Below are 131,093 nucleotides of genomic sequence, written 5' to 3'. Positions count from 1 at the left end.
ATAAACGCAGTCATTCTGCTCATACTCTTCAGTGAATGGTTTCTTTTACTCAACAGACTCATGGATTCTTAAAAATCACATGCGTCCAGTGTGCCTTGTTGCTTACCTCTCGGCACTTCACTCTGGCCCCTCTGGCCACTGTTATGGGGCTGTGCCCTGCTCACCACCGTGCATTCCTGGCCCGCCCTCACCTGTCACAGCTGGGCTTCTCACCCCCAGGTCTTCCCGCAGGCTCTTGTCCCCGTTTCCATTAGTCAGAATGGACGGGGCTCAAGCCTGGTCCCCTACAACGCCCAGGCCTCTGAGGCTCGTCCCTTGCTCTGTGTGCATCTGGGGCCACGTTGCTCCCCGCGTCTCTGCAGGCACCTGGTTTTCCCTGCACCGTGCAGAACACATGGTTTCTTAGGCACTGTCGCAGGCGGGTAGAGACTGGGGACCCCCATGTGGGCTTCCCACCACCTGCCCCGGTGTGACACGTGTCTCTTCTGTTCGTATTTCACTGGTCAGAAATAGTCACATGGCCCCTCTTAGCTCCAGGGGGCCTGGGAAAAGTAGGGGAGCCCAGGGAATATTTGGTGAGCGTCACTATCTCTGCTACGCTGTTCGGTTGGACTTTTCCAGGCCAGAGTCTGTCCTCCTTTGCCCTCGGGCACTCACCACGCTCCCTCTCCTCTGCATTATCCTACAATATTTATATTCTCTACACCACTGGTTCTCAACCAGGGCGATTTGCCTCTCAGGGGACATTTGGTAATGCTTGGAGACTTTTTTGTTAGGATCTGCGGATGTGTATGAGATACTGGCATCTAGCAGGGAGGGACCAGGGATGCTGGTAAACATCCTACAGTGTGGTCCCTCAAAGAATCACCCAGCCCCAGGAGTGCCAGACCCCCCCTGCTGAGAGCCCCACTGTCCCTGCTGCTGCTTCCCTTGTGCACGGATCTTGCGTTACTCCCAGCAGATCACGATGGCGTGGGAAGACAGCCAGGCTGGACTGTGGCCTGTGGCCTGTCCCTTCGAGGGGGCCACTAAAAGAAATGAAGTAGGTGACCAGGGTATGGAGTGGTGGTGGAGAAAGAAGGGGACAGGAACAGTTTACCCAACCTCCTCCTCAAGGACAGCAGGTCTGGGTGGAGCCCCTCACCTGCAGACCCTCACTGCACACAGGGCAACACTGACCTCAGGGGCCCCTGAGAGGAGCCGGGGCCCTGGAACGTGAACACACAGACCTCTTGCACCCTGAACCTCTCGCATCTCTTTGGCACCACCTTTTTCCGGTGTGGTGGCTGGACCAAGGAGCCCATGTTAGCAAGTGTGAGTCATTACTCTTCCTGTCTTCACAGGGGACTGGCCTCTGTGGCCTGAAGTGAGACTCATTCTAATTCCAACTCTGCCATCTTCTGCTGTGTGAGTTTGGGTAACTCGTTTAACCTCTCTGGGCTTTACTTTCTATAAACAATAGAAAGTACTTTTTTTTTGGCTGTGTTGGGTCTTTGTTGCTGCATGTGGGCTCTCTCTAGTTGTGGTGAGTGGGGGCTACTCTTCGTTGCGGTGCACGGGCTTCTCATTGTCGTGGCTTCTCTCTTGTTGCAGAGCATGGGCTCTAGGCGTGCAGGCTTCAGTAGTTGCAGCACGTGGGCTCTGTAGTTGTGGCTCACGGGCCCTAGAGCATGTGGACTTCAGTAGTTGTGGCATGCAGGGTCAGTAGCTGTGGCTTGTGGGCTCTAGAGCGCAGGCTTAGTAGTTGTGGCACATGGGCTTAGTTGCTCCATGGCATGTGGGATCTTCGCGGACCAGGGCTCGAACCCATGTCCCCTGCATTGGCAGGCAGATTTGTAACCACTGCACCACCAGGGAAGTCCCAGAAAGTACTTTTTATAAAAGAATAAATTGATTTTTACAACACATTTTTTTCTCCACAAATAAAGTCTGTTGGTCCTCAGAACCCATTTTTGGTTCCCTTTGGCTTAATTTAATGCAGCAGTGCTAGTCCTATCACCCTGGGGAGCCTGTTCACTTGGCCCAAAAGGTGACCTGAAGGTAGAAATGAAGAATTTGGGATGAGTGTCGAGGAGCATTTGTGCGTGACAATGGGGAACAAGGTCACCTGAGAGAAGGCGGCTCTTTCACTCATTCATCTGACAACTGTTTAGGATCATCCGCTGGGTCCCCCAGGCAGTGGTCTCAGAATGAGTGGTTGAAAGGGGTCCCTGGCCTCCCACTTCCCCTGGCACCAGGGCCAGGCCCAGTGGTGCCTCACTCGCCGATAATTCATGGTAGAATTGGAAGCTGCAACTTTGTCCTCCAGGAAAGCTGCTCAAGCAGCAAGCCCAGCTGCTGTGCCTTATCCCACCAGCTACCTTTCCCATGTTCTGTCCTTGTCCTGAAGCCACCAGGAGTGGGGGGGCGGGGGGGAGAGTGGGCTTTGGGAGGGCAGGGGGGAGCCTAGAGCCTACAGATGGCCACGTGGGGAGTGTTTGTACTCAGTCATCAAGTTCACTCTCACATGTGCCCGTGGGTCCAAGGTGTGAGGTGACTAACAATGCCTGGGAGTAAAAGCTGCCCTTTTCTTCAGGCTCCTGCTGGGGATGCTGGAGCTGATGGAAAATGACTCTGCTGGGGCTTCCCTGGTGGTGCAGTGGTGAAGAATCTGCCTGCCAATGCAGGGGACACAGGTCCGAGCCCTGGTCTCGGAAGATCCCACATGCCACGGAGCAACTAAGCCCGTGCGCCACAACTACTGAGCCTCTGCTCTAGAGCCCATGTGCCACAACTACTGAGCCCACATGCCACAACTACTGAAGCTCACGCGCCCAGAGCCCATGCTCCGCAATAAGAGAAACCACCGCAGTGAGAAGCCCGCGCACCACAATGAAGAGTAGCCCCCGCCTGCCGCAACTAGAGGAAACCCGCGCACAGCAATGAAGACCAAACACAGCCCAAAATAAATAATTAATTAATTTAAAAAAAAAAAGAAAATGACTCTGCTCTGGTAAATGTCACCCTCGTCTGTGTGGTGACCAGGCCTTGGACACCTCCCTTTCCTCGCTCTGTTGGGAGATGATAGCTCAGCTCTGGACTGCACAGCTGTGTCCTGACTTTGTCCATTGAAGGGTGAGAAACCCTTCAAATACACGTATCGTAACCCCAGGGCACAGAGCCCTTGACCCCACTGCCGGCCAAGCCCTGAGGCTCCAGCTCCCCGACCTCCTGTCCCCCCAGGACCAGGGCAGTGGAAGGGGCCAACCTCAAGTAGCTCATGGCTTCAGAGTTTGAACCTGCAGCCCCGCACCCCTGAGTGTGTGCAGCCTGGGTCCCAGCCACCACCTGAGCAGTGCTCACTCAGGTAGAGCCAGGCTCCCTCCCAGGTGATGCCTGCAATGTGATCTGTTCCTTCATCACACACGTATTGAGCAACCAAACATATCAAGCCCTTGCCTTCCTGGAATTCTGTTTCCAGCTGAGGAAGATGAGTAGTAAACATGCTACGTAGTGAGAAGGGCTGCGCAGAAATGGAGATGGGCCATGTCCCTGAGGGAGCGCCGGGGTTGCAGTTCTACTGGTGGTCAGGAAGGCCTCCCTGGGGAGGCGACACTGGAGTAGAAATTGAGAGAAGGATCCATGCAGGTAGCTGGAGGATAAACCAGGCAGAGGGAAGCACAAGTCAAAAGGCCCTGAGATAGGAGGGTGCCTAGTTTTGTAGCTATAGAAGTAGCTAGAAGGCCAGTGCAGGGGCTGCAGTCCCACAGAGCAGAGCCAGGGTGATCATGGTGCTATTTGTTGTCCAAGAAGTGGCCTGGGGAGTGGGTGACAAGGGAGGATGGGACCTGCCATCCCAGAGGTGATGGGAGAGCGTGCCAGCTGGGAGCAGCCTCAGTTCTGGCCCACAGATTCTGGAAGGTGCAGTGCGGGAGGAGCAAGTCCAGGCCCAAAGCTGGAGGTGTTCAGGAAGTCCTTGGCCATATTGAGGGGACCGGGTGTAGTCTGACCTGGCTGCCACACAGAATGATGGGACCCGAAGGACAAGGCACATCTACACATTTGACCTCAAATTTTGCAACTGGGTAGCTTTCGTCAAGAGCGGTGTGCAGAAGCCTAAGGATAAAGGGTGCCCTAGGGAGGGTTTTCAGTAGGGAAGTGACTGTCTCTATTTATAATATATATACAGAATATTCTGGCTGCTCTGTGGAGAGCAAGTTTGTGGGCAAAAGTGGAATTGGGACGATGAGGCCTTAATGTTCTAGAGAGAATTTATAGGCCAGGGAACTGACATTTGCTGGGCAGCCGCTCTGGGCCAGCACAGGACTTTAGGGTGTGGCATTAGTCGCTACTCTGCCTCAGGCGCAGGATTTTACTGTCATGAAGGCCCACGCCGCAAAGCCCTTGTCAGCATCACCCGCATAAAGGGCCCAGTTTGATTGGGCTTCAGAGGCGTGTCCAGCCGTCCTCCGCTCCCGCCCACTGAACGGGCCTTGTTTCCACCCTCAGGCGGGCGGGCAGGCAATTGCAGCCAGCAGTCTCCCCGTTGCCGACCTTCCCATCGTTTCAGCCTTCTCCCCAAGATCGTGATCCTGTGTAAAAATCTTCAGTACTTCTACTGGCCCAGGTATTGCCTGTTTGTGGGGACCTCAAACACGAATGGCTTCAGGAGCCAGGCATGACCTGATTAGGGGGTGCGGCCCTGGCAGGAGGCGGTCAGTGGAAAGCACCACAAGAAAGCTGTGCCCACGCGTGTGCATCCGGCATCCCACCAGGCTCGCGCCCCCCACTGGCCATTCTCAGTTTAAAGGCCCCCACCCTGAGTGTCTACAAGCTGGCCTCCCGTTCTCCTCTCCATGAACTCAGTCCTTCGGCCGCTCTGAACCTCTCTGTTTCTGTCCTCGGAAGTTGCTCTGTCACGTCTCCCCGCCCGGTCAGTTTCTTCTGACTTTTATATTTTCTGCTTCCCCAAAGCAGTCGACCTCTGGGACCCAGGTGCAAGGCTGCTTTCTTTGTGAAGCTTTCCTGTCTGCTGGGAGGTTGTCCAGGTGGAGGAGCCTGCAGGACACAGCCCAGAGGAATGAAAGCACTTGTAGTACACACTTTGCAGGGTCAGTGGTCACGGTGGGTGTTGGGGGACAGAGGTGCACTGGATATCACTGTGACGGGGGCTCTGAATATTGTAAGGAGTTCTGGCTGCGTCACACAGGAAGTGTGTGCGTGTCGGGTGTGGGCCTTCAAGGGCTTCTAAAGTGCTGGTTAACTCTGGTCTGGCTACAGGGAGGGGGTGGATCTGAGGGGGGCCGCATAGAGAGGCCGACCAGGGAAGCGGGGTTACTAGAGGCTGAGCCAGCACAGTGGGGAGGCTGGGCAGGAGGTGATGAAGTGAGATCTGGAAAGGGTGGCATGGAGGCCTTGCAGAGCTGCTGTGTGTGCCCTGCAAGCTTTTGGGTGTGGTGGGGGAGGCAGAGGGAGGCTGGGGCCAGGCTCAGGGCTCTGGCTGGAAAGGGAATTCACATCTTTCAGCCACTATTATGTCCCAGGTTCTAGTTCTTATTTGATTATACTGACACCTCTGGAAGGTGGGTAAAAAGATCCCCCTTTTTAATAGAGGAAGTAGCTGAGCCGCCTCGAGATTAAGGACCTGCTCAGGGTTGTAAGTGTGGCAACGGGGCACTACGTTGGCAGCCAGGTCTGTGTGTCTCCAAAGCTGCTGCTCTGCCCACGCCTACCCTCCCCGCACCTTCCCGCCCAGGACTTAGCGCCGCTGTTCCCCAGGCCAGAGTGGCTGGACTCTCACCATTCCCTCTCGCTGGTTCCCTCCACCCAGCTCTCTGTGCTGTTAGCGTCTGTGCTTTGCCCCAGGCCCTAGGCACAGTATTACTGCCAACTACAAGTTTTTGCTTTACAACCCAAAAGACCCAATGTGTCTCAAAACTATTTCATTTCCCCTGGGACCGTACAGTTAGCCTCCGAAATGTTGGGTCTCTCGAGGGGAGGGCCGTGTGGACAGAACTTACCGGTGGTAGCTGGGGAGGTGTTGCACTTTGACCCCAGGCAGAGCAGGGGAAATTGTCTTGTGCCTCCCATTCAGCAAAGGAGGCTCAGCAAGGCAGTCTGATGACACTGCTACCTGTTTAAGTGAATACACAGACCTGCAAGATGGGCCGCAACTTTGGAACCACACCCACAGGGCTCCCCAGGACCTGAGCAAGCGGGCTGCGGCGACTGCCCTCTAACTTCTGCTCGGGCCGCTAGAGCTGGGTTGCTCGATCCTTGAATGCACATATATTTTAACGACAGAACTAGAGCCTGTGGCTAGATTCAAAGGTTCCCTGAACCTTCCCTTTAACCACCTGGCATTTCCCACTCCCAATCTGGGAAGTGGCATCAGAATTCTGTATATTAAATTGTTCGAGGGATGGGGGGGGGGATCTTTCAGAGCCAGTCACCATCCTCTTCTTTCTTCTTTCCCCAGGCCCACGGCTACCTGGTGATCTCAGTCCCCAGGCAAACTCTGGCTGGGGAGGGTGAGGGGGCAGAGCTGAGGATGCTCACCTTTCTGGGTGACTCAGAAGCAGGAAGAGAGGGCAGGGCGTGTGAAGGCAAGAGCTCTGCTCCAGGGCCCGTAAGAGCCTGGGACTGGTGGCCCTATCACCCACGCTGCCCCTTGGGCCGGTGGCCTCGTCCAGGCCCTCTCTCGCCCCTCCCACAGCTCCCCGCCTGCCCGAGCTCCACATAATCCATGAAGTTGATCTTGGACTAGGAAGTGCATTTTTCTCCACCCCCCTCCCTGTGATTTCAGACTCAAGCAGCAGTAAGCGGCAGCTTGCAGCAAGTAACAGTGAGCGGTAGCTGGAAGCAAGAGCTTAGTTCCAGGACCGGGAGTCCTAACAACTAGACCACAGGGGCCAGCAGCTACGGCCTGGATCTCTAGTTCTTGCCTGCCTTGTCAAGAATGAATTCAGGCGAGGAGGCAGAAAGTAAAGAGAAAAGTAAAAAGTTTATTGGAAAAGCAGAGTACATGCGGAAAGACACACGGGTGAACTCAGAGAGAGTGGCTCCTCTGGGAAGTTTAAGTCCTTTATAAGGGGGCATTTTCTCGGGCCTTCGTCTCCCTTCTGGCCAGTCATCTTGCTTTGTCCGCGAGCCACCGCCCCCCGCCCCCATTTGTCTCAGGACCCTCCCCTTAGGTGCGCACGCACCTCTCAGCCAAGATGGATCCCGATGTGTAGGCGTCTGAGAGAGGCAAGAGTCACCACGGCCTGGAGTTGTTCCCTGACCCCCAAGGAGTCTTTCTGCGCATGTGTAGTGTCTCCCTTGCACCAAGGAGGGGGGAAGCGGAGATCCTTTGATCCTTTACTCAAACAAGGTTTTGCCCCTCTTTATTCTCGCCATGACTGTTATCTTAAGGTGTCTACCAGAGACAAAGCTTGGCTATTTACCCTGCCTCTCTGTCCTTGCTTCTATCTCAAGAGAGCAAACAGGAGGCTGATTTTAAATGTCTGACCTGGAGCCCACCTACCTCCTGTGTCAGGAAATGCAAGCAGGGGCCTAGTTCTAAGTGTCCGGCCTGAAGCCCACTTTTCCTGCCTCATGAAATGTAAATAGAAGGCCAGTTGTAAACGTCTAACCTGGAGCCCATCTATCCTGCCTCACCTGCTTTATAATTTACAGCATTGTAACGTGTGCTGCCTTCACAACTGTGCAAGGTGCTTTGTCATGCTCTCGTTAATTTGGTAACAGACAAAGCAAACCAATAAATCTCTGGAGTTTATTGAATGGCATTTCATGTACTTACAAAATTGTATTTGCCATCTCCCTTACTCTTTTCATATGCGTATTTGAAACAATTATTGAAATGAATGATAATTACATCTTTGGAGAGTGGAGGGGGAGCGGAGAGCTTTGAAGGCTGAGGTGGTGACAAAATCTGTGCCCGGGACTCGAGTGTCTGGTGCCAGCGGCCCGAGGGTGGAGGGCGCCCTGTGCTCTTGAGCCTAGCCGCTCCGGCCTCGGGACCAGAGCGCGGGAGGCCAGGGGTCGGGCGGACCGGAAGTGCATAGCAATATTTTATTTCCCCTTCTTTCAGTATTCTGTCCCTCATCTGGCTCTCCTGGGGACCTGGGGAGGGAATTTGTTCAACCACCTAATTAAACTTTTCTGTTTCTAATCTCATGCTGAATTTGTGCAAATAGAAAGCATGGGAAATGCAAATGGCAGCTGCCTCACATAAAAGGTGCTGTGTGTGCAGAGGGCATTGTCAGGAGTCTGAAAGCTAAATGGGGCTTCTCAAAAGACACCCGCGAAGGGCTCTGTGCACGACTGGAAACATTAGAAATGAATGTACTGCCTTTTACTCTCGAGGCCTACAAAGAGCTCTGAGGAGTGAAGGCAGGGGTCCAGACTGTAAAACAGCTTCCTTCCACCACAGAACCCATTACTCTTGCTCATTGGAGAGGCTGCAGGTCTGTGCGCTGAGCCTGGCAGCTAGCTTGGGTCCTGGGCCAGGGCTGTCCTCACAGACCTCCGGACAGGCAGCTCTCTGGGTAAACTTCCTTCCCACGCAAGAGCCATCTTTGTCATTAAGCTACACGAACGAACGTGGAAGGTGGCCGGGGTCGGGGGGGGGGGGGGTCTAGTGAAGCAGAGGAGCAAAAGTTCTAGTTCAGTTTTCTGGGCCTTGTCCTGCCCCCAGGTAAGTCAGCATGTTTAAGAATGTGCAGCTACAGTGCCGCTGGTGATCATTCCTCAGACCCAAATTCTAATAAAATACACACCAAGGATGATCATGGGCCCATTCCTATTACTGTCTTCCAGCAGAGTAAAGAGAAAAAAGGATTTTGGAAGCATGCAGAGAGGCATTTGCCTTTGAGCAAGTGCTTTAAAGTCAGTCTTCTCATTTCTAAAATAGGGATCATGCCTATTTCATGGGATTTTAGTTTAACTTATCCATAGTTAATCTAAAACCTTCACATGTGAGTGGTCTCCCCACCAGCCCTATCTCTCCAACTTTAAGAGCAGCAGTTAGTTATAAACCAGGAGGAAATAAGTTGAAAACAATCACTCAATTTCATCTGACACCTCCCTGGAAATGTGCATCATCCACCTGAGACCACAGAGCACCGGCTTCTCTGTCCAGACTGGCTTTGCAGATTCTGATAGTGAGGGACCAACATCCCCTTCCACTCAGGTCAGGGGAGAGGGGTGCACACAGGTCTGCCGAGTGTCATCTTCAGGAGCAAAACTGGAGCTCAGAGGGGGGTCAGTCATGCAGCCCACAGCCTACTGAACTGTGAGCTTCTGGAAAGGTGGACTTCTGTCTTATCATTGTTATTTTTCTTATTCCATTTATTTCCCCATTAAGATATTATACCCTTGAGCCAAGAAGGGCCTAACAACAGGGGTAGCAAGGACATTGGGTGCCAAGAACTCTTTAAAATGTCACTCCTGAAAGGCCTGTGGGCATGGAATATATATTACACTGATGGCTAAAATCCAACTCCTCTGCAACATAACGTATAGATAGGAAGGCTCTCATGAAAACATCTGAAAACGACTATGTATAAGCACCTCGCGTTCACCTAACAATGGCTGTAGTTTATTAAATGCACACTATGGATCTACCTGTTCACAGGGTTGACTCATTTAGTCTTAACAAACCTAGGGTTTGGGCCATTATTACCTCCGTAACTTGCCTGTCTCTGCCTGTAGGATGTGTGCAGTGGGATCAAGCCTCCAGAGGCTGTATTCTTAATGCCCAGGTTGATGGTTGCATGTAGAGAGAAATACATTTTTTTAAAAGGTTCCTTTAAAGATCTTAAAAGAAAGCCTTCTTTAAACTGTTGAAAGACTAAAAAAAATCCTTATAAAAGCCTTAAAACACCAAATGAACATCATTAACTCAAAAACAGCATCAAAGACTGAGGGCATAAATGCTATAAAGTACATACTTTAACTAATGAGAGGCCCAACTAGAGGCATTTTGTTTTGTTTTGAATAAATTCACCATTGCAGTTGCTTTTTACAGTCTCCTCTTCCCAAACGTTACTTGATTCATCAATGTGTATGAATCCTTCCTCTTTAGACAAAGGTACTTACTAGGTGGGGGAGAAATAAACTATTAGCTCTAGTCAGCACTGTAGCCTAATCTCATATTCTCCAATATTCTGAGCTCAGATTCTCCCACCTAATACTTCTTGTGGATCTGCTGAGTTCCCTGCCAACCACAGCTGAACATCAATAATCAAATCTGCTGACAAAGTGGAAATAAGTTACCTAGATGCATAAGACCCCAGTTAAACAGTTTAAGTGGGAAAAAAGAGAATACCCGACTATGGCAAATAGCAACTTTAGGAAAAAAAATAGTAAGAAAAGCAAAAGTCTGAAAAGCATCGAGGGAAAGAGATCTGTCATCTGAAATAAAATGGTTTCTTCTACACTGACACAGGACATGAGTATGTTAAAGCATGCAGATCGTGAGATCATTTCAGAATTGTGACCATATCTGAAATGGAAAATTCCTAGGAGGTCACAAAAGAAACGAAGTGAACCTATTGGGGGCAGCATTAGTAAGATACTAAACTTGATTCATGCAAGGAGAGATGCAGAAACTAGAAAGATCTATAAAACAAAGACTCACTGATGGAAATGATTAGAACCGTAAGGTAGGACTAGTTGTCTTTGGCATTTAATTTCGATTTTCATATGAATTAATTACGGTTCTAACATAACCATTGATACTGAATGTGTGCTTGTCCTACAGAGGACGCCTGTGTCACTAGCCACTGAACGCAGGGAGGCCAGCCGTGGGACTAGGGAAGGACGCTTTTACTTATGTGGTGTCTGTGCTGCTGCATGTCCAGTTTTTCATGAAACAAAAACAAACCACCATAAGAAAAGTGAATTTTTTAATGTTTTTTCTCAGTGGCAGAATCACATAGCTGTTTTTATTCGGATTTCCAGTAGGTCTAAAATACCGCTTTTTGGAGTTGTAAAAATCCCATTACACAAACACACAGAACAGGCATAGGATAAATAGAATCACATCAGTTTATCAGACGGTTGCTCTAAACATATTCTTTGTCTTATTTTCTTATAAGAAAAGTTTGAAGGATCAAATTGGAACTTGTACGCTCAGCAAACAACTCTGGTTTGGGAGGAGAAAACCTAGAAGGAAAAGATAAAAGCAGTAACTGGGTTCACTGGCAATGCCGTGTCCACATCTCTGCGGAAGTGTGCATGTGTGTATTAGCTGGGACGTTTATAATTTCCAAAAACTTTAGGAAATCTAAAACATATTCTTTATAAAAACAAATCATTGCTCTTCAATGTCTTTTTCCCTTGAGGCACAAGCTCCTTCAAGAAAGGGGTCAAAAGCTTTAATGAATAATTTGTTATTCACCTGAAATATCTGGACAGAAAATTGGCAAATTGGGTACATGGTTTAAAAAATTTTACACATTCTATAAAATTGAATTGAAACATGCACAGACTTTTTTTTTTTTTTTTTTTTACTGCCCAATTGTCAAGTGGTCAAAACCTTAAATTGTTTTTAAATCCTTTAAAGACTAAAGACCTTAGGGAAAAAGCTGCTTCCAACACACGAAAGTGTTATTATAACGGAAGCAGAAAGCAGGTGAACAGAAGGCATTAAAGAAAAAAAATTAACCATTTAAAACAGTAAACACCTGTTAAAAGCTAGAGTTATATTCCAATCCTAAAAGAAAGTATAATTACTTAAGTGGATGGCAATGTTCAAAACTTTACTGTTCCGGTGGAAATGATATTACGATGTTAACACAATTTATGAAGCACTGTGAATGAACATGCTCAGTGGTGTGTACTCCAATGAATTTAAAAATCACACAGGATAATGTTAAGAATATCATTCACCAAGGACAGTCCTAAAGTGTCTTAAAAAAATCTATACTAAAGGTTTGGACAGAGAAAGCAGGGATACACTTTGTTTCCTATAAAGAGAGTCACAATACAGCAAGTGCACTCACAATTACACTAGTCACAATTTTTAATTTTACAGAATAAAGTTACAGTATGTAAACTTACAATATATTGATCTACTTTAAAACCATTTTTGATCTGTCATTTTTTAGAAATCAAAAACTAGCAGAAAAATGTAACTGATAAATGCAGTCTTTACAATATTTTATGGCCAATTATATGCTAATTTTCAAAACACAACAGAATTTTTGGTCCATTAGGCCCTTAAAAAAACAAAAAGCAGGTAAGGATTCCCATTTATCAGTAGAAATAGAAAGGTCATGAAAAAACTCCAATAATTATTACAACATCTTTTTACACAATGCTTTTTTTGGGTGGTTAAACACAAGAAATATCTCTAATAAATAATGGGTGTGACCAGGCAAAAAACATAAGTGGATTAAGATGCTTTCATATGTGACTGTCTCACAAATCTTTCGAAGGCCATCAATAACGGATTTTCTTTGAATGCCAACTAAAATATAATTATTATTTCTTACGTTAACATATTTCAGGATTTACTGCTTAACATGCCTGTTTTTCTCCCTCTAGGGCAGGAATCAGCAAACTATGGCCCACAGGCCAAATCGGGCCTGCCGCCCCTTTCTGTAAAATAAAGTTTCATTGGCATACAGCCACACTCATTCACTTATATATTTTCTGTGGCTGCTTTTACACCATAAGGGCAGAGGTGAGTGGTTTATAGAGACCATATGATTCTCAAAGCCCTGGATTATTTACTATCCCATCCTTTACAGAAAAAGCTTGTCAACCCTTGCCCTAGGGGGTTTCCCAGAGCAATCTAAAATAACGCATATGTTTCTCTACTTTTATGAACACTCTGCTTTCTCTTCTTCAAATGCACGTGTGTAGTTCATGTATTTTATACTTCATTTTATTTGTTGGTGTATACCAAAGAAGCTCAACATCCCAGCTGAGTTCCCATGTTTAACATATTTGGAACATAACTGATCTCTCTGGCCATAACCTGTTTGATTCCAGGTCACTCAGGAATTTTCCAGGAGTTGGAGGATAATAAAATGGATGAGCCACATCTAACAGAATGGCCGGGAAACTGTACATCTTATTTTATCTTGAATAAGGAAGTTGAATAGCAAAAAGAATAATAAAAACCAAATATCCCTTAGGGTATATGCCATTAAGTCAGGGGAAAAACAGCTCAAGCGTTTTCAAAACACACACAAACATATCCAGGGCCATCTTCCCACCTATTACAAACTAATGACTACAACATAGAGTATATTTGTTTTATAAATATATTACTGTCTATATACATATAGATACGTCCATAAAAGACATGTTAAATAATTATCTGTATAAGCAATACTACTTTAAGTTTTTTTTGTGTGTTTTAAAATTACACATTCTATTAAAATTATCAAAATAATTCTTTAAAAATACCAGGAATAAAGCCAGTAAAGAGTTGCTTTCCATTCAAGTGGTTCTAAATCTTATCATTGGTCATCCAGACTCCAGACTTGGTTGTCCATAACTCAAAGAAACAGTTTAATTAAGGAAAACTTAGCCATCAAAAGCGTAACATTCTCCCATTTTTAATACTTCTTAACAAATATGTATGCATGTATGTATATATATATATAAAAACACTCTTTTTAGTTATATTACATATTCTCATAAATGAATTTTCATAAAAACACAAAGTTCAAGTTTCTACCAGTATCAAATATTTTATACTGGTGTGCATTTCTTTCAAATGTTTAGGTCAATGACAAACTCTATGAGGATACAGTGATCACAAAAAGGAAATTGAAAACTTAGATGTCACATGCAAGAAAGGAGGAAATACTAAGGGCCAGAATTTGGCCAGTTGGGTACTACTCCCTCTGTACTAAGACACAGAGACAACAAACCGGCTAGTTACTGTGTAAAACAGTCAACTGTCAATTATTCAGGGGCAGAATATTCCAATCTGAATCCTCCTCTTCTATCAGTTGACCACTTCTACTACTTACTAACATTCCTCTCTCCGGTTATTTGTTAGCAAGTCTGAAGATACGATTAAGGTGAAAGTTTTGGCTAAAATGAAGTTTTGGGATCAGCTCTGAATTTAATTAATGATGGATCCTTTTACTTATTGCTTTAGATAATTAAGAAATTGCTGCATCTAAAGTCAGCCAAATATCTCATTCTTAAGCTCTGAAAGCAACATCGGTGCTTCAAAAAAAAAGCGCGGGTGGGGTGGGACAAATTTCCTGTTGACATAAGAAAACTATTTCTTAACTCACAGTCAACTACACTGCAGGATTTCAGCGTGACTATTCAGAGCTATTCACATCAGGCCACGTGGCGGCAAGCCCCACTGTTTTTTCATAGTCTAAAATCCGGAAAGCAATGAGAGCTACTTAGCTACAGACATGAGGAGGTCAAATTAAAGGGTGTGTTACACATTTCACCGAAGACCTCATTTAAAGAAATTTCATAAAATTTGGCAGAATCTTCAAATAATTCAAATGCAAAAATTAAGAAAATGGAAGCAAAACCTACTTGTACAATTTAAAAATGATTTCATACTAAAAAAAAAGCAAGCTTAGAATAAGACTGAGATGAAAGGTACTCCACGTTTGTAACTCTACTTTTGGCACTGGGTTAGCATCTACATTAAACTTGTTACAGAGAGTGACCGACAAAATCAGGAGAACGATTTCACAAGTGAGCAGGTCGCTCAGAGGACGCCTCGGTGGGTCCATGCGGCCGTGCCCGTATCCTCTGCGGGCGCAGCGAGGGGCACCTCACCTAGCAGGCGGCAGCAGCGACTGTGAACCCCACTTTCCTGAATTAGGTTTGCTGAACATGGTTCAGATTATTGGATATGTCAATATGCACAATGCCTTTTAGAAGCATTTACTGTAACCCAAATCCTACTTCATGCGACACACAGTGTCACACGAGTAGTGAAAATGTTGTCCTAGTCAAAGGTGCTTGGACGTTATTTTCAGGCAGCATTTTACCTTTATTTTAAGTTAAGTTCACGCTAGATAAGTTTTAGGAGAAAGAAAATGCCAATAAATTCATTTAATATATTTTAATATATAAAACTAAGACAGACACTTTTATTTACCTAAATTGTTTTTATTTTCTACCCTATTCTAGACCTCAATTTTACTTTAAAAATTTGTATTTAAATAAGGGATAAAATGTTGCCCAAAAGTCTAATCATAGTTACACATCTGTGTTTTAACTAGATCTACAAATCAAAATAGTTCTTATAGTTAAAAAGATACAATTTGTATCAACAGTAAAAGGTACTTTCTGGTTTTTCAGGGCTTTACTTCAAACTGTAGCAGGTAGAATAATAAGGATAACCAGGGCATCTAGGCACACTCCAGAAACAGATCGGAATGCGTCTGTTACACTAAGTAAAACTCAAAAACTGGAGGCAGCGGTGAAGTCGTGTCAGTCACACAATTGTCTGCCACTGATTGCATCATCTCTCTTCTAACCAGCGACAGAAACGAATCCACGCTCAGCAAAACCCATGACTTTGAAACCAGAAATATCCCTTACTAATACGAGAACAGACTTTAGTCTGTATCTAAAACTACACTATTTGTGGCAAGAATCTGGCCTTAATAATATAACAGGCCCCCCCAAAAAACTACCTTCAGGAAAATGGAAAATATACAGTATTTTACAAAAATTTTAAGTTACCATTTACAACTCCTGCATCACCATTTCTATAGTGCAGTATCAATAAATGTTGCATATCCTCAACACATAAAACCACCTCAGGCCAGCCTTGATAAATAGCAGGAAAGCTAAAGGGTATATTAAATATAAAAGTTGCATTGAGAATAATTAGATTCGTTAAAAACAGGCAAGTACTGCAAAAGGGTTATTTTATCCAGTATTGTGCCCCAAAACAAAAAGACAAACACATTAAAAAATACAGGTTAATGGAAGTCTAGGAATTCAATTCCATTTCTACTGTCCAGAAGCACATCATAGCTGGATAACAAAGCTCTAAACTGTAACAGTTGATGGCTTTTGCCTTTTTTATAAAAAAAAAAATGGAAACAATTTTTTCCATTGATTGCATCTGCTTTCCTTTAAATCAACCATATTAAATTAACAAATTACTTAACACAGAAAATCCAAACGAAAATAAAACAACGAAAAGTGCCATACTGTAAATCATTCTAATATATACTGTTACCCATTTCAACATAAACTGGTAACTTTCATTTTGTTTAAAATATAAAGTCAGTGCTGTAGTATATCTTTGTTTCTATAAATAATGATTATAGCACAAAGAAGCCCACTTTCCCCAAATAAAAATAACTTAAAAAGCTGTAAAAGATTCCAATTATGCTTGGCTTGAAAAAATAGTTTGCTAGGTCTAGTCAAATGTTCAACATTCTAAAGGTATTGTAATTGCTTGCAATTGATAGACAAACACCAAGTTAATAAAACATGAAACAAGGATAAAAAGTGCTGCATATAAACCCCTGATGCACCAAAGATTAATATCAAAGATCACAGATACATCTAATAAATCAAACTGGAAAAATCTCCAGCCAAGGATATAGCTTTAAAAAGGAAATGTTAAAAAAAAGTTTGAATGTAAAGCAATCCCGTGATACTTCCACTATGTGGGGCTATACATACAGATTCCATGATACAGTATTTCACATAAATGGATACTATATAACCTCCTTGCTGAGAAGGAGATCACATGTGCTATTGTAGCAAACCTCCCTCAGCATTTGAGCTGAACAAAAAACTACTAAACACCACAAAGATGCATCATCTTTCAATAACCCAGCTGTGATTTCTCCACTAAAATGGCTGCAGCCAGCTGCTGGGCGTCTGTCATGTGAGGGTTCCTTTTCATGACAATTCTCACAAGGTCAGGTGGGAAGATGTTGCACAAGTTGATATAAATCTTTTCTCGGCTGTCTTGGTACCTGGGGGGGTCTTGCGGCACTCCGCAGTACGGGATGCGCCAGGTGGGCTCCGGCTGCTCAGGGAGGCTCTGGAAGGTGAACTGCTCGTAACACGGCTGCGTGGAGGTGTCAGGCAAAGAATAAGTCTGCCGGTAGCCGTACACATCGATCCCGTAGCTCTGCCTATCCCAGCTTCCCAGCCCTTCCTGGCGGGTGTAAGGCTTTCTTTGTCTGGAAGGAGAACTGTCATACAGCCGAGAGTCAGAAATGCTGTCTATTCTCGTGGCCACCAAGGACCGCCCCAGGTGTGGTGCCTTCGAGTGCGCTGAACTCGGAGGAGACGGGTAATCGCCAGGATAGCTGGACCGGGCCCCCACGGCGGCGTGCTGCAGGTGCACGGCCAGGTGTGGGAGGGGAGGTTTGTGATGGTACTTTGGTTCTTCGTGACTGTAACTCTGCACTCTGGTTAAGGGGTCGTGGAAATTCTGCAGGAAGGGCTGAGAATTAAGGCGGCTGTGAGGGTGCATGTGTTGACACTTCAGATTCTCCTCCAGCTGCGGGTCAGGAGAACTGACATAGGAGCGGTCACTGTACCCCACATACGAGTCACTGCTCCCGCAGCTCATGCTCCCTTCACTGCTGCAGTCAGAGGCGACAGAGCTTATCCTATAGTCTGTGTCTAAGGAGAAACGCCTTTCAGGACTTCGTGGGCCTGAGATACTCAGATTTGAATATGCATTCAACATGGAATAATATCCGATGTCGACAGGCGAGTCACATTTTGGATACTGTTCATAAGGCATTGGCGTTCCATGATTTTTGGTTGCCATCAACATTGGAGGATATTGTCCCTGTGATCTTTGATCCTGAGGTGGGAAATGAACTCCAGATGGAAGGCCATTGCTTAAAGATGTAGTGCTTTGGGGTTTTGCGGTAGAAGTAGCCGGTATACTAACTAAGGAAGGTACAGACCTGGTTTCCAGTTTGTTTTTGGTGGGAAGCTTTTCCTCTAGGTCTTGGTAGACTTGAGTCCTTATGCTTGGATCCGATTGCCTCTTTGGAGCACCTCGCTTAACATCGGAAGTGCTGTCGGCTTTAGTGCTGCAGGGGACACTGTTGCTTTTCACCAGTCCTCCTTCATTTGCAGTTTTGGCTGCTGTGTTTCTAGACATGGCACGCAGTTCATCAGCCACTGACCGCTGAGGCTGACTGCCCCTTTCTGGATGATAATATTTGCACTTGTGTCCATAGGTACACTTCTTTCCTGTGAAGAGTAAAATCAGTTAGGCAAAGGGCCATTCATTCCATCAGACCCTGGACACCCAGTGTGGCACTGCTCTTTTAACGTGAAGAAGAAACAAGGGCAGAAATGAGAGCTGTGCTCACTGCTACTCCGCTACTTGTTTCTGAGAAATGCCGCCTTTCAGTCTTCCCCCGTCGGCACTATCAAGAGCAATAAGAAAGTTGGCTGAATGAGTAACAATCACCTCCAGAGTTTTGGTTAATACCCTGTGTCCTTAATTCCTACCTGCCTCTTCTCTTCCACTATGACTCTGCAATCAGTAGGACATTCTGTTTTGCAGAACATAATGTACTGCCGTGATGTGAAAAAACCAAGCTAATCTGATGTGTAGCTAGATGAAAGAACTCCAAATTTTTATCTACCTGAAAACTTACTTCATGTAGAGTTAACCAAAACCATGTTTTAATTCAGGGAAATGCATATGTGTTGAACCCAGCTAGGTAAAAATAATAATTTTTTCACATAGACTTTCTTAAATTTAATTACATTCAAAAGAACCACATACTATATGCCATCCAAATTTATTTTTAACAGCAAAAGTTTAACAATATATTGTGTTCTAAAGGCATGTATTAAATACTCATAAAGAAAGTTACCATATGGACAAGGCTGCTTTTTGTGTTCAGGAACAATAGGTTTCTTCCTCAGAAAATTATCCAGGCTTGGACCATGTCTGCCAAGAGGGTCATCTGGGGGCATGAACCTGTCATGGATATAATACAAAATTATACCTAAGTAGGAGGCTGACAATTTAATTCTAAAGACAGAGTGTAAAGATTATTCACCCCAAGGTATTTTTTTGAAATTTTAATCCAAGTATTTTGATTCAACATTTATAGGATAGGGACTTCCCTTGTGGCGCAGTGGATAAGAATCCGCCTGCCAATGCAGGGCACACGGGTTTGAGCCCTGGTCCGGGAAGATCCCACATGCCGCGGAGCAACTAAACCCACGCGCCACAACTACTGAGCCTGTGCTCTAGAGCCTGTGAGCCAAAACTACTGAGCCTGTGTGCCACAACTGCTGAAGCCTGCGCGCCTAAAGCCCATGCTCTGTAACAAGAGAAGCCGCCGCAGTGAGAAGCCTGCGCACCACAACGAAGAGTAGCCCCAGCTCGCCACAACTAGAGAAAGCCTGCATGCAGCAACGAAGACCCAACACAGCCAAAAATAAATGAATAAATTTAAAAAGATAATAAAACATTGATAGGATAAAAAAACAGTACAGGAAGTTTTCTTTTCTTAATGAAAACAAAATTAAAATGTTTCAAGCTGAACCTGTATTTGTTTTAATTCAAGTAAGTTTTGAGCCTACCATGTTCTAATTAATTCTTCCTTTTCTTAGTCTTGGAATTTTGTAAGGACTTTAGAAAATGACTACAATGACATTTTAGGAGAAGTTTTATGAACATTAATCTTGTGAAGCAATATGAGGCAGGTGGGCGCCAGCAGGATCAGCTGAGGGACAGAAGGGAGAGGTGGGAGAGAGGAACGGGAAGACTGAAACTACCCAAACATCTAGTACATGTTGGACACCCTGCACACGTCACTACATCTCATCCTCACAATTTACCCTTGAAGTGTTAGTTCCACGTTACAGATGAATACACTTTTCTAATTTAGGCTTAGATGAATTGAGTATTTTTATCTCTGTTCACATGGCCTAGTCAAGATTCAATTTGTCTAATTCCACATTCATTCTCTGCCCCCTATAATAAGGTGCTTCTCAGCTGAGATAGAAAAAAATCTTACGGAAATAAACTTATTATTTTGGATTGATTGTCCAATGGAAGCAAGAATTCATGGCATGAATACTGTAACAAGGTTATGATTGCAGTTTGACTACTAGTTATGTCACTGTTTGAACATGAAATAAACCAAGTGTTTACCCATAAAATGTGAATAATGTTTGAACTATTAAGGGAGTGTCAACATGCCTGAGTAATAACACTTAGCAACTATGATGTTTAAGATTATTATAAAAACAATATGGCAACACGAAAAGTTTAAAAATAGAAGACAAAATCACTCAATCCTACAATCTTAACACAATTATTTTCCAGTTACGTGTTGCATTTTAGTCATTTTCCTGTATGTACATATCACTTTACAAACACAGATGTAATTTTATGCTTTGTCTTTTTAACATAAATATTTTTCCATGTTTCTTAACAGCTTTCATAATCATAATTCTGAATAGCTGAATAATATTCCACTAGGAGATGTATTGCAATTTAATTGTTTTCTCTATAGTAACTTTAGTTGCCTTTGAAGTCTTGCAATTATAAATATACAGAAATGAACATATTTGGGCTTCCTTTTTTCCTCATTATATACTCTAAGAAATGAGATTATTGGTTTGAGAGGGTATTTTTTTTTTTTTTTTTTGTGGTACGCGGACCTCTCACTCTTGTGACCTCTCCCGTTGCGGAGAACAGGCTCTGGACGCGCAGGCTCAGTGGCCATGGCTCACAGGCCCAGCCGCTCCGCGGAGGCATGTGGGATCTTCCTGGACCGGGGCAGAACCCGTGTCCCCTGCATCGGCATAAGGCATATGCAAAAAAGTTTTTTAATTTTATGAATTAAATGGGTGAAAAAATATACTCTTCGTAGATTTAGTTTGCATTTTTGATGATCAACAGGTGAGCCTTTCCCACATATTTGTAAATACAGTTGACCCTTGGAAAACATGGGTTTGAACTGTGTGGGTGAACTGATCCTTGGGTACTTATTTCTCAGGAGACAATCTTGTTCATGTCATCTGTCCATTCATCAACTTAATCGTGACTAGTCTTATATTGCTTTAAATTTTTAAAAATCATATATTTCAAAAATCGTATATTGAAGTAAGTTCTCAATGCTCCAAGTCGATTTCAAAAGGCAGGGTTCTAGCGGTCAGTATGTTCTACATCTGCATCCTCTGAAGATGGCCAGTCTCCCTGTGTCAGTTACTCCCAGTCACTCAGCCGCAGAAGACCTGCTCTGCTAGTCACTTATGGGGAAGGGCAGCCTGCGACTCACACAGGGCCTCCCGAGGCAGGACTCTGCCGTTTTCTTACTCTCACTGAGGATTAGTGGGGACATCAGTGGTTGGAAGAAACTGTCTTAGGTCTGGTCAGTGGCAAAGAGAGAGGGCTTCTGTAGCAGCTGCCCAGGGATAGTTATATTTTCAGGGAAGCAGTGTTACTGTAAGTAAGTGGTTTTACTTACTTGTCATTGACAAATGAATACATTAATAGTCGCTCATCTATGAACTTTTTCCATTCTGGTTTCTCATTTGCCAAATCCCTGTAGTTATCATTGGATACAATTATACCATCCGACTCAAACGCCAGCTTCACGATGAACCTGTCATCATAGCACACCACTCGCCTCCCCTGCACTCTCCGGGACGGTGTGAACACCAGGATTTTCTCCTTCTCTAATTTGCGTAGAACTTCTTGATCTGCAGGAATAATCAGGGTAGAATTTCAGTAATAAGTACATACAAAACACATCTCGCAACCTTCATACAAAGTGAGTGTTTATAACATGAACTGGATACCTGTAACCACTTAACTAGGGATTATGATTTACAGTTTGTAGATGTAGCAAATTTGTAACTCCCAGTAATAGTTTTTCTTCAGGATTTTCAATAAAAAAGGTTTAAAAAATAGCCAAAAAAGTGAACCTGAAAAACATGAAAAGTTTAAAAGCATAAAACCTGAACATGACTGAGCAAATTCTGATTTTCATTACATAAAGCTTTTGCTTGATAGCTGGAGCCCACAGCTCTACACTGTGAACCAACTTCTCACACATCCCTAGCACTACGCCATCCTAATGAAGCAGGTGTGTTGGGTTCCGGTGTGAGCAACAGATTCTTTCCCCCAAATTTGTTTATTCTGTAGTGCTCGTTTTCTAACTAGTGGATGTGATGGTGGGAGAGTTTGAAAAGTAGAAGAGGTGGAGGTAGCAAAGGGAAGAGTCTTAAGATGCAGAAGGTTCAAAAAGGAAGCAGGCAGTGAGGTCAGAACTGTTGTTCTGGACATGGCTATTCTGCATTCTGTGTCCTTTCCTGTGAAGCAGGTGCTAACAAAGGCCAGCAGTCTTGTGGGGCTGGACTGAGTGAATAAGAAATTAGAAGTGATTATATGGGGAAAACAGACATTGATTAAATATGGACAGGTAGGGGAATGCCCATTTTCTCTTTGGTGGGCACACTCTTTCAGTACTTTCTAATTCTACTGACTTGTTAGTGGTTTTTTAAAAAAAAAAGGTGCCAGAACTCATATTTTGATTAATGATAAAATTCTCTCCTCACCATGCCTTCCTTCCTACCTTTGCTTTTCCACTCCCTGACTTCCCACCCCTGTAAATTCTGGCACAGAGTGCTGGGTATAAGCTGACAGATGTCATGAATTTTTTAAAACAAAGGCTCACTTCTCCTCAATGCTTATTAACTGGAGTTACTAATTAAAAAAAAAATCTCTCTTTTCAGCAGATGATCACTACATGCCTACTCTATGGTATGTGCTGTCTAAGTGTCAATGGCCCTCAAGATGAAGAACACTTTCTCCTCAAGGAGGCCTCAAGTTATTGGGCCGGACGAGGCTGTAAACTGGGAGAGCAGGGGCTGTGATCGCCACAAGAGAAGTATGAGCAGGGTGCGGGGGGAGGGGGAAGGAAGAGTGACATGGGTCAGCTTGGCATACAGACTTCATGACGTTCCAGACAAATGAGTTCATTAAGACCAGAACTTTGGTTTAGGAAAGCAGCAGAGTAGAAGTGGAAGAAATATGAATGTCAAAGTCAGCAACTCGTGGATAAATCTCAGGTTCTGCCACTTTCTCTATCTGGCAATCGTGGTCTTATTGAACCTGCTCTGTCATGTCCTCAAATGCAGACTGTAGGCCATGAGGAGTCAATGAGTTATCACATGTAAAAGCACCTAGTAGAGTGCCGGGCAAGCTCTCAATAAACACTGTGTCCTTCAACTTGATTTTGCCTAATAGATGCGTGTAATTATTGATCTCTTTTGAAAATCTTTTGAAAATCACAGAAAACCAATACAAAATCAAAAGCCCAGTCTCAGCCACAGGATTTGCCATATTATAGTTATTTTGTGTGCCCCCTAACAAACACTTTGAGGGCAGGTGGCTCATTTATCTGTGTGCCCATCAGCACTCAGCACAAGGACATATTAGCACATCAGTAGATCCTCAATAAATGTCTGTGAAAGGAATATGTAAGCTACTTAAAGATGTGTATTTTGAGGGCTTCCAGTTTATTCACTGTCCATGTTCATGCATAATCCGTGGCCCTTTATTTGTGTTTACTTGTATAGGATATGCCTGGATCCTGGAAGCGACTGGAGGAGTGAGGTGGTGGCCTAATAGTCATCACCATCTTGCTTAATTTGCATTTCTTTACCAGCTAAGGAGGTTAAAAGGACACTAATTAGGAAGAAAATTAGTGCTAATTAATTGGGATAAATAGTCCTAACCTAAATAAATATGAAGTCAGTCTAGCTGGTAAGTTAACTGAATCTCTAGTTCCTAGCACAGTACCTGATACATAGCCTCGTGCTTGCTTGTTAAATATTTATTCAATCAATGGAAGCCTGGCTAACGCGCTAGTTTGAATCTATACTGAGGACTTTAAAATATTTCTTATCAAGTTTCTTTTTTGGTATGGTGAAAACAGACTGGACTATTCAATTTACCAGGCATTATCTGGTTGAGGGTTTTAGTCAAAAGAATTATTACCTGGGGGAGAAAACACCTAACAACCTCTGATTACAGTGGTACACATTTTACAAAGTAAACTGCATACTGATGAGTTCCAGAGACCTGGCGTGCTGGTATTTTAAAAATTAAACTCAGCCACATCTCACACTGAGTAGTACCATTTTCCCTTCTTGATCTCATATTCCTTTCACACTCAAGAAGCTTTCATTTACGTGTTTAAACATTGTTTTTTCTTTTTCAGTTTATCTTTTCCCTGATTATTAACGTATTGTAGTTTCCTGTAAAAAATTGGGAAAGTAAGAAAAAGTAAGAAGTAGGGAGAAAATAAGAGATCATAAGGACATGACCCAGAGGCAATTACTGTTAATATTTTGGCATATTTCCTTCTAATCATTTTCTGTGTATTTTTTCCTTCTATACACGTGTATATATGTATGTATGTATGTATATGTGCACACACACACAATAACAAAGGCTGCCTTTTACGTAAGATAGCACTTCCTGAGATCATTAAAAATTCTGCCTAAATATTCTAATACTACATATTCTATCATATAGATATATACTTATTTATTGAGCCATTCTTCTAATGAATGTATGTTTTTCTTCCATTTTTTTTTCTAACTAATATTGTACTGGATGTATTTGTGGTCTAAAATCTTTGCCTGTACCTCTGTTTATTTTCTGCGGAATTATTCCTAGAAGGGGAACTAGTAGATCGAAGTATTTACACTTTAAGATCAAACTTTTCCTGAAAGGTTGTAATGATCTACATTTCCACATCAGTATAGGAGTAACTCCCTCCGGGCACTGAGTATTATCAGTTTTTAAATCCCTGCTAATTTGATGGGTAAAAAAATAACAGTTTTTAAAATATTCATTTCTTTTTTTTTTCATTTCTTTAATTACTAATGAGGTTGAACACTTTTTCGTCTTATCTGGCACTTGCATTCTTCCGTGAACTGTCTATTCCTACTACGTTACCAATTATATACTGTTTTATCAGTGTGTAGGAGCTCTTTATATGTTCAGGACATGGATTCTTTGTTTATTTGTTGTACTTTTTCTTAAGCAAATAAAAAAATTTTCTCACTGTTAAGAGAACGTCCCAAAATACAGAAGTTTGATCCAATTAAATCTATCTTTCCTTTCACAATTTCTTCTAAAATTTTAATTTTAGAAAGGTCTTCCCCAGCCACTCAAAGACATTTATAATCTCTAATGGAGATTTTTGACAATTAATTCTTCAACCATCTGCATTATATGGTGTAAGATAAGGATCTAAATATGTATATTTTTTCCAAAGAGTTATCCAATGTCTTGGTACGGCCAACTGAATTATGCCCACCCCTCCCACGCTACAGTTTATATAGGCTAGGGTCTGATTCCATGGCTCTGAGTTCCACCATAACTTGTCTATGGATTCTTATTCTAATTTAATAAAATTTAATAATTATAGATAAAAATAAAATAATCTTCCCTTGGGGTACATGGTGGGTGGTCACTCCATTTGTTTTTATTTTTATTGGAGTATAGTTGCTTTACAAGGTTGTGTTAGTTTCTACTGTACAGCAAAGTGAATCAGCTATACATATACATATATCCCCTCTTTTTTTGATTTCCTCCCCATTTAGGTCACCACAGAGCACTGAGTAGAGTTCCCTGTTATACAGGAGGTTCTCATTAGTTATCTATTTTATACATAGTATCATAGTGTATATATGTCAATCCCAATCTCCTAATTCATTCCACCCCCCACTTCCCCCTTGGTATCCATATGTTTGTTCTCTATGTCTGTGTCTCTATTTCTGCTTTGTAAATAAGATCGTCTATACCATTGGTCTCAGATTCCACATATATGCGTTAATATATATTTGCTTTTCTCTTTCTGACTTACTTCACTCTGTATAACAGTCTCTAGGTCCATCCCCGCCTCTACAAATGATCCAATTGCGTTCCTTTTTATGGCTGAGTAATATTCCATTGTATATATGTACTACATCTTTATCCATTCCTCTGTTGATGAACATTTAGGTTGTTCCACATATATGCGTTAATATATATTTGCTTTTCTCTTTCTGGCTTACTTCACTCTGTATAACAGTCTCTAGGTCCATCCCCACCTCTACAAATGATCCAAATTCGTTCCTTTTTGTGGCTGAGTAATATTCCATTGTATATATGTACTACATCTTTATCCATTCCTCTGTTGATGAACATTTAGGTTGTTTCTATGTCCTGGCTATTGTAAATAGTGCTGCAATGAACACTGTGGTACATGTCTCTCTTTGAATTATGGTCTTCTCAGGGTATATGCCCAGTAGTGGGATCGCTGGGTCATATGGTAGCTCTGTTTTTAGTTTTCTAAGGAACCTCCATACTGTTCTCCATAGTGGCTGCATCAATTTACACTTCCACCAACACTGCAAGAGGGTTCCCTTTTCTCCACACCCTCTCCCGCATTTATTGTTTGTAGATTTTGTGATGATGGCCATTCTGACCGGTGTGAGGTGATATCTCATTGTAGTTTTGATTTGCATTTCTCTAATAATTAGTGATGTTGAGCATCTTTTCATGTGTTTGCTGGCCATCTGTACGTCTTCTTTGGAGAAATATCTATTTAGGTCTTCTGCCCATTTTTTGATTGGGTTGTTTGCTTTTTTGATATTGAGCTGCATCAGCTCTTTGTATATTTTGGAGATTAATGCTTTGTCAGTTGCTTTGTTTGAAAATATTTTCTCCCATTCTGAGGGTTGTCTTTTTGTCTTGTTTATGGTTTCCTTTGCTGTGCAAAAGCATTTAAGTTTAATTAGGTCTCATTTGTTTATTTTTGTTTTTACTCTCATTACTGTTGGAGGTGGGTCAAAAAAGATCTTGCTGCGATTTATGTCAAAGAGTGTACTGCCTATGTTTTCCTCTAAGAGGTTTATAGTGTCTGGCCTTACATTTAGGTCTTTAATCCATTTTGAGTTTATTTTTGTGTATGGTGTTAGGGAGTGTTCTAATTTCATTCTTTTACATGTAGCTGTCCAGTTTTCTCAGGACCACTTATTGAAGAGGCTGTCTTTGCTCCACTGTATATTCTCTCTTCCTTTGTCATAGATGAGGTAACCATAGGTGCATGGGTTTATCTCTGGGCTTTCTATCCTATTCCACTGATCTATATTTCTGTTCTTGTTCCAGTACCATATTGTCTTGATTACTGTAGCTTTGTAGTATAGTCTGAAGTCAGGGAGCCTGATTCCTCCAGCTCTGTTTTTTTTTTCTCAAGATTGCTTTTGTTATTCTGGGTCTTTTTTGTTTCCATACAAATTGTAAAATGTTTTCTTTTAGTTCTATGAAAAATGCCGTTGGCAATTTGATAGGGATTGCATTGATTTGACAAGTGCTGTTGTTTTCTTCACACAGGTTCCTCAGTTTTGTTAATGTTGGGGAAGAGAGGGGCAGGAGGGGTTGGGTGCCAGTTGAGAATCACTGACTTGAGCAAAATATTGGGCAGCAATAATTAACAGTTACAGGGGACACCTCTGCCTGAAACTCATACATTTAAAAATTACAAGATAATGCAAAATACTGATACTTTATTGGGATCGAGTCATTTCCTCTACTTGACACCAGACAGCATGCTCCCAGGATCTCACAGGTCTTTATTGATCTGCAGTCACTAGAATTTGATTACCACCTAATTTCATACAGCAGATGAGAAAACTGGGGTCCAAAGAGGGTCAATGTGCTGCTCAAAGTGCCATGGACAGTACCCAGCACAGTTGGAATTTGAATCTAGGCCTCTTGACTCCCAGCATGTCTCTAAAAGTCAGAATTTTTACAAAATTTGAAGTAAAAAGTTTCCAAATGAAAAAAAAAGAACTGGCTTATGTAGCAAGAATTACTGTTTAGTTAACATAACCCAATAGTTTTTAAACTCGAAAGTAACTTTAATGTCCCACCCAAGTGAATGTGGCAGTCACACAAACTTAGTAAACAGAAGCAGACACACAGATTATTCAGCAAGACGCTGGCTCAGGTACACACGGAAGCTTGCGGGCTCACCTGTGATGAGCGCGTCAGGTCGGGACTGCTCTTTCCTCCAAGCAGGAACAAAGACGGTAACATCCTTGTGGCCTCTTTCCAAAAACCAATCCACTGCTAATTTTATTCCTCGGCAGGAAAAGACTTCTTTGTTTCCATGGCTAAAAGATTATTTTAGAACACTTAAAACACAACAAAACCTAAATTTGACTCCATTAATTCAAATTTGTAAACAGATGTGATAACATAATTAAAATATTAATAAGAAATTCAAATTTAAGATAGAGTTTTAGGGCTCAGAGAAACATTAAGATAACCGAGGAGTGAAAAATCTGTGAAGAACAAAAAGAAAACTGGGATGATTACTGTGTGAAGAATAAAGAAAACTGAGTTTTCAAATGTGAGGTTGTAAAGGTTAACTAGTTAGAAAGATACAAGCTCGTTTTGATAGGAGAGGGAAAAACGGGCCTCAGCCACAATGAGAGTAATTTCAGTCAAATGTAAAAAAGAAGTCACATAGAAAAAAAATCTGTAAAAACAGTGGAATGGAATACTTAAGAGTTTCTAAAAACTCTTCCTTTTCAAGAGTTCCTATGTGTATATTTCAATCCAGTGATTAAGCAATGCACAAAATTTATCAGGTGACCAATGTAAAACAACATACACACATGCACTCAAGTGAAAAACTCAATGCTTAATCTCATACAAGAAACATTTTCCGTCCTTCAGTGAAAAGACACCTGGTTTCTGTTTAACAATATTGTGTTGCACAAGGATTAATGATGACAAAAGGGCATTCAAAATTGGATTAGCAGTTTTAGTGCCTAAAAGAAAATGCCCAACTAAAAGTGTAGTCATTCAATAAATATTTATCTAGCACCAGGCTCTGCTTGTGTACTTTAACCTAATAATTCAAAGTAACACTATTCTAATGTTTTAAAAGAAACAGTCTTCTGCTTTGAATGCAATAAGTACACTTTTTTACAGTTTGAGCACTGAAGGCTCCATTCTTATCTATAATGGAGATAGATATTCTTTGTTCTTGGGCTAAGGTGCACTGAATGGAATAAGGTAAGTAAATGCTCTGTTACCTTTTAGCACAAATCAAACATTAGGTATATTAATATACTGTTCTAGTGGTCCCCTGGGAAGCACTAAAACTATCTAAATATGACTACTCATGTTTGAAGGACAAAACAGAAATAGACCAACTTGCTTTATAGGTATTGAAGGCTATAAATGCAAACCTCAGAAACTGTTTATGTTCCATAGACCTGTCCTAATGGTCTGGGGCAACATTAGAGTTGAAATCAGATGCACTGAAAGTCTCAGAGAAAGGGATAAGGGAAGGGGGAGTTTGAGGCACATTTTCTTGGAAAGAAGGGATACCTGATGGCTTCAACAATGCCCCAGCAAATGACACAGAGTGATGCTAGGTTTCATGGAAAATACTGAAATTTAAGCAGTCTTCTGAAGAAATATAAAAAATGATGGCTGGGGCTTCCCTGGTGGTGCAGTGGTTAAGAATCCGCCTGCCAATGCAGGCGACATGGGTTCGAGCCCTGGTTCGGGAAGATCCCACATGCTGCAGAGCAACTAAGCCCATGCGCCACAACTACTGAGCCTATGCTCTAGAGCCTGCAAGCCACATCTACTGAGCCTGCATGCCACAACTACTGAAGCCCGAGAGCCCTAGAGCCCGTGCTCCACAAGAGAAGCCACCGCAATGAGAGACCTGCACACCACAGTGAAGAGTAGCCCCCACTCTCCGCGACTACAGAAAGCCCGCAGGCAGCAACGAAGACCCATCACAGCCAAAAATAGATAAATAAAATAAATAAATTTATAAAAAATAAAAAAATGATGGCATTCTCTCATGAGAATATATATACTAATTATTCCTAAATACAAAACTGAACTTGCTAAGACGCAAGTATATTTTTATTTTGCATTAATGCTTTGAGATCTAAATGTATTATGCTTTGCTAGTCATTATGACATTTGGTTTACTGAGACTTAAGAATTTAACTGCTTCTGGCTCTAAAGAGAGGACTGCATAAGCATTTTCTTTCAGGTGATTTCACTTGGTAAAGACAACCATCACATTTTACTGTAGAAAGAGAAGATTCCATCTTTCTAACTAAATAACTTTCATAAACTGTGTGTAAACAGCAAACCACTTACAAACATGGGACTAAGATTCTACAGATGCTAACCCAGGTATTATACCATGTGCGACACTGACAACAGGTCGTTCCCATTATCTGCTCTTCCCCTCTGCCCACAGCCCCGCACCCCCTTCCCACAAAACCTCCTAGGGAGAACGCAAGCAAGAGGATGAGAGGCACCACACTGTGAATGGCAAATAGAACCATATCAACTGTTGATGGACCCACATCAATCTCTGATTTTGTTATTTGAGAAAAAATACCTCCCCAACATTTGTTTAAAAAACTGTAGTGAAATTTTCTGTTATTTGCAGCTAAACACATCCTTAACTGCTGCCTTACTCATACCATAAACCAACAGAAAATTCTATGAATATCAGAAAAAAATATATTTTAAGGCAGAAACATTACCAGGGGTAAAAAGTTATTACATAATAGTAAAAAGGGAACAATTCACAAGGAAGCTATAATAATTGTGAACTCAGTGTAAGGCAAAAGATCACGGGATGACAAGAAGAAATAAACAAATCCACAATAATACTAATTGACAGGTGAAGCAGAAAACATTTAGTAAGAATACAGACAAGTGAATAATCGATTACAGGTGACCTAATGAACATATACAAAACCCTGTACAAAATTAAAGAGAAAACCTTTTCAAGAACACATGGAACAAGAACACATTGGCTGTGCACTAGGCCACAGAATAGATTTCAACAGACATCAAGAATCTATCATACAATGTTCTTTGACAATACGTTATTAAAGATGTTGCTATACACCAGTAAACCGATTTAAAATTTTAATTTTAGGGCTTCCCTGGTGGCGCGGTGGTTGAGAGTCCGCCTGCCAATGCAGGGGACACGGGTTCGTGCCCCGGTCCGGGAAGATCCCACATGTCGCGGAGCGGCTGTGCCGCTGAGCCTGCGCGTCCGGAGCCTGTGCTCCGCAACGGAAGAGGCCACAACAGTGAGAGGCCCGCATACCGCAAAAAAAGAAAATTTTAATTTGAAAAATGACGCCATTTTTAATAGTTACAAAAACGAAACAGATCTAAAGAAGAAAAGATATCCCAAGAGCTTTATAGAGAAAATGAAAATTGAAAACCTGTTTTAAAGGGAGTAAGAGAAGACCTAAATGAAAGGAACAATATACCAGTTTCATGGATGGTAAGACTCAATGTATGAAGATGGCAATTCTCAAATTAATCTATAAGTGCACTGAAATCCCAATAAAAATCCTGAAAGGGTTTTTTTTATGGAACTTGAGAAGCTGATCCTAAAATTAGTATGGAAAAATAAAAGGCCAAGGATAGTTAAGCAATTCTGAAGAACAAAAGAGGAGGAACTTCCCCACTAGCTATCAATACTTGTGCATAAAACTACAGAAATCCAATTGGTGTTTTACTGGCAAAAATTAAAAAAAAGCAGAAAAAGTATAACAGACAAGTGAGCCTAAGATCTCTCTCTCTCACACATACACACAGGTGTGTATAAATCATAAAAGTGTCATTACAGATAAAGAAAAGATGGATCATTTAACAAATGGTACTAGGGCAATTGATTATTTATGTGGAAAAAATAAAATTGTATTTTTACCTCATACCATACATAAAAATAAATTGTATATAGTTCAAAGATTTAAAAATGAAAATACTGTAAAACTTTTTAGAAGAAATTAAAGGAGATATTCATGTCAAGATAGGGAGATTCTTCTTAAAGAAGACACAATCACATACTATCAAGGAAAAGAATGATACATTTGAGCACATAAAACTTCTTTATGAAAAAGACTCCATAAAAATGCCATAGCCTGGAAGAAGGTATTTTCAATACATAGGACTGATAAAGACTAGTACTCGTAATACATAAAGTACTCCTATACATTGAGAAGGGTAACCATTTTTTTTTTTTAAGGCAATAGATATGAACAGTGAATCCTCAAGAGAGGAAACCCAAATGACCAACAAACATGAAAAGATGCTCAACAGTGAAGAAATGCAAATTAAGCTAAAGTGAGACACCACTTCACACCCATCGTACTGGAAAAAATAAAAGTCTGCAAACACCAGATGTTGCCAAGGATGTGTGAAAGTAGGAACTCATACATTACAGGTGGGAGTATAAATGGTATGACTATTTAGGAGAGCAATTTGGCAATACTTTATAAAGGTGAAGGCGTGTTTTCTCTCAAACATAGTAATTCCACATCCAGGTAGAGTAAAACCCCATAGTAACTTGAAATCAGATTTAAAGCAATCAGCAGTTGGCCCAGCCTCAGATCTCACATGGGGGCAGGCTAATGTCTTCTCTATGGGTGGGACAGAAAGAAGCAGGCAAGTGGGGATGTGTAGGGTTTGTCCCTGCATGTCCAATACTTCCCCAGCCAATCCTCTCCTGATCAGGCCAAACAAATGAATGCCAGCTAGGAAATCCCTGGAATGGCTGCTGCTGGCATGGAAGTCCCTGCTAGCTGCCAAGGCCCAGAATCATCCCTAGTAACAGTGAAAGCCTGAGCAGAAAACTACCAGGTAGCTCCAAACTGCAGGTGGGACTTACAGACTGGGAGAGGCTGGGGGAGACTGAACTTGACCTAACCTTATGAGGCGTGTTGAAGGATGTGACTAATCATATGTGCTGGTTACTATATAAGGGGCAAGGGTAGGAGGCTCTGATAAAGAATTATAAAAAGAGTAAGCCTGATATAAAAAAATATGAAAAACAGGATGTCAGAGTGAGCACAATGTAGCTACTGGTGCAAATTAACTGTCTGTTGAGTGTTTACTAAAAGAGTAGGATGATGTTTACAAACTGTAGCTCTAATTCCACAAATAGAGAAGAAAATTCATTATAGTTCTGTAGCCATCTTACAGGCTGTATCTGCGTGCATTTAGGGTTTTTTTCCTCAGTAGTAAAAACAGCTAGTTCTATATTTATGAATTGGCATGTTCCTGTGGGCCTCAATTTCTTTCGTATTTCAACAATTTGGCAATAAGGATGGTATACCTCAAGTGAGTCCCGCTGGTGAATTTGTTACAGGGTTTGTAGCCACCATTGATTAGGTTGGAGACCCTGGATGTTTGCTAAAAAGTGTTCCTTTGACTACTTTGGCTCAGTGGGTTTGGTTTCCCAGGGAAAATGCCAAACTCTCACTGCTAATTCTGAGTTCCTGCTGAGCAAAATGGGTAATAGAGGCTTGAAGGTTGTGTGTGATTCAACACTGGCTTTAATGTAGAAAATATAAGGAGCCTGCCAGAAGGTCTCTTTCTTAAAGGGCTTACTTTACTCTGTCATGTTTTGAATAGGCATGTTTATAAAAATCCTGCTTTGCAATGGCCAGAGGAAGGCTCATTTAAAGTAGACAAATTGGTATATTTACACAGATTTTTAGAAAAACCCTACTTAAAATAAAAGGGTTATTGGTATCTCTGGATCTCAGGAAATAAATGAAAGAATGAACTAGACAGCCAGTAAGAATGAATTAAAAAAACTGAAGGAAGAGATTAAGAAACTGAAAGCATCTTTTTGTTTCTCCAGGTTCTCAACACTTCTCTGCTACTGCTCCTTCTACCCCCCTTCACCTTCTTTGCCTTCTCTGGGACCTAGAAAGAGGAGATGATGCCTTCTTGGACAGATGGTTCCCAGGGACTTCAGGATCCCGGGATAACTTCCCTTTGGAAGAGGGAGAATTGCCAGCCTTATTTTGAATGTTCTGGTATGGACTCCACCTCCAAGACTCCCCCTACACTCAACATGCAAAACATAGCTAGGGAAGCAGAAATGATTAAGAGGAAGGAGCAAGGAGTCTGAAAATCTGGATAAGAAACTGTCTTAGAATTAAGGCATCAGGTTGGCAAATGGTTTCCCTGATAACTTGGAGGGAAGGGGAAACAAAAGGAGTCAGGCTTTTAAATTGCAAAATGAGCCTGAAACTATAGTGCCATACAAACCAACTTAGTTTTCATCTCAGTGTAGAGAAAAATCAGCCTTCTCCCTTTGGAGCTACAGGGATTCAAATACCCTTCAGAAGTTATCCAGTACTGCTGGGTGGATCAGATGTGGTAAGGGTACCACATCCCTTCCCCCTAGCTGATATCCATCTTAAGAGTTATTTTCCAGTGCCCTGGAAAGATCTGCAAAAATGTGCCAAGGTTTTCTACAGCATGTTTTCAGTTTGCAACCCTGTGTGTGAGGATGGACACTGACTGTAACTTGGAATGTTGCCTTAGGTGAGTCTGCTTGACTAAGGGAACAGATGTGATGGGGCAAATGGAGTGTCATGGCTTCAGGCACCTTCCGCAACAACTCTGGCTGCTCCTCAAACCTAGGACATCCATTGCGAGGCACTGCTGATGGCAGACTTTGCAGTCTTTCTGCAAAAGGTGGCCTGAGAGAAGCTGCAGTGCTGCTCCTGCATGAGTCCCCCAGTGATTTCCATCAGTGGTTCACCAAGGCATTTTCTAAATGAATGGGGATGGATACAGGGGTGGATCAGAATAGACTCTTAATCCTCTCCACTTCTGTGGTAGCCTTGTTGCAAGCACAAGTAAGAGAAAAGGTATCTGTATGTCAAAAAATAGACAGTTTCTCAGGTATTGGCAACAGTAATCCAGTTTGGGGGAAAAAATGGAGAAAGGTGAAGCCAAAAAGAAACTCAAGATTGCAGTGTTACCTACCTACTTATTCACACAGGGAGCATATACTTTTCTGGGGCTACCAACAAATAAGATAGGACTTGCCGATGAAAAGTCAGTGCCTTACTATTGTAAGAAGATAGGATGTTGCCAATGAAAAGTCAGTACGTTACTATTGTAAGAAGATAGCTAGAGACTGAGGAAGATACAAGGGACGCTACCTATAAAACTTTACCATCTCCATCAGGAGACACCCCCTCTCCGCTTGAAATCAGACAGGAAACAATTAGCAAATGGTGCAAACTAATGAGCAAAACTGACTTAATAGAGGAGCTTCAGAGCTGGGAATGGAAAAGCCTTATATGTTTCCTTTTCCTGCCTTAATATTTTCTTGTCCTTTCTTGTAGATACTGGAACCATGCATGTATTCTGCAATTTCTACTGACCTCTCTTGTTTCACCTACATCCAGAAAAACATATAAGTTGTGGGTATCTCTGGACAACCTTCTACCTGTTCTTTCTCCTCTGAGATTCCTGAGCAAATAGGTCCTCTCTTGGAGGAACATGCCTCTCTTGTCCCTTAATGCTGTTCATCTGTTGGGAAGAGATCTCCTGTATAAACTAAAGGCTACCATATTCTGGACTCCAGGTAGAGGATTTTTGAAGCTCCTGGGAGACAAGCCACCTGAGTTAGTGAATATGTGCTTATCTATACTGAGAGTAAATATGTGCTAGAGGTCTGCCATGCTATGGGCCAAATTTTGAATGAGAGGTTTTCTAATATCCCACAACTAATATGCCACGTGCAAAACTAATTGCTGATTTATTAGTCATTGCAACTTCCCAAACAGATTTCTGTAATTCATTGCAGAGCTTATTCCAGACAATAAGATGAAATTAATTTGCAAGCTGTGAAAAGGGCTACTAAGGTCTGGACTGGGGTAACTGAAGCCCCATTTCTTTTATGCAGGGACTCCTACTCGGAGTTTCAGACATATGCACCTTCTAGTGAACTAGAAATTGGGAGCTAAAATGAACACAAATTATCTTGACAAACATATTCTTCATAAGATTTTCACTATCATAACTTTATTATTCTGTAAATTCACTTTGTCTTGTATCTAATGGGATTATCTTTAATCTCTTCATATATACTACTGCAACAAATTTGAAAACCCCTCAGTTCTACTTTTCTGTCTTCAACAGAAGGGTAATTCCATAAGCACTCAAACTAATATGATATTTGCTAAATCTTATAAAAACATCATATATACTTCCCACTAGAGAACTGAAGTACACTTGCTTATTATGTGCCATTAAATTAGTCACCTGTGATGGTTAACGGATTTACAAAGGTGTATTTTGTAATGCAGAGAAAAATTCAGGGAACCACACACTTTAATGTAGCTTGCCTCAATACAGGACCTAGAAGAGAGGGATAATGGGCGAACCATTCCATTTGCTGTGTCTAGGAAACATAATTTCATGTATTATATACTTTGTTAAGTTATATACACACATATCATTAACTAGGTTAACCACAGGATAGAAAGGGTTATTTTAGAATTATAACTGTTATATTCCTGTGGTAGACAGGAGCAAATTAAAAACATGGAGAAATCTAACAAGGGAATGAAGGCATCTATTAAAGGGGACTACTTCTTTTTAATTCTTTTCATGGCATTGAAAAAAAAAAAAGAGAAATGAGTCTTTTGTCAATTATCTTTTATTTCCTCAAATTTGATTTTGCTCAACTTTGAGTATTTGCTTTGAATTAACATATTACTTATAATGCTTGCAAAGAACCTTGGAAATCATAAATGATTTTTATTTTCTTATATTTATGTAATAAGTCTATCCCTTATATGATCAAAGGAAAGCCATTCTTAAAAAGTTTTTCCATAGCTCATCTAAAATCTAATTGTAACAATCATACCTAGAATGGCATGTTTAGTACTACTAATAATAAATTAGCACTACTAATTATTATGACAGTATTAGTACTATTATACTACTACTAGCATTACTACTAAACAGAGATGGCTTTTCATGAGTAGGCCAGCACAGTGAAAATAACAGTGTCTGGAATTAGACATGAGTTTAAGTATTTTCTTTAGTACATTTCTGTGTGACCTTGGCAAGTTACTTATTTTCAACCTCAATCTTCTCATATTTAAAATGGAGATAATCCCACCTACATTACAGGGTTGTGAGAACTGAACAAGGTAACATCCACTGAGCAGAGTGCTTGGCACATAGAAGACTTCAATAAATATTAGTGCCTTCACTTTCTCATGTCCCTTTGGTCCTAATTTTTAGAAAATGGAAAAGAGCTTGCTTTGGAATGAAAATGAAACCAGTAAATCTTTAAGAGCTTTAATCTCACTACTGATGGTAAACTGTGATTTTTTAGATCAATGTGTTTGATATGTGGAGATCACTAAACAGTTTTAGTTTTTTTTTAAAAAAACAGAAAGAGATCAAGGTATCAGGGGACTCAAAAAAAAACAATCCATTGCTTTTTTATAACCTTTGATATATCATCTTTTATTTAAATCAAAAACTTGACCTACAAGTTTGCTACACCCTTCACTGGAAGATTCAAGTATGATTATAAAACTTCTGTGACTTTAATGGGTCATTATATCAAACTGCATATAATGATAAGGATACAAGTTTGTCAGTGAAGTGCCTAGAGTGAACAGTATGAGTAAAATGTATACTTTCTTAAATTTTTTTTTTGCGGTACGCGGGCCTCTCACTGTTGCAGCCTCTCCCGTTGCGAAGCACAGGCTCCGGACGAGCAGGCTCAGCGGCCATGGCTCACGGGCCCAGCCGCTCCGCGGCAAGTGGGATCCTCCCGGACTCAGGCATGAAACCGCGTCTCCTGCAACGGCAGGCGGACTCTCAACCACTGCGCCACCAGGGAAGCCCAAATGTATAATTTTAAACTAGAAAACCGTATTTGAATCTTTAGTACCAAAGTCCTTTAAGCTTAGATATAGTTAGCTTATATAATTATATTATATTAATATAATAATAATAATATTTATCGAACACTAAATTATTAATACACCTAGGTGCTCTTCAAATACTTGATGACTTAGTTTTTCAATTTTTAGGCCTGACTGTACATAACCCATGTCGTATACATGAAAATAGATTTTAATTTTAAAGAACTCTTTCAAATACTAATGCATTAGCAACGTTTAATGATTGTTAAGAAGAAACTCTCCTACATCTATCCCATTTCCCTTAAGCAAGGAAACAGGAGTACAGCTGGATATCATCTTCAATATGGAAATAAGAGAATATTTTCCTTCCTATTATTGTAGTCTAATTAAATTTCATATTGTATTTAAGAATCTATAATTCCATGTGCTGACTCATGGGCATCTAGAACTTTTTCTTTTATATTGAAGGCTCATAATGAGTGATTTATGTCTATTTTGTTACTCTTATAGCTACTGAACTTTTAATCTCTGATCTCTTTCCCACTACACCAAGATCACTTTGAACCTAAACCTAGTGGTCAGGATGCAATATACCCAGAAAACTAAATCCCTTGTTACAGATAAACTCCCTTCTTACAGATAATTTAATCAGGTCTATCAAGTTGTGTTCCAAACAGAAATCCCAGAGGCCCTTCTAGGGAACAATGAAGGGAATTTTTAACTGGGAAACACAGCCCCCACTTATACCCTCCAATTCAAACGATACTATGTTTTTGTTTGTTTTAAATACTGGGCTTCCTTTTAAGATTTGCAGGATTGTACTGCTTCAAAGGAAAATAAAAGTCTGAAAATTACTGATTTAGGACAATGAAAATTTCAACACCAAAATTACAGTCGAAGTCTTAACATGAAAGTTCATTATTACCCTCCAGTTGGTACAGACACAAGAGCAGTGTGGCCAAGAGAATTTTGAGAATGGGAAAGGATAAGGAAAAAGGAAAGTAGAAAGATGTCCTCACCTTATAAGGTCCATAATTTGAAGCCAAAATCAATAATAGGAAGCACATCTAGCTAATCTAGATCCAAGTGGGTCATTAGTCTAAAGATGCTGAACAGAACATACCTGTTAAGTAGATGTAATAATGTCTTCAATATTAAGACAGGTAGGAAACGTAAAACTCGAATCACTTTTTTCCTATTATAATTGGGTGACTTTTCCCATTTCTTACAATCACTAGTTAGGTGATTTATAATTAACTTTATTCATTATGTAATAGGATTATTAATGTTGCTATTTCCTAGGTTAGGGTTTAAATAAGCATATTTGAGATAACAGGAAAGTTTATTGACCATTGGTCTACGAAAATTCATTAATGATGACAGGTAGAAGTATATACTTAGGGTTATAAAGAGATGCAGTGGAACAGAACTAACATCTGTCTTTGTCAGACTCCACACTGATATAATCAAACAACAGAAAAAACTAGTTCTGATTCTCTGATTCCTTTCATATTACCTAAGGATTTTCTTTAAAACAATGAGAAATGGGACACTGCCAACTAACCTGTAAGTAGTACCTATGACACTGACACTCATCTAGAGGGAAATCAGGCTGTCTTTTAATTGATGTTAAGCCCCCACTAAGTTGGAACTTAAAAAACATTTCACTGAGAGGTTACCCAATAGAAGTATAATGTGAACCACAAATATAATTTAAAATGACCTAGAATAGCACATCTTAAAAATTAAAAAGTAGGTGAAATTAATTTTAGTAATATATTTCATTTAACTCAATGTATCAAAACTGATCATTTTTACACATATTCAGCATAAAAGTTGTTTTATTTCATATATTTTTGTACTAAGTTTTCAAAATCTTGTATGTATTTTACATTTACAGAATATCTTAATTTGGATTAGACACATTTGAAAATCTCAACAGCCACATGTGGCCAGTGGTCACCGTACTGGACCATGCAGATCTACTGCACATAATTTTGATACATTTTTGTTGAGAGCCAAAACCAAATTTGAATGAACCCTGGCAAGCTGTAGTCTCACACCTGTAATCTAAACCAAAAACTTGGACTAGGTGTCCTGGAGGATTTTATTAACTGTGAGACAGGGCTGTACTAAAATGGTAAACAGGCAACAGAACAGCAAACCCATCAAACAATTGAAGGCAAGTTTTGGAGCCCAGGCAAGATGGTCTTCAATATTCTAATTCACACTGAAAACAGTTCTCAAGTCCATACAACTTCACAAACCAGATTAGATACATAAAAGCCTTTGTACCTTCAAAAAGATTAATCTAGATAAATAAATCCTATTTATACAGACTGCTAAATTCTGCTAATATTTTATAAATATATAGGCTTAGCCCACAATTCTTGATATAAAGAAAAGTTGTTACAACTTGGGCATTTTTCTGTTCATATTTTGACTCTATAATCTGACTATATATGATTTCTGTTCAAACTTTAAGAAAATGACTTCAGTGATTTACCTGGAGTGCTTTTCTACACCCCAGTTAAGATTCAGATTTATACAACACCAGCTGGTTTCCAACATGAGTCTTTTTGAGGGGTAGGGGTCGAGCAGATGGTTGTTTTATTTATGTACTCTCTGCCATTAGACTGGTATACAAAGGCAATATTCTTCTTTTTCCAGGAGTTGTCCACAATTTAACTTTTGCATATATTTTCAAATATAAGTAGGTCTCCTTGTCTGCAGTCTTAGTGCTCAAATCCTTCTCTAAATTTCTCTACAGAGTGAACTTTCTTAAAGGTAAATATGATATGCCACTCTTCCCTTGCTTAAATTCTTTTTGTGGTCCCCCATCATTAACACAGAGGCAATACAAGCATGGATCCTATTGGTCAAAAGTGGTCCACCTGAGATTTTTAGCAAACAAAATATCTATCCTAATACTCTGCTCAAACATGCAGCAATAAAGCCTACCCACCAGTTAGGAGATTTTATCTAAAACCAAAAGCCTGGATTCACTGACCGAGAGAGGACTTGCAATGACAGGGGAGTCAGGGTGAGGAGGATCTCAATAGTTTGTTCATATCAAAAAGAGAAGGCTGGTGTGCCTAGTTTCCATCCCGTGAAACTGGAGAATTTGTGCTACACATAGTGTAGAGGTAGTGATGAGGCTCTGGGTTTTCTCTTGTTCACCACTCTTATTTCACATATTTGGTAGAAGCTGAAGTAGAAATATGGAGATATAATTTTATGAAGTCAGGTGACTATGTTATGGAAGCATACTGAAGAAATCAAGGACGTTTAGGAAACCAAGAGCAACAACATCCAACTTACACTCCCATCCCTGATGGCTCACAAGATGGTACTTTGTTAATGGCAGAACAAGTCATCTGAACCTAAAACCATGGGTAAATTAAAACACTGGAATTTCTTAAGGAAAAATGAATTTAAACTATTGGATACATGTGGATAGAGAATAATTCTATACTCCATTGCTAAACTACCTCAGGTTTAATAGAATCAGATTTTGAAGAATTGTAAAGCTACTTGGAGGAAATAAAAATCACAATATCATGAGAATTTCATTTCAGAAATATGATAAGTATTACTTATGCTTTGTTTCTGTTTCTATATCTGGAGTATACATTTCACAGTATAATTATATTATGAAGTATCTGCCCTAGTATGGAAAGAAGCCTATTTGCTGAATGACCAATTTGCTAAATTACTGAGAGTTTTTTTTTTTGTTTTTGCTTTTTTAAGAATTAAAATTAACTGCAGCTTCTTGTCAGTACTTGTTAGTTAGTCCAGTTCCACTAAATATAAATTTATTCTGTTTCATATTTCAAAAACCAAGTAGTTTTGTGCAAAAGTTTAGGGCTTTATCTAAACTTATTAGTTTGCTGTTTTCTATTTTTGAATACTTATGTCCTCTTTGCTCTTATACCTCACATTGAAATGCTATCACAAATTATGCTAGACTACAGTCTAGGTATTTGTCAATTTTGAATGAATTGCTTATTCAACGAACTTACCCAGAACTTCTATCAATGTGGCACATTTTTAAGAGATATTAATAAGCTGAAAGTAGAAGCATGCTTCCTGCAAAGCAACACAGGATTCCTGCAGTTTTGGGACCTATGCTGTATATTACGGTTACATGGCTTGTCCCTGGGCAATTTTGGCATCACCCAGATCTAAGAGCCCAAGTCTTCTTTATGAAACCATAGAAATCATTGAAAACAATCGATGATATAAACATAAAGAATTAAAATATACCTATAGATCATAGGATGGACTGCTAAACTGCTGTTTGTTAAATGTTGAATAAAAAAACTGAAAAGCTGGGACTTCTTGGTGGCGCAGTGGTTAAGAATCTGCCTGCCAATTCAGGGGACACAGGTTCGATCCCTGGTCTGGAAAGATCCCATGTGCCGCGGAGCAACTAAGCCCATGTGCCACAGCTACTGAGCCTGTGCTCTAGAGCCCGCGAGCCACAACTACGGAAGCCCGCACACCTAGAGTCCATGCCCTGCAACAAGGAAAGCCACAGTAATGAGAAGCCCGTGTACTGCAATGAAGAGCAGCCCCTGCTCACCGCAATGAGAAGCCCGTGTACTGCAACGAAGAGCAGCCCCCGCTCACCACAACTATCAGCAACGAAGACCCAACGCAGCCAAAAATAAAAATAAATTTATTTTAAAAAATCTGAAGAACTAAGTTTTCATTACATTAGTTATTATGTTCTGGATTAAAATACAGAATCTAGCTCTTTAATGTAATAATAACTGTAATTTACTGAGCACCTACTACATGCCAGGCACTTGGTATTAATTATCTTTAATTCTAATAACAAGCCTGCAAGGTGAGTTCCTCTTTTTACAATCCTGAAAACTGAGATTGGAGAGTTTAAACAAGTTACTCAGAATCACAAAGGTAGTGTGTAGAGAATTAATTGTTTTTTAAAGTCCATTTTGGTAATTTTACTAAAATGCCTTTCTTTCCTACTTTTAATTTACGTCTAAAGAATCATTTATATCAGTTCCACTGCTAGCATTTAAATGAAACTAAAATATATTCTTCTTATATGTGGAATATATCTGCCTGAGAAATCAGAAAGGAAATAAAATAGTACTCTATTCTTAACTCATCCTCGCATTTACCTATTATAATTTATTATGATGTATATAAATTTATTATATAATAGGTTTGCTAAAGTAACATGAGTACGACATTAACTTAAAAGTAAAAGCATGGGGCTTCCCTGGTGGCGCAGTGGTTGAGAGTCCGCCTGCCGATGTAAGGGATACGGGTTCGTGCCCCGGTACGGGAGGATCTCACATGCCGCGGAGCAGCTAGGCCCGTGAGCCATGGCCGCTGAGCCTGCGCCTCCGGAGCCTGTGCTCCGCAACGGGAGAGGCCACAACAGTGAGAGGCCCGCGTACCGCAAAAAAAAAAAAAAAAAAAAAAAGTAAAAGCATGTTTGCTATCTTTTATGCAACAGGAAGTGGGTAAAATCTCTCTGCATTTTGTTAAATTAAGATTTTGAATCTGAAGTAGATATGCATTTCTAACTGACTTTTATTACTTTACGTAGATCTCGTAAGTGGCAGAATGTAAAAGTTTGCTATGCATTTCCATGAGTTCTGGCACTTTCAAAGTTATGGACATGGTACGACATTTCATTGTGACTGACAGTATAACGCTGCTATAATAAAATTTCCTGTCAACTCGTTCTCTCCTGCAATGCCTGAAGCATCTCAGGTTACATGTCAGATTAAAACATACGATGTGCATTGTCCCGTCTTTACAGCAAAAGAAACAGAATGGGGCCAAAATAGCGTGGGGGTGGAAGTGTTTTCTAATTACATATAGTAGATTGTTTGAAATGCCTTAATTATGCCATTTATTTTTGTATCTCATCATGTGGGATAAGTAAAGTTTAGAGTTTTATGCAAATTTTCAGTTATCCAAGTACTTTTCAATTGCCACTGGGAACTAGGTTTCAGTCATGTGAGTTGCTCCAACTATGACATTATTTATCTAAATGATATCCATTAAAAAAATTCACTTCTATGGGCTCTAAGTTTTATAAGTCTGATGCTGTTTTTCCCCTCCAAGGTGTTCTTCTGACTACCCCAAAGTGTATTTACCTCCAATGCCAAATTCTCTATTTGTATTTTGATTGTCTCCTCCTTCAGAGAACTTTGCTTCAAAAATTAAACTCTCATATTATTGCTGTTGTGGAGACTTTTTCCCCATCCCCTCAGCTTATATAGTTCTGTTCTATATAAAACTAAAAATCCTTTCTCAACTCACTCCTCTTTCTTCCCTTCCTCTGTCAACTTTTGAGAATAACAGTCTAGCTCTATTCCTTCATTTCTTGACATCTTGTAACTGGGTTTCTATCTTTAACACCATATGGCATTCTTGAAGACAATGATTTCCTGGCTGTCATGTCCCTGTATCTTTTTTTCAGTTCTACCCACAGGATACTCTCTCCTTAAAGCCTCCGCTTCCTTGAGTTGATGGCATTTGTATGTCTCTTGGTTTTACTAGCACTAAACTTTTTTCTAAGACTGGTATTTTTCACACTACTCTTTCCCTGGATCATCAGTTTCTTCTACCTCCCGACCTATTGATATCCACACCTTCCATGTTGAATTGTTCTTAACACTGGCTATGCATCAGAAATACCTTGGCACTTTAAAAATACTATATAGTTATTTGGGCTCTACTATACCCCACTGAATCAGATTCTTCAAGAGTTGAGCCCTTTAAGAACCTCTCTGGTGCTTTTGGTATATGGCTATGGTTGTAGGTGTTTCTCCAGGACCTATTACCTTCCTTCATTACTCTCTTGCTTGGCGATTCCATGGTGTTTTGGCTTTACTCATTATCACTCTAAGGTAACTGTTCACTAGTTCTGGATTATTGCAAGAAAAAAAAATCATTTCATGGCTAAATTTGGGAAAGATTAGACAACAGAGAGGTTATTTTACTGAAGGACTTCTCAAGGTTGTATGTACACTTCATACCTCTATGACACTTAAGGCCCTTTTTACTCCCTTAGAAAGGGTTGTTTGCATTCAAATTTATCTCCTATCTCTTGTAGTCCACTTTAAATATCATGGCCAGATTATCAGTTTAAGGCACAGCTCTACTCTTGACATTACCCTCCTCAAAAATCTTCAATTACCTTTGGATTGGAGCCAAGTTTAAATTCTCTAGCTTGGCATTGAAGGCCTTGGAAGATCTGGCCTGAACATTTTCAGTTTGTTTTTAACCTTTCATTATGAGGAAAAGTGTATAGACTTTGAAGTCAGACATATTTGGGTTTGAATTATGTTTTACTATGGACAAGTAATTTAAATACTGCAAATCTCATTTGCTTATAAATGAAAGAAAGATAACCTTTCCATCAGGTGGAAGCAGTATTATTTTGAGGATTACAAGTTGGTCCTTCTCATACTCTATGCAGAAATGCTGCTATCACCTAAAAAACAGTGGTTCTCAAATTTTAGTAGGCATCATTATTAGTGGGGGTATTTGTTACAAAAGGAGATGGCTGGGCTACACCTTGATCTAGACTTGGTAGGTCTGTGTGTGGACTTGGTAGGTTTCTAGAACTATACTGTCTAATATGTAGCCACAAGCTACATGTGGCTATTAAGCACTTGTAGTATGGCTAGTCTGAATAGCGATGTGCTATAAGTGTAAGATATCTGATTTTAAGACTTAATATGAAAGAAATAATGCAAAAATATCTCATTAACAATTTTCTTATTGAACACACATCGAAATAATATTTTGGCTATATTAACCTAAATAAAATATATTACTCATATTAATTTCACTTGTTTCTTTTAATTTTTTAATGTAAGTGCCAGAAAATTTTAAATGACATATGTGCCTCACATCACGTTTCCATTGAACAGCACTGCTCTAGAATGTACACTAGTTAGAACAAGTTCCCCAGATGATTCTTTGATAGCTATCCTCAGGTCACCTTGAGAAACAATATATGAAATGTTAAGCTTTCTGAAAGAAGAACTGATGCCTTTCCATATCTTTATATCCCCACAGTATTCTGAACACTGTGGGCAGTTAACTATATACTAATTGAATTTAGATGCACTTTACGTTTTTAGCCATCAAAATCCATAAAAAAATTTCTCTGGAAGCTTTGCTTTTTCTTTCCCCCCCAGTTCCTAAAAAATTATTTTTGAATTACATTTCTTAAATGGAACAAAAAAACTCCTGAAATTATGGCTTTGATTTGTTCCTGAAACCAATAAAAATAATTTTCTCAAAGAACTGGGATTTTATCTTATGGTTATTTGACTTTGTATAGAAAAAGGCCATTTATCTCTCTAGGTTCCAAAGTTATTCAATATGATCATACTCAAGTTCTTCAATTAAAACTAATGTTTAACACTATACCGGGAATATATGCTAATTTTTATACCATAGTGATTTACCAGATGAGGGGGAAAAAAAAGACATAACTAGGGAAAAGGAGGTCTTTTATTTAGGGACAAATGAGGTAAGAGTGGTTGACCGCTCTGGAAGTAGAGAGAGAACTAAGAGAGACACAATTAGAAATATGGAAGCTAATGTTGGGATGCAGAACAACCTTGACGTTAATGACTGTTAGAAAAGAAACAGTCACAAAATTAGAAATACGTTTTAAAGATTGTTTGGTAATAATGAGTGAAGATTTCTCCACTTACCTCATCGCCACATTGCTGCCATCGATAACTATTGGTCTCAGATTTTCCCCATCATCTGTTACAATCTCTTGCATCGGAGATTCAGACCGCTGAGATTCCAGGGAAGACGTTTCCCTCATTATACTGTTAATTGTACTAACCGTTTGTTCAGCCTCACTTTTATTTCCAAGTTTGACAAGTTCTCCCAAAATATCATTGATTAAAGCATCGGTACCAAGTTTGTTTAGCACAAGCTGAACCTGTTCTTCAGAATAACCTAACTTCAGTGCAAACTCCAGTTTTGTTTGGTACTCTCGCACCACATCAGGGGGTTTCCTCACTTCCTTGGTTGGCTGAGACTCTTCAGGTTTAAAGTCTTGCAAAATTTCACTGCGTTTGAGTATGTGAGGCTCTAAACACGGAGACCTACATAGTTGTCTGTGAGTCTTGGTTAATAAGCATGGCTCTACCGAAATGCTACTCAATTGTTCTGACTCATTATCAGAATTTGTGCTTTCTTCAGAGTCACCAGAGCTCGCATTCTCTTCAGACACCTCTTTTTCTTCCTTCCCGGAATTAACTTTATCCATTGTTGGTTTTTCTACCATTGACCAAGGTACAGATGTACTTAAATGTGGGTCAGTGCTCTCCACATAAAGGTGGCCTAGGTCATGCCCCAGATGATCCTTCAAGCCCATGAAGCTGTTATGTGTACTTGACTCCACTTTGCTGTTTTTTCTGTATTCTTGAATGCAAAGCACCCCGTATTCCTAGAGAAAAATGTAAAATATTTAGAATTTCATGTCTACTGAATGATATTTCAGTATCATTTCTATTTCAATAAAGAAGTTGGGAGAGAATTACCAAACTATTGAATATCAACTTTGTTTTGTCTACATCCTCTCATCCCTTATAACACCCTTCCAAGATAGTATCATGTCCTGTTTTTCAGATGACAAAGTTTGGAATTAGAAAAATTAAGTATTCCCTCCAAGGCAACAAAGTAAATAAGTAGGGGAACTGGATTTTTTACCCAGTTTTGTCTGACTCCGAAACCCATGCTTTCCCCACTATATCATGCTGCTTCTCAATCCTGATGGAAGAGATTTTCCCACAGTTAGAAGGCCTATGTTTCTATAGTGACACACAGAATATTATTTAAAAAAACCCTGTTTTAGATGTGCTATGACAGGTTATGTACATTTTCTCTAAAATAATTCACAAAAATTTGCAAAAATTATTTTAAAGAGAAAGCCATGTGAAAAGGAAAACATTAACTTATTATAATTTAAAAGTTATTAATTTGGATCAAATGTAACAACAATTTAAAGACTTTCAAAAATGATTTAGAGTACTACTGCGATGAAAGAGCACACATTCTACAACAGCCAACAAGGAATGAAATAATTACAAAGTGAATTATATTCCACTTAAGAGATGAATAGTTTTGCCCTAATAATCTTTATTTTGTAAATCCTGAACACAGTAACAGAATACAACACTGTGCTACCCTTATTAAGTGCCAGGGACTACAGTCTATTTCATTCCAGGGGAAACGGCTCTTATTCTATGCACATTTATAGAAAGCATAGGAATGGAATATTCCTATAATTATATTTGCTGGTAAATAAAATTAGCAGCAAATAATTAAGTACACTGAATAAATGTTATCTTAATTTCTTGAATTTTATGGCAGAAAATACTTCTGTATTATATTAGGTGATTAGCTAATTATTATCTGCATTTGGTTAAAAAGTCATCTTTTATTCTACTTTCCCCCTACAGAATGCTTTTACTGTTTAAAAGGCTTTGGCTGTTTTACTGTTTTCCTAAAAGTCTACTGGGAATAATTGTTATTTCTCTACCAGGAATAGGTTAGCAAAATAAAATTATTTTCTCTTGTGCTTCATTGTAAGGACTACATGCACATCAGTAGTTTACTTATTAAGGCAATTCCAGTGTTCTACGCATGGATAACATTGGTAAGCCAGTGGTAGCTGAATATGAGACTGTCATAGAACACCTATTTAAATAACCTAAAAAAGAAAATTGGAAAAACATTTTATTCTACAGTTCCTCAACATCTTATTTACACTAGAAAGGAGCTATTATATAAATGTTAAGGAAAATGCTAAGTGATTTTCTAAGAAGTTGCACATTTGAATGCATTAGAGTGAACTTATTAGAGAGTGCAGCATTTCTATACAATGAAATAAATTGTATTAACTATGGTAAATAATAGAGAAGAGACCATGGAATCTTTAACTTGATAACAGTACACTTAAAATTCCTTCAGTGTAGAAATCCTACACACTTCTACAGGAGTTTCTTCAGTTTTATCCCTTGAGAAGACAGATAAATTTAACATCATTGTTCTACTAATATAGCATTCATTAGTTTTAAAGAAACATCACACTCTCCTGGCTCCCGACTGCACAACTGATAAAAAGAGATTTTCCTTGGGAGACCTCTATATCCATCTGCTCCATTATGAAGCTGTAACCATTTCAATTTTTTTCTATTAATATGGATATGCATGAGCCCAATTATTAGAATTAAAGGAAGCAGTTTTGAAAGCAAATCTTAATACTCAGTGATTTATTAACTACTGTAATATACTGACACCATAATGCAAGCAACAAATCACAACAGCATCCTAATAAAGGGATACAGTTAAAAAGAAAAATCTGCACTGTGGCCTTGGTAGAGCTCCCACCAAAAGTATCTTAAACAAGGAAAACCTATTGGAAGCTGGGCTGCCTGGCAACCAGAGCTGGTTGCTAAGCGGCACTCTTTTAACGTGCCATCATGAATGCTAGCACAGTAAAAGAATAATTTGGTATGAACAAAAGCCTATAAAAGAGACTGGGACTTAAGTGCGTCTGGTTTACCCTCTGAGAACAATGCAGCTGCCAAACCAATCTGGAAGCTCCGACATCATTGTTCTGTAAACCCCACAATCTGCTCTGACTGCAGGAAGTGTATTTAACGGGCAACATATTTGATCTCCCCTGAAAAGTTTGGATTTTGCATAAGTGCTGTTGTGAGATAATTTTTCACTGACCAAACCCCTGAATTGAACTAAGAAATATTATTTTAATATTGAGCTGTAGTGTTTTTCTTTTGGACTGTTTTAAACAAGATTAATACTTTTTGAAACATACAGCCGGTGGGGAACATTAGAATGAAATGTTATGTTTAAAGAACAGTGAATTCTTAATTTTCACATTTTTCAAAGAAGCAAAACCAGATATTATAAAGTTTTTAAACTGAAAATTATCCACCCTAAAAACGTATTGGGTTGGTCAAAAAGTTCGTTCAGTTAGTGAATACGCTGTTCAATAAAGTTCTTCATGAACATGAAAAATGTCTCCTATTTTTACCTAAAACTGAACAAACTTTTTGGCCAACCCAATATTTAAATCTTTCAGTATCACTTTCACTCTAATATTAAAAAAGTGATGGTGACACTATGTAAATCTGCTTTTCTATGTAATTTTATTATATGGCTATAATGATTAAATAGGGAGAAAAATGGGATTATTCATTGTTTGCTTTTTATAATATTAAACTAGATAAAACTCATTTGTATTCAAATGTATTTAGTGAATACCACACACCTTGAACTTGTGATAATTCATATAATTTATATATACTATTTAAATATAATGTTTCCAAGTGAGCTAATATTAGGTATAAGTGTAAGCTTGATTTACACTACTTCAAAAAATGTACACCTAATTTTGTTAGGCAAAATAACTTTTCTTTTCCTTTTTTTTTTTTTTCGCGTTACACGGGCCTCTCACTGTTGTGGCCTCTCCCGTTGTGGAGCACAGGCTCCGGACGCGCAGGCTCAGCAGCCATGGCTCACGGGCCCAGCCGCTCTGCAGCATGTGGGATCTTCCTGGACTGGGGCATGAACCCGTGTCCCCTGCATCGGCAGGCAGACTCTCAACCACTGTGCCACCAGGGAAGCCCAAAATAACTTTTCTTTTAAAATATTTTGGTTGAACTTTTTTTTCATACTGACAGGCCTCTCTTCATTTTCCAGATTTCACTGGATAACTTTCTTTGAGGTAACCAATGTCATCTTGTACTAAACAAGCAGTTAAATAATTTTTAGTTCCTATAAACCAACAGACTATAAGGACAAATAAGTTCAATTACCAGGCCTATAAGCTGCATATATTTTCTCCACTACATAATATAAATTTGAAATAAATTACTTTTATTGACTCAAATGGTAAAGATTTGGTTTTTAAAACTTTAATCTCTAAAGTGCTTCCTTATTCACTTGTAATTTGTAAAAGATCACCCTTCACATATATACAATGGAATATTACTCAGCCATAAAAAGAAACGAAATTGAGTTATTTGTAGTGAGGTGGATGGACCTAGAGTCTGTCATACAGACTGAAATAAGTCAGAAAGAGAAAAACAAATACTGTATGCTAACACATATATATGGTATCTAAAAAAAAAAAAAAATTGGTCATGAAGAACCTAGGGGCAGGATGGGAATAAAGACGAAGACCTACTAGAGAATGGACTTGAGGACATGGGGAGGGGGAAGGGTAAGCTGTGACAAAGTGACAGAGTGGCATGGACATATTTACACTACCAAATGTAAAACCAATAGCTAGTGGGAAGCAGCCGCATAGCACAGGGAGATCAGCTCGGTGCTCTGTGACCACCTAGAGGGGTGGGATAGGGAGGGTGGGAGGGAGGGAGACACAAGAGGGAAGAGATATGGGGATATATGTATATGTATAGCTGATTCACTTTGTTATAAAGCAGAAACTAACACACCATTGTAAAGCAATTATACTCAATAAAGATGTTAAATAAAAAAGATTGCCCTGAATTAATATGGCACTAAAAAAAAGTCAATATTTTGAAATCATTCAACCAAAAAATTAAATTTAAAAGCTGACAAAAGTCTTAAGATATAAAAGCTGACAAAAATATCTTCATAGGCTGCAGTACTACTTAATGTAATGTGTAAAACTTACAAGGAATTATTACATCTTAGAACAAAGAATGGTATGTGATCTTTATTTTTGTTCAGTGCCTTAAAAATGAACAATGTAAAAAAATGATCAATATAACTTTGAAAATGATTAGCAAAGACTACAATAACAACACAAAATTTACTATTACATGCAAGGGAGAAAACACTTTTCTTCTTAAATTTTTAAATTAGACTTTTAAGTTTTGCCATTTACTGAAATACAAACGCATATAAATAATCTTTAAATTAATCAACTATTAACAAGAGTAATTTTCCTCATTTCATGAAGCAGCCTAGACAAAGTTTCACACACAAAGTAGGTCAATGTTTATATTCTCATAGTTATCAAAAAACTCCAAGAATACGGCTTAACTTTTAGGTTATCAGAGACCTATTATAATTGGCCTTTACACTATATTCATGAACACAAAAGGTACTGAGCAAACATATATTGGTCTGAAAACAGATTTCTGTACTTACAGAGCTTTAGATTTCCTCCAAATATTGTAGAAACTAAAACAATTTTTCTTATTGAAGGTCTAATAAGTAAAAAATCAAATAATACTGTATGTTGAAAAAACTAAAATGTCATGCTATAGATGACATTTATAGATGATAAAGTGTAACCAATTATTTTAATTGCCAAAAAGCTTTATACTAGCTGAAAGCAGATTTTATTATATAAAGGCTATTTACTAGAAATTTGTTGCATACACAAACATTCCCCCATTTAGTGAGATTTTCTGAAAGCTCTCATTAGATAACTTAGATAATCCTTCATCTCAAATCCAGTAAAATTTTTTTTATATTCTAAAAAGCATCATATTATCAAGAATATTAGACCATAAACTTGTTAAATCAATGTTTGTTTGTAACATAAAGTTACAATGCCATGAAGTGGGTTCTGATTGTTATCCAAATGGTAATAGTATGAGAACAATGAAAATAAAATAATGAATATGTAATAAATACCTACTGCTGTAGTCTCTGTGTATTTAATTACCACTGTATTTTAGTGAGTGCTGTTGTCTGCATCCCTCTAGCTAACAAAAGAAGGATGTCCCTTTGAACAGATTGGTTAATGCTCTGGGGCAACAGATGTCTACTGGAACTGCAGGAGACCAGCAACTGGTGGCCTGCCCATCTTCTGAAAACTTTCAATAGACTTATGCATATGTTCACACAATAGGGCATGTGGTAGAAATGAAAACCTCTTTTTAACCCTTTATGCTCTTTCTTTTCCTCCCAACTGATAGATGAAAGTCTTTGTCTCCTCCCTTCCCCATTACAGATCTCTTGAAAGCAACAGTTCTCCAAGTGACATCTTCAATCTAATATCTGAAACTAATGCAAGCAAAAAATAAAAAATAAAAAATAAAGATGGGAGAGAAGAAATTGTAAACTATACATGAGTATTGAAACTGCTGACAAAGCAGTTGAATACTTAATCATCATAATTAAAACAAGCTGAAACATCTAATAGCAATCCATCTCCCCAAGCTAGATTTTTAAAACAATGGAAAAATCTATTAAATCTTACTATCATTTTACAGCACCTAGGTCTGACAGTGACACCTTAAGAAACCTAAGAATGTGACAAGAAGATAAAATCTAAATTCATTGTTTATCAAAATAGCAGAACACACTATAACTTATCTTTAAGTACAAATGATTACATGGCATGCTTAATGCCTTGTGAATGTTTATGAAACTGTAATTATTTATATAACTCCAGAATATAAAAATGTAAAAAATCTGCTTCACAGACATATTTTACAGAAAGAATTTAACTTTCTGGTATTTTGGCACTATGTAATAATTTGTAGGCTTTCATTTGAGGTGCATTCTATCCTTAACAGAGTTCAAATTAATATCCTGACTACTTAGCAAAGTTTAACTTCCAAGGCATTAAGTAGCACATATACTCACGTTCGCAGGAAAATACAAAGACATTGGTTTCTGTAGCAGCTTCAGCAGTAACTCCTTAACACAATTTTAGCTGCAGACTTCCAGGCAAGCAAGAAGAACAATGAATGGGTGAACAGATGGAATGGCAATGTCTTTGCTTAACCTATTACCGAGTGGAATAACAACCAATCATAGGCCAGAAAGCTCACAATTAGTCGGCCAGGCAGATGCAAGCCAACCTCAGCACCCTGCGTCAGGTTCGCAGGTTTCTAAGATAAGCAAGTTGATGTCATTCTCGGGTCTGCCCCGGGCAGCATGTGTATTAACGAGGGGTGTGCGGCAACAATAGGCCATACAAAGCTGTAGTAGGCAGCTGCTCTTTGAGAGCAGAGCCATGAGGGAACAGGCTGCCAACAAGAAAACACCTGGCTTGGGCAGACCAGCTTTTCCTCCTTGGTTTTAAACAAAACAAAGAAACCAATTATATTTTAAAGTAGTAAAAGTTGCATGTTTCCAAAAAGTCAAGGCTATCCTCTAGTCTATTAGCTTTTTGTTTCTGAGAAATAAAGAAAACGAGGTGTGTCAAAGTAGCAATTAACTACTGCAGCAATCCCTTTTCTTTAATAAATGATTTACTGGTGAAATGAGACAGATTATAGCAAAGCTACTTCCCTGGAAATACTGGGAAATATAAAATATTTGTAAGTATTGGTTCATTTGTGGCAAGAGAATAAAACAAACAAAAAAAGAGATGATGAAAATAAGATTGCAAAAGAAAAAGGTTTAAAAGCGTACAAACAGAACTGATTTTTTTAAAGTTCATAAGATAAAACAAGTTTGGCCAACTTTGTGCCAAATGAGTCATCTAAACTTAATATTTAGACAAAACTACTTAACTTCAACCTAAAATCACCAGAACGACCCACTTTATTTATGCCAAATAACAGTGTAAAATTATTTTATTATGGATACCAGTTAATCATGTAGTTAAATAAAAGCAAAATCGTTCATTATGTTTTAATATACAACACGTTATTTGTTATATTTATATTTCATAAAATTTGTAAGATGTAATACTCAAGTTTCAGTTCAGGAACAGGTTAACTTTACAAAGAAGAAACATTGTAATATTTTTAAAGGATATGAGTATACAAAAATCAGCTCTGTCAGTGAGGAAGCTTGTCATCGCTGATTTATTTCAAAGTTCCAGACTACAGTATTTATAATGTTATGGACTACTTGCTTTTGAGAGCTGCATAAATTGTATCTTGAGTGACCTCTGATTACGGAAATTCAATCAAAATTTAAACACCATCAGGTGTTGTGAGACTAATTCCTTACTAAAGAAAAAGGCAATCTAAAGTGGTTCACTACCTACTTATGTGATGTAGAACACACACACACACACACACACACACACACACACACACGTCTCCCCTTTTCATTCCAGTGCAAATTAAAAGAGTGAAGGAAAAAGCTCCTCTTAAAATACAATTTTCTGAGATAGGCTGATTTATGCAGAGCCTGGGCTTTCCCATTATATAATCAAGTACCCTAAAGGTATAAAATTTGGTTAAAGCACCCCAAACAATCTCAAACAATCTAAATCAGTCTCTCTTCTCACACACAAAAACAGAGGCTACTCACATTTAGGACCATGTGACAATACTTAGAAAAAAAGTTAATATTGGTGGGGACTCTTGGGCATGTCCTTATTGTGCCCAGTCAAATGTAAATGAGAGGTACTCTATTTACAAAATAAGAGAGAAATCTACTCTAAATGGTTAAAATTTTTCAGCTACCTCACCAAAAACATTCCTTATGCCTACTAAAAGCCTAAAAATTATTGCTGTTTCCAGAAAGAAAACTAAAATACAAAGTATGGTATTTGTAGATCACCATTTGTCTATAGATATTTTTCCTCAAAAAGAGCTTAATATTCCATGAAAGTATGTTATTCCAAAAATGTTAGAAAATTTAAAAATCTGTGAAAGTATTTTTAAACTAAATGTAATTAGTAGATTCTGAATGCCAAACTAATTTCTAAAGGAAGAACTATTCTTTTTCTGCCAAGGGTTACAGTAATGTTTTTTGCAATAGTTACACCCATAGCCTAATTCCATAAGCCCACAAAAGATCAAGATAAAGCATTTCTAATATTATAGTTTATTGCAAAGTATAATGTGAATTACATAGAGTTCAAATTTTATGTCTTGAGTAAGCATATGAACATCACAAAAATCAAGTTAGAAATTATTTTTTTGTTGGTGTGGTAGTAATTTCTTTTTTTTTTAATTTCATGAGTAAAAAGGTATCATCAACTCTGAAAAAAGTAAGAAAGATAAATCAAGTCCACTAGTATGGTTAGTAAATGTACTTCTGGTAAAACTGAGTTTGATTAAATAAGATTAAGATGAAAAATATGACATATTCATGCAAAGTAGTTACAACTAAAACTTAATAAAACTTAAGTTATGTACTGACTAGAGATAGCGAGGTCAATATTTATGAATTTACATTAAAATCTTTTCCCTTTTGTATATAAAAAAGACACTCTTTAGTATGAATAGACAGTCCCTCTTTCCCTTGGGCTTTCTTTCTTCTTTTTACCCCTTTGCTACTATAGTTACTACTTTATAGCTTTAATTCAGGAGGAGGAGGAATCTTCTCACTAATTCCTGCCACTGTGAACACAAAGAATGAGAGAAAACTACCCGAGAGCTCAGCAGGAAGCCTGATCCCTAGCACTGGATTAAGCTTTTTTGCAAACAGCAAATAAAGGCAGTGATCTGAAAAAGCTAATCAGATCCTGCTGTGGTATTTAGACTATCTTGGTTGCTAGTATTGGATAACGTTAAGCACATTAAAACATCTGTAGGTGAAAAGAGGCCCTTGCCTGCCTTTCTTAGTCACATGGCCCTGGTCCACTTCCCACTGCAGAGAAAATGCAAACAGCTGTACTGGGCTGTCTGGGTCACTGCAATAAATGACTGAGCACAGGGCGCAGTTATGACAGTGTGGTTTTAGTGATAACACTAATATCTGTCAATGTCAAGGGCTTTTCTAACATTTGAAAATTCAACTGTTTGCTGAGGTATGAATGTGACACACGTGGGTTTTGATGCTAGTGTTGGAATCAATTCTCTTTGTCAGCAGTGATCCAAGCTGCCTTCCCGGTACCTTTCTCCTAATATGGATTTGTTCTCCTTCAGTCTACAATTCTTTTCATCCTAAAACACCTCCATAGAAGTAAGATCATTAAATCAAATTTTCCCGGTACCTTTCTCCTAATATGGATTCATTCTCCTTCAATCTACAATTCTTTTCATCCTAAAACACCTCCATAGAAGTAAGATTATTAAATCAAATTTTCCCATTTGTCCCCAGAAGATTGAAAGGTTAAATTTTTAACCAAAAGCTCTCATTATTTTTGATTAAAAAAAAAAAAACAACCAACCAAAAACCTAATTTATACACATGGTGTAAAAGAATGGAGCAAAATCAATCAGGCACTAACTCTAACCTCTGAAAGTTATTATATTTAGTAAATCAGATGGGCATGAGAGCTTTAATATATTTCATTTCCTTAGGCTTAGATTACTTTCATTTCTTAATTTATCTCCTTCCTTGAATACCCCCTAAGTACATCCCTGCCAAAGTAATTTTCAATGACACCACGCTTAGGTTTAAAAAAAATCTCCGCAGATCACATCTCTGGTCCTCTGCTTTGTTTTCAAGATTCTTACAACCGGGGCTCCTCTAGCCCTGTATTCTTATTTTCCACTTCAATTAAGGTGAAGGAATAGCAAAAGTGAAGTCACAGATGCTGAAACAACTGTCCCTTCACCCAAGTGTTCTCTTGCACAGCCTCACCTACCCAGATCATATCTGTTGTTCTAAGCCCAGCTCAAGGCTTATTTTTCCATAAAAATCTTCTTGGACCAGTCTGGTTTTTATTGAACTTCTATAACATTAATAGTCTGTACTGCACAATATAGCACTTATTTATGAACCAGGCTGTAAGCTTCTTGAGGGCAGATCCATTTAATCTTTGATAATCCACACAGCAAAAAAAGCCTATATGGTACCCAGCAGTGTGTTGCTATCTAGAAGACATCCGAGTGAAAAACAGGACCAGTAAAAAACAGGCTCCAGCAAATTTGAATGCAGGCATTCATATGAACAAAATGCTCCCTGCTAGTTTTTATTTCTCTTTGTGACAGGGTGAGCTTATCAAAGAGCCTGCAGTGATTTGCAATGTTCCTGTAGCCCTGGCTCTGCCACTGGGGCTGCTTTCAACATCCAAGGCAGCTGTGAAATTGAGTGAGCTCAAGCCTGGCAGGGATGAGAGGTCTTTTCCTGCAGTCTCCTTCTCTGGCTTCAGTTTTCTAACTAGAGTGGCATCCCTAGGAGTAATGCTCTGGCCTCTTCCGCCTCACTTGAGGATGACTTATCTGAGGGGTAAGTCTGGGAAGAGGAGTTGTGTAAGCAAAGTGCAGCCCCTTCCTCTGCACATTTCTCTTGGGATCTGCCCAGGTGCAGACAGCACACAGTTGCTTTGCTCTCCAGCACTGCCTGAGATTGGATGACTACATCTTTCTAATTTGGGGGTTCAATGTTGCTAAATCCTTTATGCTGTCATGTTCTGCAATAGCTCCATCAAAAAAAGAGCTGCTATTTTGATGTCCATCTACCTGGCTCCTTTGTTTATTTCTCAATTGGTTCAGAACTAAGGCAGGAAAAAGACCCCCTCAAACAATATTCAATAATAATAAGTTTTGATATAAAGAACTATTAAGGAAAAAAAAGGTGATGAAAAGACTTACATAAATTAACTCAACAGACCACTTTAAAAATACATATAAAGGGATAAAGTTAAAAAAAAAACAATTCTGTGACAAAGAAAGAAGATAATGCTTCTTCAAGTCAAAATTCTTAGGGTTTGATTATAAAAATATTTCAGTGTCATATCACTAAGAGCAGATATCTTTCAATTCTCTCCAGGGTTCAGAGGCAAATAGGAAATCCACAAAAACGGTATTTCTTCTCAGTGGTCTAAAAACAAAGAAACTTTTCTATAGTCACTTTAAGTGACAATATAACCCATATCATTATTTGGGTTATATTTTCAAATATTTCCCAATGATTAGCTTCCCATTTAGTATTTTTTTTTTTTTTTTTGGCAGCTTGCGGGATTTAAGTTCCCTGACCAGGGATCAAATGGGGGCGCACAGCAGTGAAAGTGTCAAGTCCTAACCAGTGGACTGCCAGGAAATTCCCCCCATTTAGTATTTTTAAAAGTTCAAATAAACAAGCAAGTCTTTTAAAAAGATGATCTTCAATTCCTATAAAACTTGTAAATACTCAAGGAATGAGAAATTTTAGAAAAGCTCAGAGAATACAAATGACATCCAAAATGCTGATGTACTAGGTTGCTAAAGCAGCTAATGTGTGGCAGAGCAGGATAGAGAAAATTCGTGAGGAAAAAAGGACATAGATGATCTTAAAAGAAGTATAAAGCACATGATATCATCCACGTTAACAAAACACAGTTATATTAAGTACAACTGAAACTGAGGAAAAGCTGACCAAACCTATGTAATTTTTTTTTTTTTTTTGATACGCGGGCCTCTCACCGTTGTGGACTCTCCTGTTGCGGAGCACAGGCTCCGGACGCGCAGGCTCAGCGGCCATGGCTCACAGGCCCAGCCGCTCCGTGGCATGTGGGATCTTCCCGGACCGGGGCACGAACCCGTGTCCCCTGCGTCGGCAAGCGGACTCTCAACCACTGCGCTACCAGGGAAGCCCCCAAACTGTGTAATTTTATATAAAATATATGTAAGACACATTCTCTGCATTATAACACAACTGGATGGTAGTTAAATGGCACTTTGTCTCTGACAATAATGATAAGATTTACAACATCATTCTCCAAGCCTAGTCAGAACTCAACCCATCTCTCCTTTTGATGCCACAGCACTGTACCTCTCACTCCTGACAGCACCCCTCACGTCCCACCTGCACGTGCTCATGTGTGCACATCATTTCATCTCAGGCTGAGTGTACCAGCTGAGGACGGTGCATGTCTTATTCTTCTTCGGGTATTAAATAATTCTATTTAGCAAACTAACTCAAAACTTCTTGACCAAAAGTTTAAGTGAAATTGACAGATTCAGGCGATAAAGAATAATTGTATCAGACAGAATTAAAAGAGGACTCTATTATTAGAGGTCTCTGTTCTTGCTAATGGTCTAGAAGACAGTGTAATGGTACATTAAATGTAAAGGAACTCAAGAAAAAATATATAAAACATGGTATACAGCAAATTATGACCCAATAGAAGTTCTTTGTTAATTATAAGTTTGATCTAAGTATAAATTCTTGCTAATAATCAAGACAGATAATAGTTCCTTACATACCAGCTCCTATAAGATGAGAAAATGAAATGCTTGAGTTAGTACTTCCAATGGTCCTCATTCTACTGGTTTAGACAATTGTCCCAGTGTGCAAGAAACTGAAAAACTTTGAGAGGCTAACAAAACGAATGGTTGTGTTAGAAAACGCTCAGTCAAATTAGCACAGAAGTTCACAACACAATTTTTCTTTACAGAGATCTATTCATATCAGAGGATGATATAGTAATTTAGACATTAAATTTAGAATTCTGAGCATTTAGGATAAGATTCCTTCTAAATGCAAATCATCATATACTATAAGTTAAATCTAGACTATGAATCATCCTAAACAGCTGCCAAAACAATTCAACTATAAACTCTAACAGGCCAGAGATTCTTGTGTTTTGTTTTCTGCTGTATCTCCAGCAACTAGCAGAGTGCCTGGCAAACAGCAGGTGCTTAATAAATATGTGCTAAATGATAGCATTCCAATAACTGGGCCAAAATCTCTTTTCCAGATTTATTTGTTCTTTACATCCCTTCACATAACCTACACTCCAGCCAAACACAAGGATTTAAAGCAGTGGTTCTCTTAATTTGGTTGCACACTGGAATCCTCTGGGGAGATTTAAAATATACTGGTGTAAGAGTTTCATCCCTAGAGATGTTTATTTATTTATTTATTTATTTTTTGGTCTGGGTGATTCTAATGTATAGCCAAGTTTAAGATTCTTTCTTCTAAAATAACTTTCTCCATAGTTTCACGGGTTAAAATCTTATCTATTAGTATTGAAGATTCAGCTAAAACCCCAACTCTGCCATGAAACCTTCCCCAGAACACTGTTAAACCTATCTTTGGATTATTTGAGTTTTGCACAGGGCCTGGCATAAGGTTAGGACTTGATAAATGTCTGAGTGGTAAATAACTCTGGGAGCATGGCACATAGCAGAAACACAGTAAATATTTATTGAAAAAATGATGTATAGTTGGCCCCTGTTATCTGTGGATTCTGTACTTGCAAATTTGCCTACTCACTAAAATTTATTTGTAACCCCAATAAATCCTCGCGGTGCTTTACAGTCGCCCCACGGCAACGTGCATGTGCAGAGAGGCGGAACATTTGAGTTGCCAGACAGGCATTCCAGCGGAGGCTGAACAAAGCCCTCATGCTGAAACAAGTGTCTTAAAAAGGGCTTGTTAGTGCTATGATTTTTGCATTTTTGTGCTTTCTGTTGGTGAATTTGCTGTTTAAATCGCCCCCAAGTCTAGTGCTGAAGTGTTATCTAAGTGCAAGAAGTCTGTGATGTGCCTTGTGGAGAAATATGCGTGTTAGGTAAGCTTTGTTCAGGCACGAGTTACAGTGCTGTTGGCTGTGAGTTCAGTGTTAATGAATCAACAGTACATATTTAATAAAGTGTCTCTAAACAGTACTGCATGTACAACAAGGTTATGTATTGATTGGTCCATGAAAATGTTCTGACCGGAGGCTTGCAGGAACCTAATCCCGTATTTCCTCTAGAAGCAATGGTTCAGTATTTGCAGTGACTTCATAGAACATAACTACAGTTGCCCCTTGAACAACAGTGGGTTTGAACTGCATGGGTCCAGTTAAATGTGGATTTATTTCAACAGATACATAAGGACTATGTGATTCTTGGCTGGTGATCTGGGGATGCAGAACCCTGGATAAGGAGGGCCAACTGTGAAGTTATACTCGGATTTCTGACTGCACAGAGGGTCGGTGCCCCTAATGCCTGTGATGTTCAAGGGTAAACTGTTCAAGAAAAACAAGATTGACTGTAATTTCATCCTCTCTTCAGAACTCTTAGTGATCTTACCTGTAATTTTTAATGCCAGTTTCATTCAGCAAACGGGCACCTCCTAGGTGCCAGGTGCTGGGGATACAGCAAGAACAAAGCAAGTCTCTTCTCTCACCAAACTCAGAGGGAGAGAATGTAAACAGTAAATACACGTCAGGTGATGGTAAATGCTATAGAGAAACTTTTAATCAGGGAAGGCCTTTATGATAGGGTGGTATTTGTGCAGATACCTAAATGAAGTGAAAGGAATGTGTAACAGGACGAGGGAGGGTTAAGTACAAAGCCCAGAGATGAGAGACGTCCACAGGACAGCAAGGTGTCTGGCCAATATGTCTGGTGGCAGGTGAGCAAGGGGAGGAGTCAGCAAATGAGGTCAGAAAGGTCAAGGTCAAGACCAGCCATGTCATGCAGAGCTTTGAAGGGCAACGCACCTCAAAACTTTACACAGCGTGGGAATCATACAAGAATCTTTTGCATGTATATGCTTCCAGCTACTTAAGAATTAGTTTGAGAAGTTTTAATAGAAAAGCTGCTGTTGGGAGTTCGATGGAGATTGTGTTGTAGTAATCCTTGCTTAAAAAGCACTACTGATTTACTATATTGTTTAATCAAGAATAATTGATTGAAATTTCCTCTTTCAATACAGTTCCTAGATTTCTTTGTAGGGGGCTTATAAATTTCTTTTTAAACTTGTCTTAAAATATTTTGCTTTTGTTCTTGCTGTGAATGGAGGTTTTTTTCTTCTCTTATATTTTCTAACTAGTTATTGTTGGTGTCTAAAAAATAATTATTTTTATTCTTGTACATAAAACTTTAGTGAACTAGGTATCTCAGTGAACTCAATGTTTCTATTAGTGTTTCACTGAGGCTCTTGGGTTTTCCAGGCATATATAATAATGTAAAATCATCAGATTGACTCTTCCTTACCAATTTTTACATCTCTTGCTTCATACTTCTGTCAATTACATTGTAATGTTAACAATGGTTATTTTGTGTCATTCCTGATATTAATGGGAATGCGTCTAGTGTTTTATTATTAAGCATTATATTGATGGCTGGTTAGGTTGTACATACATATACATATAAAACATACACATCTATCACGTTGGGCAAATTTACCTCCTCATGCCTCATCTGTTAAAAAATAAAATACACACACACATATAAATAGTTGTTTTGAAATTTAATGAGCTAATACATGTAAAACACTTGACACCTGGAACAGTGCCAGGCACACAGTATGCACTCAGTAAGTGTTAGCTGTATGTAATTATAAGTTTATATACAACTATACATTTACACACAACACAATATGTAGCCTTTAAAAAGTCACTTATAGAAATATGTTTTCCTCCTACTGAAAGATTTAAGAAAAAAATTAAAAATGTGTATTGCATTAAAATGATATATTAAGATGCTCATAATTTCTTCTTTGAGTTACTAATATTGTGAACTACATTAACAGATTTACTAATATAGAAACATTATTACATTTTGGAGGATTATACTGTATATGCTGGTATTTCCTTAGGAATTTTTACATCAATAATCATAAGACTGGCTTGTCATTTTCTTTATTTGCTTTGCCACATTTGGGTACTACTATTTTGCTGATGTTAGAAAAGGGGTATGGTATTCCATCCAAACTTTTTCTCAATGACAAACCAATTGCCCCACGTACCAAAGGGAATTAGACTAGACTGGGCCATGTGTTCCTATACAGGCAGCACTATTTCTAATATCTGATTTACTGGTATTCTGAAACGTGTACCTGACCCCTTACTATAAGTTCTAGGGTAGAGTTTACTCCAGCATGGGGTCCAAAGAAAAGAGGATGAGCAAGAGAGAGATCTTATAATTTATGGATATAAGAACCAACACCACAACACACCCTCTCCCAAAAAGTATCCAAATATCCTGGACAAATTACACAACTGCTGTGTTTCAGTTTCTTCAACCATAAAATGGGGATAATAACACCACCAACAGCACAGGGTTGTAATATACATAATAACTTAGAACAGTGTTTGGCACATAGTAAATATTATTATCTTAAAAGTTTATACTAAAAGTGAAATTTCAGTACAAAACAATAGAAAACCTGATTTTCATTATTTTATGTTCTCATTAATATAATTCTAAAGTTCTGCCTTTGTTCCTGATCTCAGAACATGAATTTTGTTAAATTAATAAAATAATTTAGAACAATGTTTCTCAGAGGGAAAGGGGAATGACATTTAGTTTGGAAAAGCCAAACATACCTATCCTTTTTTGTAAGAAAAACTACTCAAGATTTAAGTGTCATGGAATACTTTGGCTAATAAGGATAATTAGAAGACAATAGTATCAATAACTATGAGTATCTTTGTACGGTGACACATCATAACTAGACTTACCCTGGTGATTGTTTTGAAAAGTACAGAAATATCAAATCACAATGTTGTATAACAAGAACTAACATTGTGTTGTAGGTCAATTATACTTCAAGAACAAACAAACAAAAAATAGAAAGAGATCACACTTGTGGTTACTAGAGGCAGGGGGTGGGGTGAGGGGGAATTGGATGAAGGTGGTCAAAAGGCACAGACTCCCAGTTATAAGAGAAATAAGTACTAGGGATGTAATATGTACAACATGATACAGATAATGAACACTGCGGCACATTATGTGTGAAAGTTGTTAAGAGAGTAAATGCTAAGAGTTCTCATCACAAGGAAAGATTTTTTTTCTATTATTTAAATTTTGTATATATATGAGATAATGGATGTTCACTAAACTTACTGTGATAAGCATTACGCGTAGGCTCAGCGGCCATGGCTCACGGGCCCAGCCGCTCCGCGGCATGTGGGATCTTCCCGGACCGGGGCACGAACCCGTGTCCCCTGCATCGGCAGGCAGACTCTCAACCACTGCGCCACCAGGGAAGCCCTGTGATAAGCATTTCTTGATGTATGTAAGTTGAATCTCTATGCTGTGGCCTTAAATATATACAATGCTTTATCTCAATTATATCTTGATAAAAGTGGAGGAAAAAATATTCAAAAAAGAAGATAATGGTAGAAAGCTTAGTAAGGAACATGAGTATAAAAATGGCTGGGAATCAGTAATTTAGAAGAAATACATTGATCTGATGATGGGCAGAAGTGAAGGGATGTGGGAGAAAATGGAAGTAAAATTAGAAGAAATTATAACAAGCACCTGAAAGGAAACAAAGGTTTTTCTTATGGAAAATGAGAAAATACTTCTTTCAGTTTAACAATATAAATTGTGGACTGTGCAAATTTATTTTAAAATAAATGGCTGTAGACAAAGATCAGCCATCGGCTCCCACCTCTCTCATAATCTCATTAACTTTTAATAAAGTAATAAATTAGTATACTTTTCAGAATTAGCTTTCTCTTAAGATCTGTAAGTTACTATCAAAAAATTAAAGCCATAATAATTTTCTCCTTTAAATAATTGTTATTTAACAAATCTTTTATGGAAAAAAATCCTATGACTTAGGAATCTATTTTCTTGATAGTAATATCATTAAATACAGAGTAATTTAGTTCTTATGGCATTTTTACAGATGTTAGCTAGGTGATCAAATTCTATTTTAAAATGTGTACAACTAATACATTTTGAAAGTAATACTCTGATGAAATGCAGGACAACAGCAGCCTGGTCCATGGTCACCCAATCAAGCTAAATCAGAGGTTAAGCCAGTATTCAATGAATTAATGTATTCACTCAAGAAACATTTATTTGAATGCCTACTATGAGAAAGTGACATTAAGTGAAGAAGATGAGAGAGGGTACAAACATGAATACGGTTGCTACCCTAAGGAATATAAATTTACTAAAGAAACCAAATAGATGAATACCTATGAAATATAGCGCATGTCAAAATTAATGCTATTAATAGTGATATATCATAGAATACAAGAGACAAAGACATTGGCTCAGATTGGAGAAGGTTCTGAGAGGCAACATATAAGCTGAGAACAGAATGATGACGATGACACATTCCTCTATATACTATGGTGTATGTGTCTGTGGTAGGGCAAGATGGGGAGTGGGGTAAGGTAGGGAAAGAAAGGATTTTTGAGAAAACAGGATCAAAGGCCAGAGACGTGAAAGATGATAAAATATACAGAATACTGTGAGATTAATACTGCTGTAGAAGAGGCTAGAAAGTTAGGATGTACTTAGTTCATGGAAAATCTTGAATGCCATACTAGTGTTTCAACTTTGTTATTGGGAAACTACTGAAGGTTTCTGAAAAAGGGAATAGTGTATTTCTACCCACATTTTAGAAAGGTAATTAAATCAATATAAAATTAAATATAAAATTAATATAAATTTAAAATATATAAATTAAATAAATAATAAATAATTTATATATAAATTAAATCAATATAAAATTAAATATAAAACTAATATAAAATTAGAATTATTGATTTAAAAAAAAGAAAGGTAATGGGGAACCACTGAAAGTTTCTGAGAATGTGAATGATGTGTTTCTAACTACATTTTAGGATGGTAATTCCAGCTCTATTAGGTTTGAGGGGGCAAGAAACTCAAAGACAAGTTAGGAAGGTATTATAATACATAATGGTCTAAGCAAAAGGTGACTGGTATCTAAAGTTATGCAGAAAAAAAGAAACAAATATGAGATATTTTCTAAGATGAGCCAATGGGTCCAGTAAGGATTTGATACTAAAGACAAAAGAGGAAGGAGTAACAAAAAATAACTGATGGCACCAAATGATACAGATACACTGCAGAATGACTGAGGACATTGGGTAAAGGTGATTAGTGACCACTGAGGGAGCTGTTTTGGAGATATGAAGACAGGTGGGGTGAACAGGCAGCTGCTCCTAAACAAGTTTTTATGCCATAGATCCTTTCTCAGTCTAATGAAGGCTATACAACTCTTTTCGAAGTAATGCTTTTAAATGCACAAAGCAAAAGCAGAGACTGCATTACAAAGAAGCCAATTATATTAAAATAGTCATCAAAATATGTAAAAATGTGATATAGTAAAATATGTCTTTTATTAACACATTAAAATAAGATATAGCAGCAGACCTAATAACTACCATGATTTTGAAGTAGTTAAAAGTAAAAATGATATTTCAGAGTATTTACTTCAACTGTAACATGATAGGGAAACATTTATGATTTCTATGGATGACACAGTCATATATGCTGTTATTAAAATTGGACTTGTTGCTTACATTCATAATTGAGGGAAATGGTAAATTTCAATCAGAGGATATGAATATAAATACATAAATTTTTTCCCATCCAACATCACAGAATGCCCAAATTCTATCCATGGACCCTTTGGGGAACCACAGAACACAGGCTAAAAACTCCCAGTTAAGGAGTAAGTGTGTGCTGAAGAAGAGATGACAGCATATGTATTCTTTTAATAAGTTTGGCAGGAAAGGAATAAGATATAGAAAGATATTTTGGTGGGTAGGGAGGGTAAGGGTTTTTTTTTTCTTTCTTTTAAGAACTTTAAACCAGGAGAATGGATTTAATGGGGCAGGAGAGAAAAAAGGTATGCCCACCTATGTATGAATGAAAGACTGGGAATAAATAAAAGGACAATAACTTAGAGGAAAAAAAAGAAGGAATAGCAGTGAATTGGGAAAACAGAGTTGGTTCAATGAGGCAAATGTTGGCTCTACTTTAGCCTCTAATTCTCGGTCAAAATTAACCAGCCTACCACCCTCAACCCTGCAGTCCTTTCCCAGCCTCCACAAGACCCAGAGGGCCAGGACTGACTGGGGTGAAGAGTGAAAGGCGAGGACAAGCACAGCTGGCAGGGAACTGCCAATGTTCAGGAGCAGGAAGTGCGTTCTTGTTGCTCTTCTGCCTCCTTTTCTAACGCATCTCCAGTCTTCTTTCCCAGCTCTCAAGATACCTAGAGGCTTAATGCTGCCATTTGGCCGTCTAGATACTCCCATCCTAGTTGCTCCGTCCAGTCTCCCTTCCCGCAAAAATCAAAACTCCAAAAGAAAGATCATTGAGGGTACTGTGATGTTTATATGATAAAAGTAATTATTAAATATTTAAGTATGAAAGATTCTTGAGGAAGGGGCGTAAGTACAATGGATGCTCTAAGGATGGCTTGTTAAATCAAGTGACTATTTATTTAGATAAAACGATTGATGAAAGATTTTTAAATATAAGAATCTTAGTGTAATCCTGGTCTCTGGACCTCCTTCCTTGTCGGCACCTTTCCTCCTCTGCACTTGTGTGTGCATATGCACACGTGTGCATGGAGAGAAGGGGGTGCAGGGAGGACAGAACCAACTTACCGCATTTCTGACTCTTGGAAGAGATTCTTAAGCCTTTGGGTTTAGTAAGCAAAAAGCTACATTATTGGAAAGCAAAGATTTAGCAATAAAACAAATTAATCAGTCTTCAGACCCAGTATTTCTATTTTTTTCTTTTTTTTTCTTTGGCCATGCCATGCTGGCATGTGGGATCTTAGTTCCCCAACCAGGGATTAAGCCATGCCCCCTGCAGTGGAAGCACAAAGTCTTAACCACTGGACCACCAGGGAAGTCCCTAGACCCAGTATTTCTAAAATAAATAACTGATTGTTTTATTTTATCTTCTAATTCTGATTATTTTTTAAGAGATAATACAAAAAGTTGCAGAAGAGGTTAGCACACATTGAGAAGAAAATTATTTCAGGATTTTGATCAAATATAAATCCATGTTGAACTGGATTAGCTTATATTAGGTGTTTATCATAAAATAGTATTCAATCTATTAAAATGCACATAAGACTTAAGTACTCATTTGCTCTCAAAGTGGGAAATAAACATTTATGATCTACGTGTTATTTTGAGGAATGCTCAGGCCCAAGACTCAGCACCTGGTAGCACTCTTGCCAAATTGGCATTCTGGCTTCTGGCTATCACTCAGGAATTCCAAAGTGTTTTCTCTACCTGCCACATCTTCACTCAGGTGCTCTCCCAGCATGGGATGGTCTAGAAGCTAAGTTGCAGCTGTCAACCTGGCACATGCTTCCCAGCCACCTAGGCTAGCAGTAAAATTTTCTACATCAACCAAACTCACAGAATTAATTTTGTGAATTTTTTTCTTATAAGCCAACTCCTGATTTTTTTTTTTCAAAATCACACTTACACTACCTATACTCTAAACCTAGTCTCTCTCCTAGTACAGAAAATTTTTCTAATTTGTGGATCAGTATTTGACTTCAAACATTAGCTGCCTCTGATTCCCTACTGAGGTTCTTATTTAAAAGGGAGGGATTAAAGACCTTAGGACCTAGCAGAGCCTCTATTTAATATAATCAAAAGACCTGAAAGAACACTGAAAAATAGAGAACTAATGGGAAATAAAGGAGCAGCAATTTAAAGCATTTTGTTTTTCTTACTTATAGGGATCACTAGAATTGTCCACCATCCATTTTAAAGAATGTGGAGTATTTTCTAAAATTCTGTCATTTCTCTTGGCCAATGTATTCATCCCATCCATAAACAGGTCAGGAAAGAAGAACTAATTTTTATTTCCAAAGCTTTACAATTTTGGGGGTGAGAGTATTTGAAAGATGCACCCTGAAATACTATAAACTGGTAAAGAGCATAGTGGGGCCCATGGAAAAACAGAGCTGCTGGCTCAACTTCCAACTCCAGGAAATCCTAGAACACACACAGAAGGGAGCACACAAGGGCCAAGGAGATGTAGAGATCTGCAGGCAGAGATGCCCCATTTAAGGAACTCAAATACTTTTCAAACAAACTTAGAGATCAGCTTATTTTGAAAGTTACACCATCCTATCCTTACACAAAGATGACAAAAAGCCCTGACAATCTAAAGCTTTAGATTTACTTCTTTTATCCACAGGCCTTAAATGATGATGATGGCATTAAACTCCAGGGTATATGTGTATTTAATCAACAACAGCAACAACAATTAAAATGGCCCTTATCTGAAGTACTCACAGAGTAATTGCTAGGGACTTCTTTTTTTAATTTTATTTTAATTTTTTATTTTTTGCCTCTCACTGTTGTGGCCTCTGCCGTTGCGGAGCACAGGCTCCGAACGCGCAGGCTCAGCAGCCATGGCTCACGGGCCCAGCCGCTCCGCGGCATGTGGGATCTTCCCAGACCAGGGCATGAACCCGTGTCCCCTGCATCGGCAGGCGCACTCTCAACCACTGCACCACCAGGGAAACCCTACTAGGGATTTCTTGACTTCAAAGATAAGATACAGAGGACATTTGCACTAGACAGACCAACTTTTTCAAGGCATTTAGGAAAAACTCAAACATAGAGAATGGAAGTATACTCTGACTATGAGACACAAAAATGAGAAGTCAGCATCTGATAACAAAAATTTTTTTAAACCCTAAAACTCCCAATATCTGTACATTAAAACTCTCTTCCAGATAACCCTGCAGTTAAAGAAAAATAAAAAATAAAATTACGGACATTAAAAATGGATGACAATAGAATTATAACCTATGGGATGTGGCCAAATTAATACTCAATGAAAAAATTAATGGTGTAAATGTATTTAATAGAAAAAAGAAATAAATGAATTAAACATTTAAATTAGAAAGGTTAAAATAAGCAAACAAGCCAAAATAAAGGTAGGCAAAGTAATAAAATTAAAAGCATAAATAAGTAAATTAGGAAGCAAAAAAATGTAGAAATGGTTAATATAATGGAGAGCTGGTTCTAAATATGAATGAATGAATAAATGAATAAGTGAATAACTTCCTAAAAATGTGACCAAGAGGTTGAGGAACTCTACAAATTAACAATACAAATATAATGTTCAATGAAATGGAAGGGTTTCTTTGCATAAATCTTTATGCCAATAAATAAGAATCCATAATTGAAGCCGACTTAAGAAAAGGTTGTAAGTGAATAACCATGGAAGAAATAAAAACTTTGTTAAAGATTTATACCCTCTATTCCATTCCTGACAAAGAATGCTATACCCATTTTTTCTGTAGGTGTGTTCTGGCAAAATCCTTTGTTACTGAGATTATTCTAGGGCACCTAAGAACATGGAAAGCATCCCAACTGGTTTATGAGGCTGGCCTAATTATGACCAAACCTAACAAAGATGGCACCAAAACTAATCAAATATATGTATAATCTTACTTATACTTTATACAGAGTTCTAAATATAAGAAAGGTAAGTTATATAGTATATTCAAATTATAACAATACACATTTAACCAGTAGATTTCATTCTATGATAATAGATTTTTCTAATATTGAACACTGTTAATTCAGTTCATTTAATCATAAGTACTGATGGGTACTTATGGGTACTTGGATGGGTGTGGAAGATGAAAGAGACATGAAGAATCAAGAACTTCTAGATCTATGGTGTGAGCAGCTGAGAAGATGGTAGTAACATTTATTAAAGTGGGGAAGACTTGGAAAGGGACAGATTTGGAAGGACAAAAATTCTGTTTTAGATAATTTTGTTTCAGATACTAATAGCTATCCAAGTAGAGCTGTCCCAAGACAGCTGGGTAAAAGAGAGAAGTCAGTATTGGAGATAAAAATTTGGTAGTCATTAGCATGTAGATGGTATTTAAAAATATAGTTTGCATGGATGGAAAACTGTACAAAAAAGAAGAGAGTCCAGGATTCAAATTTTAGTAACCCAACAATAGAAAGACACTACCTAGATCTGTGAATACCATATCTTCATACAGTATATGTTGCTATACTTAATCATTTTTTAAAACATGCTAAATCAGGACTTTGGTACAAAAATTATTTAACAAAAACCTTACAATATCACAGGGTGGGTTTCCTGCTAGCCCCTGAAAACTTCAGTTTCAGTAGCACTGTCATATTTGTGATTTGTAAATTATTTGAATCTTTTTTTGGGGGTAGTCATTTTTAAACAGTTTTCTGAAAGATGCCTCAGAAGCTGAGTAAGGAGGGCTCTGGGACTATGACCCTAAGACTTTATTTGAATAAGGGTTTTATTCCAAGGGGCAAATTTGTTTCATTTACTTTAACTAGTATTTTATAAATATAATGTAATAGCAGACAATGCTGAAAAGTAAAGTGGGTCTCAAAGTCTGTATCATTGAGACAAGGATGGAATAATTAAGTGGGTTGAAAGCAGCAAAATTTCAGCCTTACTGACATTTAGCCTTATTTAAACTGACTGACTGTATGTTCAATTTAAAAAGAAGAGAACATGAGTCAAATGCTGAAAATATAGCTTTGAAGATGTGCCTAAAAGATACTTAGGAATTTAACAATTTAAAGGAATTCTCCCATAATATATACATCTATTTTCAAGTTTCTCACATTTAGCTTTTATAGATATTTGCAGGAATATGTGTATATAAGCAGGGGACACCTATGTCAGGAAACAATAGCCATTGGCATTTAAAAAATGAAATAACAGGGAGAAAGACCCAGTAAAATAAGAAATAAGCTCAAATGCCTACTATCACTGTTCTATGGTTTCAACCAATGCAATAAGACAAGAAAAAAAAGTTGAAATATTTTTTAAAATTTATATTATTTGGGGGTCACTTATAATATATCCTGAAAATCAAGACAGTCAACTGAAAAAGTATTGGAACTAAGTACTACAATATAACTAACGGTACATAAAAGATGGTTATTTAAAATTGACTAACTTTCCTTTATACCACCCACTACAAGGTATAAAATATAGGCATACCAAGTATAGAATATAATGAGGTGAAATCTCATTCATAATTAATAATGACAGCTAACATCTCTCAAGGGCTTATACTTCAATGTACATTATTAGTTAATAGCCACAACCATGATATTATATGATATTACCATGATAATAGGTACTATCATCACAATTTCACAAAGAAACTGCGGCTTAGGAAAATATAGGAAATTTGCCCACGATCACACAAGCGTCAGAACAGGAACTCAAACTCAATCTCTCTGACTCTACTGAAGGAGCTTCTTAGCACTATTATGTCATTCTTGTTTATCAAATTAACAAAGACAGGCTGTGAAGGGAAACTGTGATGGGTGCAGAGAGCGACACACATGCATTTCTAAGAATATAAATTGGTGCAACTTTTCTAGAGGGCAATTTGCATGATCACATCTAGGAATTTGTTTAAAATATATTCATCAATGTGTACAAAGATCTATATACATGGACATTTATCATGTTCACTATAACAATAAAAATATTGGTCATACTCTAAATACTCAACAATATGAGCTTGATTAAATTGCAGTATTTGAATGTGTTGAATGCATTCAGCCAATAAAAATAATCTTTTTTTTTTTTTTGTGGTACGCGGGCCTCTCACTGCTGCGGCCTCTACCGCTGCGGAGCACAGGCTCCGGACGTGCAGGCCCAGCGACCATGGCTCACGGGCCCAGCAGCTCCGCGGCATGCGGGATCTTCCCGGACCAGGGCACGAACCCGTGTCCCCTGTATCGGCAGGTGGACTCTCAACCACTGCGCCACCAGGGAAGCCCAATAAAAATAATCTTTTAAAAGGATATTTAATGATACAGGAAAACATCGTATATTGAATGAACAGCAAGAAACAAAACTACATATGCATACAAATTTTTTAAAGGATGTGTTTATATTGACTAGGAGATTAAAAAAAAATGAAAACATTACCAAAACTTTAAGTTCTCTCTACGGGAGAATTATATATGATTTTTCACTATCACTTTTACTTTTTCTCTATTTTAAAAATGTGATAAAATAAATGTTAAAATATTTAACTCAAAATTTAATTTTAAAAGATAAAACGAAGTAGTCAAAATAATAGAAATGCACTTTGGAAAACATCTCTCCTATTTAAAATTATTTTTTCCTATGCATGATATTGCTAATTTTAACATAACGTTATGAACACAATTTTTATGTTACTTAAGGCATTTTTCTATCTTAGCAAAAATAGAAATAATGCCTACTTTATCAAAATAGATAATTTATTGCACACTTCCAGCATTTTAGATCTGTACTAATCATTTACAATTACAGCAAAATTCCAAGAAGTATCTAATACATAAAATCGCCAACTCAGTGGGGCAATTCAAAGAAACGATGACTTAAAAAACGTCTAAGTCAACAATGAGGAGGCAGCCTCAATTATATGGGAGAACTGCTCCCTATAAGTATACAAAATAATAAAAATAAATTATAAAGTAAAAGCCAAGATGTGAAACAGACTAAGTCACAGAATAAAGGATAAAATTAAGCCCATGTAATTTTGAATAGGAAATGAGTAGATGACTAAGAACAAAGAACAGAAACTAATTTTAGCTTCACCCTAAATGACATGAAGTAATAAATTTAAAAGCCCTTTGAAAAATCTAAAATATAAACTTACATATTAAAAGCAATAAAAGTAAACTTGATTTTTTAGGTATTTTTCATCTGGTAAGCCCAATTACCCAGAACACAATTAAGAGCCAGTGAATAAGTAGACAGAAAAATAAAACAAACAAACAAAATCTCTGTCTAATCAATTCAGTGAATACTGCTAAGTCACTTTATAATAACATTCACTGCCTTCTATGTGCCAGGCACTTTTTATACTCATTAGCTTAAATCACTAAAAACAACTTGCAAAGTACAAGAAATCAAAGAGAAACTGAGTTTTGTCTAAGGTCACAGCCAGTAAAGGACAGAGCTGGGATTCAAACCCAGGTCTATTTGATTGTTAGAGGCCCCAACTACTCTCTGAAAGTGCAATTTCTCAGTTCTCCAACCTAGACAATCTGCAAGTCCTAAAGGCCTTTAATTGCTGCCTAAATACTTTTATGTTAGCCATAATATCAGCTGTTGTCATTCAGTTTCACAGTCCATAGCAGTTATCTTCTTCAAATTAGAGGGAAGAAGTGACAACATCAGCAAGGAACAGCTAACAGCAAGGAAGGAAGACCAAAAATCATTAATATACATCAACAGAAATCATTGAGTTCTGCTGTCCTCACCATCTTTTTTTTTTTTAAAAAAAAAGCAAAACAAGCATTGTTATTTAGATAGGATAAGTAAGAAATCTTGATAACCCCTGTTCTATCACCTGGAAGATAGGCAAAACAACAGTATAAACTTTATACAATTGTTGTAAAACTAAATTAGATAATGTAAGTAAAGTGCTTAATACTGTACCTGGCATAAAGTTAGTGCCCCATAAATGTTAGCTATTATTATGCTTCATAATAAGTGAAGTTATAGGCTACATGTTACTTGAAGGTAGAAAAATATAATCCATGTATTTAAATTTTTCCATTTAAAATAGTTAAAATGTTTTGTTCTTGAAAGACTTTAAGACTAACTTCTAGAAATTTGCCTTTATAATATCCTTCCCCAGCTAAGTGGGGTAGATAAGGGTAAATGCATGTGACCACTCAAGAAATCACATCATACATACTAAGTTAATTTTAAAATGTTTGGGTACACAAATTGTGTTATTTGCTCTACTGATTACTGCGATCATCTCATAGCCATCTACTGACTTTTGTTCACCCTACCACATCAGCAGGTCCATTTAAAGAACATACTCTATGGCCTTTAACAATAAAAACACATCCATGAAGTATCTACTAGGTATTAAACACTGTAGAAGACTTGGGATAAAACAGTGTAAACCAAAGTCCTTGCCTAAAGACTACAAACAAGATAAAGAAGATCCTAGGCACTGTATTTTGTATTATCAGTTAATCCTTATGACAAATCTATGCCCTAGCTAGTACTTTTTTTTCTGTTATATAGATGAAGAGCAGAGACACAGAAAGCAAAAAAGAAATAAAGAAGAAACAGTTAACTATCACCAAATATACAAGTGTTATAGAGGGATTTAAAGTATTTTGAAAACACAGGGGAGTAAACAAATAATTTTGCCTAAAGATGGGTAATTAGAAAATGCTTGTATTTTAAATTTAAAACTCAAGTAAAAATTCTGTAAAGTATAACTACAGGAAGAAAAAATAGGAGAGTGTTTATCAAAATATTTACAGAAGTTATTTATCGGTAAGAAGATTCCAGGTGGTTTTACTTTTCTCTTTGCTTCTTCTTAATCAACCTGCCTACTTTAATATCTTAAAATATAAGTAGAAAAAAGTCAGCATTAAAATTAGATATTAATGTTCATTTAACAAACTGTCAAAAAATTTTACAGTTAATAGTTAATTCAAACATGGAATGAAATCAGCTCTGTCACGCTTTTCTGACAAGTGTACATACCAATACAGCTTTTCTGGAAAACTTTTTGGCCATCAAAGACCTTAAAGCTTATTCTCTTTGATCATTACTTCTAGGAATCCATCCTAAGAACACAGATGCAGAAAAAAGAAAAATTACTGGGATGTTCAACTAAAGCATTATGATTTTGAAATACTGGGGGAAAACAAATGTCTAACTGAAATAGGAGAATGATTAAGTAAAATGATATGTTCTTAGGAAGAAAATGTTTGAAATATTTTTAATGTCATGAGAAAATCCTTAGTGAATGTTAAATGGGGATGGAAAGGTGGGGCACCAAGCTCTATAAACTCCCAAGAGAGATGATTCTATTATATAGTTTAAATCTCACAATAATATATTAACATGTATTAGGTTAAAGAGACCTTAATATTTCATACTTAGCCTAAGTTGGGACACCTGCTCTGCCATTATTAACTGTGAAACCTCTAGCAAGTTATTTAACCACACTGTAGTTTGGTTTCCTCATCGGAAAAAAAAAAAGTATTGAAATACTTCTTTACAGGAGTACAGTAAGTATTAGATGCATTAATATATGTAGAGCACTTAGAACAGTGCTTGGCACAGTAAGTGTCACCTCTATTATCAATCTTAACCTACAATGGAGTAAACCCAGTGAGATCTAAGCTGAGGTCTGAATAATGAGGTGTGAGCCAGGCAAAAGATGAGGGGGTATAGGGGAATAATGTCCAGGCAAGCAGGAAGAACTTGGGATTTTTATTTGCTATCTACCTTTAGAGATCTGATAATTTATCTTAAAGGCAGAATGCTTTGAGTGTTCAGACATCTGCTTATGGGCTTTACTTTATGCCAGTTCACTGGGCATAAGAATCATCATGCATCTCTTAATTTTGAAACAATGTGTATCAACATACAAACATACACACAATGACACACTTTTTACAGAACTAAAAATAGTATCACAGGAAGGCAGAACTGCCCAGTGGTTAAGGGCATGAGTTTTAAAGTCAGACTCAGGGGTTCAAACTCCCTTTGCAATTTACTAGATGTGTGACTTTGGACAAGTTATTTAAACTTTCTGTGTCTCAGTTTCCTCATCTATAGAATGAAGATAATAAAAGCAAGCATAAGCATGACATTAGCACATCAGTGCACAATACACAATAACTATTATTATGTCAGCTATAAAAACCAAAGATGGAATTGATATCTCCACATCACAGATCTGAAAGTTATCTTTATGCCACTGGATCCAAAATACAGTGTGCCACAGCAAAGGAAACCATGAAGCAAATGAAAAGACAACCTACAGAATGGGAGAAAATATTTGCAAATTATGTAACCGACAAGGGATTAATCTCCAAAATATATAAACAGCTCATACAGCTCAATATCAAAAAAACAACCCAATCAAAAAATGGGCAGAAGATCCAAAGAAGACAAACAAATGGCCAAAAGACACATGAAAAGATGCTGAACATCACTAATTATTAGAGAAATGCAAATCAAAGCTACAATGAGGTATCACCTCACACCCATCAGAATGGCCATCATCAAAAAGTCTACAAATAATAAATGCTGGAGAGGGTGTGGAGAAAAAGGAACCCTCCTACACTGATGGTGGGAATGTAAATTGGTAGAGCCACTATGGAGAACAGTATGGAGGTTCCTTAAAAACCTAAAAAAAGAGCTACCGTATGATCCTACAATCCCACTCCTGGGCATATATCTGGAGAAAACCATAATTCAAAGCAATACATGCACCCCCAATGGTCCTTACAGCACTATTTACAATAGCCAAGACATGGAAGCAATCTAAATGTCCATCAACAGATGAATGGATAAAAAAGATCTGGTATGTTTATACAATGGAATATTACTCAGCCATAAAACAAGAATGAAATAATGCCATTTGCAGCAACATGGATGGACCTAGAGATGATCATACAGGAGGCATATCAGCACTTAAAACACAAATTTTTTTAAGAACATTTGGTATTTTTGAACCCCAGAATCACGATATTTTAGGCTTAAATTTGAATTCCTGATTTAATATGCTTCTGTTATTCACTGACCTTCTTACTTAATATTTTTCTTTCCAATAAAACTATACCCTTGAAACCATCTTTGCCACCTTAATCATCCACTACTCCTATCATCCGGGGAATGCTCCAGACACACTGGATCACCTACTCCCTGCTTTCCTTGACTCAGGGTATCCATTTGGAAATGACTCCCATCTTTAAGGCCTGGCATGCCACCTTTCTCAGTGCCTGAATTTCCTACTTCTTTGCTTATGGCACGTAGAATATTCCATCTAGCTTTATGTGCTCTCTGTTAATAATCTCTCTTCTTTTAGAGGTCAGGGTCCTTATACAGCACCTAGATTGATACTAAATAATTATTTGCTGAGGTAATAGAAGTTTACCAGTCTCACATGAGCAATAACTGTCAATTAGTTTACAATCCTACATTCTAATTCTAATACTAAAATGATAAAAAAAAAACCCTCCTACTTAAAATCTTACGTTTGCTTCTTTAAAACTGCTATCAAATAAGAATGAAAGTAGAATTCTTTTGAATATATGTAGAAAAGCAATTGAAAGCACTAAAAGGGTATAAAATGATATAAAAATGGTATTAAAAACTATAAAATGATAGCAACACTTTTACATCTGTTACAGTAATTAAAATTAATGTAGAGAACACTGTGATGTGCTAGAATGAAGACAAGGTAACCCAGTTGTAGAATGAGAAAAATACTTAAAAAACACTATATCTATTGAACACTTGGGGTTCAATTTGGCAGATGTAATCCATGAAAACATAGCTCCAGAGAAACCAGTAATATAAAATAGGATAATTTTATTAGTATAGTAATTAAAACAAAAATGTAGTAAAAGGAAATGACTAATAAAAACTTCCATCAGCATACAAACGTTTCTGTTTCCTATAATATTTTCCATTATAATAAACTAGTTCATTAGACTTCCATTATTAAAAGCAGGTTAAAAAAATAGTGGCCTCTTTTTTGCTGTTGTTTTGTTTAAAAGTTCATTTTACTTTACATATAGAGTTTAAGTACTTGTGTGATGACCAGATGCTAGAGGTAGAAATGTAACCTACTTTGAAAGCAAAATCCATTGTTAAACTAAGTAAAAATACTCAAACATTTCAAATCATAGATACACAGTTACCAAACGATTCTGATGTTTAGGGTATCTTCAAGTAGACAGATTAAGGTAACTTAAAATCCAAATGCCAAATTGGAAGAAAGCAGGTGAATAGAGAGGCAAGTCTGAAATAAGCATCTTCCTGGGGTTATCAACAGTAAGACAATTTTACAAATACTTGGTGAAGCTATCCTTATATTCGAACAACAGATAACACCAAAATTGAGAAATTGCGACTAAAATTAATTGCATATGTGATTAAATAAATGGAAGTCATACCCTCATACCCTAAATATATTAAGACTTTAAAAAATATATAACACATTACATTCCCACTTCTTGTGGTTCTCCAAGGTCCAAAAACTTGTATTAGGTATATCCACTGTTTTCTGTTTATAATATACATTAGAAAAACTACATGAAGAAATAAGTGAAGAACTGATGAATTTCCCCAAATTTCTAAATATACTGAGCCCCAAGTATCTCTGCAACTATTCTAAGATGGTTAAAAAAAAAAAAAAAACTGAATCAATAAGCGCCTCATGGGCCTGGGGATATTCCAACACATTCTTGCAACCAACAGGAAAACTTTCCCTAAATCTGGATTAGTATTTCTTCTCTTTATCACAAAACACAGAGCATAGACCAGGATTGTTAACGGTTACCCAAACAGCAAGAAATCCAGTTAGGGTGATCAGTACTTGGAAGCTTAGGCTGGTTTTAAGGTCTTGAAGGGGTGAAGGACGAGACAGTTAAGGGAGGAAATGCGGGATTCATTTCTCCAAGTTACATTTGTAACACCTCTTTGTAGGGAGTTAAACATGGGGACCGGTCCGGCTAAATGAACGCAGGGTGAAAATGGGAATTTGGCTGGACACTGAGGGGTGAGGGTTGCAGGAGGGACGCGGGAGCAGAGGGGGGTTTTCGCCACGGCCCGCCTGGGGGTTTGGCTGGAGGGATGGATAATAAAAGCTAATGGCTGGGGCTGTATCCGAGCTGTCGGATGCTGCCTCACCCCCCCGCCGCCCCCCCGCCTCCCAGCGCGCGAGGTCTGAGCCTCAGGAGAGGGACTGTGGGTCCGTTTCCATCCGGGGCGCCCGGGTCCGCCTCCATGTTCGGCGGCCGTGCCCTGGGGCGGCCGGGAGTGGACCGAAGCCCTAGGCCGCGGGGCCGGAGAGACCGGCCTCCCCTCGCCCGAGATCCCCAGTGGGGCCGGCTTTGCCGCCCGGGAGGATGCGCTGAGCTTTCGCTCGACCCCGCCCGAGCCCCGGGAGCAGCCGGGGCTCAGGGACTCGACTTCCAGCGGCCCGACCTGCCTGGGCCTGGAGATCCGCCGGCGCGGCCGCCCCAGCCACGGCCCCTCCGCCCGGCGCTCGGGCGCGGCCTCCCGGCCCGCGGCCCTCCCCTCGCCCAGCTCCCTCAGGGCCATTGTCGCCGCTGTCCGCCCCTCCACCCCCTTCCCGAGGGACAAACCTGGGGGCCGCTACCCGGCATGGCCGGCCCCGCGAGGAAGCGGCGAGCCGGCGGCGGGGCCCGCAGCGACAGCAGCCACTTCGGCCCTCCCCGCTCGGCGCCGCGCCCGCCCGCCCAGCCCGCGCGCCCTCCGCGCCGGCCGCAGCCCCGGCTCCCCCTCCCCCAGCTGGCACCACTCGCCCCCCCCGACCCCCACGCGCGAGCACCCGGATCTGTTGCTCAACCTACTTTCAGTCTCTTCTCATCAGCCATCACCACATGCCCTGGAAGCGGGGCCGCCCCGGGACCCTCCGGCGGGCGGCCGCCTCTCCTTCAGCCTCTGGCCGCCGCTAGAGCGCGGGGCGAGTGGGAGGCTCCCCCATGCCGCCTGCGCGCACACCGGCCACACGCCGGGGCCCCGGCTCGGCCCGCCGCCCGCGCCGCTGCTCCGCGGGGAGAGCGAGCCTGGATCTCCCGCTGTCGCCTCGCCCCTAGCCCCTCGCCCGCCCGCAGCGGCAGCCGCAGCCGCTGCGCCGGTTCCTCCTCCCCTTTCCTCTTTTCCTTCTCCTCCTTCGCCTCGTCTGGAGCTGAGGTTGGCAAACCAGCACCTGCTGCTGGAGATCACCGAGAACTGAAACAGGAAACCCCGAACCCAGGGGAAAACCCGGGAGGCGTGGGGAGGGGTGAGGGGAGCTGCTGGAACCTGTCAGGCTTGGCCGGGCCACTGCGGCCGCGGGAGGTTCCCGCTCCGCCTCTCCTCGCGCCCAGCCCAGGGGTCCCGACCTCCCCACTCCGCTCCCCCTGCCCGGGCCGGCGGCGCCTCTCGGCTCAGCTACGCCTCCTCCACCCGGCAGTACCACGGATCATTCCCTGGGCAGCAAGGGAATCGAGCGGCTGCCTTCCTTTCCCGTGCTAGTTTGCTTGTTATCAGTATTCCGTAATGAGGAAAAACCACACCCGGCATTAGCAAGACCAATAAGGGAATTTAAACAAATGAAGCTGTTGGGATTTTACCCAGGGGAAGGACTTCTTTCAGTAAGGAAACTGGCCTTGTTGGAAGTGGCAACATGTCCAAATTGAGGTGAAAGTCAAGTTGAATCCAGATCTCCTTCGGGAGGTTGGGAGGAGAGCCCTCTGCACGGAGGTGGGCTCCTGAGTTGCAAGTGTGAAAGCACTGAGAGCAGCGGGCCCTTCTACTTTGTGAATTGTCCAACACCCAGCACAATCTAGGCCAACATTTCAGAAATGTTCAAATCATCTCACTCACCTGCCTGTGGAATTGTCACCAGGCGCGTCACTCGTAGCCTTGGGCAGGATGCATCTGCTTTTGGAGTGAGAGGGAAAGGAACATCTCCGTCCCTGGATTGTGCCTCTACCACATGCCACAGACCTGGCAGCTTCTTTAAGTGCATTAACTCGTTTAAGTGTCACCACGGCCAACTGAGCTAGGTGTTATAATCCCCTTTATCCCACAGAATATTGAGATTAGAAAAATTTCCCAAAAGTATACAGCTTGCATAGGAAGGACCCAGGTCTGTCTGCATCCAAAGCACATATTTGTTTCACTGGACCTGAGTTCACACCTTTGATCACACTTTTCACCCTTAACAAAGTTATTTCTTGCCTCTCTGAATTGATTTTAATGAGGGCATACTTGCTTTAAGCATGGATCAGTTGAATCTGATTGGACTGCTTAATGGTAGTGATATCCGTGATGCTTACTGGGGTTTAAACTTTATAGTTTCTCTATTTTAAAAAACTCTGCTTTTATGGCTCAGTTGAGCAGCATAGATGTCCCCGCCTCATTGGCCAGCATCTGTTGCTCTTTAGCTATGGATGATATGGGGTCCCAGCTGAGAGCATCCTGCTGGCTGGTGTCCATGGCATGCTGACACTGCGAGATGAAAGGAGAGCATCTCACTGAGCCTGCTTTCCACTACAGCAGGCCAGTCTTGGAGCCTAGTAAATGAAATAGTAGACTGGTAGGTTTTTTGGGGGACATATGAGAATTCTCTGGTCCACATTTTTAGTACCACCTTAGGAAGTTTGGCAACCTTCTGTCTGCAGCCAGGTCAGTTTGAATTGGCAGGAAGGGAGGGATGCTCGGGAAAGAATTCCCTGTTCACTGAGCCAAACCCTCAGAAGCCTCTTGAGCAGTATTAGGGAGTGGCAGGGACTTAGAAAGAGGCTGGCTTGCTGACAACAATACGTGACGGAATCTATGGCATGATTTTAGTGAGACCAGGAAGTTCCCCTATTCCACAATGTACCACCCACACAGTCCACTTATTTCCCTCAGTTGACTCAGCTGAATTCCACTCAATATTGATAAAGCATGGTTATGGGCCAAGGCACTATACTAGGAACTTTGGAAGTGAGAAGTATGAATAACTATTATAGTTGCTAACATTTAGTGAGTGCTTATCATGTTCCAGGTACTATTCTGAGCACTTTTATATTCTCTCACATAACACCCACAAAACCCCTACAAGGAAATAACTATCACTGTTTCCATTTCACAAATGAGAAAACTGAGACCAAGGTTAAGGTCAGTAAATAACAGTGCAAGGATTAAAACACAGGCATTCTAACCCTACAATTCAGGACTCATTATGTGAATGATACAGTAACTGCCCTTAATTACCTTACTATGTAGTTGGGAGATAAAAACATATGAAAGTTAAAAGAAAACTAAGAAGGCAAGAGAATTCTTAACTGTTAAATATGTGTCACGGGTAATAAATGCAATGAAGTTTCAGAGGACAGAGGAATCACTTTAGGTTGGAATGGTTGGAAAGACATAGAAGATTATTCTGGGTTTCAAAAAGGGGAAATTTAAGCTAGATAATGAAGATGAATAGTACTTTGATGAGCAGAGAGGATAAGGAAGGGCATTTGAGTGGCACAGCATAAACAAAAATAGAATGCCAGGGAAATCTGGGAAATAGGGATAAAAGAAGCTGGAAAGGAAAATTAGGAAATTACACAGATTTGCAAATAAGAGAGGGAGAGAGACAGACAGAGACAGGCAGACAGACAGAGACAGAGTTTGAGCTCAATGTATCCTATATACACTGGGAAGTCTGTGAAGGTTTTGAACAGAAGGTAACATGGAGAATATCCCAATTTAGTAAACCCAATATTGTATTGGTTATTGGATAGTTTGGAAAAGGCAAGGCTTGAAGCAGGGAAACAAGTTTGAAGGCCATTATGGGAGCACTGACAGGGAATAATGAAGAAATCGTGAGGGAAGTGAGGAAGGGACCAGTTAGTGAGACATTGTGACTTAAAAAAAATCACTGAGGCTTTGTAAATGATTGGATACATTTGATGGAGATGAAGCTAAGAAAAGGGAGAAGTCCAAAATGACTTGGGGGTGTGAATATGAAACCTGTAATATCACCAACTGGGAAAAAAGGGAAGTTAGGGATAGAAGAATTACTGTTTTGAGAAAATGTTTAGAGGAATTTGGTTTTAGGCATGTATTTGTGGTAATAGTGGGGATATGCTTGTGGAAATGTTTCATAGTATTATCTAGAAAAGGCAGGGAGTTGGGTAAATGAGGCTTTTATCTGCTACTGAGAGAGTAAGTATGAACACTTTAAATGGTCGCTGGTATAACAATAACCAACTATGGTTTTCATCTTAAGTAAACCAGAGTTGAAAGAAAATTTTAATCTCAGATAAATGAGCATTAGGGAATTCCTCTTCTCTTTACTCCAAGTTCTATTTACTCAAAGGAAAAGAAAATGTATAGGAAAGAAATTTCATGCTTCAGAGAATGTCAGACTGATGAAAGAAAACTTAAGAGATCATTGAATCTGACCCCACTTTTCAGTTTGGGAATGGTGAAAATGAGGATCAAATTTTTGAATGTCTGATACTAAAACTTCGAAATAGGCTTTAGGCAAGTATGGCACATTTGCTATTACCAATTCTGGATAGCCTGTTTGTATTTTAGTTGTAAACTCAAGTCTGGACCTAGAATTGTGACTTCGAGTTGCACATAATTAAACAATTTGAGTGGCTATGGAGCCATAACAGGCAAAGCCCTGGAATAGCCTCACTAGTTAAAAGCAAATGCTTTGGAAAGGACGGGCTGTGAGCAGAAGGTGGGAGGGAGAATGGTTGCAATGTCAGCACTTCTTTCTAAAATGTAGCTCCCAAGTAGACCACCTCACACTGAGATTCACATTTGAACCTTAAAAGACAGAGTTTCAGGTGCCCATCACCCCTTACTTGGCTGCCTCAGTCTGGATTTTCCAACTGCTCAGCCACCTTATCTAAGACCTCTCGGAGCTTCAAAAGTGATGGCCCGTAAGTCACCCTCAGGTTCAAAACTGGCACACAACCCTGGAAACTACTTCTAGTTCTATCCAGAGCTAGTGGTGTCCTTAGGAATTTTCTGATTGAAAAATGTGTGGACCCACTGGTTACACTTGGTGATGCAAGAGAATTATTTCTCTTGTTTTCACATCTCCCACTTTATCATTTATGCCAAAACACTTACCTTAGTTAAAGCGATGTCAATAGTCCCTTGGATGCACCTTCCTCTCCAGCTCTTTGTCCAGCACTTGATTTCCTCTGATTGAAGAGCTTCACACACATAGCCAGGTGACTACTGTGATTTTTCATTCACAGTTTCTTTTGTCTTTCAGAGAAGTTCTGGTTAATTCCAACAGCCCATGAAATGTAATGTTTCCTTAATATTATTACCCTAAATGACCACTTCCCAAGCACATGATCTATATAGATGGACATGGAAGGATACAACACACTCTTGCCCATGTGCTTCAGTGATTGGTTAGAGTTGCTTTTCAGTACTGAGTTCTTGGGGAAAGGAACTAGACGGCACGAGATAACAGGCTGTTGGCCAATCCCAGGGCTTCTTTCTTTTGATGAGTTACCACAGGATTCCATACTAGCAGCATGACTCTGGTTTTCAGCATGTGGGAATCCAGGCAGCAAGGTTTTCAATACGCTTGTGTCATACAGTTGTGTGCTTGTTCTTCTACCTGAGCCAGACAGTGTGGCTGCCCTAATTTCACCATATTTGACCAACGTAGAAATTTTGTAAACAGTAAACACTTAAAATAAGAAATGCTCCTTAGGTGACATTTTGCCATCTTGACAAGGATCACACCTGTCATTGTAGTTCACCCTGCCCAGAAGTTTAAAAATTTTTGTTTCAGCATGGAATTTTAAGTGTACCAAAAACATCCTCATCACCTCCGAAAGCATCTGTTGTTTTATAAGGAAATTGATATATAGAATTACAAATGTACAAAACTGAGATGGTAGTTGGAAACATAATTATGGAAATTTCAGGTTAGAGTACATCTTATGTTAAAAGGCTATATCCAAGACTATTAATTGCAGTATTACTTACAAAGTCAAAAAATTAGAATCAATTTAAAAGTCCATTAATAGGAAACTATTTAAATAAGTTGCAGTGTTGCCATATATTAGGATGCCATTCACCTATTAAAGAGAGTAAAGTGGCTCTATGGGTATGGAATAAACTTCAAGACCCATTGTTTATTGGAAAAGTAAGGTACAGTATATATAGTATGCTACCATTTGTGAGAAAGACAAAGAATGTCTCTGTGTTTGCTTATACATGCATATAACATCTCTGGGTGGGCACACAAGAAACTGCTAAGTGTTGTCTTGGGCAGGGAAACTGGATGATTTGGAAGAAAGGGCGGAAGAGAGATTCACTTTTTAGTCTATACCCAATAATGGCTTTTGAATTTTAAATTGGATACTTGAATTAGCTATTTGAAAAAAAAGTCTTTTAAGTCTACTCATTGGTGATGGGTACTATCGTCCACACCTTTCTATTTGATTCTATAAATAAGCAGATATTATTTTTTTTAATAGTTGAAAAGGAAGAGAAAGAGAAGAAGAAGTTGAGGGAGCCCTGTGAGTTGCACGTGTGGAGTCCGGGGCTTCCCAGGCGAGGGGAAGAGTCCTGTGATCGTGTGGAAGGGGAGATCCCATAATTGCTAAAGGATTCCCAGCCAGCGTTAGTGGGACGGGTCACTTTTTTTTTTTTTATAACAAGTAATTGTCAAAAGCTCCAAACTCAGATTCTGTGAAGATTTCTGATGGGAACTGCTTTAACTAAGGGAACATTCAGGGACATTCTCATCAGCAGATGCAGGAGAAGTTCCTATAAGCTGCAGGCATCACAAGTCAGCAGTAGGCCTGGGCAGATGAAGCAGGTTTTGTTTTTTTTTGTTTTTTTCATGATACTCATCACCTAGGATTGTATTTGCTTATTTATTTTACTGTGTATCCTCACATCAGAACGTAAGCTCCGCAAAGGCAGGAACTCTGTCTGTCTTGTTCCCTGCAGTGTCCTCAGTTCTCCTGCGCCTGACATGTAGAAGGCACTTGGGTTGGTTCTAGACTACTGAAACTGGGGACCATAACACCCAGTGACTCTCCAGCCTGTGGCTACTTATTTAGGCCTTAATCTGTTAGGACATAGTAAAGACATGGCCAGGGGAACCAAGTTTTATGCCTTAGTATCTGAAAGAGCAAGCAAAGCAGAATTCAAACCTCAAAGCAACTGGGGAATTAGAAAACTACTTAAGCATGGAGAAACAAGGCAAGGAACCAACTACTGAAGTAGCAGAACAAGGTAGGGGTTGGCTTAAAAACAAAAGGAAGGAAAAAAGAAAAATAACCAACCAGAAAACAAATTAAAATGAAGGAATCTCCCCAAACAACAAATAGCATAACAATAAAATAGAAGAGATAGCTGCATAATTAGGGCTGCAGTTTACTGGAAGAGCAGGACTATAAACAGAGCAAGTTTGCTGCTGAGTCACTGTATGCTGGAGAGTTGGGTGGCTGAGGTGGGAGAGTCACCTTGATTTAGAGTCTACAGTGGCTTCAGAGTCTAGGATAGGGGTGAGTGAGCCTAGACGCTAAGGTCTGAGGAATACAGAGGAAATGGGTAACCTAGGCGGTTCCAGGTACTCCCTTCCATCCGTAGAGTAGAAATCAATGGGACATTTACACTGTCAGCTATTTTTGTTTGAACGTGGACATTCCAGGGGATATTCAGCCAAAGATCATCCAGGAGTCAGAAATGAGGAGTCCAGCCAGGCAGCGATGGGACCCACAAGCGAGTGCCACAGGCCCAGGCAGGAGATGATCTAGGCTGAAGAGATAAATAGACTGGAACTATCTGATGGTTTTTAACAGTTTTGGATATAGTACAGCCATTTATCTGTTTCTGTCTTCCTTTGTTTCTTTTCTTTTTTTTTTTTTTGGCTGTGCCATGTAGCATGCAGAATCTTAGTTCCCTCACCAGGGATCGAACCTATGCCCCCTGCATTGGGAGCTTGGAGTCATAACCACTGGATCACCAGGGAAGTCCCCATTTATCTATTACTATGTCTCACGGCCCTTCATTTTCGTCCAAATATTTACCTAATTTGAAACGTCAGTATTCCCCTGAAATGTTTCTCTAACTCTTCAGTTATTATGTGACTTCCTCTGCTTTTTTTAGTTTCATACACAGACCCCTGTTTTACTGAGAAGGGCTAGGACTTCTGGGTTGTTTTTACAAGCATCTATTTTAAAAAGTGAGAATTATTTGTCTTTGGCAGTTTCTGCTTTTTAATGGCGATCTTGCTAGAGAAATTCAGGAACTTGTCACTTTATTTTGGAAAACTACAGGAGGCAGCTAAATGTTCTGTAAACTTTGGCAAGGACAACTTGTTTACTAGAAGACACTTTCCTGATGAATGTATTATTGCTATCTTCTGTGTTTCCTTTGCTAAAATATGTGTTTGCAAGAACATTTTAGAGAGTTGGTAGGTTTGAGTCTAAACAATTACTTGTATTGTCTTGGTGGTCAACTCTTTACGTACAAAAGCAGGAGCTGGCATTTTCCAAGGTTTTTTATTTTTATTTTATTTAACATCTTTATTGGAGTAAAATTGCTTTACAATGTTGTGTTAGTTTCTGCTTTATAACAAAGTGAATCAGCTATACATATACATATACCCCCATATCTCCTCCCTCTTGCATCTCCCTCCTACCCTCCCTATCCCACCCCGCTAGGTGGTCACAAAGCACTGAGCTGATCTCCCTGTGCTATGTGGCTGCTTCCCACTAGCTATCTATTTTACATTTGGTAGTATATATGTCTATGCCACTCTCTCTTTTTGTCCCAGCTTACCCTTCCCCCTCCCTGTGTCCTCAAGTCCATTCTCTACGTCTGCGTCTTTATTCCTGTCCTGCCCCTAGGTTCTATATAACCATTTTTTTTTGATTCCATATGTATGTGTTAGCATACAGTATTTGTTTTTCTCTTTCTGGCTTACTTCACTCTGTATGACAGACTCTAGGCCCATCCACCTCACTACAAATAACTCAATTTCATTTCTTTTTATGGCTGAGTAATATTCCATTATATATATGTACTACATCTTTATCCATTCATCTGTCAATGGACACTTAGTTTGCTTCCATGTCCTGACTATTGTAAATAGAGCTGCAATGAACATTGTGGTACATGACTCTTTTTGAAATATGGTTTTCTCCGGGTATATGCCCAGTAGTGGGATTGCTGGGTCGTATGGTAGCTCTATTTTTAGTTTTTCAAGGAACCTCCATACTGTTCTCCATAGTGGCTGTATCAATTTACATTCCCAGCAACAGTGCAAGAGTGTTCCCTTTTCTCCATACCCTCTCCAGCATTTATTATTTTTAGATTTTTTGATGATGGCCATTCTGACTGGTATGAGCAGATATCTCATTGTAGTTTTGATTTGAATTTCTCTAATGATTAGTGATGTTGAACATTCTTTCATGTGTTTGTTGGCAATCTGTATATCTTCTTTGGAGATATGTCTATTTAGGTCTTCTGCCCATTTTTTGGATTGGGTTGTTTGTTTTTTTGATATTGAGCTGCATGAGCTGCTTATAAATTTTGGAGATTAATCCATTGTCAGTTGCTTCATTTGCAAATATTTTCTCCCATTCTGAGGGTTGTCTTTTCATCTTGTTCATGTATTCCTTTGTTGGGCAAAAGATTTTAAGATTCATTAGGTCTCATTTGTTTATTTTATTTTATTTTTTCATTTCTCTAGGAGGTGGGTCATAAAGGATCTAGTGGTGATTTATGTCACAGAGTGTTCTGCCTATGTTTTCCTCTAAGAGTGTTATAGTGTCTGGCCTTACATTTAGGTTTTTAATCCATTTTGAGTTTATTTTTGTGTATGGTGTTAGGGAGTGTTCTGAATTCATTGTTTTACATGTGGCTGTCCAGTTTTCCCAGCACCACTTATAGAAGAGGCTGTCTTTTCTCCATTGTATATTCTTGCCTGCTTTATCAAAGATAAGGTGACCATATGTGCATGGGTTTATCTCTGGGCTTTCTCTCCTGTTCTATTGATCTATATTTCTGTTTTTATGCCAGTACCATACTGTCTTGATTACTGTAGCTTTGTAGTATAGGTTGAGCCTGATTCTTCCAGCTCCATTTTTCTTTCTCAAGATGTTTTGGCTGTTCAGGGTCTTTTGTGTTTCCATACAAATTGTGAAATTTTTTGTTCTAGTTCTGAGAAAAATGCCATTGGTAGTTTGTTAGGGATTGCACTGAATCTGTAGATTGCTTTGGGTAGTATAGTCATTTTCACAATGTTGATTCTTCCAATCCAAGAACACGGTATATCTCTCCATCTGTTTGTATCATATTTAATTTCTTTCAACAGTGTCTTATAGATTTCTGCATACCGGTCTTTTGTCTCCTTAGGTAGGTTTATTCCTAGGTATTTTATTCTTTTTGTTGCAGTGGTAAATAGGAGTGTTTCTTTAATTTCTCTTTCAGATTTTTCATCATTAGTGTATAGGAATGCGAGAGATTTCTGTGAATTAATTTTGTATCCTGTTACTTTACCAAATTCATTGATTAGCTCTAGTAGTTTTCTGGGAGCATCTTTAGAATTCTCTATGTGTAGTATCATGTCATCTGCAAACAATGATAGCTTTACTTCTTCTTCTCTGATTTGGATTCTTTTTATATCTTTTTCTTCTCTGATTGCTGTGGCTAAAACTTCCAAATCTATGTGGAATCATAGTGGTGAGAGTGGACAACCTTGTCATCTTCCTGATCTTAGAGGAAATGGTTTCAGTTTTTCACTGTTGAAAACGATGAGAACCATTGAGAACCACTGAGAATGATGTTGGCTGTGGGTTTGTCATATATGGCCTTTATTGTATGATGTAAGTTCCCTCTATGCCTACTTTCTGGGTTTCTTTTTTTATCATAAATCGTTGTTGAATTTTGTTGAAAGCTTTTTCTGCATCTATTGAGATGATCATATGGTTTTTCTCCTTCAATTTGTTAATATGGTATATCACATTGATTGATTTCCTTATATTGAAGAATCCTTGCATTCCTGGGATAAACCCCACTTATCATGGTGTATGATCCTTTTAATGTGCTGTTGGACTCTGTTTGCTAGTATTTTGTTGAGGATTTTTGCATCTATATTCATCAGTGTTATTGGCCTGTAATTTTCTTTCTTTGTGACATCTTTGTCTGTTTTTGGAATAAGGGTGATGGTGGCCTCACAGAATAAGTTTGGGAGTGATCCTTCCTCTGCTGTATTTTGGAAGAGTTTGAGAACTATAGGTGTTAGCTCTTCTCTAAATGTTTGATAGAATTTGCCTGTGAAGCCATCTGGTCCTGGGCTTTTGTTTGTTGGAAGAGTTTTAATCACAGTCTCTATTTCAGTGCTTGCAATTGATCTGTTTGTATGTTCTATTTCTTCCTGGTTCAGTCTAGGAAGGTTGTGCTTTCCTAAGAATGTGTCCATTTCTTCCAGGTTGTCCATTTTATTGGCATATAGTTGCTTGTAGTAATCTCTCATGATCCTTCTTATTTCTTCAGTGTCAGTTGTTACTTCTCCTTTTTCATTTCTAATTCTATTGATGTGAGTCTTCCTCCTTTTTTTCTTGATGAGTCTGGCTAATGGTTTATCAATTTGGTTTATCTTCTCAAAGAACCAGCTTTTAGGTTTATTGCTATTTGCTATTGTTTCCTTCATTTCTTTTTCATTTATTTCTGATCTGATCTTTATGATTTCTTTCCTTCTGCTAACTTTGGGTGTTTTTTTTTTTTGTTGTTGTTCTTCTTTCTCTAATTGCTTTATGTGTAAGGTTAGGTTGTTTATTTGAGACATTTCTTGTTTCTTGAGGTAGGATTGTATTGCTATAAACTCCCCTCTTAGAACTGCTTTTGCTGCATCCCACAGGCTTTGAGTCATCGTGTTTTCATTGTCATTTGTTTCTAGGTATTTTCTGATTTCCTCTTTGATTTCTTCAGTGATCTCTTGGTTGTTTCTTAGTGTATTGTTTAGCCTCCATGTGTTTGTATATTTTACCGATTTTTCCCTGTAATTCATATCTAGTCTCATAGTGTTGTGGTTGGAAAAGATACTTGATACAATTTCAATTTTCTTAAATTGACCAAGGCTTGATTTGTGACCCAAGATATGATCTGTCCTGGAGAATGTTCCATGAGCACCTGAGAAGAAAGTGTATTCTGTTGTTCTAGGATGGAATGGCCTACAAATATCAGTTAAGTTCATCTTGTTTAATGTATCATTTAAAGCTTTTGTTTCCTTATTTATTTTCATTTTGGATGATCTTTCCATTGGTGAAAGTGGGGTGTTAAGGTTCCCTACTATTTTTGTGTTACTGTCGATTTCCCCATTTATGGCTGTTAGCATTTGCCTTAGGTATTCGGGTGCTCCTATGTTCGGTGAACAAATATTTACAATTGTTATATCCTCTTCTTGGATTGATCCCTTGATCATTATGTAGTGTCCTTCTTGGTCTCTTGTAATAGTCTTTATTTTAAAGACTATTTTGTGTGATATGAGAATTGTTACTCCAGCTTTCTTTTGATTTCCATTTGCATGGAATATCTTTTTCCATCCCTTCACTTTCAGTCTGTATGTGTCCCTAGGTCTGAAGTGGGTCTCTTGTAGACAGTATATATACAGGTCTTGTTTCCGTACCCTCAGCCAGTCCATGCCTTTCGGTTGGATCATTTAATCCATTTACATTTAAGGTAGTTATTGATATTTATATTCCTATTACCATTTTCTTAATTGTTTTGGGTTTGTTATTGCAGGTATTTTCCTTCTCTTGTGTTTCCTGTCTAGAGTAGTTCTGTTAGCATTTGTTTTAGAGCTGGTTTGGTGGTGCTGAATTTTCTTAGCTTTTGCTTGTCTGTAAAGGTTTTAATTTCTCCATCAAATCTGAATGAGAACCTTGCTGGGTAGAGTAATCTTGGTGGTAGGTATTTCCCTGTAATCATTTTAAATATGTCCTCCCACTCCCTTCTGGCTTGCAGAGTTTCTGCTGAAAGATCAGGTGTTAACCTTATGGAGATTCCATTGTATATCATTTATTGCTTTTCCCTTGAGGCTTTTAATATTTTTTCTTTATATTTAATTTTTGATAGTTTGATTGATGTGTGTCTTGGCATGTTTCTCCTGGGATTTATCCTGTATGGGACTCTCTGCACTTTTTGGACTTGGTTGACTATTTCCTTTCCCATATTAGGGAAGTTTTCAACTATAAACTCTTCCAATGTTTTCTCAGTCCCTTTCCTTTTCTCTTCTTCTTCTGGGACCCATATAATTTGAATGTTGGTGCTTTTAATGTTGTTCCAGAGGTCTCTGAGACTTTCCTCAATTCTATTTATTCTTTTTTCTTTATTCTGCTCTGCAGTAGTTATTTCCACTATTTTATCTTCCAGGTCACTTATCTGTTCTTCTGCCTCAGTTATTCTACTATTGATTCCTTCTAGAGAATTTTTAATTTCATTTATTTTGTTGTTCATCTTTGTTTGTTTGCTCTTTAGGTCTTCTAGGTCCTTGTTAAACATTTCTTGTATTTTCTCCATTCTATTTCCAAGATTTTGGATGATCTTTACTATTATTACTCTTAATTCTTTTTCAGGTAGACTGCCTATTTCCTCTTCATTTGTTTGGTCTGGTGGGTTTCTGCCTTGTTCCTTCGTCTGCTGTGTGTTTCTCTGTCTTCTCATTTTGCTTAACTTACTGTTTGGGGTCTCCTTTTCACAGGCTGCAGGTTTGTAGTTCCCGTTGTTTTTGCTGTCTGCCCCTAGTGGCTAAGGTTTTTTCAGTGGGTTGTGTAAACTTCCTGGTGTAGGGAACTGGTGCCTGTTTGCTGATGGATGAGGCTGATCTTGTCTTTCTGGTGGGCATGACTGTGTTTTGGGGTGTCTCTGACCTTATTTTGATTTTAGGCAGTGTCTCTGCTAATGGGTGGGGTTGTGTTCCTGTCTTGCTAGTTGTTTGGCATAGGGTGTCCAGCACTGTAGCTTGCTGGTTGTTGAGTGGAGCTGGGTCTTAGTGTTGAGATGGAGATCTCTGGGAGAGCTTTTGCTGTTTGATAGTACATGGAGTCATTAGGTCTCAGGTGGACAAATGTCCTGAACTCAGCTCTCCAACTTCAGAGGCACCAGCCTTACACCTGGCTAGAGCACAAAGACCCTCTCAGCCACATGGCTCTGAAGAAAAGGGAGAAAAAAAGAAAGAAAGAAAGAAAAATAAAATTATTAAAATAAAAAATAATATAAAATAAATAAAAAAATAAAAAGTAATAGAAAAAGAAAGAAGAGAGCAACCAAATCAAAAAAGAAATCCACCTATGATCAGTGATAACAGGCGCTAAAACTATACTAAAAAAAAAAAAGGACAGACAGAACCCTAGGACAAATGGTAAAAGCAAAGCTATACAGACAAAATCACACAAAGAAGCATACACATGCTCAGAAAAAGAGAAAAAGGAAAAAAAATCTATATATATATATATATATAAAAAGGAAGAGAGCAACCAAATCAATAAACAATTGTACCAATGATAATAAACTCTAAATACTAAACTAAGATAAACCTAAAACCAGAAACAAATTAGATGTAGAAAACAAACCCCAAGTCTACAGTTGCTCTCAAAGTCCACCTCCTTTTGGGATGATTCGTTGTCTATTCAGGTATTCCACAGATGCAGGGTACATTTAGTTGGTTGTGGAGATTTAATCCGCTGCTCCTGAGGCTGCTGGGAGTGATCTCCCTTTCTCTTGTTTGTTGACACAGATCCTGGGGTTGAGCTTTGGATCCAGCACCGCCTCTGCGTGTAAGTCGCCTGAGGGCATCTGTTCTTCGCTCAGACAGGACAGGGTTAAAGGAGCAGCTGATTCGGGGGCTCTGGCTCACTCAAGCCGGGGGGAAGGGAGGGGTACGGATGCGGGGCGAGCCTGTGGCGGCAGAACCCAGCGTGACATTGCAACAGCCTGAAGCACGCTGTGTGTTCTCCCAGGGAAGTTGTCCCTGGATCACAGGACCCTGGCAGTGGCGGGCTGCACAGGCTCCCAGGAGGGGTGGTGTGGAGAGTGACCTGTGCTTGCACACAGGCTTCTTGGTGGCGGCAGCAGCAGCCTTAGTGTCTCATGCCCGTCTCTGGGGTCCATGCTGATAGCCGCGGCTCGCGCCAAGTCTCTGGAGCTCCTTTAAGCAGCGCTCTTAATCCCCTCTCCTCGCGCACCAGGAAACAAAGAGGCAAGAAAAAGTCTCTTGCCTCTTCGGCAGGTCCAGTCTTTTTACCAGACTCCCTCCCGGCTAGCCGTGGTGCACTAACCCCTTCAGGCTGTGTTCACGCTGCCAACCCCAGTCCTCTCCCTGGGATCTGACCTCTGAAGCCCGAGCCTCAGCTCCCAGCCCCGCCCGCCCCGGCGGGTGAGCAGACAAGCCTCTCGGGCTGGTGAGTGCCGGTCGGCACCGATCCTCTGTGCGGAAATATCTCCGCTTTGCCCTCCGCACCCCTGTTGCTGCGCTCTCCTCCGCGGCTCTGAAGCTTCCCTCCTCTGCCCCCTGCAGTCTCCGCCCGCGAATGGGTTTCTAGTGTGTGGAAACCTTTCCTCCTTCACGGCTCCCTCCCACTGGTGCCGGTCCCGTCCCTATTCTTTTGTCTCTGTTTATTCTTTTTTCTTTTGCCCTACCCAGGTACATGGGGAGTTTCTTGCCTTTTGGGAGGTCTGAGGTCTTCTGCCAGAGTTCCGTAGGTGTTCTGTAGGAGTTGTTCCACATCAGTAGATGTATTTCTGATGTATTTGTGGGGAGGAAGGTGATCTCCACATCTTACTCCTCCACCATCTTGAAGGTCTCTCTCTCCAAGACTTTTTAAATATATGTAGCTGACTAATAGGGAAATTGAGACTCAAATACTTCAGCTGTATGGATCTTGAACAAGGGTTAATGGAGGTGGATTTCACTGGCTTTAATAGCTAGTACCTTGTAGTATTCTAATGTATCATTTTAAGTTATAACAAGAATACATGTATATGGTAGAAAGTTTTAAGACACATAAAAACATAAGGTTTCAAAGATACAAATCATCTCTCATCCCATCATGCAGATATAACCAACCACCCTTTATAATTTTTTCTTTTTCTTCCATTATATATCTACATTCCACTGCCTTTCCTGATTTATTTTTTTGAGTTCCAGCACTGAAGTTGGAATCAGAAAAGACATGGTCCATAACTTAAAAAAATATATATATTTTCTCGGAAAGGTAAGACATACATTTGAAAAAATTCTAGAGAAAACACTAATATAAATATAATTAAGTGACAAACTTGCCTGAGTTAGGGGCTCATTCAGTCAGCTGTGTTCTCCACGATGCAGATCTCAAATAATTCTCTGCCACCTGAGGGATTCATTCATTCACCAAATGTTTATTGGGCACTTATTGTGTGCTGGGTGCTGGTTGCACCCTACTTCCTAAGGCAGACTTGGAGAGTCCCTAAGATGAAAGCAGTTGCTGCTTCCTTCAGTCTATCCTGTTCACTACCAACCCCTTGTCTTCTTCCACCCACCCCCACCCCCACTCATTCTCCACCAGCCACACTGGACTTCTTGCTGTTTTTGTTGTTCCCTCTCTCTAGAACATTCTTCCCCAAATATATACAAGGCTCATTCACTAATGTCCTTAAGATTTCTGCTCAAATGCCATCTAATTATTAGAGAAGCCATTCCATAACACCTTATCTAGAATATCACATATATCCTTCATTCATATACATTCTGGTCACTATCCATCCCTAACCTTGCCTATTTTTTTAGTACATATATATATATATATATATATATATATATATATATATATATATATATAAAACATATATATATATATGTATTTCAGTATCTCCAGGTAGGATGAATATATAAATGGAAATTTATTTATTTGAAGATGAGAATGCAGGGAAGTGTTTTTGAATAGGTAAAAGGAGAACAGACATGGCATCACTACTGAGATATATTACAGGAAAACTAGACAGACAGTAGATAAGTAGGTGAGGCTTCAGAAGTCCCCAGATGGGCACAATAATGAGACAATGTAATGAGAGGAGTCTTAGCTATCTAGGTATCTACTGTACATCATAATCAGCCAACAGCAAATCATCTAATCAAGTTGTGATTTACATTGTGAACTCTGTTTTCCTTTAGCTTCTGTGATATCATTTCTCTCCTGCTTCCCCCTTATCTCCCCTGATCAGTATCTTCGGGATATTTCTTCTGTCTACTCCTACAAAGAATTCCTGTCTGACCCACGTCCTGGGTTTTATCACCCATTCCTCTGGCATTAACTACTACCTACATTCTGATGTTTGTTCAATCTCTGCAGCCTATAGGACCTGGCACTGAGTAGGTGCACAATAAAAGCACTTTTTATGTATTCAAAATGAATAAATGGCCTTTTTTTTTGGCTCTTACTGTTGTGTTAGCTATTGTTTTAGGTGCTGGAAAGGTTTCCTGCTCCAGGAGAACTTATATTACTTACCCAGTATATAATTAAACAAATACACAAAATCCACAAATAAGCAAAGGAGTATAATAATTTCACATAGTAGCAAGTGCTCTGAAAAAAATAAATTAGAATGAATCACTAGAAGGTCTGGGACTGGCTTGTGGGTGGGCATCAGGGAAGACCTCTTTTAAATCACATTTGAACTGAAATGATGCAAAAAGAGCCAGCTATGCAAAGAACGGACGTTCAGTTACAGGAAACAGAAAGTGAAGGAGCTTGGAGGCAGTATAAGCTTGGTGGTTCCCACGGCAGAGAATGAAGGGCAGTGTAGTGGAGCTTGGTGAGCAGGAAGGAGTTTGGCAGGAGCAGAGGCTGGGCCCCTATAGGTGAGTCCTGTGCTCTCCTGTTTGCCCAGATCTCACACCTTACTGTTATCTTACCCCTGGCCAGTCTCTTTACTTACCTTACTTGCCTGGTTCTTGTAGGTATTTGAGTTTGTGACCCTTCCTTGTCCTTGGGAAACTGCATTGACAGTTTAAAACAGTCAGGTTCCATGCTTTTGTTTACTTCTGGGCCTCCACATAGGCTGCTCTCTCCGCCTGCAACACTCTGACCCTTGTGAACAAAGATTCAGCTCAGCGATTCATTTCATGCTAGAAAGTTGTCTTTGATCTCATCTATCTGAGTTACATGTCCCTCCTCTGTTCTCCCAGAGTCCAGTGTGACAACCAATGCATGGAAAAGTTGAGTAGCTTCCCCCAAATCACGTGACAAGGTCAGGATTTGAACCCAGGCAGTCTAGCCCCCGTTCTTAACCACTGTGCTCTATTCCCTGCCTATAAGGCCGTTGGGAGAACTACATGGGATGATGCATGCCAAATGCTTAACACAGCTCTGACCTTTGGAAAATACTCAGTAAATGTTAGCTCTAATTACAGACATAATCTCTGCCCTTGAGAAGCTTATGATCAAATGAGGGAGCTAAAAGTCTAGTAAATATATTAGTAAGTTGGAGAAAACAGTTTGAACACTAGAAGGATCTTCACTATAGTAGGATCTAAAACTGTACTTTTAACTGCTTCTCTCATTGGCATCGCTTTCTATAAAGTACTTGTCATTTAATAACAGTGATGGTGACACTCTTTGAAAAAGAAAATATTAAAAATAAGAGCAGGTCTTATGGAAAGAATTATTAATAAAATTCAGTTTTAGACATGTTGACCTTGTCTTCTGGAAGGGCTTCTGGGACATCCAATTAGAGATGACAAAGAGGCTGAACAAATGGCTGCATAATTCACCCTGTTGCTTCAGTATCATTCTTGATTCTCCCCTTCCCTCACTTCCACATGTAAGCCAGTGGCCAGGCCTTGTTGGTCCCACTTTCAAACTACATCTGTTAATCTGCTCTCTTTTCTCCTCTGCTGCCACCCTGATCCAAACCACCACCTCTGTGTCTCGCTTCCTTCATCTGTAAAATGTAAATACTGATAGTGCTTACCTTATGGGGTTGTTATGAACCTTAAATAAGAAAATTTGTGTCAAGCATTAGGAATGCTGCCTAGCACATAGAAGAAGGACAGACCAAAAAGTAGAGAGAGGACCAATACTGTGGGGTCAAGGAATCCACAGAACATAAGTTCCTAGAAAAAAGCAATTATCAGAGGATAAAAGATTGGGAACTTCCAACATGTGATGTCCTGTTCCATTAGGACATGTTTACATGAGAGTGGTGAAAAAGAAAATTGAACAAGATTGTTCCACACAATGTGTTAATTAGAATAATGTATACAATAATTATCTACAGTAAGGTTGAGTCAATTAGGCTTCTTAGTTAAAAGGAGTAAGACTCAGCTAGGATCTGGTTGACTCAGGTCACCTCTGTTGAGTCAAAACTTTTTGTGTCAGGCAACCTCATAGACTGCCGATCAGTCTGTTGAATTGGCTTTCTTTGCGTCAGCTGCCCACCCCTGTTCAATTAGTGGAGGCCAGAGAGGGGTATGATCAAACCACCGTGTCTGGGGGCTGCCCTGTCAGTAGGGGCTCAAGATGGGCAATTTCCCCTAGAAGTGGTTCTGGGTTCTGGGTGTGGCAGGCACCACAAATGAGACTAATAGTTGAGAAGTACAGTTATGTAGAGGAAAAGTAGGGTGTTTGAAGCTTGGGTTTTGAGTCCCAGCAATTCAGTTCCACTTTGAACCAGCTCTGTGCTTTGAGAAAGTTAGTAACTTTCTTTAACATCTAACTTCTCCTTCATCAAGTGGATATGCTCATGATTTCACAGATGCTAGCTTTGGAAAGCTCTATGTAAACTGTCACTACCTTGAATCAGCTAGGTCCCAAATAACCTTTTTTTGCTTAGAAGGAGAGATGGTTTCAATTGAATAGTTAAGTTATTTGCTGAAAATTTTGTTAAGATACTACTTAAAGTGACACCACTCTCTGAGAATAGAACAAAGGTAAAATTCCCACAAAAGATTCTCTCATCTTTCAGAGGTATGGAGAGAAGACATTCTTTAATGCTAATGAGAGATAATAGGGTAACGCCAACAAGGACAGTCTCCACATGCACAACTGACTGCTATGAATTTACCTCCTAAGAAGTAGAATGAAATGGGGTAGAAGAGCTAGTTAAAGCTCTTCTTCAAAGAAGCAGAATATTGTACTAAGGAACTCTGACAAGAAAGGGGAAAGAGAATGAACTAAATGAGGGAAAGTCCAGCGGAACAAAAGGTGGACCTAGGATTTCAATGCTGTTCTCAGTGAATGGGAATGGGAATTACTCTCAGTCGAGCACCCTGAGTGGACCATTTGGGGGTAGAGAAAGAGCAGACTGGGAGCCATAGTGTGGTGTGAGGGCTCTAGAACAGGTAAGAGAAAACAGTTAAATGCTGATTCACATCACATGTCTGTGCACAGTCATTGCCACCTGGAAGGTACATTCTGGAATTCAAAGTGATAATGCTCCCGACTACCAGCAAATGTTTTTGCAATGGCTACCAACTGCCCACCCCCTTCTCAAGCTACCACATATAGCTGGAGTAATGAGTTCGATATTTTAAAATATTTAAAAATAAATATAACAAAATAGTCAGGATTCTTACACAAAAAAAATTATTTTAAAATGTTTGGTATTTGATATAACCTCCAGAAGGGCTTGAAAACCGGGCTTGTAAGTGATAGAACCAGGAACCATGTCCAACATTACATCTCAGAAGCATCCCAGTAAGATATCACTGTCCCTATGATAGGCTCAGACGCCACAGCTTGCCCTGCCTTCAACCTGATGCTGGCACTGGAGGTGGCCTGGAATCGCTGCGCTTTGGAAAACGAATGCAGCTTCTGTCCCTGCTATTATTAATCTATTCAGAATGGACTCTGAGCTTCCTCCTTCTTTGGTCCTGGTTCAAAATCTGAGGTGGGTGCATCCAATCAGAGGAATCTAGACCATGTGCCAGCAGCAGTCTAGCTGGCCAAGCCAATACCTGGAGTGCTGAGCTTCTGTAGTGGAAGGTGGGTTCTGTCTCATAAGGTTTCTCATGCATAGCAAAGAGGTTTAGATGCTGGGGAGCCAAAAACATTAAAAGTGTATACAAGGTTTGTTTTCTAAGAATGCTTGGTTTTGGTCAACAAATTCTTGATTTAGTTAATTCAAGATATTTTAGCATACCACAAGCAGTCTTCTAGACATACCCTTTTTGTTCCCAGTACTTGTTGGCAATTCCTGAGAAATCCCAAAGAAAGTGAAGGCAATACTGATTCATTAGACCCTTTTACCAAAGTAATGTTTCCCCTGTGGGATATTATGTAAACATTTGCTTAGTTCAAAATTTTGAACATTTACTAGTATTAAAAATTATGACGTGTTTTTTGTTGCACAAAGATAATTGTTAATATATTGAATAATCACCCATAAAAATAATGAATAGGTTAAAAGAAAAGCTTATGTATTAATAAGATACTTTCCTACTTAAAGTATGCCATGATTAGGTAGCATTATGTGGTGATAATCATCATCAACATCATTAAGGAAAGGGTATCACACTAAATATTTTATGTATTCTCAGATTTTTTTTTTAGATTTCTGCCCAGACCTCTGAGAGTGTATACATACAGAAACTAGCTTCAATCTCTTTTTGTCACCAGTGGAATATTTTGTGGTCCAATATCCAGACTGTAAACAAGTTCTCTTATCAAAGCTGTCTAATAGTCATTTCATAATTGATTAGCAGTGCCAGTCATGACGCAGATACATGCCACATGTAAATATTTCTAATATCCATGGTCCCTGTACATCTTCTCCCAACTCCTAGTGTAGCTAATTTAGAAGTTATGCAGTGTATAAGCCAGGTAGGAATTAGACTATCCTCAGAAGCCTGGGAGATCTTGTCTATATGTTTTTGGTTGTTCCATAGTGAGACCATATTTTCCCAGAGTGATGTTGAAGGGATGAGTGGCCTGTCGTTGGTGCTTACTCAGTCTTTGTCTTTCCTGTGAGTCATTATTGTTTTCTAGCTAGATGCTGTGGCCAGCCTCTCTTTCAATGTGCCATTTTTTCATTCATTTGGAAACTAAAGAGCTGTGCTTTGCATCATGTCCCTAATGTCAGCAAAGCCAGCTCTGCTGGATTAAAATGCAGAGATGCATTAGCAGCTAGTGCGAAGGGCTGCAGGCTGCCTATCTGAGCCAAGCAGACACACTGCGCACATTGAAGGCCCTGTTCAGAAGGGGTCAGGGCTGGATGCCTAGGGTTAGTAACATGTCAAGGCTGGCCACGGCAGGAAAAACTGCCTTTATTTTGTGACTGGCAGGTACAGAATATGGCATGTAGGAGAGATGTGGGCTTGGTAGAACTCACAGTAAAGTGGTCACATGATATTTATCCCTAAGCCTCCTATGGGATGGACACCTGGTAAAGGGTAAATTAGTTAATACATATAAAGCACTTAGAACAATGTGTAGTTAAACTTTTTATAAATGTTATTTCACTTAATCTTTATAATAGTTCTATTCAGATAAGAAAACTAGATTCAGAGATGTTAAGTAACTTATCCAAAGTCACACCGCTAGTTAATGATTTGGAGGCAGAATTCAAATCCAGTTCTGCCCGACGTCTAGAACTCAACCTTTCAGTTAACTCAAATTCAACATCTAGAATTATATTCTGTTGGAAATGGAGCGGGGCGGGGGGGGAGTGGTATACTTCACGTGGAAAGGAAAAAGCGTTCATTAAAGAGAACTGCCCCAGTGGGCTTCTCAGACAAAGGAAGAGACCATTGCTAAACAGATTGGGAGTTCCAGAATGGAGTCCCTTAAGCTACAGCCAAAAGCCGTTTTAACCTTTGATGAGGGATTCTGTTGACTTTTATGTTCTTCGGTGTATTTACACTTCCCCCAAATTACTTCACTACATAAATAAACCCACAGGTGTGGGAAAACTGAGTGTGTGATAATTGAGTCAGGAAACAAAGAATTAAAAACTCAAGCTATGCTAACCCTTGGGGTAATGATAATAATCATAGTACCTCAATAAATGTTTTATTTAATGAAAGAACTTAGAGATTGTCACAGAATGTTTTGTATGTAGAGCACAGATTACAGGCAAAAAGAATTAAGATCTTTCTGACCATAGTAAAATAATTTATGCATGTATAATTTTAACAGGTGTTTTGAAAAAACCTGGATCTTTCCAAGAAGAGACATGTTGTTGTTTAAAACAGGAAGACTTATTGCAGTGAATTCTATGAGGCCTGGGAGGCTCCAGATGATACTGGCCCAGGCATCTCGTGTTTTTCACAATGTATTTGCATTTAACTATATCACCATCTAAAGGCTGAATATCCTTTAGGCAGTAATGTTGCAAGGAAGTTAGGGTTGCCCAAGACCCTAAGGTACTGCTCTCCCGAGTACCCTAGAACCTGTCATTAATATTAAGAGAAGGGTGCCTCTGGACCAGGGGTGCCCCTGGGCAGCTGGTTGGTCAACTATTAACTTAGTGGGTAAAGAGTATACCTCCCAAAGACCCTGCACTCTGAATTTCAGCCAGGTTTCATTTCTCTGACTCCAAAATTTGCATAGTTGCTTCTTCTTAAGTTTTCCCATGGCATTTTGTATGTTATCCCACTGTGACTCCCACGGGACTTTATTGTGTAAGCTTGTTTACTTGTCTGTCTCTTCTCTAGAGGCTTGGAACTGCTTCATGTTCACTAAGAAAGTTCCACTGCCTATCACATTGCTTGGCACATGGTCGGCACTAGATAGATAACTGTTGAGTGACTGATGTTAAGCCATAAAGGAGTAGGAAATTTTAAAGAGGGTGTGGGAGAAGGATGCTCTCTAACTGCAGTTAGTACAGTAGGAGTTATTTAAAAGTCCTTCATCTGAATTGCATTAAATTACAAAGAATTATGCACATTTTATGCCACTTTTAGGTTCAGTTAAAAACCCACTTATTGTGCATTCACTGTATGTCAGGCCCTGTGATGAATAAGACATGATTCTTGCTCTTAAGAAGCTTCTAGTCTAGTTGGGTGGAGTGAAACTGAAATAAATAACTACAACCCAATGTGATATGATCAATGGTAAAAGTGCTTATTATGTGTCAGAACCTAAATACTTTTAATTTCTTATATTATTTAATTCTAACAACCCTATGAGATAGATACTATTATTGTCCCCTTTTGCAGATCAGGAAACTGAGGCCTAGTAAGGTTAAATAAATTGCCCAAGATCATGTAGTTGCTAAGTGGTAGAGCCAGGAGATGAACTCAGGTTAATTTGAATTCAGAGACTAAGCTAGAAACCATTGCACTGTAACTATCCAGCACAGAAGAGGGAGGAATTACTTTGGGAAAGGAGAAGAGAAAGGGAGGAGGGAGGACAGCTGGCATCATGGAGGAGGCGTTCCTTAAGCAGTGATCTGAATGACAGATGGCACTATGTCAGATAGACAAGTTGGCAAAGGAAGGGTGAGAGGGAACATTTGCAAAGATGTGGAGAATTGAAAGACATGATGTGTTCAGGGAACTGGGGTAGTTTTGTGTTGATTAAGCTTAGTGTGCAAGGAATGGAAGCCGGGAAGGTTTAGACAAGGATCGTATCATGGGAATTAGAATATCCTCAAAAGTCAGTAGCCTCTGGCAGAATCTGCACCTATGTTAAATTGCTTCTTTCTAGAAGGCCATTATGAACTTGGGGTCAGGGGCTGCACACGGGTAGAATGGAAATTTGTATTACTCTGCTACGCAGGTCCTTGATGGCCATGCGTCTGGTTGTGTCTGCAGAGCCCTCTGGTTCAGAGAGACCAACATGGGGGATGAGACAGTTGCAAAGAGCCTGGAATTTTTGACAGAGAGATCATGAGTTTGTAAAAGAGCCCAAAATAACTTAGTGTGAGTTGATTCCTAGCTTAGATTGTAAACTCCATGACTGCTTCTGTCTTAATCACAAGCTCCCAGACTTGGCACATAGTGGGCTCTCAATACACGGCAATACATTTTGTTGAATGAGTGAATAAAAGAATAAGACTAAGAAATTACCACTAAAAAAGGCTTAAGCCTAAAGCAAATAGAGGAAAAGCAAGAATAAATGGAGAAGGTGGCTTGTAAACTCAAGAGATAACAAGTTATGGCTGGAGTGGCCATATTACCTGATAATGACTAGCAGAGCTTTTACTGCAAACTGGGCTCAGAGGACCTGGAGAAGTAAGCTACTGGGCTGAAATTTTGACTTCACTTAGTAGGAAGGAGGAATCATACACAATATCTCTCAGAGTAACTGAGATTTTCTTAGTCCTATTACTTTTTCTTTTTATCTTAAGAAATGTTGCACATGAAAGTTTCTGTTAAGGATGGTCATTAATGATTCCAGTGATTTTATTTTTTTATGGGAAATCAAATAGGGGATTTAATATCACTATTTCTTGCAGGTTTTGTTGATAAACATCTCATCTGACAGTCTGATTTGATTCAATGCAGTAACAAAGTAACATATCTTCTACCATAGAAGAACAGAGGGATTGTATATCATGAAAGATAATTTCTAAATCATACCACTCTCAGAGAGGCTCTTGATAGGAGCTGAGTAGGAGGTAGATAATGCTGAGGTTGCCTTCTCTGTCCAGTGCCTGATATGCTAGTGGTCTCTGTGGCTGGTTGAGATCGATATGTGCTTTGAAAATAAAAACAATAGAGGTCATATTGTTATCCTATTATTAATATATAAGCTCTTTCAGTACACTCTTGGATAATCATTTCTATCTCTACATGGAAATAAATCAGAGAATCAAAAGCATCTGAGACATGTAGGGGAGGGGAGGAAACTTCTTCCTCCCATCCAACTTTTCAGAATTAAAAAAAGAAAAAATTCAGTAGATCCATCGAAAGCATATATAATCAGCTATGTACATTGTAAAACAGGTCTCAGGTTCTATTTATCTTCTCATGCCACACAAAAATATCTTCTTTTTCCTTCATTACGATAGAAAACAACAACAACAACAGCAGCAAAATTATGAACCCCTTGAAAAACTCAACTAATAATAACAATACTACAGTGTCATCTTTTCCTGGCTGATGTCCTGCCTGCCTGCCAGCATGATGTTTCCTCATAGCATCACCTACAGACTTACATCACTGGATGCAAATTTTCCTTCCCTCCTAACTTGTATAATATTGGTTGGTTAATATGTTTTTCTTAGTAACTCATATATTTGGAATTGTTATCAAAGAAAAATTTTAATGTTTTTACCTGGCAAAACCGTCAGCTGCTATCATTTTGAGTTTCTTTCAATTTCCTTCTGTTCTTTTCCATTACAACCTCTTTTATTTCAGAATTCCTGGAGAATGTGCAAGAATCACCAGGGTCCCAAGAGAAACTCTCACAAAATATTGTTCAAACTGGAGAATGCCTACTTCTTTTTCTTCTCTTTCACCATAAAAAAATCAGTGATATTACTCAACTCTGGTAGAGTTATACATCTAAAAGTAATGTTACATTTTTTCTAAGAATGTGTTTTGGATCTACACTAACATTCATTAATTCATTTATTAGTTCCTTCACTCAATGATAATTACGGGTCAGGTACTATCCAAGGAACTAGAGATTCAAAGACAATTAGTGAGAAGACAAATATTAAAAACAAATGATTAGGGCTTCCCTGGTGGCACAGTGGTTAAGAATCCGCCTGCCAATGCAGGGGACATGGGTTCAAGCCCTGGTCCGGGAAGATCCCACATGCCATGGAGCAACTAAGCCTGTGCACCACAATTATGTGGTTGGGGCAACATCACAAAGGACTTTGTCCACCATGTTTGCCACGGGGAATTTGTACTATCTCTTGAAGTCAGGCCACAGGGAGCCGCTGAAGCATTTTAAGCAGGGAGGAAACATCATGTTTAATTTTAGAGAGATGAATCTGGCTTCAGTTTAGAGGATAGATAATGAAGAAATTAAGACTAGAAACTTTTCAATTTCCCTTGGCATAGGTGCTAAGAGACTGGTGTGGGGAGGGTTAGAGGTATCTCTTACCCAAGTGCTAAGTGGAGAATGATATGAGGTGAATATCAGGATTCTGTCTGAGAGAGATACTGGAGTTGAGTTGGAGTAGAATTGTCCAAAGGAAACCATTATAGCTGGGGTCAGAAATCCAGAAGAGACAAGAGCAAAGGGTACCAGATTGGAATACATGGAGCAGGAGGCAGCTTGAGTGAATTCCGAGGATGGAAGTGGGAACCTACACTGGGACTGTTAAGTGGTGGGACTTTTATATTTTCACACATCTGTATGGGCAGAATGAGTTCATTGAAAGTAGCCAGGATGAGGCAGACCAGAAGCAAGGATACTTGTTAGAACTCATTTATGGTTGTCTAGTCAAGAAACATGAAGAATGAGTGGCAGAGCTGATAAAGAGGAAGAGATGGATTTTAGAGCTTTTCAGTTGCTTTCTTGTGATATTTTCTAAGATAAATTAACAACAAAATGTATCACTAGATAACGAATCAAATTAATTTATGGTAAGTGTTTATTTTATGTTAAACTTTGGAGTTAATTTTGGAGACTATCAAAGACAATGTGTTTTAGCTTTCACATAACTAATACCAAGCCTCTCTTTCTGGCAATAGACTCAAGGACCAATTGATTATGAATCCATTCCCTGTTCATAATAAAACCTTGTTAATAGCATGTAGGAAGATACCTGTCTTCTTATAATATATGGAAGGGGACATTCTCTAGGACATCTAAAGTGTAATTTCAAGCTATGAATGTATAAATTATAAAGAAGTGGGGTCAGAACACATACCACTGAAGGTTATCATCTGACTTCTCAGAAGACCACTTGTGCCTACCCTCATTTTGTGTGAACATAAATAACCACAGCCTATATTGAGCTCATGTAGCTTGGTCCAGAGGCAAGCTGCCCAAAGGAAAGGGCAATGACAGGGCACTGAGAGTTGTAAGCAGTAGTAATAGAGGTGCCTGCTCTTCTCTATGACACAACTCTTTCGTTCTGTCCTTCTCCTTGTCCCCAGTGACCTCACCGCTTTGCTCTCTAACCTTCTTTACCAGTCAGTGGGGCTCTACTCTCCTTTCTAAGGATGGCCACTCTAACTACCCATGTACCCCTTGGAAAGGTAGTTGCCCTAAATCCTAACAACCTCCTTTCCAGGCTGCCTAACTTAATTTTATTTATTTTATTTATTTATTATTTATTTATTTTAACATTTTATTGAAGTATAAAGATGCTTTACAATGCTGTGTTAGTTTCTGCTTTATAACAAAGTGAATCAGTTATACATATACATATATCCCCATATCTCTTCTCTCTTGTGTCTCCCTCCCTCCCACCCTCCCTATTCCACCCCTCTAGGTGGTCACATAGCACCGAGCTCATCTCCCTGTGCTATGCGGCTGCTTCCCACTAGCTATCGGTTATACATTTGGTAGTGTAAATATGTCCATGCCACTCTCTCACTTTGTCCCAGCTTACCCTTCCCTCTCCCCGTGTCCTCAAGTCCATTCTCTAGTAGGTCTGCGTCTTTACTTCTGTCCTGCCCCCTAGGTTCTTCATGACCATTTTTTTGTTTTTTGTTTTTTTTTAGATTCCACATATATGTGTTAGCATACGGTATTTGTTTTTCTCTTTCTGACTTACCTCACTCTGTATGACAGACTCTAGGTCCATCCACCTCACTACAAATAACTCAATGTCGTTTCTTTTTTTTTTTTTTTTTCGGTACGCGGGCTTCTCACCATTGTGGCCTCTCCCATTGCGGAGCACAGGCTCCGGATGCGCAGGCTCAGCTGCCATAGCCCACGGGCCCAACTGCTCCACGGCGTGTGGAATCTTCCCGGACCAGGGCACGAACCCGCATCCCCTGCATCGGCAGGCGGACTCCCAACAACTGCGCCACCCATTGAGGGAAGCCCTCAATGTCGTTTCTTTTTATGGCTGAGTAATATTCCATTGTATACATGTGTAGGCTGCCTAATTTTAATCCCTACAGTCCTGCCCTGACCTAAGTGTGGCTGTACTAAATCTCTACCCACCCCTTCTTAAGAGGTGTCTTCAGGGCAAACAGAAGGAAAACAATGCAAACTTATTCTCAAGCAGACATTCACTCCACAGTCTTAAATTTTTCTTTTCTGATTTCTCTATGAGATGAGAATGTTACATAGTCAGTAGTGGAGTAAGTACTAAATGACTCTGTGACAAAGCAGGGTCACCCTAAACTTCAATTTAAGAGGTATATTCAGATGAATTGCAAAACCAGTGACAGGTTCAGTTTGAGAACAGCTTAGAGTCTATGACACTTGAGGAACCCGAGACATACAAGGTCCCTTTAGAATTATAAAGCTGGAAGATATAGGCCTTTCAGACAGTTTTTATTTGTGCTTCCAGTATCTTTTTTTGAAAGAGGTACGGTGGAAAACTGTCAATAAACACATCTTTGTCATTGGTTAATCAAACTAAACATAGGGCCTCCTATCTTGATATTTTACTTTTTTTTTTTTTTTTTTTTTTTGCGGTACGCGGGCCTCTCACTGCTGTGGCCTCTCCCGTTGCGGAGCACAGGCTCCGGATGCACAGGCTCAGCGGCCATGGCTCGTGGGCCCAGCCGCTCCGCGGCATGCGGGATCCTCCCGGACCGGGGCACGAACCCATGTCCCCTGCATTGGCAGGCGGACTCCCAACCACTGTGCCACCAGAGAAGCCCTATTTTACATTTTTTAATGAAATACTTTCAAAAATTTTAAGTATCATCTATTTCTTGAGTGGTTAAGTGTTAGCTTTGCTCTTTTCAGTTGCAAAGAAAAGACATGTCCCAGTGACCCTAGGATTATTTAAGGAGCTCTGCGCAGCTCTGCCGTAGTGTTTGGCTTACTTGTTTGCTAACTCCCTTGCCCCAACTACCCTCATCTGGGGTGTTTTTCACCTTTAACTTCCTCAATGAGAGGACCTGGGGCAAGTGACTAGGATGGTTGATCACGGTGCTTCCAGGCCAGTTCAGCACACTGCCTGCCCTTTACCTAGCTAACCAAGCCAGGTTCATTCCTGCTGCCTAATAGTCCTCAGCAAACACCTGTAGAAGGGTGATGGGGTTATCAATCTATCAGCAGGATGTACTTAGTGCAATTGGAAATGGAATTTAGAAGTCCTTCTAGTTAAAAAAGATTCCTATAGAAGTAGGAATGTCCTTCCCATTTCAGTTTAATAAACTCCTATTTTTGATAGTGTGATGATGTGTATAAATAGTTTTTGGAACCAATACTACATTAAGGTAAGGGCTAAGAAGAGGAGGCATTTTCTCCTTTATACCATTCATTTGTCTACTTTATTTAAAGATAATTTTGTTACCTTTTTCACAGTTAGATAGCTTTATTTTTATATAAAATTTATTATATAAAATATGTTTGTCAATAAGTATAACTATATTTATCTATACATATAGTAAAGTATGAGAGACTGAATATACAAACAGCCAATGGCCAGGCCATAAATACAAATAGAACTCTGACTCACTACCTGCAGCAACCTGCCCATGATACCAACCCCGTTATCTACAATAATGAGCCTAGGAAGCCAGCCCACTGTAAATCAGTCTTGCAGGAAGCCAGCTTGCTATCTCTAGTGGTAATCCAGGAAGCTAAACAATAACTTGCCTAACAATCACTCCAAAATGATCAGAACTTGATGAATAACTAATGGCTTCCCTGATTTCTGTCCCTGCTTCCAGCTGAGGACCAACCTGAGAAAGCCAAATGTGCACCCCTAACCAATCTCAAAGGATGCCCCAGTCTTAGTTAGCCCAGCCACAGCTTCCCTGTGCCCACAGCCTTCAGTCAGGGCACACCTGAAGCCTTCTCTTTTCGCCGCTATAACATTTCCCACTCCTCTGCCGGCCTTTGAGTCTCTCTGAGCCTAACACAAGTGATGTAGTTCACGCCTTTGCTATAGCAAGCTCTGAATAAATAGGCTTTGCTTTACTCATTTGGTTGGTCTTTATTTCCACAGATATAATATATAAATAAATTTATATAAAATAAAAGTAGCACATGCTCTTCTTAAAGAATTCAAGCAACATACAAAGAAAAAAAAGAAAGTCAGGTTCATCTAAAATTCCACTACCCTGACATAACCATCATTAACTTTTGGTGATCACTGTTTTTGTGTATCTTTATAGGAGTATATATAAAAATATAAATTCATACATGAACAGCATCATATCATATATTGTTTTTATCATGGACACTTATCATCCCACCCTGTCTAGATTAATTATATTACTTATAGCAAGTTGAGGGAGTTTATATTTTGAAGGTTCTGTTGGTCCATAATGTGACTTCTTAGCAGAGTTGTTTTAAGTTTTGAGACTCCCCCTTGTTAAAATAAGCTTGAGGACAGCATGTTGTGGTACCTCTCTGGAAGAAACCTGGCACCTTCCTCTCCCTTCTGCTGTGTAGTGATCCTCCACAGGTCTGGCTCCCATCCATTGATTTGTACAGCAGAGACCATGCATGGTAGAAGGACATTACAGAAGGACATCACAGAGCACAGTGTGAGAAGCAACCATCACTCCAAATGTGCTAGTATGTGCAGCTAGAATAGGAACTTTATTGTCTGAGGAAGGAATCGTGGCTGCTGGGTCTTCTGAATTGTCTGTGTTAAAGGTTTCAGCTGGGCGTTTGGGCGTGTGTAGAGTGGGTGGAAAGTGGCTGTTAAAACTGGAAGAAATAGGGGAACCCCCAGGCAATGCTAAGAAATCAGAAGCAATCCTGCAACTAGTTAAGAAAAGAGACAAACAGAAATATAGCTATTATAAAAAGTAGTAAGAGAATTAAAAGTGACTAGAAAACTAGACAAAATATAGGCTTTTGAATATTGTTAAAAATATTAAAAGGCAAAAATTGAATAGTAAGGAAGGTAAAACAGACTAAATATAATTAAAGCAAAAGAAAACCATCATATGCCAAGAAGATATTTCAAAAATAAATATAATAATGTAAAATGTTAAAATAATGCAATTAAGCCAAGAGATTGAGAAATTTAAAAAATTTAAATCCAATGGGTTAAAAATGAAAGTGAAAATGCAAAACAGATAACAATTCTAGGGCTAAGATCTCCATGTGGGGACAAACCTTCAAAGCTTCCAGGATGAGACCACTTACTTCCAAGGTAAGTCTGCAGATTGCTGATGACCTAGAGCAAGGACCTGTGGCCTCTGCCCTCCCCTTTCACTGCTGGTTCTCACCATGCCCACGTGTCCTCTTGGCTAAATGCTCTCTGTGCTGTGGGACAGTTGAGTCCCTACCCTAGGCCATAGCAGTACGACAGCCCAGTTTGGTGCACCAACAAGCAGTCTTGGACGCTGGACAATGTTGTCAAAGGTTCAGCTGGAAAACAGTCTCCCAAGATACCAAGAGAGTGTCTCATGCTTTAAAATGTTCCGGGTTTAAAAATGTTTAATAGACAGGTGTGTTTGGCTTTGTACTTCACCTTAATTTTTTGCATGGTACACCACAAGGTTGTCTTACCCAGTTGGTAAAATGCAGCAGTGGCACTGAGTGTACTCTAAGCATGTTTTCCTGTAGTGGGACTGGAGGGGTGAAACAACCCTGGAAATTCCAGGTTCCTCACCTCTGGGGGAGGTACAACACAGAAATCAGTTCGAAAGGAAGTTGGTGGCTGAAATTCAGTGTGGGGTGTGAGACAGGCCCTGCAATCTTGCTCCTAAACCAGTGTTTCTCACTTGCTTAACTCTGGACACGTGTTTTACACTCCAGTATTTCACTCCTATGCAATGACCTAAATTTAAAAGACTTCAGTAATAAAGAGATGCTTACCTGATTCAAATCTCAATAGAATTAGGGAATTGACTTACTGTTTTCATTGTTTCATGGAAATGTGCCAAGTCATGTCACTTGGTTTGTACATGTTGTTGCACTCAGATGGCTTTACATATGGTGTGTGTGTAAAAACATTTTCATCTTTTCTTTCTGGAACCACATCTATAGCCAAAATTTTAGTATTACGTGTATTATGAGTTTTTTTAAGGGATTATTTTAAAATGCATTCGTGTAGCGATGATTCTTTTCTCTTCAAATTTGTAATACCGCCTACTCCATCTTCATTCTCAGTTGATGGTCTTGCTTCCCACTTCACTGAAAAATTGAGGAAAATGTGAGACAAATAACACAAGCTCTCACCATCACATTTACCCACTTACATGCATCTATGCCCATAAACTCTGCCTTCCCCCATGACTATTGGTGAAACCTGTGTTGGGAGCTCCTCCACTTGGGTACCAGAGCCATCCCCCTCTTGCCCACTCAAGGACATTTCCCAGAAATGATCCCTTCTTCTCCTTGGAGCATCATTTCTTATATTTTCACTATCAGCTTACAAAATCCCACAGATATCACAACGTTTCCCTGCCACACTAGAGCCTGTTCTTAGCTGAACAGCCAGAGTGATCCTGCTAAAACCTGAGTCACATCATGTTATTCCTCTGTTAAAAATCATCTGATGGCTTCCTGTCTCAGAGGAAAGGGAAAAATCTTTAAAATGGCCAACAAGACCCAACATAATTCCCTCTGCCCCCACCTCATTTCTCCTCCTTATTTACTCTGCTTCAGTCATATTAGGCTCCTTGCCGTTTCTTGAACAAGCCAAGAGTGTTCCCAACTTGGCGCCTTTACATTTGCTTTCATCTGCCTGGAATGCTGTTCCCTGGACATCCTGCTCCCTTACTTCCTACAGGACTTGCTCCAGTATCACTTTCTCAGTGAGTTCAACCTTGAGCACCTTATTTAAAACTGCATGCTCTATCCACACTCCCATCCCCTTTCCTGTTTCAGTATCTGCGCCCAAAGCCCCAGGATTTACTACTTTCCAATATATCAGTGTTTGTTAATTTCTGGGCATACACATATATATATGTATGTAAAGCTCTTGGAGGCAGGAATGTATATCCACTGCCCTATAGACGGCTTGGCACAGTCATTATTTGTCATTTGGTTGAATGAAACGGTAACTCCATGAAAGAAGAACCTTGTTGGCTTGTCCATTGCTCTGCCCCCAGTGGCTAGAAAACTGTCCGGCTCACAATGATTTTTCAGTAACTATTTGTTGAATGAATGGGTAAATAAAACTAAAAACTGAGAAAAACTGTGCAGGACTGTCTCATGGCATTTAGCTCCCCATCACCCACACCTCTGAGCTGGCTATGCAAGTTCTTTGCTTTTACCTGCATTTAGCTTAGAAATGATCCTAGTTGAAACATGATCAATTGGTCTTCAGCCTCTGCTGATTCCTCAAATATTTCCAAGTAATGGGGTGAGCTTGGGAATGGGGGAGGGCAGTGGGGAAAGGTTGGGATTATAATTGCAAGGCCAGCAATTCTGCCTTGACTTTTATCTGTTGGGTTGAGTTTACTTACTCATTCAAGAAATACTCCTAAAATTTCATCTATGTGCTGGATACTAGAGATACAATTCATTCATTCATCCTTTCATTTAACAATGCTGAATGTTGCCCCCTGTTCCTGCAGCTCCAAGTTGTCTTTGTATAGTGATAAGTGTCCAGATTCAGGGAATGAAGCCTTACCCTCAGGGAATGGTGAGGAAACTAACTACAACCCCCTCCTGGAGGGAGAAGGCAATGGGGAGGGGCTCATTCAACTCAAGATTGGGGTCTACTGGATACTTTGAACCCAAAGGAACAAGCAAAGCCTCAAACTGTCCTGGATTTTAAGCCTTCCTTTTTTTTAAATTGATTTTTATTGGAGTATAGTTGCTTTACAATGTTGTGTTAGTTTCTACTGCACAGCAAAATGAATCAGCTATACATATACATATATCCCCTCTTTTTTGGATTTCCCTTCCCATTTAGGTCACCACAGAGCATTAAGTAGAGTTCCCTGTACTATACAGTAGGTTCTCATTAGCTAGCTATTTTATACATAGTATCAATAGTGTATATGTGTCAATCCCAATCTCCCAATTCATCCCCCCACCCCTTTCCCCCTTGGTGTCCATACATTTGTTCTCTACGTCTGTGTCTCTATTTCTGCTTTGTAAATAAGATCATCTATACCATTTTTCTAGATTCCACATATATGTGTTAATACACAATATTTGTTTTTCTCTTTCTGACTTACTTCACTCTGTATGACACTCTCTAGGTCCATCCACATCTCTACAAATGATCCAATATCGTTCCTTTTTATGGCTGAGTAATATTCCATTGTATATACGTATCACATCTTCTTTATCCATTCTTCTGTTGATGGACATTTAGGCTGATTCCATGTCCTGGCTATTGTAAATAGTGCTGCTATGAACATTGGGGTACATGTGTCTTTTTGAATTATGGTTTTCTCTGGGTATGGTTAGGACTAAGTGAGAACAATACTTGACTATCCTTTGGTGATGAAAGAATTAGAGCTCAGTTTCATCCGGCAGCAGGTTTTTTTCCTTGTCCTTGGTTGCCAGTAGCTTATTTGACCTAGAAAAATAGAGATTATTTGATAGTATCCCACTACTTTAAGAATCTTTGTATTTAGCATTTATTTTGTTTCTGGTGGTGAGATTTATATTTATAGCCAGAAATAGATTATGAACAAGACTCTTCTCTTAAACATCCAGTAGCTAATCCCTCACAGAGCACTTTGTACATAGGTACCCAGGAGATATTTGTTCGATTCATTGTGTGTTTTGCATACCTAGGAGAAAGTCTGTCTTTTTCTTCCTGAAGACACTGTCACTATCTTTTTCAATTAAAATATTCCCTGTTTATTAGAAGCCTATACCAAAAAAACTGGCAAAAATCAATCACAGTGTAGGATATAGATTCTTTCCACTGTTGTGAATGAAGAAGGGCTGGAGATACAGATTATTCTTTTCAAAAGCCTGATTGTGAAAGGAAGACAAGAGGGTGGAAGCCAGAGAAGCACAACTGAGTTAGGGATGGACTTTTTAAATAGGATGGGAGTAACTGCACTGTGAGTGTATGGCTTGAGGGGGGTCAGCTGAGAGGAAGAGATTCAGAATACACAGAAGAGAAATGAAATAATTGCATAATGAGCAAAGAAATGAATTAATGTGTTGAGGGAGTGGAGGGTGTTAGGGCAGTGAGGGAGGAAGGAGGCTTGAAGAGAGTGGTGCAGGCTTAGAACAGCCTCTAAAGCCATAGATCGGGGGCTGACCACAGGCCCAGGACAGCATTGCTGAACTCCTAGCCAAGGCCCTCACAAGCTCAGGAGTGTGAGGATAATAGTGTCACTTCCCAGGGACTGGAATTGTAAAGGCCTGCCCCAACGCCTGGCAAACAGAGGCACTGAGAGGCAGTAGAAATTGTTATCATTATTGAATCCATGGATCACTTTGGGAGAAAATATAGATTAAAAAAGTCTTTATTCCAATATCATTTCAGACTTTAAAAAGTTGCAAAATAGTACAAAAATTCCTGTTTACCTTTTATCCATATTTACCCAGATGTTCACATCATACCACACGTGTTTTATTATTTATTTTATAGTTCTCTCTATACGTGAGTGTATAATTTTTTTCTGATATGTTTTAGAATAAGTTGAGATATATTGACTCCTTTACATTTAAATACTTCAGTGTGTATTTCTTAAAAACAAGAATATGTTTTTATATAACCACAGAGTAATTTTTAAAATCAGGAAATTAACATCAATCTAATACTACTGTCTAACCTACAGACCTTATTCAAATTTACTTTGGTAAAAATTTTAAAAGTGATTATACCTGTCATCTTTCAATAGACTAGGAGAAATTCTTTTCTTAACTAAGATGATATATTCTCTGTAAATCAGTGCAAAGATCATAAAAAAGCATGGTTTAAAAAATAAATGAAGCTTTTAACAATTCTATATTCAATTAAGAAGAAAGGTGGATTGGTTTAAAATTGTTTGTAGTGGTTACAGGAAAAGGCTGAATCTATTCAAATAAGATTGCTAATGGGGTTTTCGGTAATGGCTTAAAAAAAAAGATGCCTGGGTCACTGTTTTTACAGTAACACGCCACTGAATTCAGGATTATTTTAGAAAATTACTAATGGAGGTGTAGAAATAGTGACTATCACATTTCTTAATGCTTCTTGTAAAATGTGGTATTTTTATTTCCCGCACACAAAAATGTCAAGATGTGTTCAAAGAGGAACACGTTGTTCTGGAACCACTGTCACACTCAATAGGCAGCGTCCCAGGGTCTGGGAGGAGGCAAGAGGGCATGTCTCTCCAAAGCTGAAAAGGTTATAAAACTCCTGGACAAACAGCCAGAAGGACAACATGATGAATGGGCAGCCATTTTAAATGAGAAGTGACCGACGGTGGCCCTTCTCTCGGACAGCTTCTCATAAATTCTTAGAGTCCTGGCTAATGCTGCTCATTTAACTCAGTCCTGAGGGAGTGTATACATATTCTAGTTTTCTCTTTTCTTTTCTTATCCATTTATTTTAGTTACACAGGCAATACACCAAAAATTCTTACTCTATTAAACTGAATCTTATGAAGTTTATATTTCTGTAGGTTAAAATGGCCAAATAAGCAATTTCAAATAGTCCAATCTAATAAAAGAGGTATAACAAAAAAAGAGTCAAACAATAGAAAATACACAGAACCAAATGTTAGAAGCTGTCTCTCCTTACTTATCACACTTCCTTTCCCAGAAGTAACCTCTATAACTTTTGGAAGTATATCCTTCAGTCTTTTTCTGAATATTTACACCATATATATATATATATATATATATATATATATATATATATATATATATATATATATTTTTTTTTTTTTTTTCCGGTACGCAGGCCTCTCACTGTTGTGGCCTCTCCCATTGCGGAGCACAGGCTCGGGACGTGCAGGCTCAGCGGCCATGTCTCACGGGCCTAGTCGCTCTGCGGCATGTGCGATCTTCCCGGACCGGGGCACGAACCCGTGTCCCCTGCATCGGCAGGCGGACTCTCAACCACTGCGCCACCAGGGAAGCCCTAGATATATATATTTAAAATGTGTAAGTGGGCTCATTCTATATGCATTGCTTTACAAATTGCACTATGCATGTGAGATTTTTGCATGTCAGAATATCGGGTCTGCCTCATTAGAGTAATAGTAATACATTCCACATGACTATTTCATGGTTTTTTTAACTACAGTATTTGCTTATTAATTTCCTTTTTAATATGTAGCTATATTTTTAAATGTTTTGGATAGTACTAAATGAAGATCCTAATGTGTATTTATTGTACACATGTACAAAATTTTTGTAAATTAAGTTCCTAGGAATGAAATAGCTGGACCAGAGGTATATGCATTTAAAATTTCATTAAGTACTGCCAAATCCCTTCCAAAAAGAGTTTACCAATTTATCTACTAGCAGTAACTATTTTCCCACATCCTCCTTGCTTATACTAGGTATTATAAATCTTGTAAATTCTTATTAGTCTGATGGGAGGAATATAATATTATCTTTTAAAATATATTATCTTAAAATGTATTTCCTTGATTACTAGAGAGGCTAGACAACTTTTGATAGGTTTTTATGGGACACTTAGATTTCTTCTGACAATTACCTTTATACAACCTTTGATTTGTATGTGGATTGAATATTAATTCTCTATTTGTTTTATGTTCTATTATTTTCTACTGGTATTGTGTTTTAACTTTATGGCAAACCTCATATTAAGAAGTTTTTAGTTTTATTTAATTAAATCCATCAATCTATCCCATTTCGAATTATGGAGTTTTATAATTTAAGAAAGCCTTTTCAATTTTAAGATTTCAAAATTGATTTTTTTGTTTTTCTAATTCTAATTTTTAAATTTGTTTTTCACCTTTAGCTTTCTATTACATTTGCCATTTTGTATTTATGTAAGTTAAAGTGAAGGTCCGGTTTGTTTTATTTTTTCCAAATAGATGTTTATTCTAATACTATTTTTTCAATGAGTACATCATTTCCTAACTGATTATGATGCCACTTTTATGGAATATACTGAAGTCCTATTTACATATGAGTCTATTTCTAGACTTTGTATTCTGTTTTATTTATCTATATATTTCTAAATCCATATCACATTAATCTTATTACTGTAGCTTCAAAATATTTTAAAGACTATCTGGAAGAGTGCTTTCTCCTTATAATTTTTGTTTTTAAATCTTGGCTATTAACTCATATTTTCTTTATCATATGAAACTTAGCATCAGCTAAGGGATTAATTGGGAAAGATGGATATTTTTACAATTTTGAGTTTTTCCATCCAGAAACTTTACAAATTTTGTATTTAGTTTGGTCTTTAAAAAAAAAAAATCCTTACTTCTTATTATTGCTTTCTTTGTTGTTTTCTTTTACTCTTCTTGACAGGTTTACTCATAGCTGTTTTGTAGTTTTGATTCTGTTGTGAATGGAATAGTTTTTCATTGTGCTTTGAAAAGATTAAGGAAACAGAAATGAAATTGATTTTTGTATGTTGATCTTATGTCTGATCATCTCTAAAGTTCCTATTAGTTCTAATATGTTTTCAATTGACTCTTTTCAAATTTTTAGGTAGACAATCATTGGCAAATGGGAAATTTGTCTTCTTTTCCATTTTATTTACCTCTTATTTCTTTTTTTGTAGTATTATTTGACAAGCATTTCCAGGATAATGTTGAATAGCAGTGGTGTTAAGAATCCTTGTTTCACCTCTGACTTTAATGGGACTGTTTCTAATGTTTCCCTATTATTTATGATGTTTATTTCAGGAAGATACTCTATCAAGTAAAAGAAGTTTCTTTCCAGTTTTTTTTCTAGTTTTCTAATACATTTTTTTTTAGAAAGTCACATTAAAAAAATTGCTGTATGATGTACCCACACTAATCTTGAGATGCACAAATCTTAAGTGTTCAGTACATTTGACAATTGCATTTACCCATTTAACCATCACCCAAAATAAGATATAAGACTGTGACCTCAGAAGATTCCCTCATACCCCTTTCTAGTCAATTCCTCTCCTGATCAGGGGCAACTGCTTTCTGACTTTGGCACTGTTGATTAGCTTTGCCTGTTCTTGGACTTCATTTAAGTGGAAACACTCCACATGTATTCTGTTGTGTCTAAGTTATTTCACTCAATATAATATCTGTGAGATTTGCACATGTTGCTGCTTGTGAAGGTGGTGGTTCCTTTTTATTTCTGACTAATAGTCCATTGTATAAATATACCACAATTTTTTTATCCAGTCACCTGTAGATGGACATTTGAGAGGGTTACCACTATTTGGCTACTATAAATAGGGTTTCTGTAAGTATTCTTATAAAAGGTTGCTTTTGGTGTTTTTTCTTTCTTGGCTGTGGGCTTGTCATATATGGCCTTTATTATGTTGAGGTAACTTCCCTCTATGCCTACTTTCTGGAGGATTTTTATCCTAAATTTTTTATCATAAATGGGTGTTGAATTTTGTCGAAAGCTTTTTCTGCATCTATTGAGATGATCATATGATTTTTATTCTTTTGTTAATATGGTGTATCACATTGATTGATTTGCATATATTGAAGATTCCTTGCTTCTTGAGATAAACTCCACTTGATCATGGTGTATGATCCTTTTAATTGTGCTTTTGGATTCTGTTTGCTAGTATTTTGCTGAGGATTTTTCCAACTATGTTCATCAGTGATATTGGCCTGTGATTTTCGTTCTTTGTGACATCTTTGTCTGGTTTTGGTATCAGGGTGATGGTGGCCTCGTAAATGAGTTTGGGAGTGTTCCTCCCTCTGCTATATTTTGGAAGAGTTTGAGAAGGATAGCTCTTCTCTATACATTTGATAGATTTCGCCTGTGAAGCCATCTGGTCCTGGACTTTTGTTTGTTGGAAGATTTTCAATCACAGTCTCAATTTCAGTGCTTGTGATTGGTCTGTTTATATTTTCTATTTCTTCCTGGTTCAGTCTAGGAAGGTTGTGCTTTTCTAAGAATGTGTCCATTTCTTCCAGGTTGTCCATTTTATTGGCATATAGTTGCTTGTAGTAATCTCTCATGATCCTTTGTATTTCTGCAGTGTCCATTGTTAATTCTCCTTTTTCATTTCTAAATCTATTGATTGGAGTCTTCTCTCTTTTTTTCCTGATGAATCTGGCTAATGGTTTATCAATTTTGTTTATCTTCTCAAAGAACGAGCTTTTAGTTTTATTGATCTTTACTATTGTTTTCTTCCTTTCTTTTTCATTTATTTCTGATCCGATCTTCATGATTTCTTTCCTTCTGCTAACTTTTGGGTTTTTTGTTCTTCTTTCTCTAATTGCTTTAGGTGTATTAAGTAGTGTATTGTTTAGCCTCCATGTGTTTGCATTTTTTACAGATTTTTTCCTGTCATTGATATCTAGTCTCATAGTGTTGTCAGAAAAAATACTTGATACAATTTCAATTTTCTTAAATTCACCAAGGCTTAATTTCTGACCCAAGATATCATCTATCCTGGAGAATATTCCATGAGCACTTGAGAAGAAAATGTATTCTGTTGTTTTTGGATGGAATGTCCTATAAATGTCAATTAAGTCCATCTTGTTTAATGTGCCATTTAAAGCTTGTGTTTCCTTATTTATTTTCATTTTGGATGATCTGTCCATTGGTGAAAGTGGGGTGTTAAAATCCCCTACTATGATTGTGTTACTGTCGATTTCCTCTTTTATGGCTGTTAGTATTTGCCTTATGTATTGAGGTGCTCCTATGTTAGGTGCATAAATATTTACAATTTTTATATCTTCTTCTTGGATTGATCACTTCATCATTATGTAGTGTCCTTCTTTGTCTGTTGTAATAGTCTTAATTTTAAAGTCTATTTTGTCTGATATGAGAATTGCTACTCCAGTTTTCTTTTGATTTCCATTTGTATGGAATATCTTTTTCCATCCCCTCACTTTCAGTCTGCATGTGTCCCTAGGTCTGAAGTGGGTCTCTTGTAGACAGCATATATACAGGTCTTGCTTTTGTATCCATTCAGCCAGTCTATGTCTTTTGGTTGGAGCATTTAATCCATTTACATTTAAGGTAGTTATTGATATGTATGTTCCTATTACCATTTTCTTTATTGTTTGGGGTTTGTTATTGTAGATCTTTTCATTCTCTTGTGTTTCCTGCCTAGAGAAGTTCCTTTAGAATTTGTTGTAAAGCTGGTTTGGTGGTGCTGAATTGTCTTAGCTTTTGCTTGTCTGTAAAGGTTTTAATTTCTCTGTTGAATCTGAATGAGATCCTTGCTGGGTAGAGTAATCTTCGTTGTAGGCTTTTCCTTTTCATCACTTAAATATGTCCTGTCATTCCCTCTGGATTGCAGAGTTTCTGCTGAAAGATAAGCTGTTAACCTTATGGGGATTCCCTTGTATGTTATTTGTTGTTTTTCCCTTGCTGCTTTAAAAATGTTTTCTTTGTATGTAATTTTTGATAGTTTTATTAATATGTGTCTTGACGTGTTTCTCCTTGGATTTATCCTGTATGGTACTCTGTGTGCTTCCTGGACTCGATTAACTATTTTCTTTCCCATATTAGGGAAGTTTTCAACTATAATCTCTTCAAATATTTTCTCAGTCCCTTTCTTTTTGTCTTCTTCTTCTGGGACCCCTATAATTCACATGTTGTTGTGTTTAATGTTGTCCCAGTGGTCTCTGAGACTGTCCTCAATTTGTTTCATTCTTGTTTCTTATTCTACTCTGCAGTAGTTATTTCCATTATTTTACCTTCCAGGTCACTTATCCATTGTTCTTCCTCAGTTTTTCTGCTATTAATTCCTCCTGGAGAATTTTTAATTCTTTTATTTTGTTTTTCATCTTTGTTTGTTTGCTCTTTAGTTCTTTTACATCTTTGTTAAATGTTTCTTGTATTTTCTCCATTCTATTTACAAGATTTGGGATCATCTTTACTATAATTCTGAATTCTTTTTCAGGTAGACTGCCTATTTCCTCTTCATTTGTTTTGTCTGGTGGGTTTTTACCTTGATCCTTCATCTGCTATGTGTTTCTTTGTCTTCTCATTTTGCTTAACTTACTGTGTTTGGGTTCTCCTTTTTGCAGGCTGCAGGTTCATAGTTCCCATTGTTTTTGGTGTCTTCCCCCAGTGGCGAAGGTTTGTTCAGTGGGTTATGTAGGTTTCCTGGTGGAGGGGACTAGTGTCTGTGTTCTCGTGGATAAGTCTGGATCTTGTCTTTCTGATGGGAAGGCCCACATCTGGTGGTGTGTTTTGGGGTATCTGTGACCTTATTATGATTTTAGGCAGCCTCTCTGCTAGGTGGGGTTGTGTTCCTGTCTTGCCAGTTGTTTGACATAGGGTGTCTAGCACTGTAGCTTTCTGGTCGTTGAATGGATATTGGTCTTAGTGTTGAGATGGAGGTCTCTGGGAGAGCTTTCGCTATTTGATATTACATGGAGCCATAAGGTCTCTGGTGGACAATGTGCTGAACTTGGCTCTCCCACCTCAGAAGCACAGGCCTGATGCCTGGCCGGAGTACCAATACCCTGTCATCCACATGACTCAGAATAAAAGGGTGAAAGAAAGAAAAAAAGAAAGAAAAAATAAAATAAAGTTTATTAAAATAAAAAATAATTATTAAAAATAAAAAAATTAAAAAGTAATTAAAACAAAGAAAGAAGGAAAGGAGCAAGAGAGCAACCAAAGCAATAACCAAATCCACCAATGATAACAAGCACTAAAAACTATACTAAAAAACAAAACAAAACAAAAAATGGACAGAACCTTAGGACAAATGATAAAAGCAAAGCTATACAGAAAAAATCACACACAGAAGCATACACATACAAACTCCCAAAACAGAAAAAGGAAAAAAAAAATATATCGTGGCTCCCAAAGTCCACCTCCTCAATTTTGGATGATTCGTTGTCTATTCAGGTATTCCAGAGATGCAGGGTACATCAGCTTGAATGTGGAGATTTAATCCGCTGCTCCTGAGGCCGCTGGGAGAGGTTTCCCTTTCTCTTCTTTGTTCTCACAGCTCCTGGGATTCAGCTTTGGATTTGGCTGCTCCTTTGCGTGTAGGTTGCCTGAGGGCGTCTGTTCTTCACTCAGACAGGATGGGGTTAAAGTTGCAGCTGATTAAGGGGCTCTGGCTCACTCAGGCTGAGGGGAAGGAGAGGTAAGGAATGCGGGGCAAGCCTGTGGTGGCAGAGCCCGGCGTGACGTTGCAGCAGCCTGAGGTGCACTGTGTGTTTCCCGGGGCAGTTGTCCCTGGATCACGGGACCTTGGCAGTGGCGGACTGCACAAGCTCCCGGGAGTGGTAGTGTGGATAGTGACATGTGCTTGCACACAGGCTTCTTGGTAGCTGCAGCAGCAGCCTTAGCATCTCATGCCCATCTCTGGGGTCCGCGCTGATAGCAACGGCTCATGCCAGTCTCTGGAGCTCCTTTAAGCATCGCTCTTAATCCCCTCTCGTTGCGCACCGCGAAACAAAGAGGCAAGAAAAAGTCTCTTGCCTCTTCGGCAGCTCCAGACCTTCTTCTGGACTCCCTCCTGGCTAGGCGTGGCGCACTAGCCCCCTTCAGGCTGTGTTCACATAGCCAACCCCAGTCCTCTCCCTGGGATCTGACCTCCGAAGCTCAAGCCTCAGCTCACAGCCCCCGACTGCCCCGGCAGGTGAGCAGACAAACCTCTCGGGCTGGTGAGTGCTGGTCGGCACTGATCCTCTGTGCGACCATCTCTCCACTTTGCCCTCCGCAGCCCTGTTGCTGCGCTCTCCTCTGTGGCTCTGAAGCTTCCCCCCTCCATCACCCGCAGTCTCTGCCCGGGAAGGGGCTTCCTAGTGTGTGGAATTCTTTCCTCCTTCACAGCTCCCTCCCACTAGTGCAGGTCCCGTCCCTATTCTTTTGTCTCTGTTTTTTCTTTTGCCCTACCCAGGTACGTGGGGGAGTTTCTTACCTTTCTGGAGGTCTGAATTCTTCTGCCAGTGTTTAGTAGGTGTTCTGTAGGAGTTGTTCCACATGTAGAAATATTTCTGATGTATTTGTGGCAAGGAAGGTGATCTCCTCTTCTTACTCTTCAGCCATCTTGATGTCGTTCCCCCCCCCCCCCCCCCGCTCCCCGTATTGATGACTTTGGAAGAGTAGAAATTTAAAATTTTGATGAAACCTAATTTATTTATATATTTTTAATGCTTTTGCTGTCCTTTTCAAGAAATAGTGGTTTACTCCTAAGGTCCCAAAGATATTTTTCTATGTTTTCTTCAAGAAAGTTTGTATTATTTTTTGCATACAGAGTGAGATGAGATCAAGATTCATTTTTTCCCATAAAAATATCCTATTGTTCCAGAAGCATTTGTTAAAAAGTCTTTTTAAACCCACTGAATTGGCTTTGTGCCTTGGTCAATTATCAACTGAGCACATATATAAGGATCTATTTCTGAACTTTGTATTGTTTTCTATTGATTTATTTTTCTATTCTTATACTCATACCACACTGTCTTGATTATTGTAGCTTTACAGTAAATTTTAAAATAGGAATTAAGTTTTCAATTCAGCTATTGAAGCTCCTATGCATTTCCATATAAATTTTAAAATGACCTTGTCAGTTTCTATTAAAATCTGGTGGACATTTTAATAGAGATGGTATTGGATCTATGAAGTAGTTTTAAAACAGTGAACATCTTAATAATATTGTCTTTGAATCCATAAACTTTTATTTAGAACTCCATTAATTTTCTTTAGCAATGTTTTGTAGTTTTCAGTTAGAAATCTTATTCACTGTTAGATGTATTTCTAGGGCCTTTACATTTTTTGATGCTGTTTAAATGTTATGTTTAAAAAGTTTTATTTTCCAATTGTTTGATGGTGGCATCTATGGCAACAATTTGACTTTTTATATGGTCTAATCCTGCTAATTTCACTTATTAATTCTAGTGGATTTTGTTTTTGTAGATTCAATGGGGTTTTCTATGTACACAATCACACTGTTGGTAAATAACAGCTTCTGTCTTTCCAATACTGATGACTTTTATCCTTTCTCTTTATCCTTTCTCTCCTTGTATTTTTAATAACTTTGTTTTATATATTTTAATTTATGTTGTGAGATTAATAAAAATGCATGACCAGTGTGCCTTTCATTGTGTCTTCAAATTGGAGTATACCTTTTAAAAGTTGTGATTAAATACACACAACAAAATTTACCATGTTACACATTTTGACATGTATAGTTGCATGGCATTAAGTATGTTCACATTGTTGTGCAACCATCACCACCATCCATCTCCAGAACTCTTCCATCATCCCAAACATAATCTCTGCACCCATTAAACACAAATTCTTCATTCTACCCCTTACCCAGCCCTTGGCAACCACCATGCTACTTTTCATCTCTATGAATTTGACTACTCTAGGTACTTTAGGTACCTTATATAAGTATTTGTCTTTTTGTGATCAGCTTATTGTGTTTAGCATAATATCCTTAAGGTTCATCCATGGTTTAGCATGTGTCAGAATTTCATCCTTTTTAAGGCTAAGTAAAATTCCATTGAATGTATATGCCATATTTTGTTTATTCATTCATTTGTCTCTGGACACTTGGGGTGTTCACACCTTTTAGTTATTGTAAATAATGCTGCTATGCACATGGTGTACAAATATTTCTTAAAATTCCTGTTTTCAATTTTTTTGGTTATATACTCAGAAGTGGAATTGCTGGATCATATGATAATTCTGAGGATTTTCTGACGAGCTACCATACTGTTTTTCCACAGCAGCTATGCCATTTTTCATTCCCATCAGAAATGCAGTGTTCTAATTTCTCCACATCCTTGCCAATACTTGTTATTTTCTGCTTTTTGTTTTGTTTTTAATAATAGCCATCCTAGTGGGTATGAAGTGGTATTTCATTGTGGCTTTGATTTACAGTTCCCTGAAGACTAGGACTGCCAAACAACTTTTCATGTGGTTATTGTTATTTATATAACTTTTGGAGAAATATCTATTCAAGTCCTTTGCCCATTTAAAAATCAGGTTTGCTTCTGTTGTTGTTGAGTTGTAGAAGTTCTTTATATATTTTGGATATTAATCCTTTATCAGATATGATTTGCAAATATTTTTCTGCCATTCCAGAGTGGGAATTGCCTTCTCACTCTGTTGATAGTGTCCTTTGGTGCACAAAATATTTTAATTTTGATAAAGTATTTTTTTCTTTTGTTGCCAATGCTTTTGGTGTCATATTCATAAAATAATTGCGAAATCAAATGTCATGAAGCTTTTTGCCTATGTTTTGTTATAAGAGTTTTAAAGTTTGGATGATTCTTTGTATCAGTATGAAATGTCTCATTATGCTGGGTCAGTGCATTTTACCTTGGATTCTACTTTGTCTGCTTCCATACAAATGCCAAAAGAATGAGTAGGCAAATTATGGTATGGAAATTGCGGCAGTGACACAGGAGCAGGAGGCAGGCAGAGAGGTTCTGGGTGAGCTGGCCAGAGTGGAGAGGCTGAGGAAGTAAAGGAACAGAGGACAGGCTGAAGTCAGGAAAAATTATCAAGATTTCTTTTCTTCTTTTTTTTTAAAAAAATTATTTTACATTGGAGTATAGTTGATTAACAATGTTGTGTGAGTTTCAGGTGGACAGCAAAGTGATTCAGTTATACATATGCATGTATCTATTCTTTTTCAAATTCTTTTCCCATTTAGGTTGTTACACAATATTGAGTAGAGTTCCCTGTGCTACACAGTAGGTCTTTGTTGATTATCTATTTTAAATATAGTAGTGTGTAAATGTTAAACCAAAACTCCCTATTTATCCCTCTCCTTCACCTTTCTGCTTTGGTAACCATAAGTTTTTTCCTAAGTCTGTGAGTCTGTTTCTGTTTTGTAAATAAGTTCATTTGCATCATTTTCTTAGATTCCTCATATAAGCAATATTATATAATATTTGCCTTTTTCTGTCTGACTTAGTATGATAATCTCCAGGTCCATCCATGTTGCTGCAAATGGCATTATTTCATTCTTTTTAACAGATGAGTATATTCCATGGTATATATGTACCACATCTTTTTTTATCCATTCATCTGTTGATGGACATTTACGTTGCTTTCATGTCTTGGCCATTGTAAACAGCGCTGCAATGAACATTGGGGTGCATGTAGCCTTTTGAACAATGGTTTTCTATGGATATATGCTGAGGAGTGGGATTGCTGGATCATATGGTAGCTCTATTTTTAGTTTTTTAAGGAATCTCCATGCTGTTCTCCATACTGGCTGTACCAATTTCCATCCCTTTTCTTCACATCTTTTCCAGCATTTATTGTTTGTAGACTTTTTGATGATGGCCATTCTGACTGGTGTGAGGTGATATATCTTTGTGGTTTTGATTTGTTTTTCTCTAACAGTTAACAATGTTGAACATCTTTTCATATGCTTCATGGCCATCTGTATGTCTTCGTTGGAGAAATGTCTGTTTAGGTCTTCTTCCCATTTTTTTGATTGGGTTGTTTGTTTTTTTTGATATTGAGCTGCATGAGCTGTTTGTAAATTTTGGAGATTAATCCCTTGTCAGTTGCATCATTTGCAAATATTTTCTCCCACTCTGTGGGTTGTCTTTTTGTTTTGTTTATGGTTTCCTTTGCTGTGCAAAAGCTTTTGAGTTTAATTAGGTCCCATTTATTTATTTTTGTTTTTAATTCTATTACTCTAGGAGGTGGACTGAAAGAGATGTTGCTGCAATTTATGTCAAAGAGTGTTCTGCCTATGTTTTCATCTAAGTGTTTTATAGTATTCGGTCTTATTTTTAGGTCTTTAATCCATTTTGAGTTTATTTTTGTGTATGGTGCTAAAGAATGTTCTAATTTCATTCTTTTACATGTAGCTGTCCAGTTTTCACAGAAATATTTATTGAAGAAACTATCTTTTGTCCATTGTATAGTTATGCCTCCTTTGTCATAGATTAATTGACCATAGGTGCATGGGTTTATTTCTGGGCTTTCTATCCTGTTCCATTGATCTATATTTCTGTTTTTGTTCCAGTACCATACTGTTTTGATGACTGAAGCTTTGTAGTATAGTCTGAAGTCAGGAAGCCTGATTTCTCCAGCTCCGTCTTTCTTTCTCAAGATTACTTTAGGTTATTTGGGGTCTTTTGTGTCTCCATACAAATTAAAAAAATTTTTTTGTTCTAGTTCTGTGAAAAATGCCATTGGTAATTTGATAGGGATTGCATTCAATCTGTAGATTGCCTTGGGTAGTATAGTCATTTTGACAATATTGTTTCTTCAAATCCAAGAATATGGTATATCTTTCCATCTGTTTGTGTCATTTTCGGTTTCTTTCATCAGTGTCTTATAGTTTTTGGAGTACAGGTCTTTTGCCTTCTTAGGTAGGTTTAGTCCTAGGTATTTTATTCTTTTTGATGTGATGGTAAATAGGACTGTTTCTCTAATTTTTCTTTCTGAACTTTTGTTGATAGTGTATAGAAATGCAACAGATTTCTGTGTATTAATTTTGTTCCTGCAACTTTACTGAATTCACTGATGAGCGCTAACAGTTTTCTGGTAGCATTTTTAGGATTTTTTTTGTATAGTAGCAATATCATGTTGTCTGCAAACAGTGACAGTTTTACTTCTTCTTTTCTAGTTTGGATTCCTTGTATTTCTTTTTCTTCTCTGATTGCCATGGCTAGGACTTCCAAAACTATGTTGAATGAAAGTGGGGAGAGTGGACATCCTTGTCATGTTCCTGATCTTAGAGAAAATGCTGTTAGCTATTCACAGTTGAATATGATGTTGGCTGTATGTTTGTCATATATGGCCTTTATTATGTTGAGGTATGTTACCTCTATGCCTACTTTCTGGAGAATTTTTATCATAAATGGATGTTGAATTTTGTCAAAAGCTTTTTCTGCATCTATTGAGGTGATTATATTCTTTTTTCCTTCAATTTATTAATATGGTGTACCACACTGATTGATTTGTAGATATTGAAAAATCCTTGCATCCCTGGAATGAATGCTACTTGATCATGGTTATGATCGTTTTAATGTATTGTTGGATTCAGTTTGCTAGTATTTTGTTGAGGACATTTGTGTCTATGTTCATCAGTGATATTGGCCTGTAATTTTCTTTTTGTGGTATTTTTTTCTGGTTTTGATATCAGGGTGATGGTGGCTTCATAGAATAAGTTTGGGAGTATTCCTTCCTCTGCAATTTTTTGGAATTGTTTCAGAAGGATAGATATTAACTTTTCTCTAAATGTTTGATAGAATTCATCTATGAAGACATCTGGTCTTGGACTTTTGTTTGTTGGGAGTTTTTTAATCATAGTTTCAATTTCAGCACTTGTGATTGGTCTATTCATATTTTTAATTTCTTCCTGGTTCAGTCTTGGGAGATTGTGTCTTTCTAAGAATTTGTCCATTTCTTTTAGGTTGTCCATTTTACTGGCATATAGTTGCTTGTAGTAGTCTCTTATGATCCTTTGTATATCTGTGGTGTCTGATGTAACTTCCCCTTTTTCATTTTTAATTTTATTGATTTGAGCCCTCTCCCTGTTTTTCTTGATGAGTCTGGCTAAAGGTTTATCAATTTTGTTTATTTTTTCAAAGAGACAGCTTTTAGTTTCATTGGTCTTTTCTGTCATTTTCTTCATCTCTCTTTCATTTATTTCACTCTTATCTTTAGTATTTCTTTCCTTCTACTAACTTTGGGTTTTGTTTGTTTTTCTTTCTCTAGTTGCTTTAGGTGTAAGGTTAGGTTGTTTATTTGAGATTTTTCTTGTTTTCTGAGGTGGGATTTTATTGCTATAAACTTCCTTCTTAGAACTTCTTTTGCCGTGTTCCACAGGTTTTGGATCATCATGCTTTCGTTTTCATTTGTCTCCAGGTTATTTTTGATTTCCTCTTTGATTTCTTCAGTGATCCTTTGGTTGTTTAGTAGCATATTGGTTAGCCTCCATGTGTTTGTTTTTTAATTTTTTCTTGTAGTTGATTTCTAATCTCATAACGTTGTGGTTGGAAAAGATGCTTGATATGATTTCAATTTTGTTAAATTTACCAAGGCTCTCTTTGTGGCCCAGCATGTGATTAATCTTGGAGAATGTTCCATGTGATCTTGAGAAGAATGCGTATTCTGTTGCTTTTGGATGGAATGCTCTATAAATATCAATTAAGTCCATCTGGTCTAATATGTCATTTAAGGTCTGTGTTTCCTTATTGATTTTCTGTCTGGATGATCTGTCCATTGGTGTAAGTGGGGTGTTAAATTCCCCCACTATTATTGTGTTACTGTTGATTTCCTCATTTATGGATGTTAGCATTTGCCTTATGTATTGAGGTGCTCCTATGTTGGATGCATATATATTTACAATTGTTATACCTTCTTC

General features: G+C 38.8%; 1 protein-coding gene across 1 annotated transcript; it reads right to left on the bottom strand.

The window, feature by feature from the left end:
* Positions 1 to 10,788: 10,788 nt before the first annotated feature.
* On the bottom strand, positions 10,789 to 80,934 carry ZC3H12C (zinc finger CCCH-type containing 12C). Its single transcript, XM_079929219.1, has 6 exons — positions 80,630 to 80,934; positions 46,440 to 47,188; positions 27,986 to 28,125; positions 21,417 to 21,651; positions 18,804 to 18,910; positions 10,789 to 18,168 (listed from the first exon to the last, which is right to left on the bottom strand). Exons 1-6 carry the CDS (start codon positions 80,651 to 80,653, stop codon positions 16,772 to 16,774), a joined length of 2,652 nt encoding a protein of 883 aa, XP_079785345.1. The 5' UTR covers positions 80,654 to 80,934; the 3' UTR covers positions 10,789 to 16,771.
* Positions 80,935 to 131,093: the final 50,159 nt, after the last annotated feature.

Source organism: Stenella coeruleoalba, assembly GCF_951394435.1.
Source record: "Stenella coeruleoalba genome assembly, chromosome: 8".
In the NCBI taxonomy this organism is placed as follows: domain Eukaryota; kingdom Metazoa; phylum Chordata; class Mammalia; order Artiodactyla; family Delphinidae; genus Stenella; species Stenella coeruleoalba.
Note: the sequence above shows the minus strand (reverse complement) of the source record. Positions and strands in the feature narration are given on the sequence as shown.

Excerpts from the sequence above, each read along its gene's own strand:
- ZC3H12C (XM_079929219.1), bottom strand. The coding sequence starts at position 80,653 with ATGGCTGATGAGAAGAGACTGAAA. Across the intron at positions 28,126-46,439 it reads GGCAGCAATGTGGCGATGAG|CCATGGAAACAAAGAAGTCT; the intron begins GTAAGTGGAGAA and ends ATAATCTTTTAG. Across the intron at positions 21,652-27,985 it reads ACCTGACGCGCTCATCACAG|ATCAAGAAGTTCTACGCAAA; the intron begins GTGAGCCCGCAA and ends TTATTCCTGCAG.